The sequence below is a fragment of the Molothrus aeneus genome, chromosome 9 (assembly GCF_037042795.1).
Source record: "Molothrus aeneus isolate 106 chromosome 9, BPBGC_Maene_1.0, whole genome shotgun sequence".
In the NCBI taxonomy this organism is placed as follows: domain Eukaryota; kingdom Metazoa; phylum Chordata; class Aves; order Passeriformes; family Icteridae; genus Molothrus; species Molothrus aeneus.
The window spans coordinates 16304724-16448902 of record NC_089654.1 but is presented as its reverse complement, the minus strand read 5'-3'; the positions used below and the strand labels follow the sequence as shown (position 1 = coordinate 16448902).

Genomic DNA, 144179 nt, shown 5'->3' with positions numbered 1-144179 from the left:
AATGCACACAGGAGAGAGAATCTGTGTTTGCCCGGCCGGCAGCACCCTGGTGGAGCTGTGCCGGCATCCCGGTGGGCACAGGGAGCCCCCGCAGCTGGGAGCGCCCTCCCACCAGAGCACTCTGTCAAAGGGAAGTGCCATACCGAAAGGAGAGTCATGCATATGTCACTTAAGGCATCTAACTTAAAATATTAACAAGGAGGACAGAGCTGTGGTAAGGAGGGTTCTTTTAGAAAATTGCCTGTGGACTGTATTTTAATGTACTGAAGCTGTTCCCTCAAGCTATTTTACACAATACCCAGTTTTCTTGACTTTCAGAAGTACTAATAATTCAATGGATGCAGAATCACAGAAAGCTCCTGAACTCATCTTATACTCTCCTCCAGTGCCTTGAAGTCCTATTTTCAGCTAGTGGTTCAGAACTATAGAGCATTGCAAAGGGGTACAAAACTCTGTGGTGTTAACTGATACCTTCTTTGAAAGAAATTAATTTTAAACCAGAGAAACTGGATGTATATGAATGAAATTTTGTTTCTTTTTCCTGAGAGCTGGTAGATAACTAACCTGGATGCTCGGTTTAACTCAACAATTATAGTAATGAAATTCAGCATTGTCTTTTGTGTTTGGTATCAGGGGGATTTTTTCCTCTCTTTTCCAATATTTCTGTAGATATTTCTTGAGGGTTGTTATGCTTAAAATAGAATAAAATTACTTGAAACAATGTGACATGAACAGAAATAATGTAAGTAGCAAGCCCCTGTGCCCACTTTAATGTGAGGATAGTGCTTTTTTAATCCTCTCCAAAAATATGGCACACAATTCCTTGTATAATGTCAAAATATATGTTAGAAATACCATTTTGTGAAAATTTCAGTTGTATAGGACTTGAGATACATGCTGCATACTGTCTAGCTATATAACTCATCAGGAGAAAATTGTTTTGTTTTTATGACAATAGCAAATAACGTTGCTGAGATTTTTCACTATTAATGTAAAACTAGGAAAAATTTGGATCATGTAAAAATATAACTGAAATGTTTGAAAATCCTGCACCTAAAAATCTAATTTTAATGCCTTTTTCTACAAGACTGTTTTGAATGAATTAGAAATTACTGAAGTACTGTTGAAGCAAAGCCACAATCTGCTGAATTTTTACCATAATAAGAGTATTCCACTTGAAGATAGAAACTTGGCCCAAGGTTTTTATGGAAGTTTAGTTCTGTTTAGTGCTAGAGGCATGTTTCATGCCCTCAGTGTCAGATAAAAAGGACCAGGTGACACCCAAACTGTGTTTTCAAACCTTGAAATAGACACAATCCACACCTGTGAGCTAATGACAAAGCAGAAAGACTGTGAAAGACAAATTCCTTTTAATCTTTGGGAAACAGATGACAAGAACCAGTAGTAACAACCTTGATTAAAAGCTTGGAACACATTTGGAGAAATAGGAATTTTCTTTTGAAACATGAAATACCTGTAAGTAAGATCTGTAACCAGATCTTTCTTTTCGTGCTGACCTAGGCAGGTGCTACAGAAGGGGCTCCAAGGTCCAGATATCCCTCTCAGGAGCCCCAGCCACTCTTGGAGCCCTTTCCTATGTTTTTTGGTTTTGGGGATTTTTTTTTAGTAAACTTCCTCTGTTTTTCTGCTGTCTCCTGTTTTATTGCAGGGTTGTTATTGTGGTGATAGATCTCAGCTCCATCGGGATAACTGCCTTGTGCCTCTGCTCTCCTCTGCCATCTGGAAAGCAGTGGTTGGAGCTGACTGGCAGTATGATAAAGATGTGCTCTAAAACAGCATTATTGCTGGGCTTAATATTTTAATGCATTAAAATATTAATATTAAAATATTTTAGTGCATTTTTCTTGCTCATGCTACAATTTATAATTACTATTATTTTAAAAATATACTGTAAGTTTTAGTTAATTCTATAGATCTATATTCTGTATCTTGTGCACAGGTGGTAAAGATTCTTCCCCATACCTATAGAGTAGCTATGAGGAACACCTTTTTTGTGATTTTTTTTTTGTTGTTGTTAAGAAGAGATTTATCCTAACACTTTGTTTTCCTTGGTACTCCTGCTGTTACCACTTCTATTGCCCAAGGAAATGTTTCTACCTCAAATCCCTCTGCTTCCACAGTCTATGCACAGACTGTGAATGTAGGCCATAGGTCATGCTTTGGAGAAAACAGGAGGGTGGAGAGAAAAGTTACAGGTCTCAAAAAGGGGGTGACTTAGTGAACTTTAATGGCTTTTTACATGAAGCAGCTCAGGTTGGGGATTCTTACAGCCTCCTTGGTCATACCATTCTGGCTCTGTAGAGGTTAAGTCAGAACAAAGAGCTAAAACAAGGAGATAGGAGATAGATTTCTTTTTGTATATGTATAAATAAAAATACTGTCTGAATATAATGAGAATTTTATCTGTCAGCCAGTTCTCAACAAAGAAAATAAGACTTTTTATGAAATAATTTATTTTCACATTGGGTATTTTGTAGTCAGCTTATGAAGACTAAATGTTAAAGTAATTTGCCTAGATGTTGCAAATCTAGCTTGTTTAACAGGAAAATATGACACAAGTACAAAGAAGTAATAAACACTAGAAATTCACACTTTATAACATTTATCTATGCTATAGCATACTAACTTATTTTTTGTAAGTTAGTATGACTTGCAGAAACATTTTGTTAAGGCATGGGGTTTTAATCTTTAGTTTCTTCCATACTAAATTAAACAGTTTAAAGACATATATTAAGTCCACTCCTGCAATTCAATGTTATTAGCATGAGAACAATTTTTCACTTTTAAATAGTGATTTGACTTTTTGGCTTTTCTTGCAAATGTGATCCAGACATCACTGATGTCACTAGAAATACTTTGCTTACTTATAGTGGGTATTTGGTTCCCAAATATAGTGGGTTTAATTCCTTTGTATGAAATAAACATTTGGACAAGAGCACAAATGACTGTATTCTCTGTAACTAGGGGAATGCAGTGATTTGGTTTGGGGGGGTCTCACAAGTCTAAGGTTAGTGGTAACCAAACAGTGGTTATTGGCACATATGTGCTCTTTCTACATAAGGTTTAATTATTCCAAAGAACTTTAAATGATTTTACCCTCAAAGAGCTGGTACAGGCTTGGATCACAAAACTCAATAATGGAGTGACTGGAGCTTTCACTCATGAGATGGGAGATGTGGACTGAAATCACTTCACAGAAAGGGAAGGGATCTCAAGTGAATACTGTAATGCTGTAAAATGAAAAGGGAGAACCCTACCATACTTCATAGTGCTGGGCTAGACTTAATAAATTCCCAAGTCCTCTTTAGAAATACATAGGAAGCCAGGGCTTCCAATTTTCTACAGAATGTTTCAGCAGAAAACGCACAAACCACCTTCCAGAAGAAGACTCACAAAACTGTCAGACCATTATGACACCCTGAATTCTTCTGTAGACAAAGTCCAGTGATCATTCTGACTTTTCTTTGTGTATTTAAATGTATATGTCCTCTTCTGAACATCTTAACCCAAAATTTACCAATAGGTCTGTATGGTCTGAATTAATACATGAAAGGGTTGATTAGTGAATAGCTGGACTAAATATGCAAATTACAAAGTTTTCTTTGAGGCTTTATATGAGAAGATGTTTTAAAAACTTTATCAATGTCAACATGTCAGATTGCATTTCTCTGTGAAATCTTGAAACTGCTCTTTCATCTATGTTGTAAACACATCAACAAGTATGTAGAATGTCTTGACTTTGAAATGCTGTCACCTACTTTCTGTATCGTTGTCAGTAGTCAGCTTGTTATAAAAGTGTTTCATATCTAACTCTGTTTCTTTTGGTAGTGTGTCAACATACTGCATTTTTCAGCTGTGCTCCTTGCTGCCTCTTCCATTTTTATCAAAAATTCTGTGTGACAGAAGTTTTTATTTGAAACGTGTTGATATCTCAGGTTCTCCACTGTCACCAAAGCAGCTGTGCTACTTTGAGGATAAGTTGAGTCTGTGTAAACCATCTTCAGTGTTTTGTGCCAAAGTTCAGTGGGATTTTGTACTCAAATGTTTTTGTGATGATGAGAAGTCCCCAAGCTTCAGTCATTGTCTTTACTTCTTAGTTTGGAAGTTTCCCAGAATGTCTTCTATTTAGTACTGTGCCTACTCCTGAGATGCTCAGCTGTTGGGAGTCCACAGTTTGCTTGGAACAAACCCATCTGGTGATGGACAAGTTCTTAAATGTGAGTGTACTCAGACATTCTATTCTACTGTTTCTCATAAAATTTTTTGTTTTGTTTTGGGGTTGTTTTTCAGAATATATCAGGAACAATTGCCTCAAGTGCCCCAGCTGGAATCTGAACATCTGTATTGAGTTACTGCATTCCAAAATGTAAGACACTTGCTACTTTAAAATTTTGAATTATACTGTTTCACAAGGATTTTCAGTTCCAAAATACAATACTGCTGGAGTTTACAGTGATACAAATTTGGTTGAGTTGGAAAAAAATATTCTGTTCAAATGCCTTTGAGACTTGTGCAATGGAATTGCATAGATTTGTAATGAAGGGCAGTGAGCCCATGGACTGTGATGAAGTACTGAACAGATAACCATAGAATCCTTTAGGTTGGAAAAGACTTTTGATATCATCGAGTCCAACTGTTCACTCAGCACTGCCGAGTCCACCACTAAACCACATCCCTAAGAACCATGTTTGCAGACATTTTAAATCCACCCACAGATGGTCACTCCACCACTTCCCTGGGCAGCCTGTTCTAATGCCTGCTAACCCTTCCCATGAAGAATATCCAATATGCATCCTGTCTGGTGCAGCTTGAGGCCATTTCTTCTTATCCTGATATCAGATACTTCTGTCATTCTTGTGTGTTGTTGGATCTTGCTGCATCTACAAGAGTACAGTTTCAAAGGTCAAGTCATGTTGAGTTCCTACATCGATTTAGTTCCCGTGCTGTAAAACACAATTTCCTAGTATCTGATATGTATGAGTCAGGAGGGTTGCCTTGTGTCCATTCCATCATCTGCAAGGATGCACAATACTTCTGTACTTGCACTTTCTGTTGTGCATTGCTTGCACTGCAATAATATCCCAATGATCTCCTCAGGACTAGACCACCTTGTCTCGTACCTGTGTACAAGACACACAGTTTTGCACTTAACCTTCTTATGATGTATCAGTAAATATATTATCCAGCATTAAGTTAGTAAATTTAAAATCATAAGGTTTAAGGCGATGATCATAGAAGTTGAAACAGGGAGAAAATATAAACTTTGAAGAATGTATTCTTTCTCCCTTAATGCAAGAAGAATAAACTTCATTTTTGAAGAAAGATCAGTGCATGAACTTGTTTCCTCCTCTATCAGTATAGATCACAATCCTGATAACTAACATATCATAAAGAAACATTTTCTAGTTATGGTATATTTCAAAACCAGGTTGACATGAACCAGAGATCAAACAAAATCTGTATACACGGACCTACTTTGAAAGAGTGAAGGATCTGTAGGGTGTTCAGATAATATAGTCTGTAGAAATTTAATTGGCATATTGTTGCTGTTTAACTTAAAATGCACAGCATAGCTACAGTATGGAGGATTATTAAGGAGGATTATTATAACTGAGTAAGTAGGCTGTCATTCTAGGAAACACAGTTTCAAATTAACAGAATTATTTTTGGAATACTTATGTGTCTTAGCCCTGACTGCATCAAGCCGTTAATCATACTGGCTGGACCCCCCACACTTTGCATATGGATCACACTGCTGCTTTAAACACTGTTTGTGGTTGAGTTGTTTTGTTCCACCTTAATCAGTATAAATTTAATAGTTAGAATGTGACCAGGGAAGGCAGAAAATGAAGATTAAGTTTTCTAGAAATACTTGGATGAGCATTTCAATGAAAACAGTACCTAAAATATTTGTTTTTTTTTTTTTTTTTTTTTTTCCAAACAAAATGGAGCGGACACAAAGCCAAGAAAATAAATTCTCTTGAGGAGGAATCAGACACATAGTTGGTAAGTGGCCATAGTATCACGGTTTCCTCAAATCATTGTTTGCCAGAGTAATAAACCACATTTGAAAAAATATAAACTTTCTTGATGAATAAAAAAGCTATGTGTAAAACAAAATGTATTCTAAAAATTCATCATATATCAGACCCGTATTTTCAAAATTCACAAATTTTCATCATTTTTTCCTTGACTACAGACAAATATTTATTTTTTACAAATGAAAAAATTATTCTAGGGAAATAATCTATAGATTTCCTAGTACATTTATCTATTTAAAGGAAGAACTCAAAAAAAGTTCTACTTTTCAGGAGTTCTGGATATTTTTAAATTATAGAATTATAATTTCCAATCCAAAGCAAGAAATCTTGCTGACAGCAAACATTTTCAAAGGGCATGAACCATTAGATGATCTGGAATCCAGATGTTAGCTGTATAGCTGCAAGCAGAATTGATTCATAATAATTTAAAACAAAAAGCTTAAAAAATAAGAGCATTTGTTGTATTTCTGTTGAGAGCTGGCTTCAACAAAATAGTTCTAGCTTAAAAAAATCCATTCCATCCCTACCTTTAAAAATATATATTGTTGGAATTGACAAGATGAAAATAGCCAGATATTTTCCAAACCAGGGCTTGCAGATATAACTTTCAGGTTTGTCATCTGTGCAAAAGCAGACTCCACGGACACTTTTCAGTGAGACATTTTTGTTTCATTTTTAAGGGAAGCAGCAATGACTTGGCTTCTAGGAGGTGCATTGCAAAAGAGTAAATATCACCACAGCATTAATCTCATTTTCTTTCCTTCTGTGTATGTCTTGTTTTATCAGCTGAGCACTTGATTTAGATATGCAGGAATTGTCAAGTATCAGCTATTGAACTATTAAGTCTATACTCAGTACGATATCCCCTTTGTCTATGTGCAAAATTGCTATTGCCTCTAATCAGTATAGGACATAAAATAAGTGTGCGTATGTGACAAGATTTGTTCAGGGTGGGGTTGTAAATGTGGAATGTGTGTGGTTTGTTAATTTGAAGCATGAGCCTAATACTATACATAATGAAAATACTTGGTTAGTCTGTACCGGAGGGTTCATCTCTTAAAAGTGTTAAAAAGAACCCCAAAACGTGTATGGGTAAGAAATTGAAAAAGGAAACAAAAGTAAAACAATACAGGGGGAAAAAAATAGTGCTAAAAATATTTTAGTTTAGCCACACAAGAATCAGAGCTAGGAGGGAGCAGCCTGTGCCGGGCACGGCCGAGGGCGGGCGGCAGCGCCCTGGGGGCCGCGCTCGCTGCAGCGCCGGGCCAGCCCCGGGGCGGACACGCGCAGCGGGACTGGGGCGGCCCCGCGGGAGCGCGCTCCGCTCTCCCAACGCCCGGCCTTGAAACACCCGTGCACGGGAATAACTGCAGCTGCCGCAAACCTACTGATTCACCTGTTTCAGGGTTTTGTAGGGGTGATGCAACATCCGGCCCACATTTGTAAATTCTACGTTTAAAAATGTTGGTGTAAATCCATCAAAGCCTACATGATAAAATGGAAGGAACTCCCCTTTTCCTCACCTAACTAGGTAACTTCATTTTTGCAGTATTTCCATTTATATTTTATTTTACTGGAAAAGGTTATAGGTGCAAATATTTTTTTAAAATTATTGAGTTTTACAATTTCTTTAATGAATGAATGATTGCAACCACCTCAAGCACTGACAAAAGTCATGCAGTTCAGGGGTCGCCTGTGATTTCATGCCTTCTAACATTTCCCAGTGGTTTCTGCCATGAGGAAGGCAGAGACTTCCTCATGGCTTTTTAGAGACCAGTGGTGTTGTCATGTCTCTGAAATTGTGGATAAAGCTCAGCAAAGGAAACTGAGAGAAGTCCGCACCAATTGTGAGCTCACATCTTCCTACTTTTCTACCCTTAATTTGCTGATTTGTTCAGTTTGTAAGTTCTGGAGAAAACTGAATGTTCTAACAGCCCTGTATTTAGCAAGTATGAGAATTATTCTGTTCTCATATGGATCACTGACCAATGTCTGGTGTTCATGATTTTCTAGTTGTGTTGCTCCAGAACATGCAAGTTTATGACTTAGTATGTGATCTCCATGAGCTGGAAAGACTCAAAACATATGGCAGATCAGATGTTAGGCTTGGGGAAAATCAAAAATTAAACTGTCTCAGAGCAGTTGAGAGACTGCTTTGCTATATATTTTATGTGATTTGTGTGTGTGTTGAGGGAGATGTCACCTAGGGAAAGGAATTGAAGAAAAAAAAATAGCTTGAAAAAATGAACTGTTTGTATTATGGCTTTAAACATTAAAGTCTGGTCAGCTAAAAGCAGATGTTGTGAACTAAGATGGAAACTTGCCTGAGGCCAGAATCAAAGAAGGCATTCACTAATAGTAAGAAGGAAAAATGCTTTCTGGTTTCAGAATTTTTTGTAAGCAAAAAAATGAATGCTTACTGCATGCTTATGCACAAACATTTTCCCACTTTTATTCAGATTACTGAATAAGATGATGGTTTCAGAATCTAATTTCACACAATGGGTTCATTATCAATCCTGATTGTATTCTAAGCTCCTTATAAAATCTTTTGTTATTCCGTGCTGGCCAAGATCCTGTCATGTTGGAAGTAGGAATGAAGTGCTTCTCACCTTCGGCTGTCTGCCCAGTAATTAGATGGGGAGGTAGGTTAAAGCATCTAAATGTGTGGTATAAAAATTGGAATACTGTAATACGACACAATGCGGATGCAAGTCTTTTAAATGGAAGAATAAATTAAAGGAAAGACATCAATATACACTAGATAGTAAAAATAAACATAATATTTCTTGCATTGACCTGGATCTTAATTGATCTGGGCTTGGACAACTTGAGTGAACAAACATTACGTAAATACACACAATGTCTAAGAATTTGAAATGAAAAGTTAAAAATTAATATTTTCAAGAAAGAAAAAAGTTGATTAAATAAAAAATATTTATGTTAAAATCAATCAATATTTGAGAAAATATTCTCCTTTTCATCTATTTATGTATGAGGAAATACATATTTACAGTAGCTGCCTCTATAGTATTTGTTGAATGTCATGAAGCTTTGAACCAGCTTAAAATTTAGACTTTCTTAGACAGTTGTGCCATTTATTTAAAATTTGCTAGTTCAAAAGCTATGCTCTAATGGCAAGTCCAGAATTTTATGTTGCAGTATTTCAGGGAGGAGCAAGGTAAGTGACCTAATTCTGCATTTTGCAAGTACTTTGTCATATTGTTTCAATTCATATAGCTTGAAGAATTTTGCTGTACCATTTGAACAGCAAGGAAAAAAACATTATTTTCAAAAATCCACAAAAAGGATCCATATTTTTGCTATCCTTATTTCTGTCTCTAGGAATAATTTTCCAAACTGAGTTGTATGGCTCAGGAATCAGCTGCCTTTTCTAATTTCCATCAGGGTTGAAGTGAGTAAGGACTTCTCAAGAGAGTAATTCCCAATAAATCCATGCTTGGACAAGCTCTAAATCCAGCACCAGTGGAGTGTCTGCACATTCTTCTCTGGCAGATTTTATGGGGAATTTAGGCCAATTCTTTCCCGTTAGAGGATCTCCGAGTAGGGGGCTTGTCAGGTGCTGCTGCCGGGCCGCCCGTCAGAGGGCAGGCAGCGGGCGTGAGGCGGGCCCGCGCCTTCCATTTCGCTTCGGCGGGAACGCCGAGCCCTGGAGCGGCGCTGGGGCCCCTCAGGGAGGGCCGGCCCCTGAGGGGGGAGTGTGAGAGCCCCTGAGGGAGCGCCGGGCGCGCACAGTGCGGGGGAGGTGCGGCCCCCATCGCCGCTTCCCGCTGGGGCGGCTGCAGCGCACGGCGCCCGCGGCCGCCATTTTGCTCGGTGGAAGCGGCGGGAGGCGCTGCGTTCTCGTTCCTCGGTGGAGGGAGCGGGGGCCTGGCCGTGAGGGGCCTCGGCCTCGCAGGCCCGGAGAGCAGCGCAGTGAGGCGGGGATGCGCTCGGCGCCGCCGGGGCACCGGGCACTTGCGGTTTGTTTGGGTCAGCACCCTTAAAGGTTATGACCTTCACTTTGGGCCCCTGGAGAGAGCACTGTGATGAAATAAATGTACCGAGGAAAGGATTTGTTTTAGGAGGGAGGTGAAAAGTAAAATGGCTTCAAAACTGAACAAATTCCCTCGTGGCCTGCGGTGTTTATAGTAAGGTGTTTCTTAAAGCAGAAGATACATGAGGGAGGTCTTTGCTCCCAGGATTTGGCAAACACCTCTCAGTAAATGTGATTCAGTGGTCTGTGCCGCTCCTGCGAACACCTACTCCCTCATTCTGCCATCTGGAATATGCATTTTCCCTGTGGAATCCAATAGCACTGAGCGTGTGGAAAAGACGCTTTGTTTCGTGGCTATCTTGGAAGCGTTTTGGGCTCCTCCCCACCACTCCCGCACCCGCCTTTTTTTCCTTCTTCTTTTAATTGTTAATTAAAATAATTTTTGGGGTAGCAGTATAACTTTATTTTTTTAGATAACAGTATAATTTTGTTTTGCAAAAACTTGACAGACTGTGATCATAACAAAACAATTGGAGAAAAAGAACATTGGCTGCAGTTGTATAAAATAATCAGAGAATATTCTGGGTTGGGGGGGGGGCCTCAAGGATCATGGAGGATCCTAACCCTGGATAACCCTGGATAACCCTAACCCTAACCCTGGCCCTGCATAAGAGACCTCAAGGGTCACACCCTGTGCCTGAGAGCATTGTCCAAACACTTCTGAACTCTGGCAGGCTGCTGCTGTGACCACTGCCCTGGGGAGTCTGTCCCAGTGCCAAACACCCTTTGAGGGAAGAACCCTTCTCTAAGGTCCATCCTAAACTACCCCTGACACAATTGCAGGCTGTTCTCTTGGGTCCTGTCACTGGTCACCGCAGAGAAGAGCTCAGTGCCTGCCCATCTCTTCTCCTCATGTGGAAGTTGAAGAATGTGGTGTGTCCCCTCAGTCTCTTCTTCCCTAGCCTTCTCTAGGCTGAATTTTAGCATTGTTATTAGACTTTAAATAATTCAACATTAACTTTATCTGGAGCTTGATTCCTACCCACTTTTTCTTCCCAGATATGTCATGATAGTAAAATGTTGCTTCAAGGCCTGCCCCATAGGGCTTTTTTAGCAGAAGCAATAGGAACCACATTTTATCAGGAAAGAGATTCTCTATTTGAAGAAGGATTAAGAATGCAGTCAAGAGCTCTAAAAGAAAACAATATAGAAATTAAATATTGCTACTTACAACTAATAAACTTTGTATTGCTTTAGACAGGTTCAAGTCTAGTAATTTCAGTTTTACATTTTCTTGTGCTGCCCTTTGCAGACTAAGAGACTTCACATTTGATCTAAAAATGTTCAACTCTGCAGACATGGTCTTTTCACTGGATAATTTATTTTATGAAAAACCACATATGAGACAAAGGTAAATCTTTATTATTATATATATATAATTGTTTTCCAAATGGAATAATTTTGCAACAGTGGGGGTTTTTTTATGGCTCACTTTTTCATCCACTGATAGAAATGTGGGGCTAGAAATTTCTGGTTCCATTACCCATACTTTGAAATGTTTCTCCAAGCACATTCAATGATGCAGATGTATCTTAGGGCTATGAGAAATAAGGGTTAGCAGAAGTTAGGTTATTTATGACTAGTGATTTTGAGCTAATTGTTATGGAGGGTGCTTAAAAAATGCTTTTACCTCACATTTGTGTGTTAAAGTAGGTGTCTGGAAAATGAAGATCGTAATACTTGGTTTATTGCACCTGCTCCAGCTATTGCTGAAATTCCAGCTGCAGAGGAGTTACAGAGGGAACTGGAAAAAAGCTCAGCTAACACTCACATGGGTAAAGTATCAGAGAATAGAATCATTGCAACCATTGGAAAAGATGTTTAGGATGATTGAGTGCACCCATAAACCCAGCACTGCAAAGTCCAACTAGTGTCAGACAATGTCAAGCATTACTTGACATTGATATTAAATTACTCAACAAATAATTAGTGTGACAGATCATTCCTCTTTTGCTGGGAAATACGACATATTCTAGGTATGCAAATAGAGACAAAGAATGTATTTGAGTTGAGAATGGTGGTGTTAGATGTGCCAGGAGCCTAGCAGTCCTCTTTAGGCATAAACATGCCACAGGTTTGCTGTGCAGAAGTGTGCAAGGTAAGAGGTATAGTCAAAATTTCCGTCACTGCATGTTGTTTCACAAAGCATTGTAACACAGTGGGAAGTGGCTGTAAGAGCATAATGTTGTCACATGGATCTGATGGCCTGTCTGCCACCCAAGGAACAGAGAGTTTATATGAAACTCACTTTTTTCTTTCCCTTTTTGGGGCTTTAATCAAATTGATCAGGCAGCCAAATTTGAATCTGGTCGTGAACTGCTGCTAAGCGGCATATTCCTAGACATTCAGGATTATCTTAAGGAAACTTATTTTAAAGAATGCCATTTCTTTATTTATGTCAGCTAGATCTGTGCATTTATATTAGCTGCTGTGCTGATTTATAATAATCCCTATTTAGGAATTTTAGTAAAACAGAAGGTGAATTTTTTTCTGCTTTATGCAAAAATAATTCCATTAAGAGCTACTTATTCAAACAAGCTTTTTGATTTTTGTAGAATTAGAACTGCTGGGGTTATGCTACAAGCAGGGCATTGTAATTTTGAGTTTCTAGATGGATAACATTGAAATTAAGACAGCAAAATAGAGCTGTTGTTATCTTGTTGCATTTAGTTGCTTGTTTCTGTTTGTCCCTTTCCCTTCCTGTTGCCAACAGCAAGGCTTGTTGATCTGGTCAGCCAGATCAGGACACTGATTCTACTGAGAATTAACCCTGTAAAATGTGATAATTAACCACGAAGGTTATGAAACCAGCCTGTCGCCAACATCAGCACCAGCTCTGACTGTTGAGATTGCAGTAGTTATCTCAGCTGTTTGTAGCAGGAACTTCAAGCTTGGTCATTGTGTCATTTTTTTAAAAGACTATCTTTATTCTGGGACAGGGTGAAGAGCTCTGTCATACAAACTATTTTGTAGTTCTGAAGAATAGTTTTTATCCTTTATTTTGCATAGGAAGGAAAGAAAGGGACCTTATTTTTATAACTTTTTATTGACAATGCATGCATTACATTCATTAGCATAAGTCATAAAATACACACTAAAATTCTTGCAATAAGATAGAAACATCAGTTTGTCTAATAGATGTGAGTTTGGCTGATTCTCTGGGAAAGGTACTTGATTAAATAACTGTGAATAAGAATATGAATATTAATGAAATAATAATTTATCATTTTTGTAGGGGGGAGCAAGCATGAGAAGTTTATACAGCAATGTAAGAGTAACACAGAGAAAGTGGAAGATAAATCATCAGCACCTATTCATTTTGGCATAGCCCCTGAAAAGGAAGTCCTACAATTAAGTCTAGGAGAAAGAGATAAAATTAGTTTTCAGCATGAAAATCTGAAAGTGATTTCATCTTTTCTTTCCTTTGATGAAAATAAATCTAAAAGAGTAATAGATTTTTCTCAGCAACCACAAAATAAAGCATTAAGTGAAAACAGTGATGATGAGAGCGTCCATTCAACATTAAGAAAAAGGTATGTGACCAGTCAACTCAGACAATTTATCACTGCCAGAATCATATTATTATTTTAGATAAATCTCTTGAACACAAGTTTGGGATCCATCAATTGAAGCTATTTTAGCAGGCTCCAGGTGCTAATTCTTCAGTGTAAGGAAAAAAAAAATCTTTTTTGGCAATATTTTAGTAAGTTAATTAAATGTGTCCTGAACTCAGCTCATTCATGAGAAAATTAAGCGTTGGTTTGTTGCTTAAATTTTAAATAAGTCTTTAGATAACAAAGCTTTTGGAAAATAATGCTCTGAATTCTTTATCTGCCTGGTGACGAGGAAGAAGGCTGAGATCATTTGCTTTGCTGAGCAGAGGTCAGCTAGTCAGGAATACCTTGAGCAGTTCTCAGTGTGATTTCAGTGCTGCCTGGGAGGAGAGATTTTATCAATAAACTGCTTTTCTGTGTCCAGCTCCTCCCATTCCTCAGAACCTGGATGTCTCTGTTGGTTTTAATGCTACAGAAAGTCAGAATTAATCTGCTATTAGGAGTCAGGGCCCATCTGCACAAGCAATTTATTCTTTCATATTCTTTCTGGAATGAAAGTGAAGTTAAAATGTATCTTGAGAGGAGTCTTTAGGTCAGATTACATAAAGTTAGATAAAATTTTACTATTTATCTTACTAGTTCTGCTGCTAATACAATTGCATATCTAGTATTTTTCAAATATTAGATAAACTGTAACATTACAACAAGCTAATGAAAATTTTGGGTCTTTTGCAGCTTATTTAAAAAGTCTGGCAATGTGCATAAAAATACAGAATTTAAAGCTGGTTCTGTTGATGTGAAAGAAATTGGTACTTACTTAAATACAAGTGAAAACATGAAAGAAGTGACAAAAGAAGGTTTTTTGAGGAATAATCATCATGCTCCAATAACTAAAGACTCAGATTTTACTTTGCATAGGGTAAATAATGAGGAGATTGTGTCTGAAAATGGAATTAAAATTCAATCATTTTCTAATGCTTCAGAGATTCTGGATATGACAGGTAATTATTTTTACTCTATTTCAAGAAAACTAGTCCATTGTCTGTCTTTGGTATATACTAATAAAGGGTATCCAAGATCTGAGGAAGAGTGAAGAACATTTTCCCACCAGCTCAAAGTGAGATAATTGGCTAAAATGGATAGAATGTATTGCAGTCCTGTGGAACTTGATTGCATTGTTTTTTAATATGAACTGGCTACACAATTTATGAAGAAGATTCACATTTTCAGAAGTGCTAAGTCATGTAAACCTGTTTGAAAATGTCATTTCACATCCCCTCAGCAATTTGAAAAAAAAACAGCCTTGTCACTTTTTGCGGTAAAGAGTTTCATCTTCATTTGCAAACAGAAATTGAGAATTAAATGTTTATTTGTGGTGTGACTCATATTTGTATCTTTGTAGAAATATATTTTAAGTAGGAGATATCTAGAAAATGGAGGGAAGTGGTGAGATTTTGATGAAATTATAAAATACGTGGTTTAGAAATTATTTTTGGCTTTTAATAGTTTTTAAGTAAGTGCAGTTTATTTCTAGATTTTAAACTTTTTGGGACATGAGACACCTGTGGAATGTACCTTATATGCCTGACTACTACAGAAATATGGAGTAGAAAATTAGTTCTAGCAGAAAAATGTAGGGTAGAGTAGTGGCTTAGGATGGGATTTGGAAGCAGGTCAGGAATGGAAAGCAAGATTAGATTCCTCTGATTGCTGTATGAGCAGTGGTGATTTGATTTGTGGGTGAGGGGACAGCAGTGGGTGCCGTTCACTTTGCCTTCAGCAAGGGTTTTCATCCCACAGAGAGGTTGGAAAGTACTCCCACGGCATTCTGGTACCCACGTGGAGCACTAGGAGAGCATCAGCCACTGCCTGGTGTCCAAGTGGCTGGCCAGGCTCAGAGGGGGTGGTGAATGGGTCACACTGCCCACGTGCCAGCACCAAGGGGAGTACTGCAGGGGTGTGCTCTGCAGCAGGGGGCTGACAGCAATCTCATCGAATTCAGCAGGAACAAATCACAGTCCTGGCCCAGGGAAAGAGAAGAACCCCTGGGCTTCCTCTGGGATGGTTTGACTGAGGGCAGCTCGTGGAAAAGTGCCTGGGGCCTGGCCAGCAGCTTGCTGAACTTGAGTGGGCAGTGTGTCCCTGCAGTAACAAAGGCCACCAGCATCCTGGGCTTTGTTAACTAAGCTGGGAGGTTTAGAGAAGTGATTATCCCTTTCTTGGCACTTCTGAGACCACAACTAGATACTCCATCAAGTTTTGAGTCTCTGGTACATGCAAGATACCCTTAAACTGGAATGAGTTCATGAAAGGGCCACCTCTATGGCCTTTTTAAATGATGAGCTAGTGACCTCCCTGTCCTATCTCATCTTCTTTCTATCACCTGAACCTTGTTGCAGCCTTGAAGCTCTTTACAGAACACACAGCTTGGGGTCAGGAAAATACTTTTCATGGTTATTGGTTGAAAATGAATCTTATTTTATAAATGTACTGTTTTTTACTTCTTTAGGAACTACAGGAATAAAATTGGAAATTTTGAGGGCCGTTACAGAAATACGTATCCTTGTATTTGCTGGATCTGGTTTTCCTGATTTTATTACAGTGCTTTTACATTTGCAAAATTATTATGTTTGATTTGTAGGCATAGAAACTAATGCATTACACTGTAAGAGTTTCACTTTGTAGCATAATGCTTGGAATCAAATGTTCAATATGTGTTTCTTTTGACTTCCAAAACAAGACTGAAATAAGACAACTTGTAGATCAATCATTCTTAAGAAAGCTTGTTCTTATTTCAAATGTTCAAATTTTATCCTCAAAACATTCTTTATAAAATGTAAAATTTTAATTTGCATAATATATATTTCAGACATTTTCTATGCAAACACACATATACACATATATCTCCATACACTTTAAATGAAGGAAAAATAATTCTTATTTAGGCTTATAAGAAAACTGTATCTTACTTTCTGTCCCATTTTCTTAGAAGAAAATTAATTTTACATATTCCTTGTTGGTCTGTACCTATGTTGTAGTGTGCTTATACTGTATATCCATTCTTAAAGCAGATTTTACCATCATTTTCTTTCTTCTTGGCCCTGCCTCGAACATGAAGTATAATCAAGTATTCATCTATATCTATCAAACTTCTGGGTTTTTTACACACTCTTTTCAATATTTTGTTTCTAGAAACCTGTCAAATGGTAGGTTAAATATCAGGAAGAGGAAATGTCTAAATTTAGGCACCTTAAATTCATGTAAATTGCTTTAAAAAGTCATGTTTTTCAAAATTAGTAGGGATTTCATTGTTGTGAAATTACCAATTAAGGATCATTAATGCTTTCTAGTTTACAAATAAATCACTTATTTAGAGCAGGGATTTTAAAAAAGTTTTTTTTTTTTAATATCCTTATTTTCTTTATTCTAATGTTACTTGCTTTTCTTTACCCATATTTAACTGCTTTGGTTCAAATAAGTTGAGTTTTTTTCAGTGATATGGAAAACTGTTTCTTACTTTATATATGGCACACCAAGAATCTAAAATTACTGAATCATTTAATAGGTTACTTTTGGATAACTTTTTACAAGCATGTGTAATATTGTGGTATGTTTTAAGTTTGCATTTAGATTGCAAGGACAAGATGCACTTACATTCTTATAATTTTATAATTTATGCTCTAGTATTTTAAATTCCTTAATGTTCTCAAGCAACCCAATTTAGGAGTGTTTTTAAGGAGTTCCCATATTTTAACTATGCACAGTCAAAAGCTTTGGATGATGTAAGTATGTAACATAAACTGCAGCTGCAAGTAGTGCTTTGTAGATAAATTTAAGTGGCAATTTGATATTCAGAGCATAAAAGGAATTAGAAAACTATAATATATCTAGAATCTCTTCCTGGAATAGTTTATCAGGGTTGTGCTCAGCTGGGAGAAGAGACTGGAAGAACTTTAAAAAGTGTTTTTCTCAGTTTAAAATACTTTTATGTTAGGATGAGAATTATATTTATGCATACAGATTGGTAATATATTTGCAAGGAGGAGGAAGGGTGGGTGAATGAGTGACATGGGTGAGTGACACTGCAGAGGAGGAAAGGGAAGAATCAGTCTTGTCAGAGGAAAATGAGGGAGCTTGACATGGACACACTTGGCTTCTAAGGTGGTAAAGGATAAAATATGACGGAAGCCCAGTCATGCAAATCTTTCATTTGTCATTATTGAAAACTTAACAGGACAATTCTTTCCTAGCTTTTATATACAGATAGGAACTTTGTGATTTGTGCACCAACTGGCTCTGGAAAGACTGTAATGTTCGAACTAGCTATTACCAGATTACTCATGGAAGCCCCACTGCCTTGGTTAAATATTAAAGTTGTTTACAGTAAGTATTATGCAGCTTTAAATATTTTGGTGGCAAAACAGAAAATGTCATTCTGGGAATTCAGAAATCTGGAGTGAGTCCAGGAATAATACTGAGATTAAATACATTAAGATATTTCAACCTGCTTCATTCTTTAAAAAGTTGATTCAGTGTTTATTTGTGGTACCATTGTAATTATTATTAGTATTTAACAGCACTGTGTAATTGTAGTGTTCAGCATTGCTTATACAAATAAAAATTAGGAAGTCCTGTATATGTTTGTCCTCCAAGAAGGCGAGATGTACACAAAAAGGTAAGGAGGAAGCAAAGGAAATTAAAACAAATTCTTCATGCGTGGTTTCTGGCTGACACTATCTTTTGTATGACTGGCTGTTGCTCTGAGATGAGGATCAAATTTTCCAGTATTTACTTACCTGGCAAAGTTTCCTGCTGTTTTCTGAATACTACCTCAGAGGCACCAGAACTGTGATCTTCATGAATTCGACTGATCCGTGCGGAAATATGAAAATACTTGGAGATACTCACATCAGTTACACTTTTTTTCTTTCCTTTCCTGGAGAACTGAGTTAATATTGTGTGAATTTGGTTAAATTGGTGATTTTTTCCCAGTTTTAATTTATTCATATGTGTTTGTCAGCCTTGCTGTTAAAGGTTTTATCCTTATATTTACAAAAACGTCATATTTGTTTTTTTATTCCATTTTGTTCCATTTCTTACAATAAAGCTAGTGTTGCTTTAGAGTTTACTGTGTATTGTAAACTGATCTTAGAAGCAGGCATGTGCTACAGGTTCTCTGTCAGCTGGACCAGTGTATGGTAATAGTTTCCATTTGCCTTGGTAGAATTGCTACAACTTGGTTGGTTGGAACTGGCAGTAAAGAAGCAGTCAGCTGCCAGTAGAGTTAAATCTGCTGACCTTTCCAGATTCCACAATGATGGAGAAGGAGACTTGTCAGTTTTCTGAATGTTGGAGCAGAGGTGGTAACCAGACCATGTCCTGCTGGTGTGAGCACTGGTGCCTGGTTCATCAGTGGCCCCATAAATGTGCATTAGCGTGCAGTAGTTCTGTGGAGTTGTTTTCCAGTAGCTTTACATGGAAGGACTGGTGTCTGTAGTTCCAGGAGCAGTCACTTGCATCTCACATTCTTGCATTGCTGAAGATGATTAGCTTTGTGATTTTGTGAATTACTTGCTGGTAGCTTAATCAGTTTGCTGGAGCTAATTATTTCTCTGATACTTTTATGAGATTTTACACCTCTTTCTGAAGCAGACACTGGTTCTTTAAGAAGGTCATTTGTGAGCTAATAGGCAGAAATCATTCATATTCCAGTGCCTCTAACTAACCTAGAATGTAATCACTGCAGGATACATTATACTAGGGCTGTTTAGGGCTCATGCATAGATTGTCTCTTTCACTTAAATCACTGCATTTTCCTTATAGATTAATCATCTAGTATAGCCTTACATGTATTGTTAATACCAGTCCTTATTGAGAATGATGTCTGATTTCTGGGAAAAAAGAGTCTGCAAAAGTACAGTCTGTATTCTCAGGAAAAAAAAAAAAAAGTAGATTGTTTTAGGACTCTGTTCATGAGAACTGCTGCCTGCTGTGTTAGCTGCTTCATATGACCCTACACCTAACTGTACATTTGTTTTTGATAGAGTACCAGAAGAAATAAAGGTCTGTTTCTTGCTCTTGGATGGTTTCTCACTTATACTTTGTTGTCTGAATACAGAGTATTCAAATCATTCTTAACTGAGAAAAGGTTGGTATTTGTATGATCTGCCATTAGAAAATATGTATTTCCTGTGGTTTCTTCCATCTGTGAGAAAACCTTTGATAGCTGAATGATTGTTTCCATGTGGTACTGCAAAAAAAAAAAATCAAACCCAACAGGATAAAGGATTAAGAGAGAGCATAAATAATCTTAATTAAAGGGTTCTGTTTCTGCTTGCTGATGGGAAGAACTAGGGCCCAAAGCTCTACATTGTTTGTGCACATGGAGCAGGATAATAAGAACAGTAACACCAGTTACAGATGTTATGGTTCTGGAAGCAAAGCTGAAAATTAGGGAAATTAAATTCATGAAGGCATCTTACTAAAGAACTTAAGGCATACATTTCTAATACAGTTGAAGATTTAGTTTTCCTGATTTAATTCTCATTATTTGGTGTTGTTTTTAGTGGCTCCAATAAAAGCTCTATGCAGTCAGCGTTTTGATGACTGGAAAGAAAAATTTGGACCTATAGGACTCACCTGCAAGGAGTTGACAGGAGATACACTGATGGATGATTTATTTGAAATACATCATGCTGACATTATTATCACTACACCTGTAGGTTTCATTCCCAGTTACTTAGAATAAACAGACATTAGTGGTCTTCTAATTGTATACTGCAAGGACTGCCTTTTTTTTTTTTTTTTTGTAATAGACAGTGATTTTATGATCCTTTTGTTTCTCTGCACACTGCTGTACACTCTCTCAGTTCATATAAACAAAAGTTAGTAATATAATAATGTGCCAGATGAAACATAGATGGCATTAGCTTGAATTCATTTAATTGTTTCTGTTTAAAGATTTATTAAGTTTAGGCATGTCTCCATGTACTGTAGTTGTGGCTTGTGTTGGCATTTAAAACATCTTTCAGCTTCTGTTGTTGTTTTGATGTGTTGTTTTTTTCCTCAAAGGAAAAGTGGGATAGCATGACTAGAAGGTGGAGAGACAACTCTATAGTCCAGCTTGTGCGACTGTTTCTCATCGATGAGGTAAGAAAATGAATGAGGATTTATGCACTGCTTTTTATCTTTTGTGAAGATAAAAAGGAATCTTAGAAAATATTAAATGTATTTAGCACATATCTAGATTGTAACTGGAAAATATTTAGCATGTCTTTTAAAATTCCTGATAGGTACACGTTATAAAGGATGAAAGCCGCGGCGCAACTTTGGAAGTTGTAGTCAGTCGGATGAAAACTATTCAGTCTTCTCTTTGGCGTCTCTTAGAGAAACATGACACTGTTCTTCCGTTGAGATTTGTAGCTGTTTCGGCCACAATCCCAAATACTCAAGATGTAAGAGTTACATTTTAATGTATTTTGATCGGTGGAGTTGTGTTTTATTAAATTTGTCTGGAATTACAATTTTAGATTGATAGCAAAATAGTAATTTTTAAGCTGTCATCTGAAGACAGCTATGAGGCTGCTGGTAATGTAAGATTACCTTCAACCATGTGGAAATGTCAGCCATGTATGAACATGCTTCAGTTTTAGATTTCTGCTTGTGATTTTTGCCTCTTACGTACAAATCACTACAGATTTGAGATTTCAGTCCAAATAATATTGGTCCTGCAAAAAGCAGACCCTCACCTGTAATTTTCAATGATAAAAAAATGTGTTAGTAGTTTACTATAAGTTAATTATTCTGTGATGCTATTAGAGCTGGAGCACAATTAAAAAAATTAATTTATCTTTTCTGTTCTACTTCTTTTTTAAAGATTGCAGAATGGCTTTCAGATAGTAAGATGCCTGCTGTGTGCCTGAAAATAGATGAGGATCAACGACCAGTGAAGCTACGCAAAATTGTCCTTGGTTTTCCTTGCAGTGACAATCAGACAGAATTCAAATTTGACTTAACTCTTAACTACAAGATTGCTAGCATTATACAAACATACTCGGAGCAAAAACCAGCACTTGTGGTACAGCAGCTTTTTTTTATCATGTTTGAAATGATTTCTTTCTTGAAAGTGTTGATTCAAAAAAATATCTTTTATTTATAGTTTTGTGCCACAAGAAAAGGAGTACAGCAGGCTGCTTCTGTTCTTGCAAAAGATGCTAAATTTCTACTGAGTATAGAACAGAAACAAAGGTATTTTTCTATTTAAATTGGAAATAAGTGTTTGTACATTTTAGTAAACCCGTGATATCTGTGAAGAAAGCTGTTGAGCTAATACAGTTTCTAGCAGAGGAGTGTGCAACAAAATCATCATCACAGTTGACATTCTTTTTGGTAAATTGGCACTCTTGGAAAGTTTTATTTGCTTCTCAGAGTTTTAGGATACTTTTCACAAACGTTGTTTCTCAAAGCTGCTTTCTGAACATAAAGATGCTAATTCTTATGGCCCTCTGAGACCTTGTAATGCAAAGATTAAGCATATGAATAGTTGAATTGGATGTGACTTTACTAATGTTTTGAGTTGTCTTTACTTTTTCAGATACTGTTAATAAATAGAGCCATATTAATTATTATTTACTTCAGGGTTGCCTAGTCATGGCAGCTGCAGAAGCTACTCCTGGCTTTAGACCTAAAATACAATCTTACTTGCTTTATGCAAGCAACACGTAAAGATTGTTGATTGTCACTTGGAAAGATGACCAGGCTCAAAAAGCTGCAATAGCTGCCCCAGAGAGTCACTCTGTTCTCTCTGTGAGGATGGGAAAGGTAGTGGTTGAAAATAACCAAAGAATGTATATTTTCTAATTTTTTTTTTTTGTTGTTGTTGTTGTTGTTTGTGTGTGTTGCATAGATTACAGGGGTTTGCAAACTCATTGAAGGACTCCAAACTGAGAGGTAAATATAACCTACAACTTCTCTGTTCTGTGATTGAATATTTGCTTGAGAAAACCTAGTCAAATGAGGTATATAATAATTTCATTATCAGACCTTTTGACGTGTGGTGTGGCTTATCATCATGCGGGTATGGAGATATCGGACAGAAAAATAATTGAAGGAGCTTTTACCGTAGGAGACTTGCCAGTACTTTGTAAGTAAAACTAACTTAGAAAGCCAAAATTACATTTATGTATCCTGAGAAGATTGCAGTTTGGAAGTAATATTTTATGGTTCTGTAGTTTGCTTAACCTTTGGAAGTTGTGAAATCCAGGTAAAGGTGTTTTTGTGTTTCACATGTACTTTTACCTTGTGAGCCTGCATACACACTGTTACTAAAGACCATAGATCTTCCTTTCACCACACATGGAAGTGATCCCCGTCCTACGTCCATGTAGGTCTGGCCATGTCTGTTTCCTTTTCCTACCATTGAACCCTGCCATTGAGGTAGAGTTCTGTGCTAGTGAATCTTTCCTCCAAGTTTCCAAGATCTTTTCTTTGCAACTGTGGCTTCCCTGAAGGTAATAATTTATGCATCCTAGGTGGGTAGGATGCTATCTTCAAACTCCCATGCAAGGTGTTGTGACTGATGGGGAGGTCCCTAAGAAATATTCCATCTGTTGTTATGTGAAATGAGAAGAGATCTGAGATGTGATTGTCTCATCTCATCTGGGCTTTCTTTTCCTGTAAAAAAAAGATCCAGACCCTATGGGGAATTGTCGGTGTGGCTCATATACAACATTAAATGATTTGTAGATTCATTTCCAAAAGAACTGGAAATTCCAATAATCCTTTGTTTTCCTAGCAGAATAGTAATATCAGTTGGCCCATATGACTGGCTTTTTGTGTTGAATTCTTGCCATTCTGGAGAAAGTGAATTAGGAAACATGAGCATAAGATTACTTGCCACATACTTGACTGATGTTTCCTGTGTGAGAGTGTGTATTGGTAAAGTGTTGTGATAGTATTGGTGGTGGTTCTGGTTTGGTACCATGGGTATAAACAATGCTAATGACTGATGACTTAAAAAAATATATCTTCATACTGACCACTACTAAGCAAGATGAAGCCATGGCTCTATTCAAATACATACCCTTGAAGAAATAAGAGTAAAGTTTCTCCATTGTGTGTCTGTTATATTGAACATGGATCATATTCTGGATTATCTCCAAGTATAAAGGAATGTTTAAGCAAAAGTATCTGCGATGTAATTTGTTAAAGAATATGAGAACAAATGAATGCTGATGATCAGATACACAGAAACTGTTATGTAAGTACTTGTCTGTAATCTACATAATTTCTTTGTGGTGCCCACTGATTCCACTAGAAACTAAGAACTCTTAGGCATCAAGAGTTAAGTTACCTATTTGCTGCTTGATTAGAGTCTGCTGGACATTTTGATGGTGTTCGTATACTTTGATCTCATGTAGTTACTACTAGCACCTTAGCTATGGGAGTCAATCTGCCTGCACACCTGGTGGTTATAAAATCCACAATGCATTATGTTGGAGGAGTGTTTCAAGAGTACAGTGAAACTGATATTCTGCAAATGATTGGGAGAGCTGGAAGGCCTCAGGTAAGTGAATGTTTTATTGTATTGATGCTGTCTATAGGCATATTAGTAGAAGCTATTCTTGCAGAAGAAAGTAAAATACTAGGAATTTTATTGCAGCATTTATCAATACTTAAATTACTCCTAGGTAAATTTTCTGTTGAGAAAGAAATCTGTTTGCTTTTGTATTGTCCATCAAAAATCACTGCTTCACCTTGCAGTGCAAAAAGATCTAAGATTACATTTGGGTTACATAGTGAATGAGGATTAGAGAGAAAGTAGGAAACTGGCATTCAATAACATTTCAGACAAGATTTTGAGAAAAGAGTTTTAGTGAATTCAGCAGGTATGTGATGCTTATTCAACTGTGTTTTTTTCTAAGAACTAAAGAGCAGCTTTAATTTTGGAGTTTTATTTTTCAGTTTGACACTACCGCCACAGCAGTTATTATGACGCGTTGCAGTACCAAGGAGAGATATATACAGATGTTAAATGGTGCTGATATAATAGAGAGCAGGTAACTAAGTATGTTTTTATGAGACTCTGTAGATAGTAGCTAAACTTCATTGTGTCTACAGAATGTGTTTTTCTTCACATGTATTTTGGGCTTCTGCTTTTGTCTATTTAGAAGAAATCAAGAAAGAATTAAGGAAAATAAAGTCAAGCTATTCCATAGTTAGTAGTCTCTTGTTTCATCAGCCAAAAGAATCTTTAGGACATCTTAAGCTCAAAAAAAATAGTTTTAGATTCCTGCTGGAAGACTGAGGAAGCTGAAAGAGTATTTATTGCAAAGACAAGGAGCAGGAATTTAATGCAGCCCATGCCTCTGAATTTCTAGATTATAGAGTCTGGGAAGTACTAGACCTATATTCGCTGTTAACAGATTATCATGAGAAATATGTAGGAAAGTTAGGACGTTAAAAGGTAAAATAGGAAATTTTACTCATTTAATTTTGTTAACACTTAATTTTTCAAATATATTTAGAATATCAACAGCACAGAATGTCTGTGCTGTAATTTTTAAATGCATGTAACTTCGTTTTCTAGTAAATGTGGAACTTCACAGTTGACAGTTTATTTTTCTTGCTAGGCATTATGCCATAATAAACAAATTACATTGTTGATTACTTACATAATGTTTACTGTGTTCTATCAATTTCACTGATTACAGTGAACAGTTGTGGTTTGGGGGGAGGGGTTTGTTTGATTTTGTTTCTTCCCAAAGATTAGTTTTGGCACTTTTTATTTTGCTCATTAGTAAATGTCCTTAACTCTTGGTTTTTTTGCGCTAGCTTGCACAGGCACCTTGTTGAACACTTAAATGCAGAAATAGTGCTGCATACTGTCACGGATGTCAGTGTAGCTTTGGAATGGATACGATCAACATTCTTGTACATTAGAGCCTTAAAAAATCCAACTCACTATGGTTTGTTTGGTTTTATTTCTTTAATTCATCTAACTATGGCATTAGGATGTGTTATGTCTGTATTACTTGTTTCTATAATTTTCTTATGGACTGTTATTTCATAATGTGATGAAAACAAGATGTGCAATGTGGCCTGTAACATTTTGTTCTTTAACATAAGCAGTGGGAGTTACAGCATGGTATAACATTTAAAAACTGTGAGGAAGCCATTTACAACTTCATAATCCATTTCTTTTTATCTTAATATGCTGGACCATGTACTAATACTGTATCAAGCCATAATGTATTTTGTACTGCTGAATATGTAATCTGTTAAGAAAAAAAATAGTCTAGTATTTAATAGTTTTTTCTAGAATAAAATTCTAGTTATCTTAATTCCACTGTCTTCAGTTTGTCTTGTCCAGAACATTATCCCAGTCCCCAGCCCTGACCATATCTTTGTTCCTGCCCACTTGCTCTATGCCTGATTTTGAAGTCATTGGATAATTGCTGGAGACAATTTTTTATAAGGATTTATAGCTTAAGGAACATAGCACCTCTAGTACTTGAACGGATGTTACGATTTGCGTGGCTTCCTGTATTCCAAAATAAGAAAACTGTACCTGGAAGTTTCTACTGACATTTCTGAAACTTTTGGGACTCTGATATTTTACATGGGGCAATGTTTGCAGCTTTTACTTTTGCACATCTGTTCTAGCAGCCTCTTACTGATACTTAGAGAGTTACACCCTGTAAGACTTCTGACTTGTTTGCAGTATAATAAATATTCCCACATATTACATTTTGGGGTATTTATCTGCTTCCTAAAAATCAGCAAATCAGTTTTAATGGGTGATGACATTGAGGAGGAAGTGTATCATAGTACTAGGTTATGATATGATAGGTTAAAACAACTTTTGTCTTTGCCATTAAGGTTTTTCATCTGGATTAGATAAAGTTGGAATTGAAGCAAAATTACAAGGTAAGTGGCTTCCTAGCTTTTTTCAGTAAAATGTTACAATTTAGGGCAGGTTCAACCATGTTTATTATCTATGTCCATTAATTTCAATAGATCCATTTGCAGAACAAATGTAATTTACTGTGTGTTATTAATTTTATTTTGTTATTAATATTTTTGAAATACTATCGGTACCTTTTAACTGGTAGAAAATTTTTTCTCGTATAGAGGAAAATAATTAAATGCCTTTACCTACCTAATCTCCATATACATACTCTGAAGTGTGGAGCAGAACACTTTAATTTTGATTGTTTGTCATTCTTCCTAATTTTCCTTTAATTGATCTCACTTGCTTTCATTAATTTCTGTTACTATACTTTCAGAAAAGTTCTTTTCAGACAATGTCACCTTCCATTCATAAATTTAGCCTTGGAAACAAAGGATATAAAATGTAAACATCTTTGCCTTGTCCAGAAACAATTTAAAATGGCATGAGTTTAAGAGGCTTTTTTTGCTAAGACTTGAATATTAACCTTTTTTTAAAAAAGGTTTAGACTCAGTTATTAACCTTTTTTTAAAAATATTGCATTTTAGCTATTTGCAATTCCATTAGAAAACATACAGTGGACAAAATCATTTTGGGAATCAGTGCCTATTAACTTTAAATACAGAAATAGCATGCAACTCTTTGTGTAGTTTTGTTTTGTTAATTTATTTTAATGTAAGTTTTCTGATACTTTAAATGTTAGTATATTTGTAAAAGAGTACTTGCTATCAAGTTCTGCAAATCTACAAATAAAATTTTCTTTCTTCGGTCAAAGTCCTCATGTCCATGCAGACCACTTGGAGCTAAAATATCTGGAGGAGGGTCTGGTCCATGAAAACATGAACAGATAAAATGCCCAGAAATTTGTAGAGCTTGTACTTGGACTCCACTTACACATTTTTAACATAACTGTGGAGGAAACATTTGTGATTGATTTTGGGCTTCATGGAATGATGCTGAGGCTGTTCATTGTGTAAGGGTTTCAGGGGCCTTCAGGAACACAGTACATTTGCTACCACTTGAAGTCCCCAAGTGTGAGAGACATTGACTCTAACTTGCAGACAGTGAAAAGAGGAGTACTTATCAGTAAGAAATTTTGCCTCTTTCAGTAGTTTTCTACCTTTTCCTTTCTTTTACATCAGGAGTTTTCTATTCTTGCCATGTAGATTGAAAGGAATAGAGGGAATGAAGTGTGATACTACCTAAATAAGCCTTTATGGGAGAAGGCATGGTTTAAAATGTACAGATAGTGCTAGAAGAATTCAATTAATGCTTTTTTAGTGTGGCAGTTGTGATGTTAAAAACTAGCTCCTCTTCCTTGCAACGTGAAATATTTTGTGGTAATGTATATAAAGTTTTCTTATATTTCATCTGTAAAGTGAATGATTGCTCGGGGAACTATCTCTGAGTGCTGTTCTAACTGACTTTTAAATTCTGAAAAGCACTTTGGTCATTCTTATGCAGATACCTGACACAACAGGTTTTGTGAAATAAATACAAATGCACCTGATACAGCATGAAAATTTCTAATGAAGGATTCATGAATACTTGTGGGTATTCGAAATTTGAACCCTTTCAGTGTTAACTCTGTAGCAAAGTCTTTTGTATAAGTGCTTGTGGGTTCTCTGACCTGTCATTCAAAATTGAATATGGCAACCTACATTCCAGCTTCTAGTTTCTTTTCCTTTGCTACTTTTGCCTTACTGAAAAAGAGTTGGCTTGTCCTTATCAATTATCTTTCAGTGAGTTTCCCCAGAGAAAAGTTTACCACCAACTTTAATAGAAGGATTCCAAAACCTTTACTTGTGTTCAGTGGAATTACTTGGGTATACATTCATACCATTTTATGATGATGTTTGTGGTTTGTACATGGATAAGGTATTTTTAGTACATGCAGAAAACATTTTTCAAATTTTTGGCAGAACTGTGTCTGAAGAACTTAAATGATTTATCAGCTTTTGATTTGATCAGGATGGATGAAGCAAATCATTTCAAACCAACAGGTAATACTTGTTTCAAATAAACTAATTTTCAGAAGTGATGTAGAGATAGTAGTGAACTACGAAGGGTCTCAGCTACCCTTGTGACCCATTAATAAGAGTACATAAATATAGGAGAGAGTAAAGTCTGAGGGATTTTTTGAGTAGAATATATGGACAAGTTTCTTGACCAAGTCATGGATGTTCATTCTCTTAATCTTGTTTCATGAATAGATCTTCTCTTGTTGATGAAAATTTGTTGCAGATTAGAAGATTGCAGAATACTGTGACAAGATAATTGATTGTGGCACAGTGCAAGGAAGGGCAGGTTTTGTCAATACCTGCTCTGCTCTAGAGTCCTCTGCGAGAGGTGTTTGGCTTCTTAGCAGCCACAGTTCACTGCCTGGTGTGTTAGTGGGACTTAATCTCCATTGGAGAGAATTGCCACTGGCACATGGCTCCTTCTGCCACTCTGTGATCGGGTCAGTCATGTCCATCACACAGCTGGGGACAATAACATACTGACTAGTGGGGGTAAATCTCACAGAGGCCTGTAACAAGAAAATTAATTTAATTTTATGGCTTAAGGAACTCTAAGCTACTAAAATACACTTGACATACTTAATTTTTCATGGTATATTCTTCTTTTACAGAGACTGGAAGATTAATGGCATGGTATTACATTGCATTTGATACAGTGAAGCAGTTTTTCACAATTAAGGGAACTGAGACACTAAATGAATTGGTAATTTGGGTTTTTTTTCAAAATTACATATGTTCAATTTTTTTAAACAGTCTGAGAAAAGAAGCATAAGGTGTTATTTATTTTAAAGAGCTCAGGCTTTGTTTGTATAAAGTTTTAGAGAATACATCTAATTAAATTCTATATGGAGTATTTTTGAGACTTTGTACTTTGAGATCTTTTGATTTCCAACTCTTTCTTCACTCACTAACCTTGCTTATGAAGATGCAAAGTTGCTGAAGCTGTTCTGTTTATGTATTTTCTGCTTTAGTAGGTTTTACTTGTTGAAAAAAAAGCTGCATCAAGAGCAGGTTTTACTTTTAAGGGAATTGTCTTTCTGTTTTAAGTAACTTTCCTCTTTCAGCTAACAAGTTGCTATCTGAAGCACAAGACATTTTGTTTTCAAGTGTGGGGTTGATTTTAGATAACCTCAACTGAAGTAGTAATCTAAAAGCTGAAAGAAAAATTTTCCCCTTTCATTAATAGCCTTTATAGGAAGAGGAAAGAAAGTTGGTCAGTATTAAAAAGAACTGATGGACTGTGTCTTCATGGTCATACTGTTGAGGCAATACATTTTTTAAATGTTCTTTTAAAAACAAATTAGAAGAAGTAATAGAAAAAATGGCAAATTAAAGCAATTACTAAAAACATTTAATTATTACAGATTACAATGATCTCCAACTGCACAGAATTTGTGGATGTGAAGTTAAGAACAAATGAAAAGAAAATATTGAACACTTTGAATAAAGAGAAAGACAAAATAACGATCAGGTATTTAAAAAATACATTGAAAATTGAAAGTACATTTTTAACAATAAATAAAATGAATTTAGAAAATATTTATGTTTTCATGCATAGGTTTCCAATGGAGGGGAAGATAAAAACAAGAGAAATGAAAGTAAACTGGTAAATATTATATTGCCTTTTTATTTGTTATTGAAAAACTGCCATTTTATGGCTGTTGAAGTCCCTGCTAAATTTTTTGTCATTTTGCAGAGGGCCAGATCTTGTATTTTGTTGTTTCTATTCTGAATTTCCTTTTTTTTCCCATGAAAAACTTTGGTGTTGTTCTTTGTTTACAAACCCATTATTTTTCCAGTCTTATTCAGGCTCAGCTGGGATGTATTCCTATTCAAGATTTTACTTTGACACAAGATACTGGCAGAATATTTAGAAATGGCTTGAGAGTTACTAGATGTATGGTAAAATTTAATTTTTTTTCTGGTGCATCTCCTAATAAGGTACATTAAGTTTATTAACATAAGTCACTCTTCTTTTTACAGGGCTATCGGACTTTCTGGCATCATCTAAGAACAACTTCTCTGCTTTATTAAACTCTTTGATTTTAGCAAAGTGTTTCAGGTGCAGACTTTGGGAAAATTCACTTCATGTGTCTAAACAATTGGAAAAAATTGGTAGGTACTAGTTAAAAATTATAAAAGTGTAATCTTGACAGAGAATCACAACTCATAATTAGCCTGCTGATTTCTGTGGTATCTATGTACATAATTGAATTAGTCTGCTAATTACTTATTTGCCACAATTAGTACCACAGTTGAGAGAAGAATCTGCCATAACAAAAGCAAGCTCTTTAGTAACTTTCTTAAGGCTTTCAAAGTATTTCAGAATTATTCCTTACTATTCCTCTCAGTATCCCAGGCATATTCCACATTGATGTGATTGCGTGTCCCTGACTAGGCTGTGCCTTCCTTTCCAGGCAGCTGTTGCTGTAGGTCCTCTTATTTGTATGCATTAAAACCTTTTAATTCACATTGAAAAGGATAGGAATCATGAAATATAAATCAATTTATTATGCATGAGGTTCTTATACACATGATGATCAAAAGTTTCTAATGATCTTCCTTTCACTGTATCCTGTTATTGAATGAACTTCTGGCTGGAAGTACAGGCTTGTCATAATTATTTGAAAAGGAGTTCAGAAATTTTTGAGTCTTCTGTTTTATAAAAATGTAGTCATACTTGTTTGAGGTAGTAGTGTATCTTCCTGCTTTGATGTCTGGTCTTATCATACCTTCATGCTTTCAAAATTCACTGCAGCATTCTCTGTATTTCTTCTTTAGAGATACATCAGCTCTGCACTGAAGAGTGTAGTACAGAGATCTGCAAATTAGAGAATGGCTAAACCCAGAGGTCCATCGGGTCCAGTGCTTTACAGGCTTTCCTGCTCAAGGGCAGAGGCTGTAATGCTTCATTCATGTGGATTCAAAGAAAGGGCAGGGCTTGTTAGCTTGTGCACAGCACAGTGCACAGTGCTGGAACACATTTCCACTACCCCACACCTGTGGCAATGTTGACACCATCATCTGAGGAAACTGCCTCTTGTTCAGCATTTCTGTGGAGTTAGGATGAGTGGAATAAATATGGCACTTGCAGTGTAGACAAATCCTTCCCTGTACACTATATTCACTAGAATAAAGTCACGTTTCGTTTTTTAATAAGAGGTGTATATACAGACATCTCTGTCCAATTTTCCTTTTTTGGGTACTTTTTTCTTATGCTGTCATAGCTCTTGCAGCATATGTTACAAAGAACTGCTAACTTCCAAAGTGTCATTTGTTCCCCTCACAAGCTTCTTTTGAACATTCTTCTGACAATTCACTCTTTTCCTGAATCAAACACTGAATTGATGCCTGTAGTCTGATGCGATTTTTTTAACCTCTGCCTATGGCTGCTAATCTTCTGTTTCTTTCTGAAGTTAAATGAATTAAGTTCCTAGAAACTTGCTGATACCATGTAGCATTCAGAAATCCTTAATTTTTAAACTCTTACCTCAGTTTGCTGTTTTTGAACCTTAAAATGCCTTATTAGTCGGTATTTCCATTATAAGAGTGACAGTTCTTTGACTGACACTTGGCCTTACTGGGACTGATATTTCAGTTGAATTCTTACTGCATTTCTACAGCTCCTGTCCAATAATGATGCTCCCTCTTGTTACTGAATGGTAGGTTTGATTTCTGTTTCCTTGTTCTGACAGACAGGATAATGATCAGTTGTCATACAGGATTTATGACGTTTACTACTTGTTCAATTTTATTTCCACCTTCATTTATTCTTTTTGCTCAGAAGTGTAGATGAAAATAAAGAGAAAAAGTCTTATTTATATCTGGTGTTCTCTTCACTGGCAGAAATCCTTCTACCATTTTAGGAATTAGGATAAAAGAGTTAATCTTCAGCTTCAGTTATAAAGAAACAGAGCAGCAGCTCTAGCAGAAGAAGTTATATGTGAGAATTCTCAGTATTCAGACTGCAGAGCTTCTGCAAAGGAGCAGGAAGATGGTAAATGATGTTTTCCCCAAGTCAGACCCATGTGTATTATGTTCAAATACACATAAAAAGAAAAAAGGTCTTCTGTTTCTTTAAAGTATTAAATTCTCAAGTTAAGTATTTTCTTATAAGATTACAGGAATGTCTTCCAAGAAGCAACCTAAAAGTATATAGAGTTTTCCCACTTAATTTTCAGATTTCTTACACTAGTTCTTTAGCAGAGCTCTTTAGCAGAACTTACACGAATTCATAGCAGAACTGTGTGAGAAGGATCCAAATACTCATTCTAAGTATTTGGTACTATTTTTTACATACAGTCATTGCAGTTATTATGATAGGCTGTAATGCCAGGTCAGTTAAATGCCTGTTCGTATGCTGTGATAAGTCTAAATCTCACTGGAAGTATGGTGAATCACAAAGAGAAATAAATGTGTATGTGGAATTCTCTGCTTTTGTGGCTTACATGCCATGGGAAAGTTTTTTGCTAAAGCTGGAATGACTCTTTGAAGATTATAATAAATAATTCTTTTTCAGTGAATTTCCTTATTAACTTGTTCAAAGACATTGAGGTCTTTATGATTTTAACATAATTAAATAATTTCTGGAATAGGGAAAACATTCTGAGACAAAGAAGACTGCACGGCATGCTTTTTTATCATATATATACAGAACACATTTCTTGACTCCTGCAGAAAGTGATTTAAAGTCTGTTTTACTGTAAAAATGCAAAAGTTGTCATCATTGAAATATTGTATATTTTCATGTTTGGTTTGTATTGCATTTCTTTTTCTCTTTACTAATGGAGTAAAAATTAATTACTACTGAAATACTTAAGTGAAAATAAGTTTAGTGATTTGCTGGGCAGAAAGCTGCATCAAATGTAACAGGTATTTTTGCTTTGGGTTTACCTGCTGTAATGCAGTTGTTAGAATAATTTGAGGCTATTCATTGTCCTTTAACAGCATAAAACTGGTATACATGTTTTTCACAGGTGTATCATTGTCAAATGCCATGGTAAATGCTGGGCTGACATCATTTAAAAAAATTGAAGACATAAATGCAAGAGAGCTTGAATTGGTAACTTATTATTTTGTACATAGATAAATATGATAGGGAAAATACTGAGGATTAATACTGTTAGCAGTAAAAGCAGTATAGTTAATGTATATTTGCTATATGACCATAGCAAAATTTAGATGTTTGGGTGATTTATTCATTTTATCTAGTAGAATTTTTAAAACTGTGTAGCTACTGCTGGTTTTCCTTGAAAATGTGTATGATGTTTTGTTGTAGCAAATTTAATGTGAATGATGATTTCACTGATTTGGTTGGCTGTGGAAAGCAGATGCTTAAATATGTAGAATTTCATCATTTACATGGTTTGAAACATTCTCTATTAGGAGTGTTGGAAAAATATAAAAAGGAATATGTATTTACAGTTTCTCTTAGTGTATCTCAATTATGAAAATCCCAAATTTCCATTATTGCAAGTTTGAGATAGGAGTAGAATAAAAATCTTCTAAATCATCTATAATGCACTTCTTATTTTAGGAAAGATAAATGTTACCCTAGGACTGGTTCTTTGGCTTTTGGCTTCTTTTCTGTGGAAGCTGTTTTTCCAGTGTTCTGGAAGATATAACAGACTTCTAAATCTTACTTGGATTTTTCTGTTTTGACTTTGGAAATTTGATTTATCATTCTGGCTCCTTTTGTGGTTTTTTTTTTGTAATTTGTTCTGTTTTAGTTAAAGCTTGTGCAGCATAGAAGAGTCATCTCATATAAAACCTGAGTAGTCATTGGTAGGTGATTGAATTAACTAAACTGAAGCAGTAGCAACTTGTAAAAGTGTTGGAATTTCCTTTTGGTAATGTTGCTATTCTGGGCATCACTGACAGTAGAGAACCAAGAGTGAAAGGGGCTTTTGTTGCTAACATAATTACTCAGGTGACTTTGATTCCTTGGATTTACATCTTTGCAGATTTTAAACAGACATCCTCCTTTTGGAAACCAGATAAAAGAGTCTGTTTTGCACCTTCCAAAATATGAACTTGAAATTGAACAGGTACATTCTTTCATATTTATTTTATGTTTTTATGCTGGTTGTATTAAATGAAAAAGCAAGTACTGACTTAAAGCAGTTCTGAATCTTCACAGATAGAAGATCATACAATATTGTGACCTCCTTCCCACTTAGCAGGTAGAATGAAACTCCTAAATCTCAAAGGAGAGCCTTGGAACAGACATTCCCCATAATATATTGGCCTCTCTTGTTGATAGCATTTTATCTTACAGATGTATACCAGTATATTCACATTCTAGCATTATATGTGAGTCTGAGAGGTCTCTTCTATCTTGAATTTAAACAAACCCTAGAGACAGCAAAACATCCAAATACAGCTTACTGAAATAGTATTAATGCATGTTTATTTTCAACAGCACACTTAGGAATATAGAGAAACAGTAAGTTATTACATTAACCTAGCTGGTGCCCTTTCAAAAGAAGGGTACAGTTCTATGTGTAATCAAAAGCTTTGAGGTTCTGATATGCATTTTGTCTTTATATGGATCACAAAGACACTCTAGCTTTCTAAAATGCAAAATTTGAAAAGTAACCTTAAAGTTGATAGAAATGAAGACACGTTTGAAGTTAAAAGCTCAATAGATGTGTGAAATTCTATTGGTATAACAATCAGTTCTACTTTACTTTTCCCTTGACATAATACCAGATGAGTAGCGCAATTCTCAGAATGAAGATTTAACAATTATAAATATCTTCTAGAGGAATGTTGGGATGCCAAAATATAACTTCTATATAACAAGTCTTATTCTTGCATATTTCTCTTTGCATTTGTCCTTGATTCTCAGTACTGAATCAAACTTAGGGTATTCAGCTTATGACCAAGTTAGTACTGAAAATCAGTGTCTCAGAGGAACAAATAAAATTGTACCACAAATTAATCAAATTGCTTGAGTTGAGTTTTTGTGCTTGTACCAATGGATAGAAATTTATGGAGGGGCATATATTTTCCTCTGCATATTTTAGCAGTTCTGTCTTCTGTATCATTTTCCTTAGCTTCCCAAATACAGTGACACGTTGGCAGAAATCTTAGTAACCATCAAATTAACAAACTATGAGCAGCTCCAGACAAAGAGAACAGCGCCAGACTTTCACTATGTTACATTGGTCATAGGAGACGCTGACAACCAAGTCATTATTAATCAGAAAATTATGTATGTATGATCAGGTTTTTTTGCCTCACATAGTTTTTATGGTGTTGGTTTTTCATCTGTTCTGTGACTTTCAGGCAGATTTTCAATACTTCCTACTGATGTCTAATAGTACAAAATTATTCTTTTTCCTACAGCATTTTCTAGTCACTGTTGTCATTTAAAATGCTACATAAGATTCAGAAACCCCCAAAACATGCCAGTGTGCTTGTCAGTGAAGAGAGCACATGTAAATATCTATTAAACATCAATGTCATATTATGGAAAAGTCATAATAATTTTCCCATAAATATAAAACAAGTAAAATACCTTTTAAAAACATAGGTAAACCAGTTGTTACTTCCTCCTGTTAGCTATATTTCTTTAATTATATTTTAGAAATTCTTTTTTTCCCTCAGAGATAGATTTAAATTCTCCTGTTGGCTAAGAGATGCTTGGAGCAAATGGGAAAAGAGAAACAGAATCTTTTCCAACTGCTTGACCTTCATGAGAATTCTGGCCAAAATCTGGCACTTTGGGCAAAATTGAAACTCATCTGCAGGATCCTGGCCCTCCTATGGCCATAAATCAAACATTATTGAAGAGTTATTCTTAGGCCAATTATCAAGCAAAACGAAAGAACTAGAACCAAATGCAGGCTCTTTCACTTGGTTATAGATACCACAGTATGCATACCATAGTATGTTGTCCTTGTCTAACAACTTTGCTGATGCATTACAGGGATTCTGCGCTCCTGAAAACTGGAAATTGGATGAAGAAAATTGAAGTTAAAAGAGCTGTTAAATCAGAAGACATTAGTATAAATTTAATTAGTTCTGATTATGGTAGGTTAAGATATTCTTTGAATTAAAAAACAATATGCATAAGATTTTGGAACAAATTATTAAAACACTTTCTATTAAGCCAAAGTATAATAAAGTGAGCTGGTCTGGAAACAAACCTCTATAACATGTATTTTACTGGGCTGCATACTACCTCTCACAATTACTTATCAGGTTATTTAATTTACTACCACATTAAGGAACTGAGAAGCATCAAAACTAGGATGTTACTAGGAGACAGTATTTTGCTCTGTTGATACAGGTTGGGATTCTCTGTTGTCCTTCTCCTTCAAGTGAGCTAACTTACAGTGAGATAACCTATCAGCCTGACAGGTTATTTATGCTGAGCAGAGCTGTCTTTGTGAATGGTTAGGTTTTGCACTGTAGTAAAGAGGTATTGGATGTGGTTCATCTCCACTTTGGTAACAAGATCTTCCTACAGCTGGAAATGTTGTGCCTTACTATATGCAGATTTAAACATGGGTCCCCTCAGTGATAATTTTCATGCAGTTTGAACTATAGCAGCCAAGGAGCACCTTATCACCTTGAAACACAAAACTTCGAGAAACAATTTAAAGATAAACTGGCTCTGTTCAATTCTGTCATCGTGCCCCACCAGTAAAGAAAAAGTGCTCTGTGTTAGGTTAACTGAAGTGTAGTTGATGCTTCCATGGTAAATATTGACATTGAGATTATTACAGTAATCAAGCCTGGAATAATCTATATTTCTATAGCTAGACCTGTGGCTCTGGAAAAAAGGGTTTTCTAACCACACAGAAATGAAAATTGTCCTTTTATCTGCAGGTACAGTAGATAAAGTACTCAGTACTGAGTTCAGTAAAACTCAGCACAACAGTTAATTTTTCTGAAACTGGTAACAGTGAAATTAGACTAAAAACATGTCTTCCTAGTCTCTACTTATTTTTAAGTCTGTTCCTATTTCAGACTTCAAGGAAATCTCATATTTTTTAAAAGCCTGTCTGGTTTTCCAGCAAATTTTATTTCCCTAATAAAAGACAAAATTACTCTTTTTACAAAGGGTGTCTCTCAGTCTGTCATGAATATTGGCCTTCAGCTTGAGAAGCATTATCAACATATTCATTTTTTGCCTTTGCCAGTACAGAGCTGCTGATACTCCTGAAGACAGACTGGAGTAGAGTTTAAAAGTTAAAATTTTATCAGCTGTGCAAGTCATAGATAAATGTAGTTTTAACACAATACAAGAACATTTGGTTAAAGGAACTAATTTTGTTTTTCTTCTAGTAACTATGTATTTAATTCTAAAAAATGTTTGGGGTTTTTAATCTCAATCCTGAAGAATCTGGTCATACAAGAGTGTGCTCTAAGGGCAAATTAATTTTTTAAATTTCCATGATCTTTGAGTAACATTTACTTTCTTAAACACTTTAGAAAAGTGAAGATAATTGTAGTATAGAAATAGTTGAATGCAGATTTAATATTTTTGTCTTTTTATTTTCCAAGTTGGCCTTGATATACAGCGAGCATATACAGCCTTCTACTTAACACCAAAACCAGAGGGACGTAAGGTGGTTACAAATCAAAAATTGAAAGCTGAATCTACACTTGAGAAATGTTATAGCTCACCCCAAAGCTTGCCAGCAGCAAAAGTAGTTACAGGTAAATGGTCAGATCACAGTATCTGGCTGATACTAAAGTCAACAGAAAATTGAATTTTGCTTTCACTAGGGAACTAAATCTTTATTCATCACTGCTGTTTCTTTCTCAAAGGTAATAAAAATACAACTCTGCTGCTTCTACTTGTAAAGTACTACACTGCAATTCTTTGATGATTTTGAAAGTAAGAAAAATCATGGGTGTTTGGTATCCAATATTACTGTTTGAATTTCTGTATTATATTTATCTAGGAGGCAGATTTAAACAGGAGATTGCTTACAAGAAATACGGCAACAGAGAATGCAACCACCGCTGTAAAAATAAAGATGTGTGTGGGCATGACTGCTGTGAGTTTCATTAAATCTACTACTTCTGATACTTTTAGAGAAATGCAATTGAGAACAGCTCCCATCATGCCAATGGCTACATTAATAGAAACAATACTAGCAAGAGAATGGGTTGTTATGATGCAGTCATAAAAGCAATTATATGTAGCTTTGACAATAGCACTTTTATAGGTGCTACAATGATTAATAATACTTTTTGTACTTAGCATATGATCTTAAAAAATGTCAAACTTGTTATGCTTTTATATAAATACTATGTTCGATCTTGTAGTTAGCATGTGAAATCTTTTAGAATCTTTTAACAAAAGATATTAAGCTTAGTGGCAAAGTTTTTCAAAGTAATTTGAAAACAGTTAGGATTTATCCCTTATAACTAATCTAAAGATTATTTTACTTCATTTTCTCAGGTAAAACTGGAGTACCTCCAAAATCACAGATGAATGGAGACACAAATGTTTCTTTGTACCTAGCTGATTTAAGGAGCAGGAACTCAGTTTCATCTATACCCCCAGTAAAACGTCTAAAGGTTCGCTTGAATGCAGTCAGCCATTTCATAGGTTTATTTTAATCTGTTACATATTTGTAGGCATTGTTTGCAGAGAGAATTTTATCACTAAATATGAACATCCAAGTTTGACTTTTCTGTGTGGAGTGCAAAAAGTAAGGAAGTACAAAGGTCCAGGAATCTTTGAGAGGTTCTACTGTTCTTTGGGACATTTCCATTGGTCCACTTTTGTGCACATCCTCTATATTTTTTCTTTTATGGCATTTGATAGGTTGTGGTTGGTGAGGTTGAGAGGCATTGTTGGAAGGTACTGCACTGTGACTTGGTTTGGCAAAATATGACCTGAATGAAACAAATTGTGGCATTTATTAGTCATGCTACTAAGAGTCCTTTTTTCACTGGCAAGTAGATCCACTTGTTTATAAGAAAACTATCCCTATTGGTTTTAAACTTCTGAAACATTTCATGGCTTGCACTTTATTCCTCTGAATGTAGTGGTAAACTAGGTCTTTCTGCAGCAAGAATGACATTTGAGGTATTGGAGGGTTTTATTTCTACCTCACAGTTTTGTTTGCTTGATTGTTTGCAGTAGAGGATTATTTAGCCTACACTAACACAGATGAGAGTCAACCAGTCTGGCTGTGCCGGGGTGCTTGCATACCTCCACTAGAAGCACATAATTCAAAACTTTTTAACTGAGTGGATTAGATAGACAGACATCAGAAAGGTTTTACAACATGTAAAAATTGTCCTAACAATATTAATGATGCCATCAAGCCTGTTAAAAAATAATAGTTCTTAGTATGTTTATATCTTATAAGTTAAAATATTTTGCTTTCTTTAGATCCAGATGTTAAATCAAACTGAAAATGTGGATCTCAAACAATTTGTTTTTACACCTAAGTCTTTATTGCCAGCCTTGCCAAGGTATTGCTAAGAATTGCTTTCTGAATAAATTTATTTTGCAACTTTCTGTAATTGTTTTACAGACATGTAATTGATTTATTGTTTTTAAATAGGTCTAGCAATAAACTGTCATCTTTATCACCTTCAGTGGACCAGGAGGATAATATTAATACCTTAGAAGTATCTCAGAAACAACTGCAATCCCGGAATTGTGGAAAGAGTAGTAAGTTATTGCTAATGTTTAAAATTGCAGGGTTCACTGTTTTGATGTTTAAATTAATGCTTCATACTTTTCTGCCACAGATAAAAGCAGATACTGTTTTTCAGATGCTTTGAATGTGGACTTTGAACTGAGAGACGATGTTTGGGATGATATTGATGATGAGAAATTGGTATTTGCCAGTAATTTTGTCAGTAGAGAATTAGGTAAGGTTATTTCAACAAACTTTTTTCTTTCCTAAAATTATTCTACAGGCTATTATTTGAGAATAAATTATAATAATATACAATGAATAGAACCACCTGAAATTTTTGGTTAATTGACTAGACTGACAGATTTATTATTCTACCTTGAATGTCACATATATTTTGACAAATCCAATACAGAAGGGAGAGTTGAAAAACTCACAATTAAAGTTTTTTGATGGCCTGCAACTGCATAATTGTTGTTTCATAATGTATATTGACTGTATATCTCTGCTTATCTTTATATTAGCCCAAAACCCAAAGAAGAAATATTGCAAGAGTTAAGACACTTTCATAATTTTCAAAGTATTATTTATCATAACATGGGAAATATTTAGAAGGGGTTGTGGCTTCTTCTCAACCCTCTTTTTAAAGCTTTCATTCTTTCACAGAACATGGAAATATCTGCCTTAGAAGTCCAGATGAATGTCAGCCCCTCTGCCAGTATACATCAAGCAAAATCACAAATAACATCTCAAAAGAGTAAGCCTTACATAATTTACTACTGTTTTATTCAGTTTAAAATATTGTCTGTATTTCACATGTATCTGTATAATTAAATGTATAGAAGGTTGTTCACTCATAAAAGTGAGTGAAATTTCAGTGTTTAAAAGGCATGCCTTGTTGCATCATTTTAATTTGGTTTTTATTTAAGTGTGCAGAGAAATAAGTAGAAAAACCTGAATTGAACAGAAAATAATTTTTCCCTTCCATAAAAATACTGAAATTATTCAACTTGGTATTTTCAGTTCATGCATGGTACAAGATGAGTCCAGTATTCACAACTCAGATGTTTCTGTGGTCAATAGCACATCAAAAGTGAATTTATCTGTACGGAATAGAAATATAACTTTGGTGAGTAAAAATATATTGACAACTGAATTTTCTATCATTTGAGTACTTATTGTGTAAATATATCTGCCATATCTGACTGATGAATCAATTAGGATATCATTAATTTCAAATTGTCCAAATCATTCTCTGTTCATTGGGATATTCCTGATACAAAGAAAAAGGATATGAATTTACTTTATATAGCACAATCTCAAAACTATTTACTCAATTTGATCATTTGTCTGTCCAGTATATATTTAGATTCATCACATGCTTGGTCCTTGTCAAATATCATAATATCAATTAAATACCAGTACTACATTGTACAACAATCTGGGAGTTTCAGTTGGTTTAACCATGTATACTTTTAAACGTTTGTGTTGCAGTTCAGTTTTCAAGAAAAAACACATTCAAGTCCTTCCCAAGAGCAAAAAAATTTACAGTGTTCTTCCATCCCAGAAATAATCTCAGACTCTTCTAAATTCACTAGGAAAGAAGATTTTTTTATTTTCACAAAAGAGCAGGAAAAAGAAGTAGATCCAAGGTAAGAAAAGCTTACATATGTTTTTCTGTTTCTTCAGTGTTACAGTGCTTAGTTCTTCATGGAATACAGACTTTTGGGCAATGTGTTAGTTTCTAATATTCATTGCTAAAAAGTTGAGTTTTCGCAATAATAGTAACAAATAATTTTTCTTAAGAGACATTACTTAAAATTGCTTGTCTTGGTTTCTCTTGACTCTATAGTGTTCCTGATTCCATAGGTTTTGATGTGCTATACCTTATTTGTTTGTTTGCTTCATCTTCTTTAGATTTCTTCTTGATGATGAAACCAATGATGTCAAGCCCTTTCTTGGAATATTTGATGGTATTTTGTAAAACATGTAAACAAAATACATTGTAAGTGCTGGGGAAAGAACTTACAGTCAATTTTACAGTAAGGCTCCAGTCAAGAGAGTTTGATTCCTGTTGTATACCTATTTATTAATAGCTGGATTGCTGCATAGAATATACAATAAATTAGACACCAGTTTTGTTGTAGAATTTATAGAACATAAGAAATAATATCTTGCTTTACAAGTATTAAAGTATTTTTTGTTGACCTTGCTGTTTTCAGGATTATAAAGAAAAATATTGAAATGTGTCAAAGGAGAATAGTTCATAATTTGAGGGTACTTTAACAGATAACAGAAAATCCCATTAGAGAAAGTAAAGGATTAAGTGTTTATAGTAACATGTCCTGCTTCTCAAATAATTTTAAGTGAATGAAAAACTCTTTCGTTGGAAATTTTGTAATATTTTTCAGGTTTTTCTTTCAGTTTCTCTAAAGTTGAATTTTTCATAGTGCTGTAAAATAATTAGATTTATAAACAGAAGTAATAGGATGATAGATTATCCTAGATTCTAGATATTCCTTTTGACAGTGCTATGTGTTAATAAAAAAAGTGCAACTTAAGCAGATATTGTTTCCAGATTTTCAGCAAACCAGTTGTTAAATGTCTTTTAAAATACTCTAAAACTCTCTTGCCTGTTCAGTTTCCTACCCTAGGTCATAAAAGGGACGTTCATGTGTCCTAATACAGATTTAGGCACCAGGCATTGGATTTGGATATTTTCTTGTAGCTTTAGTGTTTGAATAGTAGACTTTGCAAGTTCAACAGTTAGTAGAATATGTGATATTGCCTAAAATCCAAGAGAATGTTAAATTTTACTGTTAATTATTTAAAATGTGAGGAATTAAAATGCTACAATCACATGTGGAACATTAGCTGTCTGTTCTTTCAATGTTGTTTATGGTGCAACTAAATGCAGCTGTGTTTTTCTCCACTACCAGGTTGTAATTTTCTCAACTAATAACATTTGGCGTGACTCCAGTGTTTCCTTATGCTTTTGACTTAATATAACTCTTTCTCTGCATGAAAGAATGGCCTACTCTAAGCAGCCTCAATACTCACTCCTCAATATGTTTTTGACTATGCAAATGCCAGCAGGCCCCACTACACCTCAAGTATTTTATTATATCTCAGAGTTATTAGAATGTCAGATTTCTTTTTGTCAGATTTTTTAAAATTAGGCTTCCAAGCTGATGTAAGTCAGAATTACTGTACTACTGCTACATTTAGCCCAGCAATCCTAGTCATGTACACATTCCAGTTCTGTGTCAGGGTAAGATTTAAGAATGCAGATTTTGTCTCCTGCACATCACCATCTTCTGATTTCCATGGGAAACAGGTGGCTCCTAGGCAGACACAGTGGTGTTTCTCAAAAGATGCTTCATATAAATAATCAGGAGACCAAAACCCCAGGTCACACCCCAGAAGGTAAGTATTGACATAGCTATGGAGAGCTGTAATTGCCATTGTTTAATTGAATCCCATTAAGAGATAAACCTAACTCACTGGGATTCCTTGTCTAGTCACTAGAAAGAGGCAGACACTGTCAGAAGATATTTTAGATTGTAAGTGGGCTGAATTGCTCTCTGGTGCAACTGTCCAAATTACCTGTGTTGAGAGTGACATGGAGAAGTTGGTGTGCTGTAATTTCACAGAAAGGATCACTGAATATTGCTTTGCTTGTGCATGTGAGACATTGAATTCCTTTATCCATGTAAGGATCTAATTTTCCTAAGATGAATAAAAGGGCAAGAGATGGCTGTGCTTTGTTTCAGGTGCTGACCAAATGCTAAAAAAGACAAATTCAACAGGATATTATCAGACATTTTCACTAAGCTACTGACAATGAGTAAAATACAGACTAAAGTACATAAAAAATTTGTTAAGAGTCCAAACTGGTCCTTATTTTAATTCTACATAGAGTTGAAACATTAAATGAGTGGCTTGAGTTTCAATCAATGGAATTGTGTAAGTAATTCTTTGGGGATACTGCAGGATGCCACAGACTTTAGTCTGGGGATGATTCTACAAAATTTACATTATAAAAAATACTGTTTTCTATAATGGAGAAGTGAAAGAAAATTCAATGTGATGAGAAGTCAGATTTTACTATCTTACTTGTGTGATTCCCCATAATAAAATACATGCTTATACCTGCTTTTAATTTAACTTCTACTTCCTTATATGCTTCCTTGTCCTGTCACACATACTGATTTCAAAATATAAACTGAGATCAACCATATCTGTCCCTGAAGAAAATGCAATATGCACTCAAAACCTATAATCTTCAAAAGTAGTGGGAAAATAAGTATAGTGTTTAAACATGTTGCGAGACATCTTTGTGTATAAGGTAAGTTACAGCATACAGAATACTGCAAATGTATTGTAACATAATTTTCATTGTGTGGGCAATGTCTTGAGCACATTTTAATTATATAGCTTTTATTCCTGTATTTGAAGATTTTAATGAGTTAAACATTACAGTAATTGTCAAAATAAGAGCAGTTGCAACAAGTCAGACCCTTGTTATTTGGGTGTATTTTTACTTAGATATACCTTCACAGAATAGTTATGTGATGTATAAAAGTTGGTGCTCTTAAAGGCAGTCAGAATAATGATAAAGAATGAACAGAAGTTGCTGTATGAAACCAACATACACAAAATATTTGAAATTAGTCATTTTGCAGAGCACAAATGATACCATTCTAATGCATCATTATGACAGTATTGATGGTACCTCTTCTGAAAGAAAGGGTGTCTTGCATTAACTCTTTATGTCACTTTGTCTGCATGTTATGCAGATGAGCAAAAGAGTCATATCATGTCAATTGTTTTACTGCCAGAATCTTTAATTATATCTCTAAAATGAGATCTTTGAATGCCTGGGTTTTTTCCAAGCTCCTTTGCTTAACAGGGAAATAGAAAAGAAGGTACTAATCAGGGTAAAATTCTCTTCCTGCAGAGGGCTAATAACACACTGCATTTTTGGAAGACTTCCATGAGAATTAACTGAGGCACATACAGTGCTTTCAGTGATTAATTCAGCTTGACTGAAAACAATCAGATAGAAAAAGGACAGGTGTTTATTGGCTGCCACTGTTCAGTTGAGATAAACCTGGCTTAGCCATGCTTCTGTATTTGTTCTTGAAGTCTGTGTGACATTAAATGGTATCAGTTTAAGCCTTCACTTTCTCTCAGTGTTGTAATTCCTGGTCTGCATGTGCCCTGATGGGCGTTTCAGATGGAATGGGCTGGGGTAAGGAGTGCACCTCTCTAAGCAGTAAGTAGGTCTGTCTGTCTCTAGGCAATGCTTATCACTGTTGCTCTTCCCTCCGGTTGTGAAGAGACTGGAAAGGATGTGCTACTGTTGACTTGCAGTCCTGCCCTTAACAGGAGCCCCAGTCCAGACTGTTTATACCAGTCAGGAAGAGTTGGTTCCCAGTTTGCTTTGGTGTGCTACCTACCACACTGAAACACTACACTGTGGGGAATGTGCTTTGAGTGGTCCGAGTCTGTCCTCTTGTGCTTTTTAAATGGATTATTTCCCTGTGCCAGGACTTGAGGGGCACATCTAATTGGTGGTGTGTGAAAATGTTAACATGTTTTGCAGAAATGCAGTAGATGGTACTGGGTGGACAAAGAAGAAGGACACATAAAGAAGGTATATGTCCTTTCAAATATAATAAAATTGCCCAGATATAATAATAAGTAATTTCTTCCTGTATTTAAAATATATACTGCATGGAACTAGCATGTCTTTTTGACTGGGGCTACATGACAGTTTCTATATTTTAGATAGCTGAGCATAGGGAATAAGGCAAAACATTTTATTTTGAAAACTGTAAGGATATTTTGTTTATATAAAGGAAACAATGTTTCTTTTGTAACTGTGAAACTTCCTATTAAAGGATGCATATAGCTTTCAAAATAAAAAGACGTTTGTAACTGTAAATGGCTATGATATATTTGCTGCTCCCCCACCCACTTAGAGACAAAACCTATTTATGAGGCTTTATTAAGTGCAAATAATTCCCATGCTTCTGCAGAATATAGTCTGATTTGCATATAAATGACATCTCATGATTTCTGCTCAGAAAACTATATTGAAAAATACATAGTTCTGCACTGGAAACCTGATATTCACACATCTTAAGGTCAGCTTGCATAACTTGTTTTAAGCTGCTGCATGTTGATACCTGATCATACTTCCAGCTAGATTCAGGCTTTATCCTTTGAAATTATGGATTTCTTATTTTGATCTAATTCCAAAACATTTATCTCATCAGTTTAAGCATTTAAAAGTACTCAGAATATTCATCAGTGCAAGTGGAAAACTCCTAACTTGGCACTTTTCCTTATCTCCAGTACTGTGAATTTGTGATATGAGAGAATTCCTGCTGTTTGAGTGAGACAGAAAAAGGCTGCTAACTTGCTAACTAGTCACTTTAATAAATGGTAGGATGTAATGAAAGTAGACACAGAAATATTACTCTTTTTTATGCTTTAATCTGTATAATACAATAAGTAATACAACGAACCTTGCCATTGAACTCTGTATATTTTCACAGATTCTTATATCCTGCTTTGCCAATACCTTTGATGGTGTTTCTTTAAACAGCCAAGCCACTCATTCGGGACAAGTGTCCACTTACTGACAGGCTCCTGCTGCTTCTTAGATCCATCCTAAAATAAAAGAAAGATGTTGGAGAAACAGGCATTAAAAAGTTTGGAAGAGACCTGCCATGCCTTGGTTTTCAAATTCCTGCCTGGCAAAGGTCTTAGTGAGCTGATTGCTATTGCTGGAAGCAATAGGTTCTCTGCTTAGAGAGATTGATTTGCCACAGTAAATAGTCGTTGGTTTTGAATGCCTCATGGAGAGCTTGACACTGTCTAGTAAAGAAAAAATGAAAGTAGTGCTATCTAGAAACTTGGATGTGCAAATCAGAACCTCTTTTTTAGCAATTTCTTTCAAAGGCCATTAAATTATCTGAATGAAAATGAGGCAGTACGATTTATTCCTATTTTTCCTGGTGTGGAGTAATATTTTAGCTGTTTTATTCCAGACTTGTTAGGTTCCTGTGTGTAGGAAATACACTTCTTTTATCCCAGAACTCTATCCTTGTGTCTTATGTGTTATGCCTGGAGAAGGTTTTTCTGTCTAGTTGGGAATTTCCCCTCAAAGAATAGTTACCCAGCAGCTGTATCATTTATCATTTTCAGTATCTTCTCAATTATAAAGATTTCAGGCTCTGAGGTCAATTTGGTTTCTAAAAATTGTACTAACAGATGTAAAAGGTGCATTGACCAAAGCATCAGCACATTATCAAATAATGTTATTTCTTAAGTATGGCAGCAAAAGTGATAAAGAAAGTGTCGGCCATGAAATAGATATGCTTATCTTGTGATACATCCCAGAGATGCATTTCAGACACTGGAGGCTTGCTTAGTGAGGAAAATAACTTGTGTTAGGAAGATAAGAGGTACAAGTGGATGGATCTCCCTCCCTGTCTCCTGGGTGTGATTGTCTCAGACAACCGTATTAGCAGAAGCTTAGATACATTCTTAGCTCCTGGAATGGATTTGCTGAAGTGACAGTGCATACTGAGGATGATGGCAAAAAGATGGGCAGTGTATTCTGGAAGAAAATAAAGTTGGCAGCTTGCAATGGTGGAACACAGCTCCAGATAAGCATGTGGTTCAATAGAAATTAGTCTCTGTCCATAGACTTTATAGCAGCCGATCAGACCTGCTCTTTCAGTTCAAGCAGTTAATAATATCTCAGCACTGTAGCTTAAGGGATACAATTTTCAAAATTATTGTAGTGTGGGACCGATAAATTTCAGCACAAAGAAGGCACTATTCCATATAATTTATTTTAGATTTCCATCTAGGGTATGTTCTGACACTCCACATGAAAGTCAAATTGTCCATGTAAAATGGTTTTCGGGTGATAAGTTGACCCCTGGGGTTTTAGTAAAATAATAGGTTCAGAATTCCATCTGACTCTCCAATCTATAAAAGCTAGTTATCAGCTGTTTGAAGGATTTGATAAGAAAGGGAAAAAAAGAGAGAGCTTTTGTATAGTGACATTTTTCTCATTAATGGGGACAATGTAAGAATCATAAACTCCTTCTGGATTTGGCAGTAAATACTCTGCTGACGTGTTCCAGGAGGTAGTTGTTCTGTATGAGGAGTGTTTGTGTCTAATCCTCCACATGCATATGGAACAAGGAATATTTCTAATAGACATGTATGGCCTGTCAAAAGAAGGACGTTTACCGTGCCATCATCTGGCCATCATTTCTAAATGCATTCTACCACCAGAGCCTACTTTGGCAGAAGTTTTGCTGCAGAATGACTGTCTCACGCTGCCTAGAGACACGGTAGAATATTTAAATGTAGTGCAAAACAAATGGTAACCTGAAAAGAAATAAGGTGTTATTTTAAGTTCTTGTCTGAACACTTGTATAGGACCTGCTGTGATTTTTTTTTCTAGTTTTGTTATTTAATTGTATTTTCTTGAGAATACTTAAATGTAGTTCCTGCTGTAACTTGTGACTTTACTGTCAGTTTAAGCAGATCCAAAGTTGGGTAGAGGCTTCATTGCATTTTGTTCTAGTAGATGGGTGTATCTGCATGTTCATGCAGCATTAGTGACTGGGAAAAGGTGACAGTAAGATAGGACCAGTCATTGTGACAGTTAGAAGCAGCTTGCTTAATAAAATGCTAAAAGCGTGTTTATGCTTAGTGCATTTGAGAGTGCCTCTTTGAATTTTGAGAAAAAAATACCTCCTGCTTTTAAAAAGCAACTGTGCTCAAGAAAAGATGACTTTCTAGAGTCTTTGTATATAAAAAGGATTGTCTCAAAGCAAAACCCAAGTCCCTCCACAGTTGGTTGTGATGTTCCTGTACTTCCCCTTCCTGTGTGGGTGGTGAACATTGAGCTCACTGCAGAAGTACTGTTATACTCTGTTGCTGCAACTTTTGCAGGTGTGAGGAAAGTTATACAGAGAGCACCCATTTGCATCCTGTGTTCTGGAAGGGGCAGACATCTCCTCTAAGAGGAACTGAGCAGTGCTCAGAGGTGAAGATACCTGATGCTCCCAGGTTGGGTAGAGAAGGGAAATCTGACATCTTGTCGGCAGTATTATGGAGGATCTGGGATTTTGGTTGTGGGACAGAGCAAGCTTTAGAAGTGACAGGAGAAAGGTGAGTTTCTCCTGAGGTGAGAAAGGTGTCTGTGGCACCTCTGTGAACCATTTCAGATTGGAAGGACTGGAGAGAAAGATTTGCCCTGCAGTGACACAATGGAAACATTAATTTTCAAGCTTTTTTATTAATTCTAGCTCTCCAACAGTTCAGACTTGTTGTGATTTAAAGAACAATTCTATCCTCCCATTCCAGTAACATTTGCATTTATAAATCTGGATTCTGTGTGTGCTTATCAAACAGAAAAATATCTACCTAAACCCAATTGCTAGTTTGGGGTCTTTGTGGACAGGATGAAAAAGAGCTAGCTGCTCTTAACACCTTACCTCTTCCTGGTTTTGTTTGGTTTAGCTTTATAGAGATAACTGGGTGTTAGTCCTGCAAGTGGGTAAGTTATAACAGATGTGGGACAGGCTGGCTCCCTCCCTTGAATGAACTCCTGCTTGTTCAGGTGTACATGAGCAGTACTGAGATCTACTGGAGTGTGCTCAAAAGCAAAGCATCTGTTGCATTCTTAAAGTGCTTTTCTTCTGGAAGAGCAGATCTGAGAACCAGAATTTATGAATAATTCTGACTTCTGCTATTGACTGGATTTAATCTGCATTAACACTTTCCAGAGTAGCTATATGTATTCCTCTGGGTTGTTTGTCACTCTGAGGCTGATTTGAAAATATGTCTCCAAATTTCAAGCTTTCAGATGTTAGTGCTGAAACATTTACCTCTCTACTGAGGTAATTATAATTTGTATTTGTGGCCCTAGTTGATTGTAGTCCTCACCTTTTGCTTACTTAAGCCCTGTTAGAAATTGCTTCCTTTCCTGGAGTGGGATGATGGAAGTAAAGTACTTTATCTGCATTCTTCCATACCCCTAATATTTGGGAAATGCTGGACTGATATAGTGTCAGGTGCTGTAGCTGTGTAAGTGTTTACTGAAAAATCTGTGAGTGCAGCCATAGGTAGAGTTGGTGTCAGACATGTAAACATCATGATCCAGCCCTGGAAGGAGAGCCCCAGAGCTCTGCATCAGGGAGGACACACAGAGCAGCCACATGTCCAGGATCAGCTCCCTCCAGGACAGGGACAACAATCTGTTACCCCAACAGAATAAGTTTACTAAAGAAGCATCGGATAGATGTGGTTCTATAAAAAAGTCTCTCCCATAACTTTTAATGCAGGAGTGGGGTATCTGTTCTAAGACTGAATTAAGGACATAGCATGACTAAAAAGCAAAACAGGAGAAAAAATAGTGGACAAAGTATTGCCTCCTTCAGAGGCACAGCTTTAGGAACCACCTGTTTCTTACATGAAGCACTGAGGCTTTGCGGGTAATGCTGAGTTTGGAACAAGCATCACCTTCATGCCTGTATTTTGCCTTTTTCTCCCCTGTAGGCAAACTTTATGCAGATGCCATTTTGTCTACTGCTATACAAGGTTGTGCTGACTGGCCAGATACTTTTGGAAGTATGATTGGAATGTGCTCGTGAAGATGTGGAAACCTAATCAGTAATGAAAATAGTCACTGAGTGTAAATCTGTGTTCTGTCAGAAAAGCTTGTTGACGCTGTGGAGTTCCACTCTTGCCCCGTGCCACTCAGCTGTTGTACCAGGCCAGTTGTTCTGTAAGGCTGTTTTGTGAATTATCTTTTGAGAAGCCTGTCGCTTATCCCTTGGCAGTGCTGTTATTACCAGAAGAAAGTGCATGTGTACAAAGAGCAAAGTAGACTCAAATTACCTTCCACGGTTTTATTTCACTCATCCTTGATTGGAAAGTAGCCTTTGTTTCATGTATGTGGCAAGTGAACTACATAATATTAATGAAACAGAGGTCCTAAATCCTGCTTAGAATCGTCATTGGCAGCTATTAGTTTATTTTCAAGAGTATTTTTTATTTGGAGCTTAGTCATAATTTACCTAAGTATGTAGTAGTAGTTCTCTTGTTAGCTATAGAGGTGGTTGGAAGGGCTTGGGATGCTCCAAGATTTCATCCCAGCTTCATAGCATTCCTCATTGTCTTGAAACTGTGCTAGGCTTTGTATCTGTAGTGAAAGAACTAAAAATAGAGCAGCACTAAATTGACATTTCCACTCCTTGTGTGGATGGAATGGGAAATGAGGAGCTCTTTGTCACCAAGTGCAATGGGTAATTCCAAGTACTGGCTACCATGTGTAAACAGCTGTGTCTTTCCTGCAGACCCTGACAAGAGATTTCAGACCATATTTCTTTAAAAAGGTCATTGAGAAATACAACCCCCAGGACGCACCGCACACTTAAGTGTTTTAATGTCTTTCACAGAGGGCTGACATCGGAGATTTCCCCTCCCTTACTGCGCTCACAATCGCCGGCCTGAGGCGCCTTGAGGAATCGCCTGTCCGCCGTGCAGGAACCGTGCGTGGACGAGCCCTCGTTCACTGCGCACCCGCGGCAGCTCCGCGCCCCCGGCGCAGCGCGGGGGGACAGTGCAGGGCCGAGCCCGGGGACAGCGCGGGGGCGTTGGCTCCGCGCCCGCTCCCTGCAGCCCGCGGGCCGTGCGGGACAGAGGCCACCGCCTCGCTGGCCCTGCAGGACGGAGGCCGCCTCGCTGGCCTTGCGTGGGGGCGGCCCGGGACGGCCGGGACTGCCGCCCTCGGGGCGCCGCCCTCCGGGTGCTTTAGCCGATGGCACTCGAGGGTCACCGTGCGCCTCCCCTCGGTGCTGGCACCAGGCTCAGGGCGAGACCGAGGTATGGCACGGCTTGTGCTGCAGGCACCCCATGGTGTGTTCCACCGTGCTTGTCCTGAGAGCTCTCGCGTCTCGGCACTGCCGGGTAGGTGACACACAGAGCCGCGGGCAGGGACGGCGGGAGGGACCCGGCCGCCACCGCCGCCCACCCGCGCCCCGCAGGGACTTGGTGGCAGGGCTTGCAGCTGGCCTTGCTCGGGCAGGTGTTTCCGGACTTAAAGGGAGCCCTTAATACTGTACACCCATGCAAAATGCAAGCTAAAAGAAAGGGCGCCGACTGCACCGTAGAGTAAGAGTTGTAATTTTAAACGGGGAGAGGCCTACGTAAGATGGTCAGTTCTGTGGGCTTGCAGTGTATTTTGACCATGTTGGTTAAATGGTTAACAAGGGACTGATGTGCTGCAGAGGGAAGGTGACGTATCATCCTTTCGGGATATTTCCAAACGAGGGAGTCGTGTGACCCACTTCAGCACAGCAGTTTCCTCCTGACTCTTACTTTGTCACTCTCGGGTGACAACTGGGCCAGCCAGAGCGGACGGCCGAGCCGGGGCACCATTTCCAGCCACTGCTGCGTGGAGCGCCTCGGTGTGCTGTTCCTCTGCACCGAGCCCATCCGCGTCTGCCCGCCTCAGCCAGCCCGTCACCTTTCCTGTGGGAAGGAATAGGAAGAGAAGAGCCTTTTCCTTAATGCAGAAATAGGTTATGGGATAGTTTTTGTCCCAGAATTTATTTTCTCCTGAAAAGGAAAGTGCGTGCCCAAAGCAGCTGTAGCGCTGACCTCCCTTCCCTGTGTGCGAGGTCCCTGTTGCATGTCGGTAGGGGAAGGGAGAGGTGGCAAGACCTGGCTTGGCTCTGCGGCCTTGCAGGCTTTGGCTCTGCGGCCATGCGGGCTTTGGCTCTGCGGCCATGCGGGCTTTGGCTCTGCGGCCATGCGGGCTCTGGCTCTGCGGCCTTGCGGGCTCTGGCTCTGCGGCCATGCGGGCTCTGGCTCTGCGGCCATGCGGGCTTTGGCTCTGCGGCCATGCGGGCTTTGGCTCTGCGGGCATGCGGGCTCTGGCTCTGCGGCCATGCGGGCTTTGGCTCTGCGGCCATGCGGGCTTTGGCTCTGCGGCCATGCGGGCTCTGGCTCTGCGGCCATGCGGGCTTTGGCTCTGCGGCCATGCGGGCTCTGGCTCTGCGGCCTTGCGGGCTCTGGCTCTGCGGCCATGCGGGCTCTGGCTCTGCGGCCATGCGGGCTTTGGCTCTGCGGCCATGCGGGCTCTGGCTCTGCGGCCATGCGGGCTTTGGCTCTGCAGACGGGACCCGGGAGGCCGGCGGCGGCTCTGGGGCTGGGGAAGGCCTGGGTGTGCCTGCGGTCGGAGTGGGGCTGCACGCAGGTCCTTCCCTACAGAAAAGTTTTGTCAGCGCATGGACTGGTATCTGGCTTTACATTCCTTCTCAGAGTTCTCGAGACTTTCAAAAGGGAGGTCTCCCTTGTGGATTTATGTCAGTGATTTTGGGTTTTAAACTATTCATGCATGAAAAATGACTTAGGAGCTGTATACTCCCATGTATGAATAATGACTACATGGGAGCACAGATTACAGCAGTTTTGCACTGAGACTGCTGCAGTTTACATGCTCTCTTTGGGAACATTATGAAATGTTTTTAAATGCTGGTTCATGTTAATGCATTGATTTCAGTCAGTCTCTTTTTGTCCCTTTTGGATTTGTTCAACTTAACAGCTAGCTTGTTTCATGTTTGCTCTAAAATATGCTTAGCAAATTAGGCAAATAAAAAAATGCATGCAAAAATATGGTGCTATGCACATGTATCAGGTTTTTTATTTATTAATAGACTTCAATTTTCATATGATAGTCTGTTTTTTTTTTTTAACTTTAGCTCAATGGGTAGTTTATGCCAATTATACGTAGTTTAACAGCTTTGAAATCTGTTTTTGCTTTTCTAATGCATGAAGACATTGATTCTGTTTCAGGTTTTAATTAAACTCTACACTGACTTTAAATTCTATTGTCCTTTTCATTTAAATAGGATTTTTGTTAGATCTTTAACAAGACCTCAGTGGGGTAATAAATCTAAGCAATTGTCCTTATTAGGAGTAGATTATCCTCAAGAGATGGAAAGTCACAGAAGTAACTAAAACCATTTGCAGAGACTGAACTAAGGCTTTTTCTTCCTAAACATTAAACAGACTTGAAAATTACTTGCTTGGGCACTCAAATTAAATTAAATGATATTTTGTTTATTTTTCACATTTTCAGTGTAGGCTATTTGCATTTACTTAAAATTCACATTTCATTGAGTAGGATTCACTCCTGAATAAGGATCCTTACTTTCTGTATACAAGCTGTAATTGAAACTCAATATATCCTGCCATTTCTTTTGTTATTAACCCTTGCAGTGCTTCTAATGTATAGGACCTGCTGACACAGTGAGTGTGTATTCTTAGCTCATAGTTTTTGCCATAGAGATGAGTCTTGGCTGAAGAATTGGTCTTGTGTTTGTCCCACACCCCAGCCAAGGAAAACTGTGGAGTATTCAGGAGTGTGGAGCTTGTGCAAAGATTTCACATGCTGGATTAAAACCACAGGTTCTTGGTGAAAACTTGTCACACACCCAGAAGTTCTGTCTAGGTTTGACCTTATTGTGTTTACATACTGCTAGGAGGTGAAAGGGGATATAACTCTAATGGTTCTCTTTTTTTCAGCTGTTGGCTTCATTCGATGGTATTCTCTGTTCTGAGGTGCTCCAGGTTTGCTTTGTTCCTGGCTTTAGTCATCGGTTGACTTCTGATGGGACAAGGCCTCCTTTATACACAGTCAGATCCTGAATCTCTCCCCAGTGTTTAATTCCCAACTTCATTATACACATTGTGGTGCAGTTTCTTTAAGCATTCTGTTGTGTGGAAGCTCCGTTTTGGAGGACACTCATTTCTAGGACTTAGTTCTAAACCAGCGGGCAAAGGCAGGGATGTCGTTCCGGGACATTCTCCCAGTGAGCCCTGCCGAGACAGCGGCTTTTCCCCGCTGGCCGCAGTCGCTGCACTGGCCAAGCCACTGCCGTCCGCGGGGGCCACGGCTGCAGGAAGTGGGGCTGAGGGGACACGGCTGAGCGGCCGCGGCCGCAGGAAGCGGGGCTGAAGGGACCGGCCTCAGGGACGCGGCCGCAGGAAGCGGGGCTGAAGGGACCGGCCTCAGGGACGCGGCCGCAGGAAGCGGGGCTGAAGGGACCGGCCGCAGGGACGCGGCCGCAGGAAGCGGGGCTGAAGGGACCGGCCGCAGGGACGCGGCCGCAGGAAGCGGGGCTGAAGGGACCGGCCGCAGGGACGCGGCCGCAGGAAGCGGGGCTGCGGGGACACGGCCGCACGTGACGCGCCCACGTCCGCCTCCGCCGGGAAGGAGCCCGCAGCTCTGCACGGCTGATGAGGACCAGCCCCTCTTGGTTGTTGCAGCTCTCCCGGCTCTCAGCCAGCAGGTATTTAATTTCTGGAGCCCTCCTGTCCGTGGGCTCCTCTGCCCCTGTCCTGCAGGCCGGCGTCTCTGCACAGCCAGGTCCTGTCAGCCTCCAGGCTGCTGCTCCCCTCATGGCATCTGCTGTGTTTCTCTACTAAGAAACTTCACCTCAAACCTTCTCGTCTTCTAAGTGATACTCTAGTGATAGTTTGGGGCAGAACGAATTATGTTAGAGGAACACAGCTCATAAATATTAATTTCTAATTAGACTCTATTTGCTGCATATTCTAGGCAGCATTACAGGTTTTGAGCCTTCATCTGCCGCTTTCCATATCACTCAAATAGGAGATATTTTGGCATGGTAAATCACAGAGGAAGGTGGAAAATCTGATGCAAAGTGAGATAATGTAGTTCTTCATTATTATGGCTCTTGTGTGCCCTGATAGAAAACTTTAAAACATGAAAGGTGCTGACAGCAGGTAAGTCACCTAGTTCCTGCTCTGCTTTAGGTATAAAGCATGGGGAAAGTGGAGGAAAGGAATGCACACTCTGGTTTTTAGGCTCAGATTGCAACTCACCCTTCCCTCTAAAGCAGTGCACTGGAGGAAGTGTAGCAAACCTACAACTTGTTTAATATAACTCGTGCACAAGATTATGAGTTCTAAGAGTGCTCAGCCTTTGGGACAGAGTCTGGGGAATTCAGATGTTCTTCATCCTATCTTGCATAGCAATTAGATCTGATTTAGGCAATGCTATACCTCGGACAAATTCCACAGGGCATAGTTTTGCTCTTATCAGGATGTGGGATTTTCCCTCTGTTTTCCCCAGCAGCAGGGCCAGGAGTTTGTGGCTCTGCAGGGTAAGATTGAGAGGGCCTAGCTCTGTCCCTTACTATGAGATTTGTCTTGTCTCCCCCTCCACCCCTGTTTCCGGGGATGTATGCTGTAGTCAGAGGCAAGTGCTGTGACTCTGCCTGCAGTATGAAAGTGATGTGAACATAAGAAATGCAAGGCTAGCTAAATGGACTTCCATTGCTTGCTGATGTGCAGTGAAAAGAATCCTGTCTTGCCTTGCACTCTGCAGCAATGTGTGTTGCTTTCCAGTGCCAAGTACATACCACAGCATCAGATGTGGGGAGGTGCTGTTTGCACGTGTGCCATGCGGTGAGCTAGCAGCATTCCCCCTGTTCCAGCAGCCTCCCTGGAGGGCAGCAGGCTGCTTAAAAGGTCAGCGGGGTACCTGTGCATCACGGGCGTGAAAAGCTGCCCTCTTTAGGCCCTGAGGCAACAACCCGCTTTCACTTTGTGAAGCCGAGCAGAAAAGCTGGGGTCCAACAGTGGCAGGTATCCCTGAGCACAAGACAAGGCAGCATGAACATGTAAGAAATCCAGTTTGCTTCTCAATGTGAGTAGATGAGGTTTGGGAGGGAAAGTAATGGGAATGCTAAATGTTTGCTGCTAACATTTACAAAAATGACAGCAAATCCCGTCTGTATTAATGTTTAGCTTTTGAGATGCAGTGGAATTTTACTTTGTTAAAGAAGGTTAAGGAAACCTAGAAGTAGCTCTTTAATCTTCAACTGGAAAATACAATTTTGAAATCCATTCTCTTAGGAGTGGAATAATCAGAGTGATAATGGGTGTTAAACCTACTCTGAATGTTATTTAAAGGATTTCTCAGATGGAAACAAAAGTTGATAGGATGGTGTCAGGCTCAAATGAACATCACCTTTACTTACACAGTTGTCCACGTGAAGGAGAGAGGTTGATCAGCATGTATTTTCTGGTTATGTGATTGTTTAGGAATTATCAAATGTCATTATGTGTTTCTTAAATACTTGCATTTGCTCTTTGTTCCAACAAAAGGCTGTTGGAACTGTATCCATGTGTTTTTACAAGCTCTATGCATGAGGACTTCACCACAAAGGGTTTCCAGTGTTTCCAGACTCCAGCATCTGCAGGAGTCTTTAGCATTGAGGAGAAAAAAATTGTTAGTCTTTCCCCTCCTACTGCTGACCTGTTCCTCTTGGCACATTTTTGATCTCCCTTGGTCAGTCTGTGCCTGATACCATGTATACGTGTCTTGTTCCCCACACTGTAATGCTCCCCTGTTTTTCCCAAATGTTGTTACATTTCCTTTGTCCTTCCTCCATTTTTCTTTTCTCTTTCCCATTTGTAATGCATCAGCTGTCTCTCTGTTGTTTTTCACTTCTAATTTAATACCACCAGTGAATTTGTGTCTCTCTGCAGATCATTAAAAAGGTGCTATGTGGGATTACAGAAAACACTGCATTCCCAGGACAGGTTATAAAATGGTGTGTGTCAATACTCTGTTTTGGAACTCTTAGCTTTGTTTAGTTCTTTAGCAGATGCAAAGTGATCTCTGGATCTCTTATTTGCCACTCTAGCATGAGAATACAAGGAACAAATTCAAGAGCTGCAGGACTTGAAAGGATCTGTGCAGCCCTAGGAAAAGGGCAGTTTCCTGTGTAAAGCAGAGCAAAAAATCAAATTAACAAAATCCCCGTCCAGCCACAAAACTAATCTGTCCTCAGCCCATGGGCACATTACAGGAGTCCTTTCCTCCTTCCTGCCCTCTGTACAGGCTGTTTCAGCCCACCATTGTGATCAGTGGCTGGGGAGCTGGCGGGAATGGATGTGTGCCTGAAATACCAAGTACTAAAGGGCCACCTGTGCTGAGAGAGGAGTTCTGCTCCCCTGGGAAGCCAGGAGTCATGTGATTGCTTTAATCCAACTCAAATCTCTGTGGCTGATGCAGCCAAAAGGAGCATTTGTTTTCTGTGGTGGGTGGCAGAGTTGGATGAGGGAACAAATCCGACTGTGGGCTGCGTTGCCTCATGAGGCCAACCTGAATGCTGGTATTGACTCAAAGGAGGGAGTTTTGGGGACAGGAAGCGAAGATGAGCAATGTCACCACATGGTCAGTGGAGAGAGAGGCTCTTGGAGCCTGAGTCTCTCCCGGTACCTGGTTTTAGGATGTGGATGGCACTGCTGTGCCTGTGAGGTCTGTACGTGTCAGCCGATGCCCAGGGTCAATCCCTGCCCAGGTGTTACAGCAGCATTGGACTGACCTATCCCTTCATTTTGCTTGTGCTCCCTGCTGGAGTGTTTCACCAGGAAAACTCACGTTCTCAGCCCTGTGAGGGAGGACAAGATGGGCTCATAGTTGAGCTCTGACTGGGTTAAAGGATGGCCTCGGGCAGCAGCAGGGTTTCTGAAGGCCCCTGTAGTCTGCATCTCCTGGCACAGACTCCCTGCTGCCCTTGGACCTCCTGCAGTGCAGGAGCCTGCCAGCATTGCCCGGGTGGTAGTTTTAACTCTTTGTTACCTAAAATTCAGACAGTTTCAAAGTAAATAAACCACTAGCCCATACAGTCACATCTTTCATGTTGCCCCTGCCACCAGTGTTAATAATGTGCATAATTTCCCAAGCACAGACTGGGAGTTGGGGAGTGTGAGGTGTGCCTTAAGGGGCTGGTAGCAGCAGTGAGTGTTTGAAGCTGGATAATACCCACTGGTTTGCATGAACTTGCTGTCAGGGAACTGTTTAGATAGTGCTTAGCATTGCTCAGTGGCAGGACTGTAAACTGAAGTAAATAGCTTGGTCCTGATTACATTTTCTAGAGGGGATGATTCAGAAGAAAATTGAGTTAAAAATTAGCTGTGAAATGAGCTGAAAGTTTTTTTACCAACCACGCAGGACTTTGAAACATCTGACATTAACAAAATAACCTATTTGAAGCAATAGTAAACTGCCATCTGCTGGTAGAAAAGTAATGCACATAATGAACATGCAGACTTAGGAAGTGATAATTCTTTTGTGTTTGACATGCTGCAGTCAAATATGTACATGACATGGAAGCTGCATATATTTATTTAACGGGTGGTTTTCATCTCTATTTGCATTTTCATATAGAATATGCTAAACAGATGCCTATAATATAACTAACTTTAACGACAAGCACAGAAAACAAGACAATAAGAATAAAGAATGAGGACTAATAAAAGCAGATGAGCGATCAGGATGATGACAGGCTCCAAATGTGTCCTATTTACATTGCTAATAATGAATCACAAGCACTTCCTTCTATTGTTTCCCCCTGTCTTAGACCCTCCTGTATGACCAGAATTGTAGCACTGAGAAACATTTCCTGGCATCTTCATTGTGATTTGTGTATGTGTGTATGTGGTTCCTTACACAAGCGTGTAAAAAGGAGCTGGGGCTTTAATTGTTCCTGATTTAAGTAGGTCATCTTCTCCAATACACAAATCTCCTGTCTTCTGGTAAGCCAGGTCAGCTGTTGAAAAGGATATGGAAAATACTTACTACACAAATATGACCAGAGAAGATGATTTCACAAAGGACCACTCCCAAATTATATGGCATTACAGAGCCAGTTTCCATAAATCACCAGCATGATGAGTACACTGCAGGGGAGAGACTATCAGATTTCATGTTTGTATAGTGTGTACCAAGTGGGTGTGCTGAGCATGACTGTGTCCCTAAGGTGCTGCCGCACTATAAATAGCGGTGTTAACGTGAATTACCTCCAGTGCAAACATCAGGCCACTTGCCCTTTTCATATGCATGCAGTTTTGTTTTATGATCAGGATTATTCCAAACACAGCCTATTGTTTTAGCAAACTGATCTTCTTATAGGAAATATTTTAAATGGGCAAAGAAAAAATAGGTCAGTTCTTCCTTTGAAATCAGTGAGAAGTGTGTATTTGTAATATTTCCCAGGCTTGTTTCCTTGGAACAGGTTTGGCAGGTATGAGAGGAAGTTAAAGATTTATTTTTGGTGCTATGTACCAGATGTCATACCTGCTCTTCTGAGACAGTTGCTTTTATCTCCAGCAGTACCTGCTCTAGTAGCAATGAAAAAGTGACTTGAATCGCATTAAAGCATGTAGTGTGCACTGTTCTTGTGCCACTAAAGGAAGGGGAAGGCTTGTTTGGGAGACTCCAGGCAGAGTCCTTATGCGTCATTATAAAGCAAACATGTTTGCATCCCTCTCAGCAGTGTTTTTGCCTCCTTGAAGATGTGGTGAATTAATATACCCAACTCCAGGGCTTGTGACACTGAAGGGCTACAAAGATGTCCAGTTTGAAGTGCTGTTATATTTATGAGATCTCCACATTTATGGCTCATTTTGTAGCATCCAGGTGGTTCTTTCTAAAGGACTATTTCTGGGGAATTTCTGTGTGCTGTGCACACTCCACTCACATTGGCCTTAATCAAATGCTGTTCAGTGTCTTGCCTGGAAAGAGCCCTGCTTGGTGGCAGAGTAACATTAATACTGTAGGGCCAAATCCTCAGCTCAGGTAAACACCACAGCTTTTTCTGACTTGTAATCTGTGGAGGATTTAGCCTTGGTGCATGGTCACAGAGGCAGACACCCTGCTCTGGGTCCTTTTTACTGGAATGCTCCAATAGCAACACAGCGTGATCAGATGGGAACAGCCATGGATACCTGCTAGCAGGTGGGAGCTGAAGTCCACAGTTACCATCAAAGACACCACTGTCCTCTGCTTTGCTCTGGAGTCTCCCTGCCAACCGGACTCTGCCTTCCAGCTGAAGAGTGACTGATGGTTGAAACAGCAAGCCCAGTTTATTTCAGGTATGCCAGTGACCCACATGACCCATAGGAAGGATAAGGTAAAGGCAATCAAAGCAGCATGTTCCTGTCGCCTCTAAGGGCTGTAAAAATGGAAACATGGGAAACAAGCTCATAGATAGATGAAATGAGGATGAGGGTTCACTGTTACCTGCTATAGGCTAAATCAGGAGTTGAGTGAGACTGACACTTCAGCCAGCAAGAGAAAGGAGGAATGATGAAAACTATGAAAAGATAAAGCTGGTGTTTCCTTCATGTTATGCTAGAATCACACTGTTCAAAAAGGCTCCCGAACCACAGAGAGCTGGGGCAGGCAAGGGTGAAGAGGTGGGTTGTGGTGATGGAAGGGTATTGTCATTACATAAATTGGAGGATTTCAAGTCTGTTTAACTGTTTGGTGCCATATCCTGTTAGTCTTTTCTGAGCTTACTTTGCAGTGGAATGGGGGAAGCTGTGCTGATTGCCCAACTGGTTGTTTGTTTCTTTTCTCTGTGTTTCCAGCGGATTAAGCACTGTGTCCTGCCTGGGCTATGTTCAAGGTTTGGCAAAGGGCTTTTGATGGGTTTGCCCAGCACTTAATCCTGCTTCCTTTTACTATGGCTTTTGTACCAAAATGCAGTGATCAGACTGAGTAACATTAAAGCTACTGATTTACCAAGGAGCAGGAAAACCCTTAGTTAGGGGGAAGTTTATAGCAAAGTGTAGTTCTCAAGATGAATTGAGGTCCTTGTCTTTACAAGGATTACTGCATGGTGGATGCAGAAATGATAACCTAGCAGTTAGTGCTGTTCAGAAAGCAATAAAACACTCACTTCAAAAATCAAGAAGCATGAAATAGGTACTATTTTACTGGGGCAAGAAGGGGGAACACTAGGAGAATCATGAAATGGCTGCATGTTGTTAATTTCTGTGGATATAGTGACATTAGGAGACCTCTGGTATATATTTGAAACAAGCAATGAAATAAGGCTCATGTGCTATATGCTTGTCAAAACCAGGCAGGGGGATCAGCTAATTTGCTTATCAGTCAGGCAGTGTACGTGGAGATGCTCTGCTTTCACACTGTCTGCTGATTGGAATTGGGCCCATGAAGAAGCCAGGTGATTAATCTGCAGGGCTTTATTTTTTCTGAACTGTTAATGTCCTCTGTTTCAGAGCAACAGCCCATGGCTCATTAAGCAGGCAAGATTTGATTGCAAGTGTGAAGGGCAGCACACAAAGATTCTCCACACATCTCTTGTTTGAGCCTTAGAAGGTAGGAAAATGAAATATTGGAGAAGTTTGTCCTGTGCTGGGGCAGAACCAATGCTTCATGAAGAGCAGTGGTGCTGTTAGAAATTTGAGTCAACCAGGATAAAATTTAAAGCCACAATGCTCTTGTAAGGTGGTAGCAGACACTTGGTACTAGCCCAGAAACACAAAGCTGCCACTGCAGCTGACCTGCTGTGAGAATCATGCCCTTCTTAAATCTGTTGCTCCATTTCTTTGGGGATGCCACCTCGCTCTTGCTGTGTTCTTTCCACCCATACTGTTGTGTACTCTGGCATCTAATGCTGAGAAAGCAAATGGGGCTGCTGAGTCCAACTGCCTCAACAGAAATGCAACAGGGGAATTGAATACTCAGTCTGAAAGATTTTGCAATATTAGAAGAATCTTAAGGGGATTATTTTGAGATTATTAGCCACCATTTATAGTCTGTGTTGTACCTGTTTGTAAAATTAATTTCATCAGCTGAAATATTTGAAAACATGTTGACTTAGGAAAAGTATTTTTCTGACAGCATGGTGTTATGTGAGCATTCGTTTATTAACCCTAGTAACTTCCTTGAGAAATAGGGAAGTATTTCAACATTGTTTTTACAGACTGGGATACGTAAGGCTCAGATGTATAGATTTAGATCTATATGTTCTAGTGTCTGCTAACTAGCATTTGGCCCTGCTTACTTCCACTCAAGTCTTTCCTCACCTGAACTCCTGGTCATGGAGCAGCTGTGTTCTCTGCAGCTCCTGGCACCTCTCTGGTTGCAGCCTGTGAGCAAGTCTGTGCTGGAGGAACGTTACCAGTGAGCATGGGTTATTGTGGGAAAGGAAGAAAAGTGAATTACTGTCTTGCTTCAGGCTCTAAGAATGATGTACCAAGCTCCCATTTTGAACATGGGAACCAGGGAAGGAGAATGGCTGCACAGGAGGGAGCAGACTGAGGCTCTGTGCTTCCATTCCCAGACATCCAGGTCAGACAAGTGAAGACAATGAACCAACATTGGGAATACAGACAAAATCGTGGACCCTGTAATAATTTACTGGCTCCAGTAACAGGAGAATGTTGTAAACTGTAATTATGACAGACGACAAGGTCATTGGAAACAGGAGTACCCAGGATACTGGGTACAAAAACAAGGATACTGGGAACAAAACAAGTCTCCCAAAAAGATTTCTCAGTCCTATGGTGCAATATTTCCATGCTCAATGGGCTGCTCTAAATTTAACTGTTATTAGATATTTACCAATGATCTGGACTTAAACTGTGCTGTGGAATGCAGTGACAATGGGGAAGGATTGAGAATACTTGTTAGAAGGGGCAGCAAGAAAGTTTCAAGGGTCTCTGACTTTGCTTTCTTCTGAACCTCTTTTGGTTTTGGTTTGGGTTTTTTTTCCCCTTTATTTTTCTCATCTTTTTTGTTATAAAGTTCTACTATAAACAATTAGAGGAAATTTAGCAATAATGTTGTCTGTGGAGGCTAGGAAGGTAAGAATACATCCTACATCATTGTTTTTCTTTGTTTGTCTTTTTTATCTTGTTTATCTTTGATCAGCTGCAGATGAAATAACCAGCTAACTGATTTCCCATACAGGGCTGCCACTCTTGCTGATGAAACTGTGCTGACATGGGAGTGTGCTCTGTAGCAGTCTAGCAGTATCCATTTCTTATTCCAACACACTGACAGGTCATTCAGGGAGACAAAAAACGCTATTCTAAAGTGGAAAAGTAACTGCAATTTCAATTTTGTTTTGATTTGAAATTTTCCAGCTACCTATCAAGACCAAATCCTTGAACTATTTACTTAGAGTAACTGAAATACCCCTATTTGAAATAGTGGATATGCAAGATTTAGCCATTGAAGAGTTGGGGTAAAATTAAAATCCCCTTCAATAATAACTAAAGTCGGAGAAAATCTTTCAAGAAAATTAAACACTTGATCAAAAAGAGAGAAGGGTTATTGTTGAGAGCATAAAGATTAACAGGAGAGTTGTCTCAGAGAATAACCATCAATGATAAGTAGCAGGCAGTTAATAATATCCCCTCAGGGATCTTCTTTAACTCATGTAGGTTTTTTGGACAAATACAATATTACATTTTTTATAGTTAAGGTGTGAGGGAGCTTCATGTCATTCTAGAGCAGCAATAAAGCTTCAGTGGAATAAGGACAGCTGAATGGTAGGGAAGGGGTGACCCAGAAGTCGATACAGCAGGAAATCAGTGACAGTTTTTCCACATAACTCTCCTTTTTAACCCACAAATTCTGAGATCTCTCTCCCTGACATTCCTTTTTTTTCATATCCACAGCATTGTATTAGTGCTGAGATTAGTGCTACTGGCCCTCTATATGGAAAAGAAGGAGAGACCAAGGAAATGAAGAGTGTGATTCCATAAGAGCTGTTTCAAAGCTTGATTGTGCAGATGGTGGAATTGGCAGAACTAAAGGCATGGTGATCTGTAGACAGGGGAAGGCACACGGGGTGGGAAGGGTGGGGGCAGAAGGGTCTGGAGAACCTCTGCAGCCAGCTCTGCAGCTGGAGAAACTGTAACATGAAACAACTCCCTTGATCTCTCATCTTTCCTCCCTTATTCTCTCCGCCTATGTAATTGCAATAATAAATCTTTTCTGTTTCTTAACCATCTTGTGGCCATTGCAAACATTTAAGAATTAATGCAGTTCTCACACATGATGCACATGTTCTTCATGTCCCCTTGTGTCCCTCCATTTATTCATTTATCATGTACACACAAAACTCCCATAAAATATTAATCTGAAATACAAATCTATGTTTGCATCCTGGGAGCATTTGCATATAGTAATGTTAACGAGAGTATTAATTCTGCATGCACAGTCTGTGGACTGCACACAGGGCCAAATCTCTCTCGGCAACTGTGCTGAAGTCAGTGACAAATTAAGAAACATTATTTTCATATTAAAAATGCTGAGTGGAAGGTGACAGTTTCCTAGTACTGAAATGTTGTCCTTAAAAGTCAAACAAGAATATTTAAAGCCTTATTTTCAATTTTTCCTTTTAAGAATTCCTTTGTAAAAGGAATTTTATACTGCTCCATGTTTCTACCCAATGGTTCCTAATAAATTGGTACAGTCTAGAAAGAAAAGGATTTAATTTGTTTAACAGTGCTGTAATTCATGGGTCCTGAACATTTATTTTGCTTTTTTTCCCTGTTGGGAACATCAAGAGTAGCTACACCTCTTCCAGTTTGGGAAGGACATGCAGTTGCAGATGGACCAAAAATAATTCAGTTAGGCTGGAGAGAGAATCATTTGCTCTGGGGTAACAAAGAGTGAAAACTGTCTGAGCAGGCATTTGATGAAATGGAAATAGCAGGAGGATCTCCTGTGGTGGAATAAATCTTTGCACCTCACTCCTGGCTGTGAGCACAGGTGGGGTTGTCCTGCCTTTGACCGTGGTGAGAGCCCTAGGGCACCTTGGAGGCCACCGGGAGCCATGGCAATGCCTCTGGAAGAAGGACACATTTCTTGGCCTGGGTTTTACTCTGGAAAGAGGGAGGGAACAAACTTGTCTGATCCCTCACTGTCCAAGGCAGGCTTAAGACAAAATAGTGCCAACAATGAAAGATGGGTTCTTTGTGTGCACCCAAATCCCACCAGACTCCCAAATAGAGGGGCACTGTTACGTACACCCCTTGCCCAGGTTCAGTGCATCCCTGCAAGTAATGTTTTTCTCAGTGGTGGATTGTTAAAGGGTTGCATTTCCCTCAGTTAAACTCACCTCACTGAAGGTGTACAAAAGATTTTTTAAGGGAAAGTCCCTGCAGCTGAAATTGGACCTTTCTTTCTGCAGGGACAGTCTCTGGTGAGAGGCAGTTGCCAAAGCAGATCAGATGCCTGCTGCCAGGAGCTGCACCCCTTGGGGGAAGGCTGGAGCTCTCAGCAGATCCCTGGCTGCTGTTTATGGATCTTGCAATTCTCTGTCGATGCTGCAGAAAATCAAAGCACTCTTGTTTCAGCAACAATGTATTTTGAGTTTGACTTTATTTCTATTCTGATACTCAAATTCTGATGTCTGCAGTTTATGAAAACACTAAGTGCCTTACTGTCTTCAGGAGAAATGCCATTGATCCCTCAACTCTTTACTGTAAAGCATTCATTTGACTATACAGCTTTTAAAAGTATTAGAAATGAATCATGTGAGACAACCTCCACAGCTGGAGTTAAGCACTTCCATGTGCTTGCTGAATCAGGGACCAAGTTGTTAGGAAGATCTTTCTGGACTTACTGGAGATCCATAAGAAATTGTCTTGAGTTAACCAAGCCATGGTATTTCTCTTAATCTTTCACTTCCTTCTTATTCATGCTTAAATGAGACACATCTGTTTCCATTTTTCACATTGTTCTGTTATGTGAGTAACGATATCAAGCTTTCCCCCCCACACACACACTGTGAAAGAATAAATTAGTGTTAAGTTTTGTGAAGTTCTTTAAAACACTAAAGCAAAACATCTGTTTCAACTGCAGGTCATTAAGATAAAAACCCCTAGTCTGTGTGCAGTGCAAAACTGCCAAAATTTTATCAGCTCAAACACATTTCTTTACCTGACTTTTACTATAACAAGTGAAGATGGTGAAAGGACAGTAAATCTTTGTCAGGGATGGAGCAGTTAAAAGTGTTCAGTGTAGTAATCCACAGCAGCACCTTGCAGTAATCTAGTGAATCTGATCTGGAGATGCCTGGACATTGCTGCACTGTTACAGACTTCAAGCTGTCTCCTTGACCTCCACATCTTCCAGCCAGGCACAACACTGTGTGGGGTTGCCTTATCTCCTGTAGATGTTTGTGTTACTGAACTTCAGCTATGAACCTTCCACCCACCCCCAATAATTTAATTGTTTCCAGGGCAGGTGGCCAGAGTAAAGCTGAGCTGGCAAATCTGCTTTACAGGTGAACTGTGACACTCTTTCCATGCCAAAGCCCAGATGTAGATGTCTGTGTTCTTTTGTTGGTAATGATCTCCTTTATAAAGCATTTTGAGGTATAGAGATGAAAAGCCAGCAGCTACCTGAGAGCTTGACTATTAATAAATAATCAATGTTAAACCCGAGTGCATTTCCTGCATTCTATAGGAAATGCCAAACCTTGCAGACAGGTCCTGGCAGGCAGGTAATAACTTACTCCTACAAAAGGCAGTGTCCACCTCTGATTCCCTCTGTCTTTAATTAAAAGATCTAGCACCTTCCTTAGTGTAAAGGAGATGTTGTGTATCATGAATGTGCTCCAAAACTGGATGTGGCTTTTTTGGCATCTTAAGATAAAGTACTTATTTGTTCTTCCAATCTGCCAAAGCAACAGCAAATGAAGTCTTGAGCAATTCTGCTCCACTATGCTCACACCCTCCCTGGAGCAAATGAATGGGATTTTGGGGTCTTTAGCAGCCCTATGCACTTTTTAAAAGCAGCACTGTGGGTCCCTTTTCATTTAAACCCTCAGTTTCTGAGACAGGAGAGTGTATATATATTGCTGCACTGAATCTGTTCACCTGCAGCTCTCCCCACCCCCAGCTTATGAGCATGATTTCCTTTTATGCACTGCTCTGTCACAGCTTGGCAAGTTTCCCAAGACAATCCATACCAGAAAGGAGAATATGGCTGCTGAGCAGCTTAGACAGGAGAAATGCCTTATGTAACAGATTCATTTAAATACTATGAAATGCTGGGACAGGCGAGACAACTGAAAGCAAAATGCAGCCCTTAATCTCTAGCATCACTTCTGCTTGCCCTCACCATCATCAGCATCTGATAGTCACTGCCTGTCTCCATTCACATCTCCATCTTTTTCAAGAAACTGCCTGCGGCAGAATGTTCAAACAGCCTGGCAAGCACTTTTAGGAGAAGGGGTTTTATTTATTTTTTTTTCTCCTAATTCTTCATGAGCCTCATGAGCATTTCCCCACTAATATGCCTGTGGCATCATTAGGTGTTTAATGAGAGTGATGTTGCTTGAATATTATTGTTTTTATAGCTCATTTTGTTTTGACAAGTCTTCAGTTCTGTGGCATTTTATAGTGTGCAGACTTCCCCTTCCTATATATTACAGATTTTGCAGAAATATTACCACAGAGGTGTTGTCATGAAAGCTGAAATTAAATTGTCAACATTCAGTATGTTTGAGTGCAATACGTGTTCAACACCACAGCAGTTTAATGACATCAATTAATTATTTTAGTGTATTCCTTTATAATACTGAAGCACCAGGAATACTCCAATTAATGGCCATGTCTTAGACAGCAGTTCAGTCCAATTCTGCACAAACAGTTCTGTTTGGAATCTTCTAGCAGTTCCCCAAAAGACCAGCTTGTACTCCAGTGGATAGTGGATCAGAGTCTTGTTCCTCACATCCAGAATCTGGATCATTATAGGTTGTGCTCAGATGAAAAGTTCCAGGATTGTACCTGCAGAAAACAAGGTTGCTGAAATTGGAAGTATTGAATAGACCCATATAATATCATTTTACCCCTTGCATTTTATCTACATGTTGATGGTACTGCATCCATTTCTTTACTGATTAAATTAAATGGATACAGGTTTTGTGTCAGTGCAAGAAAAATGGCTGTATTTTTAACATACTAATAATTACCCATTAAGTTCTCACTGTTATGTTATCTTCCAAGTAATTTTACCTGGTTTAGGCTGCCAGCACATACTTTCTTACTGCCACAGTGGCAGAGCCTTTAAAACAACTAGCTGCTGTCAGGAATTTGACTTGCTGGCCTTTACTGAGATGAAGGGAGTTACTGGGGAGAAGGACAGTGAAGGTACTCTTGCTGCTTCCTTGTGCAGTGTGTCCTGCCTGACAGGAAAGAGGAAGAAGCTGCACCTCTCTGCAGTGCCTGTTCTCCTCCCACCACTCCACAGTGTGGCTGCGCAAATATTCTGCTCTCAGGATTCCTGCTGCATGTCCCAGAGGTCTGTGCCTGTATTCCCAGCACAGGCAGTGGAGCTGCACAGCTCCAGGAGTACATAATGTTAACAAAGCACTAATTGTATACATAGCCACTGTTTCAAACATTCATATACTGGCTTCCAAGGACCATACTTTTATGTCTTTGTTTACATTTAATAGCAGTTACAGTGGTTAACTGGCTTTATTTTGGAAACTTTGATGTTTCTCTTGCCAGTACTGGTGCTGTGAGGATCAGAAACAAAGATGTGCCTTTTTACTCTGTCTTCTGATAGGTTTTGTCATTTGGCAACTGTTGTTCTGTTAGACTTTGCAGAATTTGGGCAGGATTCTGATCTCCTATAAAGTGACACACACTTATTAGAATGCAGAAACAGGTTTTGGGGCCTTTTTTCTGATTACACCATGCTGAGTGCCATGCATGAGGAATTAGACGCTGTCTGTTATTATGTGGCCAAACAGCTGCAGGAACTTCTAGTGAGTGCTTTTAAATACTAGTAAAATAAAAATCAAAATAACATTCCCATGAAGCAGAATGTAAAGCACAGGTACTCTTGCAAGTCTCCCAGGCTCTGGAAAAGAATGATCAAATCTAGACCAGGCTAGTCTTCTTATACTTAAAGTTCCATTGAAGTAAAACATAAAATAAGGAGAAATTTTGGGGTCTTCTACAAGTTCTTTTGTGGTAGGTGCTTTTTCTAGTCTCTTTTCAAACCCAGTCCAGTGTAAGAAAAAAAAATCAAAATTTTAATTTCTAAATTAAATGAAAAAATCAAAATTTAATTAAATGAAAAAATCAAAATTTTAATTTCTAAATTAAATGAAATGCTTGAATTTGTGGGGTGTTTTTGAGATCCCATATCTAGGAGGCATTTTAAGTTGAGGTTGATACATACTACATTTTATATTAGGCTATTTTTCCTTTTAGGTCCACAGGTAATCACTCACATGACATTTCCAGTGGGGTATTCCCCAAGCCATTTAATTTTCCTGCTCCTGCTGGAAAATTGTTCAGTCAGCCTCCCCTCCCTGCAAGTAAAATATCCTCATCCTGCTCAGAACAAAAGAGCTGCCAGGTGTAGGCAGGCCAAATAGTTTTGTCCTTCCATCCAGTAAAAGTGCTCCTGTGTTACCAGTAAGGCTGTGTTGCCTGAGACTCCCTTGTGTGCCCTCTGAGACTCCCTTGGAGTGCTCCAGCTGGGATGCTACAGGAAAATTGCTCAGAAACCTTCTCAGTTTGCCCCCCACATGCATAGAATCTGGATCATCTCCACTAAGTGACTTTCCCTGAAGCACCTCCCTACCTGTCCAGCAGAGCCATGTGGCTTAGTCTTTACACTCAGCTCTGCACCTGTGTGTGTGCCACGCCTGCCCACACCTGTTCAGCACCAGCTGGCCATGTGGCCCTCTGCTTAACAGTGATGTGTTCTTCATTACCCCTCCACCTGGCCCTGGCTGCCATCTGCAAACACTTTGGGCTTCTCACAGTCTTCTTCCACATTTGGGCGGCCACAGCTACAAGCCAAGCCTTTTCTGCATCTCTCAACCCAGAGGAGGATCAGCTATCGTCCTTCCCAGAAGGGAGAGTAACCTCCCCCCCACCTCCTTTGTTTGCAAAGCAAAAGGAGGGAGCACTACAGATTTTGTTCCTGAAGTGAAGGCCTGAATGGGTTGTCTCAGAATGGACTGAAGGACCAGAGTGGTACTCACCATCCCAGGGAGGACACCAGCTGGCTGCTGCAGCAGGATCAGAAGGCTGGTCATGGATGAGGTTTTGAACATAAAGGTAGGGCTGTGTAGGTTGTGGGTTGTATGTGGTTGTATGTGGTACGTGTGTTCTGGTGTCACATGAGTACTGGAAGGGTTTCACATGGTATGCTGCTGCCATGGGATAGGGGTACCTATAAGCCAGCCCCTGTGCACGTGTTGTGGTTGTCCTATCTTGATTCCCAACACCTCTGCATTTAGGAGCTCCCCAGGCTGTATTTCACAGTGAGCCTTTCTGGCACAAGAGGTACAAAGGGCCAGAGTTCACATATGCCTGGAGTTAGAAAGGGTGGCTCTGTGTCCTGAATGCTCACCCTTGTTTGCAGCCTGGGCCTCTTGTTAACAGCAGGTATCAGCTCCCTGAACTGCTCTGAAGCACCATGATCTCCTGTTTCTGGGTCCTGTGCAGCAAAAGCAGGATGTGTTCTCAGAGGGCGTTTTCAGCCTCTCTGCTCTCAGCAGGCTGCAGAGCTGTTTGATCAACACAAGCTTTGACAGTCAGGCATCATTAATTTTCCACAACCTACTACTTGAAACTCCTGAAAGGATGGGCTGTCACTGTTCCTTGCAGCCCTTGCTGGCCTGAACTGCCCTCTGCACTGTCCTGCTGCAGCACAGGAAGGCTGCATGCCTCGAGCCACTGCTCTCCTCCTTTGGGCCTGAGATTTAAATCCTGTCAACTCTGTCAGTGAAAAAAAAGGAATTCTCAATATAGAATTACTTCTTTTTAAAGGATGAGATAAACTGTAATGCATTAATGGTGGAAGTGATCATATACAATTCAGGCTTAGTGAGTACCATTGTCTTAAATTAATCCTAATAAGCACTGTTTCCCCCAACATGTGCCATTTTAACAGTCACTGTGGAGAGCTCTGCTTCCTAAAACTATCACAAATGAGATGACACCCTCCTCTTTTGGAAAGCATAATTGATAAAATGTGACAAAACATGGTTATTGCTTATTTGTAAGTGGGATCCTTTAAAAAGTACTCTCTTACATGGATTGGGTTAAATGTCTTGCTGATTAAGACATCTACATGAAATATTAAACTGCCATTATTTGGATCCTTATTAAACTGCCATTATTTGGATCCTATTTAAAATTGAAAATCAGGATTCTCTTTTGTGCAGATTAAGTAAAAACTTCTATGCTGTTTTAGAGTATAATATAAATGTGGTAAGTAAAAGCTAGAGGTATATTTGAATGACAATTCACACATAATGTCTTAAGAAGAAATTCTAATACGCTTGGGATGAAATTAGAGGGACATGTTTGACACACTAATAGACAGATTTGAGTGCTTCCTGAATGTTCAGATATAGCTTCTTCTGCTGAAATCCCCAGAATTACACTGCTGACTATTTCTGCTTTTACAGATACCCCATTTTTACTCTATGAATTATCTGCACAATCTAACTAAGAATACCCTTCCAAAGCTTTTTCTGAGTCCCTTTCCGCACACTTTGTTGGAAGCCAGAGCCAAGGCCTGTGAAACTGGGACAAATTTTAAAACTGAACATGACTGTTCTTCTAAGTTTCCTCACTCATTCTTTTGACTGAGAAACCTCTACTCAGCATGCATTCCCGGATACTGAAATAAGTATTTTGCAGTTATTTTAAATACATAGATCCTTGTTAGTAGGAAAATTAATGCTAGAATTTTCAACCAGAGCCTGGTTGAAAGCTCAGTAAAGTCTTTGAACGAGCAGTTATTTCAATGAGCTTATAATGAGACACTTTAGTTCATATGAGCCTCACACTAAAACCAGTAGTGAGTGGTATAATACAAGATCTGCCTGCAAATCTCAAACCTGACAGTATTTCCTGAATGAGATAATGACAAATGAACTGCTGTTCAAAATAATTCACCTGAGAGTTTAAGTGGGATGTGATATGGAAATACTGGCTGGACAAAGAGAGAAGCAAAAGTTTTAATATAGCTTTTGATCATTGCACTGAAGATACGTTTTAGCAGATGAGTGGTAATGGATGTGGGTCAAAGTGAGGAGCTAAGAGATGCTCCTCTTCCTTTGGCATAGAAAGGGATTGGCAGGGAAGTTGGAAAGGAAGAACTTACTGGGTAACAATGCTGTCATTTTAATAACCCTAGGTTGTACCTTGGTCTTTTTTGTTAACAAACCATGCCATATACTGATTCTGTGCAACTACAAAATTTAATAAATCATTTTTCACAATTGCATATTAACTCTAAGACTGTATAGAACTATCACAATTTTATGTAGTTCCCCCCCCCCCTTCTTTTCAGGATTCAATTACAAAGATGTCTGGTTTTATGCCCTGAAGATATATACTTATCTATACACTACAATATAGTCTAAAAAAGCTTTTGTAGGTTTTTTTTAAGCTTTATCCCTGATGTTAGAAAACTCAGGTATATTCATAATTAATTGTCTTGGTCAAAACCAAACTCCTTACAATTAAGAAACAAACAGAAGGTATGGCATATCAAACAGACTTTCTGCTGCTGTGATCTTACCTAAACACAAAATAAGATCCACAGTACTTCCACATTAATAATAGTAAAATGGATTTTTTTGCTTTCTTTACTTCTTTAAAAGCAATTGCTATGTCCTCCCATTCACAAACCTCTAGCACTTTACAAATAAATAATAATTAGTCTTTTTGCTTTATTATGCTTAAAGCATAAGGAGAGGAAGGTGTGTATGTCCATGGAATGGTGAGGGAAATCAGAATTGCTCATGTAGCAATTGCCTACCAGGCAGAGGAGTAGGAAATTGCAGGGAAAAGAAGGCAGTTTGAAAGCCTGCCTGGCAATGATTTTGATGATTGAGAGACACTGTTCATTTTTCAAGTGCTGCTAAAACATATGGAACTTGCTTCTTAAGGCAAAGGGTTTTGGTGAAGATGTCTTCACTTGGATCTTTGTCCTGGCTTCCATCTGGCCAGATGACTTTGAAGTACGGAAGTGGTGGGGGTTGGCTAGCAATGCCTTTTCCTTTTGGGGAGGGTGTGGAAATGATCTTTGTCTGAGGGAGGTGACTTCCCCATGTTGTGCCACCTGTGTCCTTCACTGGACATAGAAAAGTCACAACTTTGGATATGGAGTGTGCCTGAAAGGATTCTTGTCACCAATTCACCAATGTCACATTGACATTGCTCTGGTCTTTGATATGTGCTGCAGCCCTGGGTGTGACCCTGATGGTAGCCACAGAGGTGGATGTGGGAGGTGGGGTGACACACCCTGAAGGAGACAGAATGTGACACTCTCAGGCCTAGTGCAGTTTCCCTCTCGTCACTAGCACTCTGCCAGCGTAGCACAGTCGTGACAAAGGCCCAGCATGTGGCCCACAGTGGCCCTAAGTGGTAGGAGCTGGATTCATTCATGCTGTGACCTCTGCAGGGGGATGTTGAGGCTATCAGTGTGACACTTGAAACAAGGATCTTGAAATTACTATGTCTGTCTTCTCCCCGAGTATCATTTTGGCACTATAATGTGAATTGAATCATCAGGTAAGCTGAGCTATGATAATTTATACCTATTAGATCTAGGTCCTTTTCCATCATCTATTGAAGGCCAGTTTATTGCCACTGCTTTCTTCCCCTCACAGTAAATTATAATTAATCAACAGATTCAGGAAGCAACCTGTTATGGTTTCGTTGCTCATAGCATATTTTCATATATTAATGCTTCCTGTGTGTGATGCAAATGGCAACTCTCCAAGGCAAAGCATTGTTTTTAAGAAGGTCAGTGTTATAATGTATGGTGGTATTTTCCTACACTTATCTGCTTTCTTGTGGTCTTTGAATTCTGTGAGACTTGAGCTCAGTAACTCAAATGTGAGAAGAGAGATGGCAGATCCTCCTGAAAGGAACACACATGTAGGCTCAGCTATTGTCTTTTTTAATGAAAGATCTATTAGAATAACACCTGATGAAATAAAATGAGCATGAGGGCTAAGGTTAGTGAATGACTATTGATAATTAATCCAGGATTTGTAATGTTTACAGTAGTGGTACCTGTAGAACAGCTAAGAATGGAGCCTGGTGTGCCAGGCAGGCAGTGCTGCCCCCACAGCTGCTCCCTCTGATGGGTGGCGGATGACAGGAACACTCCATAGTGGTGAGCCTGAGAACAGGAGACGACTGTGGCAAGCTGGGCACGAGCTGCTGTCCTGACAAAAGCTGGTTTGTAACTGCAAGCACAGGCCTAGCCAAGGGGAGCAGGTCTGAGCAACAGCCACGGAAATCTTCGTACCATTGCCTATGGACAGAAGCTGAGCAGTGAGAAAACAGTGGCAGTTGTCTTATGTAATCTGAGCAATCTTCTCTGAGATTTCAAACACACACAACAGTAGGACAGTTCTAAAGGCAATCCACAGTGCAAAGCAGTAATGTTTCCCTAGGCACGCTGTCTAAACACCCTTCTGTTGCAAAATACTTTATTTCAGGACTAACCTTATCTTGGGATCACTGTTAAGAGAGACATAAGAGAGACAATTTTATCTATATGTTCTTACTGCTCTCTTATTATTTTACTGGTAATTTAAAAAGTTTAATTCATATTGACAAAGATGACTAGAATATCTTGATTTATGGCAGAGACTAAATTTATAAATAAAATACTTTTTTTGTTCTGTCTGAAAAATAGACAAGACAATCCTCTTTAATTAACATGACAATTGTATCTCAAAAGGGCCTGTGAAAGAAGCAAGCCAGCAAAACATGAATCAACAGCTCAAGCAGAAAAAAAAAGTATTAGGAAAAGTCACCTTCCCCTTTTTGTTTCTACAATGTTGAAATAAATTAAACTGCTCCATATAATTCTTTTATTAGTTCTTCTAATATTTCAGTTGAAATAATGTTGATTACTCTTTGTTGAAACAACCAGTACATTGAGGTCCTGAATTCATGGATATTAGTGAAATCTGCATTATGTCATTGTAGGAAAGGCCAAGAAACCAGAAACATCTCAGTAGAGTGTAAAGAAAAACTCAGTGGCAAGTTGAGCAATGAAACACAGATACCTTTCATATCATGTTTCTGTGTGCTTCTTTTTGTAGTTACAAGGGTCTAAAGACAAAGACAAGACAAACTTTATACATAAAGATAAGGGATTTTATTAGTACAACCATCTCACCTTAAAAAAATCCCATCACTATATCTCAGGTACTCAAAAACTCTACTTTTTCAGACTGTAGTAGTGTATTTCATAAAAGATGCTACTTTTGCCTATAGAGACCTTTTTTGTCTGAAAATCAGACATCAAGAATCATTTCAATTTTGAAAATGTTATGGAAGACAAAATTTTCTACCAAGGGCTATGGTATAAAGATGAGATTGAAATAGTAAATGGAGAAGGAAAATTAATGGGTGAAATGTAATGTATCCATTACATGACAGCATTTTGTAAACCATACAGCCTTAAATTGTTCTATAACTCAAAATTATACAGCTTAATATTTTATCTGTTGTTATTTTGTTTGCTGTACATAGGATAACCAGAATATATGTCAACTGAATATGAAATGTTCAAGGAATGATGCATATAGTGGCTCTATTTCCATGGTGAAGCTTTTTGCATAGAGTTAATGAAGTGCTTGGGGTCCTAGGGAATTAAAGGTGCTATATAAATGTAAGAAATTATCATTAAAAAGTTTTTCCCTCCAGGCATTTGGGATTTTGCTATGTGTTACAAGGAGGCATTTGCAGTCTTCTTTCATTCAAAATGCTTCAGCTTAAACATTTTCCAACTCTCCCTCTGCAGCTTCAACTACAAAAACGTTTATATGAAGAAACCATTACTAAATTGGTTCCAGTTAATCATACTTTGCTGCTAACTTGAAAGAACCTGCCTTGGTTTAAGCTTTTTATAGCCATGTTGAAGATCAGGAGGAACTAGGAGCATCATTTTCTCAAGAGATTTTCAAATGCTGTTTTAACCATTATTAGGCTTTGTCTGCGTTGGTGGAGAAATAATCCGGGCCACAGCCAGAATTCCTGCAAACAGAAAGCCAGCTGTGCAGTATCTGGCTTGATTTTCAAGGATCCTATTGTGTTGTTCTCTACTGGCCATTACATGTTCCTTTACTGACATTAGAATGCTTCACTGGTCCTAAAGTTTCTATTTTGTGCAGACATGCAATCCCAATTTTGTGTCATTTGGTGTCTGTTTCTCAAGTCTTCTTAATCCATCAGGCAACCTTTAAGATCATCTACTACTTTTCACATACTACAAATGGCAACAGAAGTGGAATTAGAAATAAAAAAAGACTTCTGACATCACTGGACATAACCTTTTACCACACTGCCATTTTAATGAAATACTGAATTTATGTTCTTTATTCATTCACACCAAATGTGGATTTTTTGATCCACAGGTTATGTGAATCATAAGCATTTTTAAGAATCCATTAGTGCTAATGGAATTGGGCCTCTTAGTTCAAGTATTAAGTTAAGAGATTAAAAAATTGCTAGATATCTTTATTAATAAGTTGTGGGATTTGGCACAATTAGAACTGAAGTTCAGGTTTTGTTATGCTAAGCATTTTACTTGTTCACAAATAGATGTGAAATCTAATAAAACATTGCATCTTCTGTAAGTTAATACTTTTATGGAATTTGGGGATTTCCTTCAGTTATTAATTGCAGAATTGAAGCAAGAATTGCTATTCCTTAAATCTTACCTTCTATTGGGCAACATATATTTAAATTAAATAAGGGTGATGACCTTAAAATGATTGCGTGCAATAAAATATATGATTTTCAGCAAGAAGCATAGGGGTAGCATTAATATTTGCTTTTCACATTTTTATTGTTTGTATTTTGGTTAATGTGGAGCACATATCCTGTTAAGAATCTTAGAAGGCATCTGTGGATTGCACAAGATGATAATGTTTCTTTTGTTTAAGAGCAGTGGAAAAACTGTCCTTACAAGCTCCAAAATAATTAGAACTCGATTTTATAAATGTATATTTTCAGAAAACAAGCTTAATTCTCAGAAGAATAATATTAGCACTCATTAGGGGACTGAATGCTTTGGGGTACTGTTAATGAAATTCATAGCCTTTTGCCTGTGGGCTATCAGTTTGAATTCAGTCTAACTCAGTGGAGATTGAAAATTGGCCTATTTAATGGCCTTTTAGTCATCTCTAATGAGTTGAGTTTGGTGGGTCTCAGTCCTGCAACATAAGCCGCTCACACTGCCTTCTCCTAACTGGCAAGCTCCAGAGAAACCCCTGAATTTGATGGATTTGGGGAAAATTAGCCTCTGGTACCATGGAGAAAAAGCAAAGAAAAGCAAAAGCTGTGATAGACAATGGTTGCATGAGCACTAACACACACATTGTTTTTAAATGTGGAATTTATAATGATAGATAAAGTTTATAAATTAGCAAATTAGCTGAGCATGTGACATATGTTGCCACACAACTATACTGATTGTAACATGACAAAGACTCCCAAAGGGGATATCTACACCTGTGCATAAGATCATGACAACACATTAAATGTTTAAATGCCTCTGGGATTCACTTTTGTCAGGGAAAAATAGGATCAGAACAGATATCTAGGTATCTGGATAGTAACTGCAGCTACAGAAAATTATGCTGAAAGCAACTATAACCTAGTGTGCCTCCATTACTTCACAGCAGTCAAATTCTTCTATATTTTCCTTATAGATAATTAACTTAATATTAAAAAACATACTAATACCATTTCCAGGATCCTGTAGGTATGCCAGTTTTACTTATCCATATCGCAATAGAACTGTTCCTAATGTCTAACTGAAAATTCTCAGTACAGTTTAAAGCTGTTACGTTTAGACTTGTCTGCAGTGGACTCAGTGCAACAATGGATTTTTCTCCCCATGGTCTTTTATTCTCTAGACTAAAAAATCCCACACATTCCTATTTTCAATTAGGGTCACATCTTTTAAAATGGTGACTTTTTTCCCCTCCATTCCTTGTACTGTCTTCTACTGGAAGTTTTTGAAAGACATTTTTCTTGAAATGCAGAGGCCAAATCTGAACACACAGATGAGGCTTCACCACTACTAAAGATGAGGAATTCTTCCTATGTCCTAGATATGACAGTTCTGTTTATGCATCTTTTTGTAGTGCAGCTTTTTTCACAACGGTGTGACATTGTTGATGCATGTTCAGTTTGTGATTTACTCTGATCCCCAGCCCCTTTTCTGTAAACCTGGTGTTTATTCATCTGTTCCCAGTCTTGCAATTGTGCAATTGTTATTTTCCTGCTTAAATGTTGAAGTTGGCACTTGTATTTATTCAATTGCGTCATATTTCTGCAACTATTTTTTCAGGAAAGGTTTGAATTCTTTTCTTGTGCTGTAACATGCTTCCCGCTCTGCCAGTTTGGCATTGTTGGCAAATCCAATCCATGTAAACTGTATTCTGTCACATACATAATTAGACTTGGGACCACAGTCATGACATACCCACCTCCAGGGAACTGTATTTGCTGTCCTGCTATTTGTCACAGTGAGACGTTGCTGGTGTAATTTTGCACCACTGCAGTCAGTTCATTATGTTATGTCTTTTGCTTGCTCAATTAAGACTTCTCTGAGATGGTGTCAAAAACCTGACTTAAGCCATAACCGACCGAGCACTACTCACATCCAAGGCCTGTTATTCTGTCACAGCTCAGGACGAGTTTGGCTCGATATGATTTTTTTGACAAATCTATGTTGGCTCTAACTTACCACTTCATTAGTTATCCTGTACTTAAAGATGTGTGATTATTTGCTTCAGTACTTTTCTGGGAATAGAGGCGGGAATGATTGACAGTGCTTGGCTCTACCTATTCCCCCCTTTTGAATTATATGTGCCGTGTTTTTCCTCGTCCTCTCTCCTGACATCTGTCGTGTCCCTGAGCACACTGACCACCGCTCACACCTCTAACGTTGCCTTTATCAGCTTCTCACTCGAGTGTGAGAATCCCCCAGGCCCGGCAAGTCTGAAGGGAAAAAATTAACTCATCTAAGCAGTCGCTATGCACTTAACATTCTCCCCTGACTCCGGGAGAATTCCCTCTGTAAGCCGGGGCTCGCTTCAGCAGCCTTAGTCTGAGGAGAGAGTGGCACCGAACGTGTCTTTTTGTCACCTCATGGCTTCTCGCCCCCCGCTGCGCTCAGGTTCCCCGCGCCCCCGGCACCGGCCGCAGCAGCCGGAGCCCGAGCCCGAGCCCGATCCCGAGCCGGGCTCTGCCTCCCCGCTGCCTCGGGAGCGCCCCGCGCACATCCTGCCGCACCGGACCCGCTTTCCCAGGCCTGCGCGAAGGGCAGCCCGCCGGACGGGCGACGGCCGCGCTGGCAGCCGGCGCTGTGCGCCCAGCGTGTTTGGGGAGCCGCCCCGGGGGAACATTCCCTCCGGGCCCGAGGGGGATGGGGACATTGACTCTGAGCCTTAGGGGGGGACGGACATTCCCTCCGAGCGGGCGGGGCCGCTCGCGGGACCGGGCACGGCGGGGGCGCGCTCCCGGCGGGGGCAGGGAGGGGATGCCGTGCGCGTGCGCCCTTCGCCCACGGTGGGGCGCGTGCGCGCGTGTGTGCGTGTGCGTGCAGCTGCGCGCGGAGTGGCGGGGCGGTCGGGAGGCTTGCGGGATGACGTCACGACGGCGCGCGCAGGACGTAACCCCGGCGTGACGCACAGCCCGGCGAGCCCGTGAGTTTCCCGTTACGATTTAGTTTTTTGTATCGCGCCCCCGCCGCCCCCGCCCGGTCGCGGAGCGAAGGGGGAGAGCGGGAGGCGCAGGGCCCCGCGGGGCGCGGGCCGGGGCCGAGCGGAGCCCACCCGATCCGGGCCGGGCCAGGCCGGCCGCCCGCCCTAGCGGCGGGTGGCGGAGCGGGCAGCTCTGCCCCATCCTGCCGCATCGGGAACATGGCGGCCGCCTCCGACCTGGTGCGGCACCGCGGCTCGGCCGCAGCCGCCCGCGCCGCGGTAAGTGGCCGGGCCGGGGCGGCGGTGGCGTGGCGGAGGCCGAGCGGCCGCAGCAGGCGCTGGCCTCCCCGGCCCCTCCTTCTCCAGCCCGCCTTGTGGCCTCTCTCCGTCCCGAAAAGCGCCCCTCGCCACCTCCCCGAGCCGACGAGCGGCGTTCCCGGTGCCCCGGCCGGGCGGGACACAAAGGGCTGTGTCGAGGAGGGTTTTGTTCGGTCACATGAAGCGGCGCAGCCAGTGAGCGCGGAGCGGGGAGGGGGAGCGGGGCCGCCGCCATTGCCAGGCGCGGAGGAGCTGGGCAGCCCGGGGCCGCCGCTCGGGGCCTGGGGCCGGGCCGGCGGCAGCGGGAGCCAGGTAATGCCCCGCGGGCGGGGGCGGCCGGGCGGGACAGCGCCGTCGCTCGAGGGTGTCCGGGGTCACTCTGGGGGCCCGCAGGCCTCCGTGCCCTGCCGCCGCCCGCCCCGGCGGGTCCCGCAGGGCCGCTTGTGCTCCGCCGCGCGGCTCCCTAGTGTGGGTCTCGCCCGCGCTGCCCCCCTCTGCTGGCGGCCCACCCGGGAAAGGTTGCGCTGCCGTCCTGGGACAGGGGGAGCGTGCGCTCCTCACCCTCCCCTTCGCTCCCTTCTCTTCTCGGCGTGGAGCGGGCAGGCTCTGAAACGCCCGGTGTCGGTACAAAGGGCTGGCGAGTCCCCGGCCCGCCGCCGTGTACCCTCCGGGAGCGGGAGTAGAGCTCCCGGCGCAGAGATGGTTTACAACAGCGAGGGAAAAGTTACCAGTTCAGGTACCAAAGTCGTGTGTTCGGGCTCCCAACAGCTTCAGGATCTGGTGGTTTCTCTGACGAAGTCTGTGTTACCAGTTTGCAGTGATGAGCATCATCTTGACAGATGGAACGGGTGTGAAATGTAGAAAGTTTTATTTCTTCTTATGGCTTATGTGTAACCTTCAGCCTGTTGGCAGTACCTCTGTCGTGGTAGTGTGGTCTGTAAACTGACAAGTCAAGTGGTCATGGAAAACAAGTATGATATATCAAAATAGGCTTCCATCAGTACTGTACAGCTCTAGCCCTTTAAGCAAAACCTCATTTGCAGTGGTATTCTGGTTCCTGCCTCCCTTTCCAGCACATAATTTAATTATGAAGATTGTGTCATGGAACTTTACTTTCAAACGCATATGAAGAATGAATGTGCACCAGATTTTAGAGTGAGAAGTCATTTCATCTTGTGTAGAGTAATGAATTAACACATTAATTAATTGACAGGGTTTTTAATACAAGTTTCAACATAATTTTTGATTCAAATAATAAAACAAATTTTAAAGAGAAGATTCTTACAAGTGGATGGCGAAGTGCTTCAGAGTTTTGGTAACTTAATGTGATTCTTCTGTGTAGAATTCATTACTACCTGACTTGTGCAAGGTTGGTGATTTGAGGACAGAATAAATGGACTGATTAGACAATGCAGGATAAATCTGGGGAAGCTTTTAGTGGGTCACATAGGTGCAGAGAAAATGCAGCAATTTTCTTATTGGAGAGGAGTTTAAGCAGGGTGCATCAAAGAGCAGAGCAGTGTGACAATCCTGTTACACTGACTTGGAGTCAGAGCTGATGTTGCAAACCTGCTTAATGTAACTGCAGAGGAATATGGTGCAGAGTTATACAAGAAATACAGTGAGAATTGAAATCAATAATCTTCAGAATATCTTCTTGGAATAGTTTCTTCTGATGTCTCATATTCATTCCTACAGATTTCATTTTTAATAATAAGACCTATCCAAGGAAGAGAAATTTTGTAGAGGAAAACACCCATAATGTCACTAAAGAGACTTGACTTGTCTTTTTATACATTTTTTTTTCTTTTGTTCAGTCTGAATGATTTTTTTTTAATTTTAAAAAAAGGCTCTGAGCAAATATCACTGTAAAAAAAAAAACCCAAAACCAACCAAACAACCGAGGTGTACTACTCTGACATTTTTTCTTTTTTTTTTTGAGTCCAGTGTCTGGTTTATGCTTAGTAGCACTAAGAGGAGCATGCCTAGGAAAGTATGAAAGTTCTTAATGCAAAAAGATAGTTGAACTCTCAACAGGTGACCTGGCTAGTAGGAGAAAAAGGCACTGACCACTTGGGGCATCTTTGTGAGGTTATTTAATACAGAAAATGTTGACTGAAATAGCAGCTGAAAAAACAGGATATTAAACAAAAATGGCATTGCCTTTGACTTTAACTGAATTTCATATGGACACTGAAGTCAAGGGTTGTTAGTGGAGTTTCTTGAGCAATAGTTTGTGCTTAAGCTTGCAAGTATTAGCACAGCCTACCAGTGTGTATACTTTTTTAATTCAAGCCTTTTCAAGTCATTTATGGAGTAAATGGAACTAAAAAACTAATAAACTTCTCAATAGTAATAAAGCACACACAAGTTCACGCACTTATTAGTTTCAAACCCCTTCAGGTTTTTAAAAGCTCTGAGAGCTTAAAAATGGAGAAAGTACGGAATAGTAATGTCACTTGCTCAGCAGCTTCACCTGAAGTTGGTTTGAATTAAAGGCTTTTGAACAGCTGCTGATTCATTGTCCTCATATTTTTACATTTTTCAGCAACTTTTTATCTTTAGCAAAGTCCAAGTGATGTGGCTATCAGGGGGCTGCCTTAGGATACTTGTTTATGCCTTTATTCTTTTAGTACCAAATGCATTGCTCCAGTGTTAGTTACTACAAGACACATTCAATTAGTTTCCTCTGTGCTCTGGATTGCAGAGCATTTTGTATTATGTATTCAGAGATTGGGAAAATGACAGTAAAATTAAACAATGTTGCACTCATTTAAATTGATTTTGAGACTGAGTAAAACTTGGCATATACTCCAAAACTGGATTTGTTCAGATGAAAATAATATCTGCCCTGCTTCAGAGTGTAAAGGAATCCCAGGTGAAATGAACCAAAACCAGTTTGTCTTCTCTGAAAATGTATTTGTTGGTCTTCTTGAACACTCTGCCTATAAGCCAAATCTATAATCTGATTTTTGTTAATTAACGTTTTTCCTTGCTGCGGTTTTACCAATGTAAATGTAAATTTTATATTGGTACTGCATAAAGAGCTTAAGTTACCAGTGGAAATTGTGATTGTTGGTCACTCTGGCTGATAAACATAAAGATACTGTCAGAATGAGTTAAATGATTGCCTAAGTTTATAGTATAATGAAAAAATATTCTTTTTATGCCTAATTAACAAAAAAAATCCCCAAAAAACCCAGACAGAAAGTTCACATAAGCATTTATGCCTGTATACATTGTGTCCCTTAGATCAATTAATAAGAACCTTTTGTGCAAGCAGTGATAGTAGCCCACATTGTTCACAGAATTGTAGAAAAGCTCTTGGATAGCAAGGATGTGAAATGGCCATGTAAAACCAGATGCAAATACTGTGCACCTCTATAGTGCAGTAATCCTATGGGATGTAATTTGGTGCTCAAATCGCAGTTTACTATCAAGAAAGACCATGTAATGAGTTTGCATAAACTTCTAATATGCATTGTTTTCAAGATTTGAAAAAGCACAATAGGCTCTGTTACTTACCTAGTCTGCAATTCAGTGTCATGTAGTGAATATTTCATCTTGGTACAATGTCTACCCAGAATCTATAGGATTGAGTGATAGAGGAAGAGGAGAGCAAGCTTTTTTAAAATCACATAATCAAATATATTGTATAATAATTTCATATAAAATAATTTATTTTAAATCCAGTTGTGCTGCCTTCCTGTCACTGTTGAGCTGTACACAGCAGCTGTTAGGTTCACAAAAGCCAGGCCCTTACATTGCCAGTGAGGTTAAATGGAGGAAGACAGTGGCTTAACAGTGTGTGTGTGTGTGTGTTGGTTGCACTAATGTTAACTGACATAACAGTTCTGAGCAAACCTGGGATCACAGAGAACTCTCACTCCAGGAGAAGTAATTGTAATGCTCTTGGAATGGGAACTGATGGTTCATACTAAATCCAGATACTGGAAATGGAATTCTCTAGTTGATCTTTATTGATTGATATTGAGTGCTTTGTCCTGCAAATAATTAACTAGTTTAAGGATGATGGGCTGTTTAGTAATTCAGTATTTCTTGAAACTTAATCCAGTTTATGTGAAGTTCATGCTCAAATCAGAATAAAGGTCAGATGGCTGGGTTTAGGAATATTTCAGGCCCCTGGTTACTGTTGTAACTTTTCAGCATGCTGAACGCTATGAGTTAGATACTTATCATACTTAATTGGATTTTTTTTTCTTCATAAAGGGACACTATTTTGGGAGTATTTGAATGCCTGTATTTTTTGCTTGCCTTAAATGGCTACTTGATAACATTGCATTTTGGGAAACAGGATGGGAGGAATTACAGGGTGCCTTATTGATTGGTCCAATTGTAGCTGAAGTCATCATTGTACCTTCGCTGTTCTCTGGAACAACTGTTAGCACCCATTTGTAAAAATATTTTTCACAGCAAAATATCTCTTGTGTAATTTACCTTTATTTACAGGCTTTCGCCTGATGCATCCATTTTTAGTTTGAGTGAAAGACAAGGAATTCCTTAGCAAATGTAATCATTGAAATGTAGTAATGAGTCCCTTCTGCCTGCTTTTTCACAGAATAATATTTTGGTACATTGATGGCATTGAATTGTGCTTTATCCCGTGTACTTTCCCAGTGTGGCTCTTTGGTAGGGACTGGGCTGAATTTTCCAGAAAAGGCAAACAGCAGGAGGTCGGGTGACTGCTTTTGGAAAACTGATCCTTTTCTGTCTGCTGGTAAAGCATGGCAGCTCTGAAGCTGCTCCTTGCTGCTGCTGGTAGGAAGTGGCTGTGGCTGTTACTGGCCTGGCTGCAGTCAGTGGGTGATGGGTGCTGGTTATGGTTTAAGGTTTTCATTGGTTTGGTTGGGGTGTTCAGGCTGATGGTTTTGGGTTTTTGTTTTTTTTGTTGTTTTTTTTTTCTATTTTAGCTTCAGTTTTTATTTTCTGGAGTGATTGTCCTCTGTATATTTCTGCTGTTTGCTTCTGCTTCTACTCAGCTCTCCTAGGAGCACTATGTGATATAATTTTTGATGCTTACTTTTGGAAGGCCCTCAATGTTTGTTGTATAGTGTTTGTTGCTGATACCTTTCTTCATCTTCAAATGTGCGCATATACAACAGTTTTGTGACTGTTGGATTTCAGGAACTGTCTCTGATATTAACTTAGTTTTCTGAAATTATCCTTTTCAGTCAGAAGAGTTTGGAAATCAACTTAGTTTTCTGTATTTATCCTTTTCAGTCAGAAGAGTGTGGAAATCTATAGAATTTGTATCCTAAAATTAGGCTCCCAACAACCAAAACAGTGGCTGTAGGTTGTTGTATTTATTATTGTGTTTATTCTTATGTAGGTCATTGAATTTATGCATATAAGAATACTGTGTATTCTTATGAATGTTCTTAGGAGCCTTCACCAAAACCACCAGATTCTGTGTTCTCCCAGTGATAATTGGTAGGGAGGGCAGAGGAGGGGAATGGTTTTTTTCCAACAGCTGTATTTTTGTTGTTGCTACCCAGTCGGCTTGGTATTAGAAACAATATTTTCAACAGAGGACAGGCTCTGCCTGCAAAGTTCCAATATAAATAACTTTTTTCCTTCACACAGAAGTTCTGGGCTTTTTGTTTTAATACCATAGCTGTGAGTGTATCCTCTGTGAGAAAGTCTTGATTGTGTGTGCTATCGCAGGGAGTGGGAAGTGGCAGTTCTGCAGCTGGCTTCTCACAGTTCTCTCCCACACTGAAGTGAGCACTCTGCCCTCTTTTGCTTCCTTTTTCATAGCATGCTTCTTGACTTATTGAAATCACCTGATCTTTTGTGTTCTTGGGCAAAACTTTGGAACTGAGAATCTGTGGCATGTAATGAAAATAGCTGCACTGTGTATGAATTGTAGTGAATATTAGTATTCTGAAATTACTTTTAAACAGTTTCTCATCTTGTAGAAAGTTGAAAACAAAATGGCACTTAGAACTCCCTAATCAGGTAGTTATTAACAAAAGAAATATATTATGTTGTTACAGTTTTTTTGCTGGGGTAAAAGGGAGAAAATAAGTTGGGGAGACATGTGATGGTGAATTAACCTAGATAAGCCACAGTGAAAAAATTGGAAGGGTTTGGAGCAATTACAGAATGGGAGGGAGTAGAACTTGAATGTCTGGAATGCAAGTTGAGCTGAAATGCTGCAGAAACAGAGGTGGAAAGGTTGCTTGTGTGTTACATAAACCAAAGATAGTAGGTACTGTCCGTGGTCTTTGTAGATCTTTGCTTTGGGGAAACTATTGAACATTTGTTTTATTTAACTTGTTTTCTTGCAGAAGTGGTTTAGGATAGTGATTGGCTTTTTCTGTGTCTTTTTAAAGCCTTGACTGTGTTGGACAGTAGTGACTCAGGTGATGAAAAATAGTTGACTTGTTGGTGAGCTGCTTTAGCAGGGATTCTTAGAGACCTTTCCTTTTGTTAGTGTTTTGGAATAAGTACATCACTAGTGGTCCGTGCCATGTTCCCCTAAATGCCAGGCCCTTGTTCCCAGACTTTGGAGGTGGTGAGGCTTGCTGAGGATGTTCAGTGTGATTCTCACTGCTGTCCATGTGGCTGAAAGAGCTGGTGAATGAGAGAAATTGTTTCTTTCCTGGCATGTGTAAGATTTGGAGAGGAAGAAGAACAGCTTGTCATGAAAAAAATTGTTCTCCAGGTATCTCTCTCTACTACAGTGGTAAGAGTGCTCTTGCTTTTCAATGTTTTACCAGCAGTAATGAGCACTAAAAGGTATAATGTATTTTTGCACAAAGGAAGAGTGCAAAAAATAGAAATTATGCTTGGGAGAAGGTATCCAGGTTCCTATATAACTGAAATGCCACAGTATTTCTAAAAATACCGTACAGGTACTGTGATAATTCATTTTTAGAAATGTCTTTTAGACACTAAAAACAGCTTTGGGATTTGCCTTCCATTTTTTTAGTCCAGTGAAGTGTTACCAGAGATGGTGACTTGTCTAGTAAGGAGTTATGTCAAGAACCAGTTAGCAGTTGTGTTTCTTTGTCTGTTTATCTTTACAGATATTTATCAATATTTGTATATAGACAAACAATTTAGAGTTGGAGTATTGTGGTTTGGAACATCATACAAAGTTCTAAATGAAGGCAATATTTAGGATAATGTACTCACATTCAGTAAAACTGAAGGCATCCAGGTTCTGTAGTCTTTTCAGAAGTTCAGCTATGTCCATAAGGAAATTAGATGAGTTTTGCATAAGAAGTACTGCAGTATCACAGCAGGACCTTCCTTCATGTCATTTGGAGCATTAATGATGAGTTAGTTTTCGGGTTTTTTTTCTTGTGGAGCCATTTAGAGAAAGTAGGTTTGTTTGTCTTCTGCAAGGTGATTGCTTTGATCTTTAGGATACTGGGTGCTGTTTTAAATAAAATTCTATTTAATATATTTCTAGCAACTTGGCTTCAGGTCCATCTAGTAAGCTGCTCCTGAAGCGTGCCTGATGCATGCTATTTTCAAAGGATGTAAATATAAAGGAGAGAGGATTAATTAGAGATCACCTGTGTTGTGGTTTCCATGATCTTCTTTGATCAAAGTTTTCTTCCAACTTAGTGATACTAATACTAGGAACTAGGGTGCTTTTGTCCAAAGAAATATCTCTGTGATTTCACTTTTGTTATGACAGACAGTTTTACCTTAACTTTCCTTCCATTTTTTAAAGTAATTTTCCAGAATGCCATTTTCAGCAGGAAAGAGTGCTCTGGTTTTTACCTGCTTGAGGCTGTTCTTTTTCTTCATGTTTTCTGCCACTGTAGATTCATTAGCATTTCTTCCTGTCCTTAAAGGAGATTTTAGCATTCAGAAATAAAAACCAAACCTGTATGATGTTAAATCGGCAGCTATTTGAAAGAATGCAAAACTGTTAAAGTTACCAGTACTTTTCCACAGGACAATCCTATTAGTGTAAAAAACCCACCTCACTTCTCAGCCCTCCCCCCCAAAAAAACCCCGACTGGAAAATACCAAAAAAAAGCTCCACCCCAAAACCCTCTTGGCTTTTTAAGACCAAAGTACAAATCTGAGTGCTTTGTGGCTGCCTATACCTCATAAAAAATCAAGGATACAAATATCTCTGTTTTCCTCTAAATATTGTAAATTCCAAAGAGTTTTCTGGTTCAAGGAAGAGCTTTGGTTAGGATATTCTGAAGGCTTAAATTTGGAGAAGTTGACCTGTTCTGTGCTGTAGCTTCCTTTGCTTTCTGTTTTATTTGTTCTCGGAATTTCTTTAGTTTTGTGGATCTGAGGATAAAGACAGGTTATTTCTTAAATTTTTAACAATCCCTTATGTATTTCTGTACTTTTATCAGAGTTCTGCAGCATCATTCATGGCTCTTGTCTTCTCTGAAGCTGTTTAAAGTTAAGTAGGTATTAAGTAAGTGCTGAAGTTTTTTATCAGAATTGCTTTAATTTAGTGTGCTTCCATATGTTGTCTTTGAACTTGAGGAAAAGTTACTCTTGCTCCTTTTGTCCATTTAAACCAGATTTCATATTCATACGTATTCTCTCAGCATTGAAGTATTGGTTATATTTTCTTCAGTGTTTCAGTGGAAAACAAACAGGAGGTCTTGAAATCTAACTTGTATGCTTACAAAATTCCTGGTGATGATGAAATATAGTAGCTCTGGGACCAGTCAGTAGGCAAATAGTCAGCTGTGCTTAGGGGCCCAAAAGAAGGCACAGATCCTCTGTTGATGTAGAACACTAAGCTTTTGGGACATATTACTCATTGTGAATTTATGAAGCCTTTGAACAAGGTATTCAGAGGTTTTTTATTTTAACTGTGAATGTCCAAGACAGTGGCCAAGTTTCCTTTATCTTTGGTGCTGACTTTGGTTTGTTTTAAGAAGCTTTGTTATTACTGCAAATAAAATAAGCTGTTTACTTGCTAGAAGAAAATATTTCTGTCTTGGGGTTATGTCATTTTTAGAGTGGGAAACATACAGGTTTCTTTGTTTCAATTTAAAAACCATGTCTATATTCTGAAACAGAGTAATGATGTGAATGACTTGTGCCATTTATACTTTCGGATTTTATGCAATCTTAGCCCATGCAGATCCAGTTCTTTGGTGCTATCCTAGTAATCCACTGTAAAGCATATGAAATAGGCTTAGAGTATCTGTCTTGTCTCTCCTGTTTCTTGAGCTACTTTTGAAAGTTTGGTTGGGAAATCTGCTCTGGTTAGGAAAACTGACAAATCAAGGACAGCCAATGGGCTGGATATGCACAGGTGAGGATAACTGGTGTGGCGTGCTGGAAATACCAAGTTCTTCCATTTACCTTTGTGTATTTGGAAGAACTACTTAAAATAGCAAAAGAATCAAAGACTTTAAACTTTTCCCTGAAACAAAAGGAATTGAATAAGTCCACAAGCATTGAAAGGGTTCAGTGCTGAGAAGAAAAATATTAATTAAACCCTGATCTTGAAGTGAAGCCTGCATAGAACTGTTGCATCTTCTTGCAGTCTTGCATGGAGACTCCATAGATGTTTATTAAACTGTTTAGAAAGTAGACCTCAAGGTACTGCATAACTTGAGTAGAGTCCTTGGGGTAGATCTTGAAAACACCTGCTTCATAGCAAAATGTTTTTCATGGAATAATTTTGTAGCAAAGGCAGTAACTTTAGTAAACTCTTGTGACATTTCACTACAGGAAACACTCCTGTATGATGAGTATATTAGTAATAAAGCTTGTGGATCCTGTCCAGTTGAACACAGGGACCATGAATAGGAGCTTACTAAAGAGATGTGGATGCTGTGTCAAACCTGAACTGTGGTTGTGATGCTGGTGGTGTGCGACTGTCTCGATTGAGTGTTCATGACAGTGGTCACAAACTGCATTTCAAAGAGGGATGTGGAAGCATTTGTCCCAGTTTGCTTGCCAGGTCTGGTAGAATAACCTCAGTTGAAAAATGACTGTTGTTCCTATTCCAAAAACACTAATGCAGCTATCTGACATGAAGGTGTAAAATAAAACACAACTGGCTCAATTATGTTACATTGCGACAGCTTATCTAAGGTAGGAAATAGTTTTTACCTATTTATGGAGGCCACAGACAATGCTGGAAACTTAGAGTCTCACCAAACCAAAAATGAACACTGAGCACCTCAGCAAGGAATGGATTTTTTATGTTTTCAAAGGCTATTAAGGTGATAGTGTTGACTGCATATTATAACTTTCCTTCTTCACCAAAAAGCAGGCTCCAGCCAAATGAAGGGAAGTCCTTATGTTACTGGCTAAGTATATGTGGCTCCCCAAAGTGCTCTTTCATAGATTTTAAAGATTATAGCTTATATATCAACCCAATTAGGAAGCATTTTGTAGCTTCACTTCAAATCTGATAAGCAGTGGCTGAATTCTGTTGTATGAAATATGTGTATATTTTATTTGGAAAAAGATTTTGCTAGAAGAATGGCGGTGCTGAAATTTATATTTTTAGGTGATTGGTTTGGAATTTGCATTTTTTGGGAATTGTTTTATATGGTTATTTTCTTCATCTTGGAACATTCATTGTAGTCACAGCTTAGTCCTCTGATTAGGAAGAAGGCTGTTTGAGAGTTAGCAGTGCTGTTTACAGGGAATGATACTCCAGAGTGTCTGCTCTGTCCTCTGCTGGAAGGTACTGTCGTAGGGATATCAGAATAAAATCTCTGCTGCAGCAATTCAGAGTTCACCGTAAGCCTTCCTTCATTTTAGTGTAAGCCCTCAATGAGATTTTTCTTAGCACTTAATGAGCAAAGCTTTGTGAATACTTATGCAAAGTGTGCATGAAATCTCTAGGAAATTTTTGTTAGATTTTACATTTTCATGGGCACAGAAAATAGACTTCCTCTGAGGCTAGGAACAGGAGATTCCCTTTCCTGCTATGGTCAGGAAATGTCAGAAATGCTGTCTAGACAGACAACAGCAGGCATTAGAGCTCGTGATCTCAGCATAGCTACCCTTTCAACTGGAACAAACTTCTGAGGAACTGAATTTGGGCTTAGGATCCTGTTTTGTAGGGGGTACTTATGTGCTAATACCGGTTCACTATTTCCTGCCATTGCTGTTACAAATGTTTATGTAATTTACTTTCTGTTCTCTACTGCTTCTTTTCAAACTGTCATGATAGCAAGAGGGGGAGATTTTTTGGTAATTTTTTTAAAGGAAAGAAGAAAATAGTAATTTATCACTAATTTTGAGCTGTAGGATTTTAGGCTCAACCTTTTTTTGAAATCTGCATTGCAGTCTTAATTCAAGAAAGTGTTTCAAATTTTGTCATTTTTAAGACTTTAGAAACACAGAGAAGACTTGGAAATGAATGTACACTAGTCTGCCTTACAACGTAGAAAATTCAGAGGTATTCAGAATGGTCTATGAAGAAATTGTTTTTGGCTCCAGCACTGGCTTTGGTGTGGTTATCTGTGATCTGCGGAGCTTGGTGGCCGCAGCGGCGCGGCGATCCTGTGCTGGGCTCTGTTCTCAGCGCCAGCAGGTGACAGTCATGAACTACAGCGCTGCCCTCCCCTTAAAGTATCCTTCAGTAGCAGACTGTTCAATCTCCTAAATGTGGGGGTTGGGTCGTTTGGGGTTTTTACAAAGGGAACTGCCATGCTGTCACATTTCCATGAGTGTAAACTGAAATTGAGTCGGGTGCAGCGCTAGAGAATGCTGGTAGGTGAGCACACGGGACTGGAGGTGTCTGCAGGGAGGCAGCGAGGAGTGCAGCCAGAGGAGACCGCAGAGCAGTTTGCTGCCTCTGGGTTTGTACTGAGCTTGTAGGGAGGACTGTTGGCTTTGAGACACTGTTAAAGCTGGAAAGAAAATGGCTACCAGAAATTATTGTTGCTACTGTAAGAACATGGCGTGATTATTAATGTGCTGCTTTAACTACTGTTAGAAATGTTGTGTGAGATACTGCCTTGAAGTAAAAATGTCATTAAAGGGAGCAGATATTTTAATCCATTTAGATATAATGGATATCATCAGGCATTCTTGTTTTAGAATGCCAGTCTGCTTAGTGGAGAAACTAATTTCTAGTAAATATCTTTTAAAACCTCATTACTGCCTTTTCTACACTAAAAAAAAATTGCTTAATGGTTTTAAATTTTAATAATAAACATAATGTCCTTATAAAACAACTTGCAGGGAAAAAAAACAGTAACGAGATACTATTTCCTATTTCACAAAATATGTTGTATATGGTAACATAATTCTGGCTTTCTAAAATTAAGCCCTGAGTGGTTTTTTCTGCATGCAGCAAAGCTTTTTTTTTAAGATTTTTTTTTTATATTTTGAGTTTGAAATAAATATGCCCAACCTAGATTCTGTTTGAAGGTTTATAAATAAGGTTGAAGATATATAAATAAGGCTCAGATTATAGAGTGGAATCTACTTGGGAAACGGTATTGTACTTTGTTTGATAAGGATATCAGTGTATGCATTGTGTCGTAAACTTCTTGCAGTTACATTGAGGGATTTCAGAGTTATTTTATCCATTACATCAGGAAAGGGATATGTCAAGTTCAGTGAATGTGTGAGTAATAATTTCTGTCTCTATCAGGATTCCACAGGTGGCAGATTGAGGACAGGTATGGTCTGACAGTAAACTGTGTCTGCTCTTCTTCCAAGTCCCATAGGTGTGATGTGTTTTATACCTAGAGAAGATCCCATCTTTCTGTACTTTTTTCATTTTTGGGGTTTTGGTTCTCTCTCAGACTTCTTTGACTGAAAAGGCACTGGATTGATTCAGTAAGAGATGTGGCTGATGAACTGTTTACAGTAATGTGTGCCAAATATGTGTAAGAGAAAACTTGGAAGTTGTGGAAAAATGAGTAGTATGTGAGGACAGATGTTTGAACTGTAGAATGGTATTGCTTAGTGGTACACTAAAGGGGATGCACTAATTTGATGGACACAATCTTAGCTTAAACTTTTTTTTACTTTTATGCTTAACTGTAATAAAAACTTCATGTTCTTATTAAAATTTTGTCGTTTTGGAGAAAGGAGAGGACAAGACTACAAATGTGTAGCATCACTGTGCAGTTTAGTATTTTTAAAACAAACCTTGAAATATAAGAGGTTGCCTCAGATGTTTCTAAAAGCTTGCTTTTTTTAAGACACAAAATGCATGTTTTCTACTTAAGGCTGTTGGTTCCTTAGAAAGCACTTCAGTGATTAAGCTTTCCTGGTTTTGCATTTTCAGTTACTTTTCAGCTGAGAAATGGGAGGTGCAAACTTGGACTAAAAGTTATTAAGGAACCATAATCCAATTTCTTACGAGGTAGGGAAGATTTTGTGTAAACATCTTCTGGAATGCTTTTTTGCAGTGCCTATAGTCATAGGGTATGTCACTGTATTTTTATTTGCTCTGTGTAAAGCTTACATGATGATGCATGGTGAAGGAATATATATGTGTATGTATATTACTGGGCACAGAGTGATTGTATAACTGGAAGGGTAGAGGCAGTCCCTGTACAGGTAATGTATTGATGAGATTTTGCTGCCAGCAAAATGAACAGAGATGAGTTCAGAGACAAGGATGATGCCAAGGATTTGTACAGTGCCGTTAGTAGTTTGGAGGGGAATGGAGAGATGATGTTATTCTGGGCTTTAGGCTTTCCCCATTTAAGAAAAGCTGTTATATTTAAGGTATATAAGTGCAGTAAATGAAGAGCTAGTTCATGTGGTCAAAATGAATAGGCTGAAGGGTAACTGAAAATGTATGGATGTTTATTATGCAAGTGGTAAATTGATCTGTAGCTTAAATGGGCAGAGAAATTATAAAGATGGTGAATTATTTCCCTGTAGTTTATTCCTTATGGTAAATCTCATAGTGAAGAATGCTATTCAATTTAGTAGGGTATTGATGGACTGTAAACTTTTTAATATCAGTGATACTTAGAATGTTGCACTCAGCTGAGGGGAGAAACTGCATTGGTAAGTAACCTTCAGAAACAACATGGTAGTATTTTCTCATAAGGTCTTGAAATTCTAAATGTTTTCAGGACTCACATCTTCAAACTGATGCTTCAGTTTAGTACTTTTATGATGCTTTCATTTGTGCGTTCAGTGTTACATATTTGCTTACTGGATAATGTATGCTCAAAGTAAATAGCTCTCAAATTGTTTGTTTCCCCTTGATTCTCTGTAGACATCTTTGCATCTTTATTGTGTGTCTGTTGTGTACATCTTTGAGTGTTTGCATCTGCTCTCTTTACTGATAGAGGGGAAAAACAACCTTTTCAGCCAGTATGTTTTGGTAGTCCAAACTTCTTCTTACCAGAATACTTTCTGCTGTGATGACTTTCCAATTTTTTTAAATTTATGATATGCACATTTTTGAAATAATAATTAAATAACTTGTGAGACCTAATTGATGATATAAACAGAGGTTCCTTTTTTTTCCATTCAAGCTACTCTATGAGACTACTTTTTTTCCTACTGTGAAATTCCTATTAATGTTGCATTCAACTACTTGTAATGTTGTTTGGACTGAAACAGCTTCCCAGTCTGAGGTATGATCAGTTGTGTTCATTTCCTATGCTGTCACACGTTCCCTTGAAGTGTTTCACTGTCCCATATGGAGTGTTGTCAAAAAGCAATACTTTCTACGAGTAGAAAAATGAGAGATTTCAACATTTCCACGTGAAAGCCCTACCACAGCTTTGGGAACTGTGCGTGTGGCTTTTACTGTGATGAACAGACAAAGGAAGAACTGTAACTTCTTTGAACTACTTTTCAGATAACTCTCAAAATCTAGCAGGAAATTCAAAATGCAAGAGGCAGTCATCTCTCTTGCAGTTTTTGCTTGCTTTTGTTCACTCACTGCAGATTCTTTGAAGTCAGGAGCATCTCCAGTAAAGACTTAATATTTTGTCTCTTTGCGTTGTAAAGTGTTAAGCTCTTGCTTAATTTGGCTTCTGGGTAATTCAGACTCTGGTATAGTGCCTGTTCTTAAGTATTGCTCTTCATTAACTATTTTAAGAAGAGTGATTATTATTTTTTCTTTGCAAATTTAATTTTGGTAAATGGGATTGTGGCATATATCATTCAGTTGGTTAAACTACAGTTGGAATAGCATAGATTGAGAGGTTCTACAAATTCTCAGAAGGGATTAATTTTGTGGTTTTAGAAAACTTCATGTTTAAATTCAAATGATTATTTAATCTACGCTGGCTGTTAGTTCTAGATATTTGTGGGTACAGAATGTAGATTAAGTTGTTTTTATACTTTTTAAATAGGAATCAAAGACAATCAAAGCTCCTTCTGCAAATAGAAAGCAGGAAACTACATTTTTGTACAGACAAGGTCATTGCTGACTACTTGTTTGGAAAATGGCAGTATAGGCTTGTATTTAAAGAGCTTTTCAGCTGTATCAACTGATGTAGGACTCCCATCAGCTGAGGTTTTGCCTTTTCAGTCATCTTCTGAAATTACTTTATCCCTGATACTGCATGTACAATTTTGGCAGGAACTTCTGGCTTTCTTGTAATAGCCTTTTCTTAGTAATCTCTGCTTTCTGCTGGCTGTTTTTTCCTGCATTGATATTTAGGATTCTTAGATTTTTGTAAGAGTATAGATTTTTTTTTCCCAGAGCTGCAACAGATATTAGAATGAAATTTATTCCACACCCCACACTCTGCATTTGAATTTAATGCTGGGATGATCATACCCTAATAAATGTAGCTGCCACTCTGCACTAACTATCAAATTTTCTAAGCCATGAAGTCAAGTCTACAGTTACAAGCCTTTTTGCTATGTTATGTCAAAGCTGGTGGAATTGACTGTTTATCCACAGTTTATATCAACAACAGTAGTTTGTATAGTATAGTTATTCTATTATTTGTTTCTTCCTCTTTATTTCTTCCCACACAGGCATAATCAGCTATAGGGGCAAAACTGGTTTTGTGTTAAACAGCAACACACAGCAAAACAAAACCCGTTGAATAAACCACCTAAGAGGCTTCCATCTGAATTACATTCCTAGCTGCAGTCATCCCAGGAGAAGGTGGTAGTTAAAGGTGATGGTGTGTTTTCCCAGATGGATGTGGAAATGTCAGTTACGATGCAGATCTGTTATGAAATGAGGGCTGCATAGTAAACAAATGGGTCAAAACTCTTGTTATGATTAAAACAAACTTTACTTAGTCATTGTACACCTTTGCATTCTAGTATTTCTTAAACTTTTTCCTCAGAGAGGGAGGGGATGTGCTGTTAGGAGATAATTTTATTATAGCAAGAGTTTTCAGTCCATCTTTTTTTGGTTACTGTCACTGGGGGTGCGTTTGTGATCTCTCATCTCTACCATTTCGGTTTTCTTCCACTTCCTGTTCACTGCCCATATCAGAACAGGAAGCTGCTTATCAGAAGCCTGACCATTTTACAGCAGCCCTTTTTCCCTGCTGTGGTCCCCCTTCTCACTCTGAAGATCAAGGCCTTCAGGTGAATGCTCTGTAACTACATGTCTTACTCAGTTCTGTCACCCTTTTCATGCCCTCTTTTATTACCTGGTATGGGAGAGTGACTTTCATTCCCACTTCCATTCCTGATAATGAGAATTAAGACAGGCAAATTGAAGCAAAAGCATTTATGATGTTGAAATCTTTGCCTTTCCTTAAGGAAATTTTTGGAGAACTACCTTTCTCAAATCTGCTGGTAAAGAATGTCAGGTGCTCAGTTATTTCAAATGTCATCACCCTTGAAATTAATAGTAGGTGTTAGAGTTTGTAGTGGAGTGAGAGAAATCTTATTTGACAGCAGAAAGACCTTTGAGAGGAGTTGTGAGTGCTGGTTAAGCACTGTAGGTGGGTGGCTTTAAACAGTCTCATGCTGTCAATAGTTTGGGCTAAGATCTGGTGTCCTGTGGATTGTGTTGCCTTCACAAAGATGTTTGCGTGACACTGCAAGTACCATCTCGCATTGGTGGAGCTTTGTACATCAGCTTGGAAATCCCAAAAAGGGGAGTTAATTCTGTAGGGCCCTTTGAAGTTTTTGATGCAGGGCTACAGTGACCAGCCCTTTGATCCTTCAGCAGTTTACTTGCTGGTGTTCTCTTTGTGAAACTTGTCACCTCTTCTTCAGCTGGATGATATCCAAATTAGGATGGCCCATCTTCTCTTTTCCCTTCTCTTTCCCTCTGTGGCAGGTGTAGAATAACCCCAGATTTATCCCCAGCATGGTTTGTGAGCTCCCTGTGATCCAAAGAATACTGAAATGCAAGAGTACTTGCATTTGAGTTTTCTGCCAAGTGCACCTTCAGTGAGTATAAGAGTATTCTCTAGATAGATTGTTCACATAAAATACCCTGTACTAAGTCAATTGATTGATCCAGAGTAAAGTGCTCCTGTTGAAGGGCTCTTACAGAGAGTAGTGGGTGGTATGACACTGTACTGCTCTATCACCCCAGTGATCTGCAGTTGTCTGGGCTCAATCCTTTGACTGAAATATTCTGTCTGCACTTGAGTCACAAGCCATGAAATCTGTGTTGAGAACAGTCATTACTAATGTTTAATTCATTGCAAAGTTTAGAAGATGTAGGTGTTGAGGCCATTTTGCACAGGGGCAGAGTCATTGTAATTCTTAATTAAAGAAGTGTTAGACTGGGGTTGTCGCTCCCCAGCCAAAGTGCACAGGCTTACTGAGATGTCTGGTTTAGTGCTCATTATAATGTTTGATCATGTAAAGCCATGACCATTGACTGTTTTTCTCAGTTTTTGAAAGGTGTTTTGGCTCTTTGTATATGGAGGCTGTTATTTTTGTGGGAATATAACTATAGCTTTACATTTACTTTCTGTAACATACAGTGGAGCTACAGTGCTGTTGGAAAGTAACACTTCTGCTTCTCTAGGTGAATGAATATTACTTTAAAATCTGACCAAAGAATTGTATTTTTTCTGTAATAAATCTTACTTGAGAAATGAGCATGTATATTGAGTAACATTCATGCATAAAGCTACAGTTTAATGTGATAGTTGGGACACAATCCTGGAGCTAGAAAGAGGAGCTCAAATACTTATCTTCTGTTGCTTTATATTATCCAGTCAGGCTTTTTTGAAAGGTCTGTCTTCCCTTACTCTCTGTCTTTGTAATTTAGGCAAAAGGCTTTGAGACAGTTGCAGATTGATTGGGGAACTCTGAATCAAAAAGCTGTGTGTGAATAAAATAAGGACGGTGTGTGATGATAGTTACTTCATTCAGAGTCAGTTCTGATCATGCCCTAAATAGTCTAGATAAGAACAACCTACCCTTTCTGTAAAGCTCTGTGCTGGTAATTGTGTCTTCATTAGTAGACCCAGTTCTGTAGAGATACCATACCCAAATCCATTCTTGCTTTTGTGCAGCTTCAGTTGCTTTTGGAGTCTCTTCAGAATTTCCGAATAGGAAGTGAAAAATGACCTTGTATAGTTAGTTCTAAAGATACATGAGCAAAACAAGTTCATCTGATATTGATCAGTTTTCATGCAGACAAATAAATGATAATTTTTAAGTGGGCCAGCTAACCTTAGAATCATAAATGCAGCTTTGCCTTAGAAAAGGTGAGAAATTAGAAAGGCCCAGGCTTCAAGTCCTCCAATACTTAACCTCAGATATGTTGATAATTTTTGCTGAAAAGATTTCTTTATAGCATTCATTTGTATCAATTTCCTTTCTGTGCATCATTCCTTAATCAAGGACCTTGAGATAGTTGACTTTGAAGGCACTAGCAGCAAATGCAGAGCTTTTCTAGCTTTTCTTTCCATTCAACTTCCTTTTCCCCTGTTCTGTCCACTTAATTTAATGACAAGTGTATATTTGATATAACTTCCTGGTAGATTTTTAAAATTAAAATGCCAGTAGCTATGTTATTTGGAAATTACATGTGTTTGAGAGAAGACCACTGGAATGTTGATACTTTTACCCTGAGATAAAAAAGATAGAATACATTTATGGCTGGGGATTTCTTACTTCCCTGCTTTGCCTGTCTTGTCTCACAGCCTAGGACACCAGCAGAAAACAATGACAGCTGTACAGTAAGTTCTTGTTTTATTTTGCAGGTTTGTTTTAATGTGGAAGTGGATCTTACAGCATAATGTAAATCAAACAAGCAAAGGTGAGTAGGAGTTTTGTGTTGGTGGGTTTTTTCCCCCAAAATGCCATTTGCATATACTGCTAAACCTGCAGAAAAGTGGTCAGTGAAAATTCTCTTGAAATTTGTATCTTGATTAATATAATGTATGTGTATGTACTGTAATGGCGCAGTGTTACTTCTATAAAACTGAAAGAGGAACAAAAGATATTTCCCCCATTGTTTAATATTATGATGATAATAATGTTTTTCTTCCATAAATTATTATAGTTAAAAAGCTATCAAGGTGTTCTGCTAGCTGTTGAGAGACAAAATTATGAGCACTTTAAATAATTTTGTTGTCAACATACTTTCCTCTTGGTTTCAAAGTACTGAAATTGTACTTTGCACTGTAAAAGCAGCCTGTTAAACTTGCACTTAATGTATTAATAAATAACTGCGTGGGAAATTTGACCAACTATCAGAATAGCATTTCAAATTTCAAACAACAAAATTGTGTTGGAATTTTGTCCTCTCTTCCTGTCTTTAGGAACCCATTTGCAAGCTATTTGAAAGACAAAGTTTATGGAGATTTACTCCTGGTAGAACTTAAGTGTTCGTTTGCAATAGCAAAGTCTCCATTTAGGAAAAGTTTCCTGTAACTAGCATTTTCCTCCTTCCCCCCACCCCCTTTCTCTGTTATTTTGAGAAAAAGAATTAAGAATTTTATCTTTTTCTCTCCCATTTACTTGCTACCCCAGGAATAATTAGAACTATAAAATTAATCTTGTCTCCATATAATTATGTGAAACATGTAACAATGAACTCTAATCCGTTTTAACTTGAGTCTTTCAAGAGAATCTTTGGGTAAGGCCCCACAGGTCAGTAAGTTCTCTCCTTTGGAGACATGGCATGGTGGACTCAGCTGCAGAGACCTGTAACAAACCAAAGCTGTCTCCTCAAGTTTCCTGCTTGCTGTTTGACTTATGTGCCATCTCAGAATGCAGCTGCTTGCAGTGACTTGATATTTTGAAGAGGTGAGAGGGAGATCCCATTTGCTTAAATGAGTTTGTTCCTCAATTCCAAGCTCCAATTATTATGTAGATTTAATATTGCCTTGAAATTGTAGTATGTACATATTAAAATAGACATGAACTGCTTTGTTCATATCTTCTGTTCCACTAAGACTTCTTCAGAGCTGTTGCTGTCAACATTTAAATACTGATTATAGAAGAGTTCTTTGTGGGGAATTTAAAATAACTCTTCTATTGAGTGCTGATCTTTTGTATAATGTAAAACTGATTCAGGACTTTGATTATGAATTGTCTTCTGAACTATGAACAATTAAAAATAAGCTCTACCACTGTGTTATGCATATACTTACGTGTAGAAGATGTTTACTGCCTTAGCCTGACTTTGCTGGTTTCTGAAATGTGCTGCTTTGAGAGAACAAATGAATACAACTCTGCAAAAGGAAATACTTCATCTAAGGATGAGTGTAAAACAAGAATTATGGCTAGAAAAGAGACTTGAATTGACAGTAAAATTCAATAAAATTCAGTTCAGTAAACTGTTCCTTGTGCCTTCTAATGCTTTCAGTACTTAAAGCTTGCCATTTATGCTCTGTTTCTTTTTAATTTGTGTGGTTATCTAATTGCTCATTTAAATACAAAAAATTAGTTTAAAAGTCTGATGTATAAATAACTGTGTGTTTTAAGCATGAAGTCTTCTGAATGAAACTCTGAAGACCTTTCATCTTAATGGTGGTTATCTGTGTTTAGTAGGGAAAAGCTGGTCTCTGAGGAGAACACCTGTAGGATTGCATTCACAGCAAGAGGGCAGAAAAACGTGTAAAAGAATAAGTGGAAACAGTGTAATGATGTTTGATCAGTATTGCTTTTGCTTGGAAGAGATCTTGAGGTTCCCAGAGATCAGTAAAAATGACAACTGAATAGTCAGTAAATCAGTGAAATGATTGTGCTTTATTAGGGAGCAGAACACAACCCAGATCCAGTTCTGTGAATTTGTGGTGTACCACAGCTGCATTGCATTGCAGTGTGTATTGCTGCTTCTAGTCGGGTGACTGAAGAAAAAATAGAAGAGCTGAAAAAGGTTCAGAGAGGGGCAGCAGGGATGACTGAAAGAATTTTAAAATGTCTTGTGTTAGCAGAGCATTGCTCATATTTGGCAGCTGCAGGAACGTTTTTCAGTCTGTATGTTATACACGTGGGGAATAACTGGATTTGCAAATCCAAATTTCACCACCACTTGGTGGCAGTACCTGGCTTCAAAAGGACTTGTCTCTGATCAGATAAGGTGGCTGATCCCGTAAAACTATAGGTTAATGAGGAGTAGATTAGTTTTTAAATTTCTGAAAGTTAGTTATGTGTTTTAGAAATGAAAATACTTTTATTTAACCCGCTGGAAGGATTTGCATTTGTATGTCTCTATGGAAAATCTAGCTATCATGTCCAATACGCAATTTAAGAGTAATGCTTGTGTTAATAGTATTCTCAGAAGATGTATTTAATGTTCCCCAGTTGAATTATTTTAGCATTTACTTCTAGCATTTTGCTTCAGTTGAGTAGTTTAGTTCAAATAATTTTAGAACATAAAATTTGCTTTCATGGTAGAATTCTTTATAGTGCTGCATTCTGCAGTTTAATAGAGGACTGTCAAAGCTTTTTTGCCTTATGAAACGTTCTCTACATTTTTATTTTTTTATTTATTCATGTAGATTTTAGGAAAAGATTCCCCAGTGGATTTTTCTGTCAACAAAGCTAGTAAAAGTTTGTGCCCTTACCCATAGTCACCTCTTGACTCTGCTGATTCACTGGTGTTTGGGTCCCCAGCCTTTTAAACTGGATAGTGAAATGTTGATAAAGTGTGAATGGAGGAACTTGGAAGAGTGGAAGAAGGCAGCAATTATTTAAACTGGCTTTGCTTCAAAGAAAATTCCAATGTAATTCCAATGAATAACCCAGTAATTTGACAGTATATGATGCCATGTTGAAAATACTTCCTCTTCTCTGCAAGCCAAAATCTGCAGTGGTCAGCAGGTTCTTTAATTTTAGTATAATGCCCCATGTAAGGACTGTAGTGGTGATTTTAAAGTCTGGAAGAATGCAGATACTTTCCTACACATGATCTCTTTGTGAAATGTCTCACTTAGTGTGACTGGAGAGGAACATTGCTGGTGGCAGTAGGTTCTGTAGGGAGGAAATACTTTTACTGTATTGCCTGGAGAGCCACACTGAGAAACCTCTCTTGAGGTGTGACACATCAGGAAGGTATTTAAGTATATGGTGGTGAAGAAGAGGGATTCTTCCTGTGTAAAATCTGAAATTGTAGAAATACAACTAGAAAATGAAGTGAGACTTGGAAAATGCATGTTTATAAATTTGAGTGTGATTATAGCACTCTACTAAGTGATAATGTTATTTTATTTGGAGCGAGAACTCTGGAAAACAGGATCCCTGGAAGGGAGGTAGAAGGGAGAAGAGCATTAAATTATGTATATTAAATTTGCTGTCAATATATTCTACATAACTAGGGATAGAGAGAACATGCTTTTACCGTATCCATAATAATTTTTGTGTAATTTTCTCCAGCTGTCAGAATGATAAATTCAAAGTTGGTAATTGGAAACCATTTTTAAAATACTTTCGTACCTATATTGAAGTTAAGAAGAGAAATAGTGTGTGTTTTCACAGAACAGTAATTTTGTATTTTTAATACTTCTGTGTCTTTATTGGAATACTGCTAGTCATTACCATGTATGTCTGCATTTAGGACAATTCAGTATTTGATTATGGTTCTCATCTCTAGTAGAGCTAATGGTAGTACAATTCAAACTACTTTGCAATACTAAAAATCCAAACTAGAGAGCTGCAGGAACATGAAGACAAGTACCTGGCTGTCCTCTGTGAACAGGGCTGTGGAATTCTGGGCAGGAGTTACAGATCCTGTGGGGTTGCCAGACAGTGTGTGACTGTTCTTAAGTTACCAGATTCAACATCTTGGTTTTGTGTTCTGGCTAGTCATCTTTTAGAAATACCTAGTTCATTTTCACCTGCCCGTGAAACTGTCCTAAATGCTGCATGAGCAGTTAAAACCAGAGGAGTATTTTCTGTAGTGATACATGCGGTTCTTGTCACACTTAAATTGTACAGTCATTTATTATTATTGATTTCAGTATTGAATTTTATCATGATGCCCCCCATTGTGACAAACTGGTTGTTTCCCCAAGCAAATCAATACTAGACGAGTAAGATTAAGATGGTTGGTGGCAATAATGGAATTCTCTTTTGTGATTTCTAATTATATGATCGTTATTCTTAAGTTTTGTTCAGTCTTCTTTCACATGAGATGTTAACATATCATTCTTAGATGTTTTAGACCAGAAATCACGTTTCTGAAATGTTGACATTTTAAAGGCATTTTTGGTTTCCTTACTGTTCCTGACAGAGAGCTTTTGAAGACATTGTTGCATTAGGAACTAAGCTGCTTTTGTCATGACTGCTCTATAACTGAGAATTTCTCTGTGATCACCTTTTTCCGCAGTTGTCTCTTTCACCGAGACAACTTGGTGAACTTCCTAAAAGTGTTATAAAAGACTATACTGTGGATGGCAGTAACTTTGTATTTATTTAGGTATAATACAAATGTTGTATTGGTAATATTTCATACTGCTTTAAAAAGTTTTTTATATGGCAGTCTAGTTAGCTATGGGAGTTTTCCAGTGTTCGTATTGTTATGTGAACAGCTGTGGATTTGGATTGTATTGAAGATAACTAGTTTTGAATGGAACTCTTCAAGTTGTAGTTGGATTAATAACTGTGGACTGTGTGTAGAGTAGGTGGGGAGGGCAGTACTCATGGTGTTAGGCATATTAAACAAGCTGTCTCTTCACTGCAGAAGTTTGAAAAAATGCGGAAGTGTTCTTTTGTAGATTTCAAAGCTAAGTAAGGTGGTCTACAAATAATGTTTCAGCTGTGCAGAAGGAAATGTATTTTCAACAACTTAATTTGCAAACACAAATAGAAGCTGAGGGAAGGCAAGGTGAGTCACTGACTCACCTCTAGTTGTCAGGCTTTGTGGTTTTATTTCCATCTGAAGGGTGGGGTGGGATAGCTTTTTAAAAAAATAAACTGGAAAACAAGTAATAGGTATTCTTCTAATGATCAAAGTATCATGGTTTTATTGATTTGGGCCATTAATATTGCTAGATAACACCCAAAGCTCCAGAGGCATAAACTCTGTGCATTACTATATGGAGGAGGCAAAAATATTGTGCAGCTGAATTCTAAGGTTGTTCTTTATTTCTCAAGATGTGGCTGGTTTGTGCTGGTACACTACCAGTTCCTCTATTACTCTATACAAACCTTCATTTTCCAGAGGTTCTTAAACCTTTCTCTTTTGGCAGAAGTTCTGTGCTTGATGTTTGCCACGATTAAGGTTTTAAAGCATAGACTGATGGTGCAAAATGGAATGAGATGCTTTTTTAGTCCTGTACCATGATGTACTTAAACTCTCTCTGGTCTTCTGTTTGTTGCCTAAAAATCTGTGACTTTGGTTCTAACACCTTTAATACAATCTGTCTCTTGAGAAAGCTTTATTACAGGGACACTTGTGGAAAAATGGTAGGTTTTGTTAGTTTTCTCTGTTTACATAATGAAGTCTCAAAGAAAAATCTAAATAGAGCGGTGCAAACCTGAAGCACCTTTCCTATGTCTTGAGTATTTGAACAATCCCTTGAGTATCCTGGATATTCACATATCTGCTTAAAGAACTTGACTTATGCGGAGTTATTTAGCACAGGACAAGTATGTTTTTGCCTTTGTTACAGCACTGCTGAAAGACATTGGATTTCTTCAGTTTCTTTAACTAGGCTGATGAAATTCAAACCATTTAGGAGATGGCTTCTAAGTGTTTGTGCTGCTTAATAGTTGCTCTGTGCTTTTAACTCATTGGCTCACATTTATGAATTTAGTGAGAAACTTGATATCAGAACACAGAAAGGCACTAAATGCTTTTGACAAACTCAGCCAAATTCTTCTGTCTTAATTTTCGGCTCCAGTGTGCTTTCAAATTTATTGTAAATCCCTATGAAATGACACTGGGCTTGCACTGAGGTGTAAGCTTTACTGAGCTAGCATTGCATGAAGGCAGTGCTCCTAATTTGGTGTGTGACCCTACTGCATAGTAAAGGTTGTAGTTATGAAATAAGAACTTGGAAAGGTCATAAACCTACTGGTAATAAATACAATTAATAATGTACATAGAACAATGGATTTAAGTACATTCCTATCAAAAAGAATTATTAATGAACAGAAAGTGGACAGCATAGATCTGATGACAGGGAGGTTGCGTCTAATCTGAATTACTGAGTGACCTAGGAAGCCTGCTTGGAGGGATTACCAAATAATTATGTTAATATGCAATTATCACCTCATTTCTTCTGTAGTAACCTCAAGATGTAGTGTAGTAAGGGTGTTATAGCAAGTGCTGATAGTTTGCAAAAATACTGATGTTCAAGATTTTTTGAGACAATAAGATTAGCTTAAGGCATTTAAATTATGATCTGTCAGCTTGAAGATAGATCTGACCTTACAGTTTTTTAATGCTCGGACTGTCTGGCCACAGGCAGTCATATCTGCAGAACACATTATGATTTTTAAAACTGATACTTTATGAATAAAACCAGTATTTAAAATTAGGTAGATTTCAAATCAATTAATAGAGAGCGGAGTGTGGCTTAGCTGAATAAATAATTGGTTTCTTTCTACTTTTGAATATGAAATAATTTCTGTATAGTAAATAGCATAGCATGTAAACCAAGAATAATGCTGTTAAGTGTATTGCAGTTATTCTTAGGCTTAACTGAACTAATTGAATTGAACTGAATAATTGAATTTAAATAATTGAATTCAACCTAGCCTTTAGATAAAGTGTGTTTCAAAGGTAGGAGCTGGAATTGTGTATACTTGTGTAGGCTTTTCCAGACACTTTCCATTACCATTTTTACATGTATATATCTCCTAGGTATATTGCACTAGATGCTTAAATAAAAATTAGTTCAAACATTTAGTTGAGGTAATATAGTCCTGGTAGTGGATATGATAAGCAGTATTTTCAACAAATTGAAAGTTTGATCTCAATTTTTAATTTTTCAAATACACCAAGTATTAAATGCTATATATTTTGACACAATAATTTTGTATTCCTCATATGTTATAGAGAAGATAATTTTAAAACTCTGATGGAAGCATGCAAAGTGTATTGCATAGCTTGGTTACATCTTAGTTACAATAAATAATTTTTCTTTTTTTTCCCTGAGAGACAAGTTAGATGATAACGTTTCCTCAAGAAACACGGCATTGTGTCTTTAGTTATACCTGTCATTGTTACTGCATAAATTCTGACATGTGGAGTAGATAATGTAACTGAATTATTGCATCTTAGTTCAGTGTTATCACAAGACCAAACTATTATAATTTAAAAGTACATTTTCTGTTTTCTCTAATGCCACACTGTTAAAACTGTTAACTTTATTGTTGTTGTCCTGCACAAAAAATAGTGAATTGTACCAACTAGATAGCTGGAAAAATAATAATACATCATGATAAGAATAAAAGTGATAATTAGCTGAAAATTATTACAATGTAGTAGTGATATTATTGATTCAGTAAGCATTTCAGGGTTGATTCAAAGACTGAAATCTGTAGGGATACCTGTTTTACCACAGAAGACTTCTAATCATACCCATATGGAATAGTTCCCAATCTCCATAAATACACAGTATGGAGAGGAGTGTCTTACAAGATTGCATTAGGTAATGCTTTAGATATCTCTGGTAACTCTGAGGAGAATTTCAGTTTAATGCTGACCACAGGGTGTCTTAGCCACTTTCTTAACTTCAGCTTTAATACTAATATTCATTAGCAGTATGATTTTGTATGTAGAGCAACATAATTTTGTCTTCATCTTGTAAACCTGTGAGCAGTTTTGAGGAGCCATTCTGATAATGAGGATTGCAGGCTCCAAGCAGCACAGTATTCTCAGTCTGCCTCCCCGCTGTTCGGGGGTACCACTGAAGTTGCTTTGAATGGGAAGCGTCTGTTCTTCCTCTGAACCCCTCACACCAGAACAGATGGGTGGAACTTGGAACATGGAAGGTTTTACCTCAGAGGTGGTAACAGTGAAGCCACTCATTAACACTGAATTTACCACTTTGTTAGCAACGTTGCTTCCTGTTGAGCAAAGCTAATACAGGCTCTCAGATAGACTGAGCAGGCTTTTGTCTGCTTCTGCAGCAATAAACCAAGGAAAACACACATCTTCCAGGCAAAATTGGCTTACTCAATTTCTTACCAAGGTTTTGTGAACAGTTTTATACCTTGCTGCCTGATACTATATGAAGCCTACATTTTTGAGTTACAAAATTGCTGGAGCTGTTGTGCATCATTGTAGGCTTCATTTCTTTTAATTGACTTTTGCATTACTGATTCTTAGCACATGTTTGCACTACCCATTTCTAACTTACAAAGGTGATGTAAAGACTCCTGCTGGGTGGTGCATTATCACCATTTTAGGGTGGTAGCTTAGGATGTGATCTTATTGGAAGTCGTTATTATAGTGAAAAATAACCCATCTCAAAACAGCAAAGCAAAGAAAAAAAATCTAAGAAGATTTTTTTGCAAGATGAGGAACCGGGTGTCCAGTAGAATGTGTGCGTAAAGGTATGTTATAGATAATAATACAATAAAATATTTCACACACTTTAAACATTTATTATGCCTCTGATGTGAGCATTGCTGCATTTCTAAATTGGCTAGTTCAGTGGTGGAGTAGCAAGGGAAATACTTTTTTAATGACTTAATTTTTCATTGTATTTCTGCTCCAAATAGAATTACTTTCATCTGCAAAAGTAAGTTACCTTACATTAGGGTTTGTTTTTTACAAACTCAGAAGAGGTTAAATAATTGTTTTGTCCTTTTGCTGATTTGAAACAAAACAAGTGCAATAAAAAGAGAATTTCTGTGAAGTTGTACTTAACTTTGAATTGTGTGGATAGCTGTCATTCTGTTGAGTTTAAAATACTGGACATACTTTAAAATGTTATATTTGGAGATGAAAATTGTTTAACTAAATTGTTTTCTCTCCTTAGGAAAAAAGGATGTCCAAAGTGGTCTTCCTGGATTTCGATAAAGGACCATTGCAGGAAGCCATGGACATTAGTTGTGAGTTATAACATCTTAATTTGAAGAGTCTAGGTAATAACTCCTTTTAACTGAGTTCCATTCAAAATGTTAATTAGTAACTGAAACTATGTGATTGCAGGAATCAAATCCCACAAAAGATCAAAGTGAGTAATACTCTCTAAGGGTAAAATATGTGATTTCTGTAAAATATAGATGTCCTGACTCCAAGATGTTTTAATGCCTTATGCTCGCTTATGTGTTCTGGGACCTGTATAAAAAGTGAATGCCAGGGTAGAGTAAAGTTTACATTTCTGTTGGTCACACATTGATTTTCATGTGTAGGCAGCTCCTTTGTGCTCACTAAGCATTGAATAGATGATTAGATGTATGAGTAAGAGTCACTTGTAGAAAGACAAGGCCACCCATGGGGAATTAATATGCAGTAGTTCTCTGTACTGGAAGATGTTGTTAGTGTCATGCTCTGGATTCAACACAGTGACTTCATCTGGTAGGTAGATCCTAATGCAATGTTTTGTTCTTACAGTATTTTTCCCCCACCTTTGATAAAATGTTGTTCAATATGCTTATCATTTAAAATAGCCTTATAAGCAAATGGGATTTATTTGTTTTAAAGCAATGAGGGTCCTTTTCTAAGAAGGGAATAGGAAGACATCTAGTTTCCTCAATGAGTTTGATCTTTGCTGTGTCTCTGTCACTAATCAGATACTCAAAATCAGCTTCATTGTTTTTCCCTTCTGCAGGCTTCCATGCAGCATCAGGTCAGTTGTATGGAAGTATTTCCAAAAAAGTGCTACCTTGAGAAATGTAAAGACTGTTTTAGTTTCCTAAAGAAAGTATGTTAAGAAAAAAAAAAAAAAACCCAGAATTGCTAGTAGATGTCTGGGTAGCCTTTACTGCTTACTTCTACTTCTGGAGAACAACTGAAGATAATCTATATTTATGTACATATAGAATGCATTTGCTTTTGTTTTGGCAATCTGATTTTCCCTATCTTGCTTGTGTGTAGGTCTCAGGTTTCTTTGAACTGGGATATTTGGCAGTGACTAGTTTGCTGTATGGTTATTAATATTGCATAGCAAAAAAATAGTGGGTTTTTTTCTTTCTTCATTGGTTCACTATAAATATTCTGGATATCCTAAATGAAAAGTAGATTTTTGACAAGTTCAAAACATCTTTTTAGATTACAGTGTGAAGAGTGATCCTGAAGAAAAGCTCTAAATTAAAGTTGTCATTATTTATTTCTGCAATTGCCTGATTTTTTCTTGTTTGTTTTTAGTGTAAATGTACTTAATGGACAGACCAGCAATATGGATGATTTAGAGACAAATACTGAAGTCACTGGTGCTAAAGAAGAAGAAATCCTATGTGATGATAATTTTGTATCTGAGGAAGAAGGTGGCATTCCCAAACCAGAAGAGAGTGACACATCATTTCAGAACAGTACATTGACTCTGACTGAGGAGCTATCAAGGGACAGATCTGAAAAAGCCTTAAGTGGAGGCCAGGCTTCTCTATTTATACACACTGGTGCTCCTACTGTTTCTAGTGAAAACTTTATGTTGTCTAGAGGAACTGCTGTTAATGGACCAGTTTCACACTCCACCTCAACAAAGACTTCCATTATGAATAAAGGCAGCGTTTCATTAACCACTGGACAGCCTGGAGGTCATCTTGCAGATTCCTGCTCAACTTTGACAGTGGTTCATGATCTGCAGCTGCCTGCGAAGAGTACAACACAGAAATCCAATCAGCACCAGGTTTTATTTTTGTTACCTGATGTAGCACATGCTAAGAACCTGACTCATTCCATTAAAAATCTACCTACCTCTGCTTCAATTGGTTGTGATTCACAGAAAACAGTAGGAAATAGTGTAGATAGCACTTTAGTAGACCAAGTAGAAGTTTGTGAGGATGATAAAAATTTACTATTAAAAGATGATTGTGTCGATACATTAACAAGCATTTCCTCAGGTACAGGTGGCTTTGGATCGGGATGTGATCCCAGCTGGGATCCACAGAAAGAGTTTATACAGTTTCTTATGACTAATGAAGAAACAATAGAGAAGTCTCCCATTCACTGTAAGGTAGGGCTAGAAAAGAAGCGAAAAAGGAAAATGGATGTTAGTAAAATAACACGCTATACTGAAGACTGTTTTGATGATACCAGTTGTATTCCTAGTAAATCAAAACTGTTAAATGTTGAATTCTTAGAGCAGAATGAGGAGCTACAAATAGTAGAACCACAGAAATACTCGTTGAGTAAAGTAAAGCCTGAATCTACAGATGAAGAGCTGGAAACTGTTGATGGTATCCAGCAGCTCATTTATAGTCCCACTAGTAACTGTGCAGAAGATACTTCTCCTGTTCACACTAGCACTTTTCTATCCAATACTTTGCAAAACAAATGTGAAGAGAATGATTCTGAACCACCATCTACTTTCAGTACTGATGAACCATCGTTTTATCCCTGTACAAAGTGCAATGTGAATTTTAGAGAGAAGAAACATCTGCATAGGCATATGATGTACCATTTAGATGGGAACAGTCATTTCCGGCATCTCAATGTCCCCAGGCCCTATGCGTGTAGGGAATGCGGAAGGACATTCCGAGATCGTAATTCCCTTCTTAAACATATGATAATTCACCAGGAAAGAAGGCAGAAACTGATGGAAGAAATCCGTGAGCTGAAAGAACTTCAGGATGAGGGTAGGAGTGCACGGTTACAATGCCCACAGTGTGTATTTGGTACCAATTGTCCCAAAACGTTTGTGCAGCATGCAAAGACCCATGAAAAAGATAAAAGATATTACTGTTGTGAGGAATGCAATTTCATGGCTGTGACAGAAAATGAACTGGAATGCCATCGAGGGATCGCTCATGGAGCAGTAGTCAAATGTTCAATTATTGGTAGTGACTTGTCCCAGAGAAAAACTCAGAAAAAGGCATCCTTGAAAGATCCTTATTTAGGATCCTCAAGAAAGTCATCGACCTATATGTGTAAGCTGTGTCCATTTGCTACTTCAGCTAGAAGCATTTTAAAAAAACACATGGCATATTTGCATTCAGGATCATGCCTTGATCCCTTTGGTAGCCATCTTAGACAAGAGAAAAGAAAAGGCAGTATAATAGAAGAATCTTTAGATTTTCGTAGCAGGACAAAACAGTTGATCAAACATTCTTCTACTTTTCCAAAGAACTCTGCTTTAAAACAGGATGTAAAAAGATCATTTGGCTCTACTTCACAATCCAGTAACTTCGCAAAACTTCACAAGAGACCCTACAGGATACAGAAGGCTCGGAAAAGCGTTTCACAGTCATCTGTAAGTGTGTGCAATCTAAATTCTACAAACAAGAACTTTTTTATTAGAAATAGCATTGACCAAAAACGTAAATGTTTTCATCAAGCAGCAAAGCAGAAAGCTAGTGCCAAAAAAAGTAATTTATATAGACACAAATATGAAAACTACAGGATTATTAAAAAATCTAGTGACTCTTACCCTTTGCATTTAAAAAAGGAAGAGTCCAAATCTGTCAGTGCTTTACATTTATTTTCTTCATCAAGTAATGATTGTTTTGTCATGGATTCAAATAGCCTTGATTGCAAAAGGGCAGAAGGCTGTAAAGATCATAGGCATGTAGCTGTAAAAAGAGTGGTTAAAGAATCCAAGAGGGAAGGCTCTGTTACAGGAGATGATTTGGATTGCTATCCAGATTTTCTGCATAAAATGACTGTTGTTGTTTTACAGAAACTAAACTCTGCTGAAAAAAAAGACAGCTATGAAACGGAGGATGAAAGTTCATGGGATAATGTTGAACTATGTGATTACACTACACAGTCTGTGGAGGATGAATCTTACAGTGATATTAATCAGGAGCATGTAAACCTATTCCCCATATTCAAAGGTAAAATGGAAGATAATGAAGCTGGTGATAGATCTTCACTTGGTTATGAGCAGAATGATGGCTTTTATTTTGAGTATTACGAAGATGCTGAGGGTAGTAACTTCTTGCATGATTTGCATGATCCTCAGAATTTAGAAAATGTAGGATCAGCATTGCCAAAGCATAATTCAGTTTTCCACTGGACTGATTTGTCGCTTGAAAAGAAATCGTGCCCATACTGTCCAGCAACCTTTGAAACAGGTGTTGGTTTGTCCAATCATGTCAGAGGACATCTTCACAGAGCTGGACTAAGCTACGAAGCCCGTCATGTTGTTTCACCAGAACAAATAGCAACAAGTGACAAAATGCAGCATTTTAAAAGAGCTGGAACAGGGACTCCAGTTAAACGTGTTAGAAAAGGTAAGATTTGGTTTTTTATGTGGGTACGAAGTTGGGTGGACAAAGGGATTTATTGAGCACTGAACAAGGCTTGCTTTAGCTTCTTGTCAAGCCTCTCTTCTTGTGATTTGCAGTTGTCATGTTTAACTGTCTATAATTGTCAAAAAACATTGTAATTATTTTCTTTGTAGCGATTGAGAAATCTGAAACTTCCTCTGAGCATACATGTCAGCTGTGTGGTGGCTGGTTCGATACTAAAATTGGATTGTCTAATCATGTGCGAGGACACCTGAAGAGGCTTGGCAAAACCAAGTGGGACGCACACAAGTCTCCCATCTGTGTTCTGAATGAGATGATGCAAAATGAAGAGAAGTATGAAAAAATCCTAAAGGCTTTGAACAGTCGCCGTATTATTCCCAGACCATTTGTTGCTCAGAAATTTGCATCAAATGATGACTTTTTATCTCAGAATGTTATACCTCTTGAAGCATACCATAATGGCTTAAAGACTGAAGATATATCTGTGTCTGCATCGGAGGAAGAAGGGCTGAGTTTCCTAAATGAATGTGATGAAACAAAAGCAGTACTGCATGATGAAAAAAGAAATCAGTCACTTACACTGATAGAACTCCTGAAAAACAAGAGGTTAGGAGAAGAAAGGAATCCTGATATTTCCCCTCAAAAGATTCATAATCAAACTGCAAGAAAGAGGTTTGTTCAGAAATGTGTTCTTCCATTAAATGAAGACAGTCCATTGATGTATCAGCCACAAAAAATGGACTTGACTATGCAGTCAGGTAAGAAGGTGTTTCTTGACAACATTTCCAAAAAAGTCATATAATTCGTAGAAAATGTACAAGTGCAGAGTATTTTATTTGGGATTCTCTTCATTTAATTCTTGTTTCATTTCCAGAGGACACTTGACTGCGAGAGGTAGCACAGCAAATTTTTTCTGACTTGTTTTTCCTAAAGCGAAAAAACCCCTCAGCAGCACTGAAGGGTTTTTGCATGGAATATAGTTCCTGTTCTGCATATGCCTGGGCATGCAAATTGAAAGTGGACACAAAGTGAGCCTCAGTAAGGAAGAAGACACATCCTGCAGTAAACAAGTTGAAGTGTCTATGCATATTTGGTAGACTAACAGTTCTGAAATGTTTGGGCTTGCAACCCTGTTTTTGGGCGGTAAAACAGCTGGTTTAGGAATACTGCATTTAAGTCTTCAAGGTTTGTGCAAGGCAGCATTTGCTCAAACTAACAGAACTGTTGATCCCATTATAAATGCATAATACTGCATTGGTAAATCACTGTCAACTAATTTTCATGGTTTTAGGCAAACATACTCTTACAACATAGATTAATTCTTGTTTGTTTTAAATTGTGGCTGCTGTGAGAAACTCATGCTTGCTTAGGGCCTGTCGATCCTGAGTGACAACCTGTGCTGGTTCAAGCTTTGCTGGCATACAGTTGTAGCCAGCAGGTTTCCAGTGCACGGCCTCTGACCAATAAGGACCTAGATTGTCCCTCCCCTGAGAATTGTGCTAATGAAACAATTCTACAATCAACTTCCTAGCTACTCTGTATACTAATAGAGCAGGCTTTTAGGGTGATGTTTTTAACTTACTTGTCACATGAGAATTATTTCTAGTCTTGGGGAACTCTTACAACATCCTTTTTAATGTGTATGTAGAGCTTGCATTTACCGGTTTCTTGGTTGGACACCACCAATGCTGCAGGATTCTCAAGACTGGAGAGCAGGATCTTATTTTTATACCCCTGACTTTTTTTGTGCTGTTTCTTTTCTTGTTATTAACTAGGTTTGTAAAACTGGCAGTGCCTAGTACTTTTTCACCTGTATTCTTTTCTTTCTTTAAACAAAAAACCCTAACAATCTGATGTGCTCAGAAGTTCTTTTAGGGGCTATAAAAGTGTGGCAATAAATTTCTTAAGAAGGGTGGCTTTCTAAAATGACATAGTAGAAGTGGAAAAGAATTACATTTTACGATTTTACATCTTCTGTACGTCTGTGGTTGTCCCTTAAGACAGGAGATTGCTTAATAAAGGAAGTGTATCTTTGACAGGTTTAATGATTTGAAAAATAATGCTCAAGAATAGTTTGCCAAACCTGACACTGTGTTTTGCTTTCTGTGTAATATTTACTGCTCAATACTAGGTAGAACCCGTTTGGTTATGATGAACAACCAAGTAAAAATAAACATATGCTCGCATAGTACTAACAGTTCTGAATGGAGCCCGATAGTTTTCTGTGGCTGAGGTAACAGAATTTGATAACTAATGCACTGTGCCAGTTGAGTTAATAAGAAAATATTTAACATCAAGTTGAAAATCTTCTTTTTTTTCCTAAAAAAGGCAAATATTCCTAATTCTGGTTTTAGTTTTATAAAGGCTTTTACCAATCTGGTGGTCTTCTTTTGTAACTTGCCTGAAAAAACAGCATGTCTTCTGTGGGCTGCTAGAGAATAGCATTCTTTCTTTCCTGCAGAGACTTGTCAGCTGAGTAGTAGCTTTTCATTTATTCTTCTAATAATTTATTAGTAGAGAACCTGGAATATTAGTTCACCAAAACAATATATCTTTGGTAAAATACAGGGAGAAATATGGTGAAGTTGAGCAGGAGATAAGTTATAATGGTTTCTTTGTCTGTAAATGAGGAGTTCAGTATTGTTTCATTGTTTTCTGTGATAAATAGCATGTAATTTTGTTGATATTTATTTAGCCCAAAGATTTTAGCAAAAAAAAGCTTCAAATCATTTACTTTCATTATCAATTGTGCATCTAAAGTAATGAATAGAAAATGCACTGAACAAAATGTTTTGCCTAGCAGCTGTTCAGTGGTTTGTTTTACCACGTTTTTCTCTGAGCCTTCAACAGCAGCCTAATTTTAGTATTGAGTGCTTTAGTCTTATGGGTAAAACACTTTTAATTACCACTTTGTCAACTTGACTTTTCAAATTCTCTTTATTGGAAATTCTGGAAACTCTGAAATTTCTCAACAGAATTGTGCTATTCATATTGCAGGATTGTATTTTGGAATTAGAGTTTCTTTATGTGGAGATCTGTAGGAGCTTGGTAGTAGGTATTAAATGCAGAGTAGCCTACTGGGCTCAAGTTGCCTCCTTTCTGTTCTTTTTCAAATAACATGGTTTGGCTTAAAGCACTAGGTGGAAAACTAATAACTGTTAACTTGGATCCTTCTAATATACTAAACAATTGCGTCAATGCAGTGAATATATTTTAAACCATCTTTATTGCAGAAAACTTTTTACAACGCTTTGAGAATTTCATTTTTTGAAGAGAGAACTGGATTATAGTTTTCTTTTGAATGATAGGTATGCCTGTGAAGCTTAGAACGTGTGTGCATTGCAATACGACGTTTACAAGTGCTGTTAGCCTGTCCAACCACTTACGCGCTTATGCACGAAAGAAGAGTGCTGGACTTTTGACTGGGACAGGTATGTTTTGTTACAGATGTAAAAGCAAGTCTGTCTATGATACATTTTCTTCATCAGACTGGACAAAAGCATATGTTAATTCAAAATAATTTTGAAGCTTTTGCTGGTAAAGAATTTATTTGCCATAAAACTTCAGCAACTTGTAAGAAAACGTATGTTGCTGTTGTCCACTCTCATGTCTGATTTTCATTCTTAGTCTTTGATTTTGGATCCAACATTTAAGGTATGTAAGCAAAACTAAGAGATGGTTGCTTAAATTCATTCTCCTATGATATCACAACTTCCAAACCAGATAGTTGGCCTTCAAATGAAGTGTTTCAAAGTATCTCAGAAATGAGAGCGGTGGGGAGGAAAAAGGCGACAATACAACAAGTAGTTTTTACTGTCTAGTACATACAGTTACAAAGAATACTTCAGTAAAATAGGAAAAGCAAGTCATTTTACACTCTGTATATTTCTAACAATATATGATACGCAGTTGGTTTCATATCTTATTTGGCTCACAATCCAAAAACTACCTGCTCTGACACTGAGTGAGGGTAGTACAGTAGTACAGTAGCATTTGGCACTGCTATTAATGTTTTTTATTAAAACACACTTCATTTTGAAATTCTTCTAATATGCCATATTTTGATTTGTTTTCAGAGACCTGCAGCTTGCTTGGCTGTAGGCAGTTTCTGAGTTTACTTGGATTATTGCTGAGATTAATGGGACTTCACATGGTCAACAGCAAATTGAGGAGCAGAGATGCAATATAATGAGGAGAATTTGGAGATATGAAGCCTGAAATATTCTGTAATTAAGAAGGGCAACCATCAGTTTTCTGTGTCAACAAACACAGACTTTTACATAATGCTCTTGGAAAATGTGTAATCCTTTTTTGATCTGCAATTGTAATTCATTATGCTAAGAATGGCAAACTGAGTAGCAGGCTTACTCTGTAGAAGGCTGAAAGTAATACTTTTGTAACACAGGCCTGTGGCTGCCAGGTCTTCTGTTCCTTTACATTAGTGCCGTAACAAAGCAGATTTGGAAGGAAGTCAGCAGATGCAGTATTACCTAACATGTAGAAGAATATGCCTTTAGTCAGTGATTCTGAAAATTTTCATATTTATTCAGTAGAAGGCTGATAGTAGTGAACTTCATTTACCACTGCTGTGATTTGATCTTAGTCCTGTGGTAAGTTCTTTTCTTATAGACTTACTGAGGAAGTATTTTTCAATAGCTATATATTTAAATTGCACATTAATAACAGTAAATCAATGAAGGAGACACTGGCAAATAGGATACTACAGAGATTGAATCCTAGACAAGCACTTTGTACCTAGCTTCCCTTTTGCTAAGTGGGAAAAGTGAAGGAAGCTGGTTTAGGTACTTTCAGGGATTTTTGTTTGTTTTCTCTAAGAAACGTATTTTGCTAGTGAAGTAGTTGCATAGTCATCAGAACAGATGCCACTTTTCTTAAAAGAATGGAAAGAAAACTCATGAGTCTTCTATCATTGGACCTAGAAGTTGGTTTTGAATGAGGTTGGAAACAAAATGGGGTTAGAAACAAGGTTTAAATAAAAGGTTAGAAACAAAAGTTTGGGAAGAATTTTTTTTGCTCTCAGAAGCTGGAGCTAAGCCAGATAAATAACTTATACCATGGATAAAGGCCTTTTGCTGGAACCACTGACTTAAGGAGTCAGTGTTGAGTTCTAGCTGTAACATCATGCAACCAATGTGTATCTATAGCAGCATAGTCATTAGTCGGCTGCAACTCTGTGAAGGTTGTAAGCTTTGCTCAGTGACTTCTCACTCAAGCAAGCTTAATGCAAGGCTTGTAGATCAAAAAAATACACTTTAAACAGTTGTTCTGTTTGATATTCCACTTTATAATACAAGTTTTGTGAAGAGAATTATTTTAATGCAAGATTTCACTAGTACACACTAGTTTTAAAGCACACACAAGTACACTCTTGTTATGAGTGTTGCTCTTGAGTGGATCTCAGGTTTTTCTTACTAAAAGATGGTTGTGGTTGAGAGCAATTTTGAGATGTCTTCAGTTGGGCCTCAGCCGCAGCTAAACCTTCAGTGGTCTTCAACCATTATATGGAGACATTGAGGACATGTTTATACATGTTGCTTCTCATTAAGCCTTTCTTATATCTTCTAAAGCAAACATAACTACCAAAAATAAATCACATCAGTTGAATAATTATCTCCGTTTCTTCCTGTAATAAAATAATGGTGTCAAAACATGAACACTTTGATTATCTGGCAGTTGATATGGGACCTGTCTAGGCACTACTATTTATTAGGAGAAATAACATGAGAAATACAAGATCCCTGCATGCCACCAAAGTGAGGCCTTTCCCAGCATTACATTAGTTTATGTACTAGTCTCAGATTTTCCATTTGTCTGCACGTGTTTTTGATATTGACTGTTACCATGTTGCTCTTCCAGCAGGTGTCCTGCTTCTTCAGTCAGTAATGTCATCATATTTAGTTAAATCTTAGCCTATTTTTCTTTTCAAATGCAACTCTACAGTTTTAGCAGTATAGTAGACATGGTTAAGCATAATGGTAGCTTTGGAGAATGGACTGAAAAAAAACATCCTAGAAGTGAAAGTTCCTAGGCTGTTGGCTGTTTGAGGTTAATCTTTATTAAACTTTATTTGTGCCTATACCAATGTATTATAGATCCACTGTAAAGCAAATACCTGTCTCTTCAGATGTATGGCTGGAACTTTTTTTGTTGTTGTTATTCAGTCCAATTTTTAACAATGTAATTGCTCATCTTGAATAGATATTAAATTTCCTTTTATACCTATTTTGATGTATAGCAACACATTGGTGTTTCTCAGAGCAAGTGGTCAACTTGCTTCTTTCTTCTGAGTATCTTTAGAGCATTGAACAAACCTACACAAAATCTTCAAAATGCATCTCACTCTTCTTCGTATAGTTGTATATTCAGCTTCCTTTCTTTTTTTCTCTCTGGGCTTCTCTTGCTCCCTCCTGCCCTGGCTCTCCCCAAGTCTCTTGATTCTTTCTTGCACCCTGGCTTTTTACATCTTCTCTTTGTTGACCCTTTTCACATACTCAGTCTTTTCTTACTGGCTTTCATCTTCTGGCAATCACCACTTTCTTCTTTGGTCTCTGCTTCTATCGGTGGAGACTGCTCTGTCAGAAGTTTGGGAGGGAACAGTAAAGTACAGAGCAAGGAGTCTGGCCTTCAAGCCAACAGTGTGACTGAGGTAGTGGTTCATGAGGGCTGCTACGCGTTCAAGTAATTTCAAATGTTGTTTTGTCAAACTTGTAGCTTTGGGATGTTTGCGGTGGAAGCATATCAAGTATGCAGGAATCTGAGATCCCCTGGCTTTGCGTGTCATTGTTCTGTGCTGTTACAGTCATAATGAATCAACTGGCATGATGAGCTCATTTTCAGCATCTTATAAAATCCTACAGAGAGCAAATGATAGGAGGGGTTTATTTAATGTACTTCACTGTGCAGTAGTGATGAGGATAGATAGCAAGTGATTGAATTTGAAAAGTTAGTGACTAAATGTACAAGATAGTTCATTATTTTTTACTTGGCAGTGTTTTCAAATGTTTATTTAGTTCCATTTCTGCGTCAAATTATTCAACTTGTTTTAGCTTATGTACACTTCGACAAAAGTAATGAAGTCCAAATAAAAGACCCAGCTTCAGTTTTCCTGAAATAAGAAGCATTTCATGTTGGCGACATCAGGAAACAGAGCACTGTAATTTGGAACTGCAGACCAAATGTCACAGCATGAAAGGGCATCTAATTGTGACCTGTCTAGTTCACTTAGGCATGCTCATTGGAACCTCCTATGTCCATCTGCTTGTAGTCTTTTTTGATAAGTCATCACAGAGGTTTTTGCATGCAGTTCTTTTACCTAGCATATATTTTTCAAAGTACACAAAGTACACATATATTTTTCAGAGCACACAAAGTAGTGTGCTCTGAAATTGTACGTAAGTACCTCAAGTAGAATCCTCCAAAGTTTGATAGTCATTTGTTTTAAATGGGTTGTTTCTCCACCATGTTGTATTGGCAGTTTGAGGATGTTGTGTGACTGGTTGTTTACAAGAAGTTTTTCAGTTATCAACTAGGAAACACCAGGTGGCCAAACTTGAAAGAAAGAGAGTTCTTCCAAAAAGAAGTAGGCCTTTATGGAGAATGAGGAATGATAGTTTGGAAGCTGTGATAACTACAGAGTAGCTGTTAATGATCAGTAGTTCCTACCTCTCTATAGCAATTTGCTGCAGTTTCCATGCAGCTTACTAGACCTAATTTATCATTGGTCTCTTCCCAGACATGATAAAAGACTTTCTGAGGAGGTCCTGTTTTGTTACAGTAAAGGCATAGAAAAAGCAGGAACTGAGTTTTGGTCAGAACATGGCTACTTTATGGGGAGGCAATGGCTGAGGCAATTGTGTGATTTAGTTGATGTTTGCAACTTCTTGTAAGCATTGTATCAACAGAGTACTCAAGTGTGTGCATGTGACTTTATTTAAACTTGTTGTTCTCTGGATAGACAAAATGAAATTAATGTGATGGCTACTGGTACACATGCCTCATAACTGCTGCTTGAATTGTAGTTTTCAATGAGCTTTACTCAGATATTCCTCCTTCTTCACTCACTTTCCATCTTCACTGGGGTAACTTCAAAACATGCTGGTGCTGCTTTGAGCTCCCTAAAATGTAAAAGAATATGTTCACTATCTCAGAAGACAAAGGGAAAAAAAATGACCCTTGCAGAACACAGGATTTGTGTTCTTAGTGTTTTCTGTCTTTTATAACTGCTTCTTCCTTGGGCAAATCTACTTTCAAATTTAGCTAAGTTGCTCTGAGAATTCATAGCGTAATCTGAGTCCTTTTTCGTGGTCTTTTACTGTGGTATTTTTCTTCTCTTTGTTTTACAATTTCCTTATATAGACTCTCCATCATAAATAGCTGAAAGAACATGCCCTTGCTTTTGTTTTCCTTGTTTTCTCACTGTTCATAGAAAAGGTACGTTTCAAGGAAGTAGAAACTGCCTCTCCTGGTTCATTATGGCAATTTCTGTCAGTGTTGCTGTTGTTTGATTGCACAGTAGTTCAGAGGGGTTTTTTTCTTAGAAGATTGTACACATACACACACAAACCCATCAGGTGTCAGCAATCTGTTGCAGAATACCAACCCAGGTCTTGTAGGAAAGGGAAAGCTCTCTGAAATGCTCCAGGATGCATGTGAGTAGAATCAAATTTCTTGATGAGAATGAATGTCTTTGCCAACATCAAGGAAATCAGCAAGTTCTTGTTCCAAGTGCAGTTTTCCCTCTCTAGGAGGAGTCTGTTGTCACTATTGCTTCTTTTTTTTCCACTCATATAAACTGACATCAACTAACTTATCATCAGGTGCAGCTCATGGACATGTTTGCATTCAGGTAATACCAGCTTCTGTTTCCCTTCTCCTCATGATGTTCCAGAAGATGGCAAAGGCAAAGCTTTTGCTGCGGTAATTGCTGCAGATAAGTTGTGCCTCATACAAACAGTTCTCTTCAAAGCATGGGTGTCTGGGTTCCAGTGTTTTATCTGCTTGCATTGCTGATGGTGTTACTGAAGTTGTGGTATGTAAAACACTTATATATGTGGTAGTTCCTACCTGATATGATAGTTAGCTTTTTTCTTCCTAATTAAATGAAGAATATGTTTCTTGTGAGAGAATGAAGTATTAAGAACCCCTTGATGCTTTTCCAGAAGCATCTTGGCAATTTCTCTCTCTCTCTCCTCCCTGCCACCTTGGGTTACTGCCTTTTTATGCAGACTGGTTTTGTTGTTGCTGTCAGAAAAAAAATGCTGTTAAGCCTCATTTTCCTAATGTTGATCTGAGGAAGTCTCTCTAGGTTGGTGTCGGCTTTCCACTTATTTTATTGGTTCTCTGATACCTTCAAACCTTAGATATTCATTCTAAATTTTAGATAGGCAGGAATCCTTAAGCCGGGGATAGAACTGGAAAATGTCTAGTCTGTCTACCAAGTTGAAAGTTGGGCTGCAAGGTAAAAGCTTGAGAGGTGCTCATTTGGAGGGCATGAGAAAAATTAAGGATACAGTCAAGACTGTGTGTTCTTTAAATCAACATGTTTTACCTCACCAGACAATGTCTTATGCTTCAGAATGCTAAGAGGTTAATTCTTCTGTTTCATATTCTAGGAGTCAAAACTTAAGCCAAGTGTAACAATTTTTCCCCCATTTTACTGTTAAGATGCTTCAGTAGCATAGCATTATGCCTTCTTGGTATCAAGAATACCACCTGGTACTGTCTTTCTGGTTTCTGTGGAGTTTTTGTTGAAGTGGTGTAACTGGTTGTTTGCAAAAGTTTTTGTGTTGGAGTTACATTGTTGGTGTCTTGTGTTTTGGAATAGAGTGTAGCTAGATACACTTCTCAGTTCAAGCAGTCACAAACTTCTTGAGCTTTATCAGCTGTTCACATCATAACAATATTAATTCAGTTTAATCCACTCATCCCCCACTTTGGCTGCTTCTTAGAATCTCCAGGTTTTGTCTCAGATTCCCATTACATTTGTTTATGGGAGATACAGACCTCAGAGCTGTCTGAACTCATTTGCTATGTTTCCTGTTCACACACGTTACTTTCATAAGCTGTTTCAAATGCTTAGACTGAATTTAAAAAGGGGCCTTGCCATCCCTGTTGATTGTCCTAATACCAGCTCCCACTGCCAAGGACTAATACATAGTTTTTGTATGCCTCATTAGAATTCAGACAGGAGTGAAAGGGAAGCTTCCTTTGAAACTCTTTGAACAAAAGGACAAATTTTTGCTTTGTGTTGAAAACAAATGGCAGGTGTTTTATTCAAACTAGGAATTCCTGAGTGTACTAGCTGAAAGCTGCAACTTCATAAAGTTGTAACTTGGTTGAACATGAGTGGTCTTATGATGGTACTTGAACTACAAAACAAGTTCTGAGATTTTGACAGTGTTTTATGCATGAAAGGGAGTTTCCAATGGTGCTTTGCTTCTGTATAATTCTGCAATAGGTTTATAGGTGCTTGCTGATACTAAAACAACAGTTTAATGCTGAATGTCAATTATCTAGTCTTTAAAAGAGCAAGCACAATGCTAACCTAAAAAAACCAGCTTCATGTGTTCTGCCAGTATATTTCTTAGAATACACTGTAATTGTTTTGGATTTACGTTATAATTAACTACAGAAAAACAAGGAGATAGATGTCTTTTTATTATTGCTATAGGGAATACTTACTGAATATCTCTGTTTGACTAACACTCATTGAAGTATTACTTTCACATATGAAAATTTCTCTTCTTAGCTTTAGACTGTAAACAAAAGAAGTCAAGGTCAAGATCTGGAAGCAAGAAGAAAATGCTGCCGTTACCTCATAGTGCTGATGAAGTTTACATACTCAGATGCAGGTACATAGTGTTGCTTTAACTGGAAGAATACATTCTTAAGAGCTTACTAATGTTAGTCATAAAGAGTTTCATTATTTTATCCATAAATGTTTGTGATTAAATTGAATAATGACAGGGGAAAGGAATTGCCTGTTATCATTAATTTGAACAAGAGGATTTGATTCAGTCACACTTGGGTGTTAGATTGCCAGTAGTTTCTCTAGCTAAAATCTTACTGGTCGTGTCTGAGTAATATTCTGAACTTCAAAAGAAACCTTATATAAGAAAAACAGATTGTTATTACTGGTATTAACAGTGTGAGTGTGAGAATGTGAGTTGTATAAGCTGCAGGGTTTTGTGCTCACAGTTACTACTAATGAACTCAATTACTAAGTTTTTCAGCTAAAACATGTAGAAACAAACTTCAAGAAAATTAAGACTTTTCCTCTTATTGTCTTTGTTTTATAATTTTTCAGTAGAGATAGATGTATCTTGATGGATTAATTTTAATATTTGCATAGGTTTTGTGGTCTGGTCTTTCGAGGACCTTTGTCTGTTCAAGAAGACTGGATAAAGCACTTGCAGCGACACATTGTCAACGCAAATCTTCCACGGACTGGAGCTGGCATGGTTGAGGTCACATCACTACTTAAAAAGCCTGCTTCAATTACTGAAACTTCATTTTCTTTACTGATGGCAGAAGCAGCATCATAGAACACAGAAACATTTTAAATTTTAATTGGATGTAAATTTGAAATACTTCATCATTTTTTAAAATAAATGGCTACACTAAATTATGTTTATAAATGCTAAAGAGAGAAAATAGAGGAAGTGGATTACAGTAACATCATAATAAATTGAATACTTAACAGTTACAGTAAGTAGTCTTTATATTTTATATAGGGTGGAAGATGTGTTTTTAAGGTTTATTATGTTTTTGTCAGTTACTGTGTTCACTATCAGTACAAGACCATTATATGTATGGCAGCCATTTTTAAATTGTTGCACATGGGTACTTAAAGGACAGATTTTAATAAAACAAAGAAACCACGTTCTCTTCAGTGTTACCCAAATCAAGGTTCTGTTTATTCCAAAAAGAATTACATAGTAAAATAAGATACTATTATATTTTGTTTGTATGTATGTAGTGTTTTGTATAATACCAAGAACTGCTAATACAATTTACTCAACTTAGGGCATTAAATACCATGTACTTCATAGTTCAAGAGACTGTTTTGTTCAAATAGGGCAATTAGTACTATTCTATCTAGGTGTGTAAGTGTTTTTTTTAAATCACATGAGGCTTTTTGTACTAAAAAGTGGAGGGAAACTTGTTTAAACAAATTTCTAAGAGAAATATGTACATAATACTGGAAATTTGTGGTAAGGAAATATTCTTTACTTCAGTTGCATTTCTCACTGACAATAAAGTGGTGCATCCATGCTACCTCCTACTTGTCAACAAAGATGGTATTTACCCTTATGTTTTTGTATCATAGTAGATTCAATCCAACTTTCTTTATTACAAAGCATCTTTTTGTTAACAAGTTTGTTACTTTTATGACAATTTACTTAAAGTCTGACTTGCTTACAGAAGTTTGCCTCTACTATTTTATTTAACACTGTAGAAATGTACTAATAAGCATTGCTCACTACACGGTTAGAGTAGGCTTTTCATTTATAATTCTGTTTAAAAGATTGATCATTTTAGAAAATTCAAACACAGATTGAAATGTTTCCACATATGAAGAGAATGTTTACAACTTAAATTTTAGAGCTTGTTTTGGATGTGATTATATGTATGAAAACTGTAACACTATGCTCATGCTAAGGACCTACTTACAGAATTATTGAAATAAATGTGCTGTGAGGATGGAAATATGGTGCAGGTGTCTTGGTCATGATGAGTTGTGTTTGTTCATTTAAACTGTCTTCAGAACATGATTTTTGTTTAAATCAAATTAGATTCCTCTACAAATCAATTTTGTATGCAAGTAACATTTCATTTTACTCATATAGGGTAACAGATACTGTAGTTAAGCCAAGGATATGCATTGATATTTTCTTTATATGTAAATAAAGTTAAAAGCAGTTAAAGCAAGAGGAGTATTTTGGTAGAGTATATACATACCTCACTGCCAGTGAAATTGCTTTCCTATGGTATATCTCCTTACCAGAAAAATCTCTAAATAAAAAGGTTTAAAGAAAATATAAATGTCTATAATGTGAAGCATTTATTTGCATTGTGTGAATTAAGTTTGTGGAATTGATTTGTCTTGCTTGAGATTAGAATCTTCTCATGATCTTAAGTAAAAGTACATTTACTTGCAATAAACTGAATTGTTCACAGATGCATTACATTTGATTGGTGGAAAGTATGAATAAATGTCTGTCTTCCTGGATGCACAGAGTTGAGAGTTAACACATGAGGCTTGTTAATGTTCTGATAGAATAGATGGGCTAAAAATGCACAGCTGTGCAAGACAGAGGCCTCAGACAAGGCCATCCTAGCTCTGTCAAGGCTGTCATTAAATTAGTGGTGTCAGGTGTTTACCTGTACAAATTGCTACAGTTAAGTTTAGCTTTCTTGTTGAAATTTATTCTCTTGTAAGTGGAAAGATCTACATCATTACATTTAAAGGCTGGAGGAATAATACTTTAGAGATTTTAGAAAAGATAACTGGGATGTTAAAGTGTATTGCAAACAAATAGTGTATGCAGACTAACAAATTTCTGAATTTGTGGATACTTGTGGAGCTTTTTTATATGATGTGAAAACTGAAGATTTAAAGCAGTGTGTTGAAACAGAATAGAGGGAAGTGATCACATCACCTTGAATGTTTATAATGCTTTAATAGAGTGCTTGTTTACCCTTCTCACCAAAAAAGGTGCTTGTGAGAGCACCATATTTTATGGCTGTTTAGCAAATGAAAAAATCAATTAAGTGCAAATGATATTTATCTAGTGTTGTTAAGAATGCTTGTAAGGTGAAGCCATACTGTGCAGAATTTTGCGTTAGCAAAAGACTCTTACTAGATTCATTAAAATAATTTTTAAAACCCTAGTTAATTCTATTTAATTAATTAAGCCCCAATTGTGAGCTACTTTATGTAATACTAAAATAAAAATGCAAGGTTGTGTCTGAAGAGCAGTGAGCTCTAGGCTGATCAGTTTCCAAAATGAGATTCTATTGATGAAGAACAGTTTTCAGTGACAGGCTGTGTGCCCTGCTGGCATCAGATCCTTGTGATATAGTTCAAAAAATATGTAGGAGTTTTAGAACTCTTCTGATTATTAAATTAATTGTTTATGTAGTTGATACAGGCTGAATAATCTTTTTTAAAGTAGAGTACTATTAGCTGTTCTTAGCCTCTAGTCCTCAAGTGGGGCTATTTGTTTTCCTGGGTTCAGTTGTGTGGAAATACAGATATTTTTTGTCATTATCTACAAGGAACTATAAATCCCCCTGTCTGGAGTTACCAAAATTCTAAATAATGTAGTAGAAGAGGGTAAATTAAATGGGTCACTTTGTGATGCCAGTCTGATGTTGTGTGGCTTGAGGGGCTCTGGCAGTCTGTGCGAAAGGGCTGGACTTGCAGAGTTGCTCATCTAAACACCAGTTAGGCTGTTCAGGTTGGGGTAAAGGCTGCAGTGGCACAGTGATTTCTGTTGGGTTGATTTTGGTTCTTTATCACAGTCCTACTCGTTTCTGAAGTTATCCTAGTATCTGGTAAAGGTCTCTTTAGTAGTAGCCTCAGGAAAATTGTAGAAGACCACCCCCATACACTTTTCATAAGATGATGGCCTATATTCCCTAGTCCCAGTGATATTTCCAAATCAATCCTCTTCAAAAAGTAAAACTCTGCATTCCTTGAAAAGATTTTTCTGCAGAACCTTGGGTAGGTGATGCAAGTGCCCATGGTAGCTGCTGCCAAGGGGTGGTACGTTCAGGCATGGAACATGGGGGTGAGCAGACAGCACACGTTGGGCATTTATTGCGGTTTGCCCGGTCCTGTCCGTGTGTCCGGGGGGAGCTGTTTGAGGTGGGCTGCTCCCAGAGCCGAGGGGGCCAGCTCTGCCTGCAGATCCAACTTCTTCCTCAGGGCCCGCTCTCTGCAGGCAGCAGTGCCAGAGGTGAGCTGCTCGCCCTCCCGCCGGCAGGGGAGGGACTCACCGGGGCGGGAGTGACCAGGGAGGGAGTGACCAGGGGAGGGACTGACCGGGGAGGGAGTGACCAGGGAGGGACTGACCAGGGGCAGGACTGACCAGGGAGGGACTGACCAGGAGAGGGACTGACCAGGGGAGGGAGTGACCAGGGGCAGGACTGACCAGGAGAGGGACTGACCAGGAGAGGGACTGACCAGGGGAGGGAGTGACCAGGGGCAGGACTGACCAGGGGAGGGACTGACCAGGGGAGGGAGTGAGCAGGGGGGGACTGAGCAGGAGCGGAACTGACCAGGGGCAGGACTGACCAGGGAGGGACTGACCAGGGGAGGGACTGACCAGGGGAGGGACTGACCAGGAGAGGGACTGACCAGGGGAGGGACTGACCAGGGAGGGACTGCTCTCGGGGAGGGACTGACCAGGGAGGGACTGACCGTAGGGGCCGTAGCTGCTGGGGAGGGGGGAGTGAGTGAGTCCCGGGCTGTGTGCCTGTGCTCGTTCCTGCTGTTCCAGCCATGCTCAGGGAAATCAGCAAGCTGTTTGAGGTAAGTGATCACAGGAGAAACATGAGTTACCAACTGGGGCTCGGAGAAGAGCATCCAGAGTTTCTAAAGGTCAGTGTCACAGGACTGAGATGGGAAGATGCAATGTTATTTTAAGTGTGATGCTTTTCCTGGGCTAGTTACGGTTCTAGGTTTCCTGCAGTGCTTTAAAGAGGGGTTATGCATTAAATCTGGCTGATTCTGAAAACCTACAGAAGATAAATTGGGCTGAACAAATGTGGAAATATTAGCAGTGAATAACAAGGACTTGCTTTTAACTAAATGGTTATGGCCTGTGTACAAACCCTGTTTAGTTCAGCACTATGGTTAACAGACTTTTTCACTTTTTATAACAGTAGTTAGTGGCCTGGATATTTAAACACCAGTCTCATATTTTAAAAATTGATTTATATAGTTTTGAGTTTGTTTAAAGAAAACCCCAAACTTTTTAGGGTGGTACTTACTTTAAAAAGCTGACTGCATTATGATTTGCTATTTCAATCCACCATGCTTTGTAGGTGCTGTTGCCTGATTCATGGGTAGCAATTGTGATGTAATGGAAACATTTGGCCATAGTGCCAGGTTTGTAATCTCTTGCAATAAAATGTTCCTTTCTAACACTGCAGGCTTCTTGGTGTTCTTCCATTGCTCGGAGGTGAGCTGCACTGCATGTGTCATTTAACTGGGGAGTTCCCCCCCAGCCAGAGCAGTTGTGTGTTGATGCAGAGGGCAGATCTGCTGGCTGTAGCCACCTGAAAATTCGGAGAGGTGAAGCAAGGGGGGGTATTTACATTCCAGTAATGGAGACTAAGGATGAAAATCGGTGGTGCCAGGAATGCCACCAGAGCCAGGGACCCAAATCTGAAGCTGAATCCCAAGTGGCAGTGGCTCTCATCTGTGCCCATCTGCCCACTTTTCACTCTGTACAGCCTGGTCTCACTGCTGCTTTCTCCCCCAGTTAAGAGCAGTTTCTCCTTGCAGCTTTGGCTGCCATGTGTACCTGGGCAGAGCACACTGAAAAACCCAGTCTGCCTGTTGCTCTGCAAGTCCTGGGCTCCTCCTGCAGCATGAGAGGATCCATTGCCATACCACAGCCATTCACACACACTGTAAGAGAAAAATGCAGAGGCTGATCGAACACAATGTAAGAGAATGTTGAGGGATGTGTTTGCTTTAAATAAGGGCTGGAGTGGGGATCCCTTCCATGTTTTGCTAAGGCTGAACTCTGGCACTGTTCATTTTCATTTCTAGTCGCACTATAGGCTAATAAACTTGTGTTTTTAAAAAGCAGTTAAGAAGTCTCTTAACTTTAGTGCCCTATCCCCTTATTAAGATTTGAGCACAAGTCAGCCAACAGCCTTTTTATAAAACTGCTTGGTAATACTGAGTATTTTTATAAAACTACTTGGCAATACTAATTCTTCTACATCAAGCAGAGGAACCTTGTGGTCCAGTAGCTGGTGTGTGGCTGCAGTGCTTACCCCTCAGGGAAGTGGTCCTGGCTGCCTTGGCTCATGGGCTCCAGTGTGCCAGAATGGCAGTGGAGGGATCTGGCAGTGTGTCACTGACTGTGGGTGCTTTGCACACATTTCCTGAAGACAGACATGGAGTTATTTTGGCTAAAAAAAAAAAAAAAAACAACAAAAAAACCTGGAATAAAGGCATTCCTGTGGGAATGTACTTCTCTAAGTAAATGCAAACTTTTTTACAAAAGCCCTGAAAGATCTTCCTCATGCAGGCTCCCATGCTCTTTTCACTGCAATTAAAACCCAAGCAAATGGCATTCTCACTAACTGTGAGCCCAGAGGTTCCAAAATTCCAACTCTTACTGTCCAGTTAGGGAACAAAGGGAGCCTTGGAGCCTTTTGAGACCTTCCAAGATGCTTGTACTCCTTATGTTGTATAAATCACAACACTTTTGGGCTTTCTGTACTATATTTTCACTCAAAACTACACTTTCAACTCATAAGGTCTGAGGTTTGTGTACCAAGTGATGATAACTCTTCTGCTTTTGTATTAGAGACCTGCAACATGAAACATGCTTACGTGATACTCATGGTAAGTGTTCCTAAATATAATCTACCTCTTTTTAATAATCTGTTTATTGGAAACTGAAAACTTCACATGTAAACCTTTGATTATGTATCTAAGTCAGCAGCAGCATGTTTATCTCTCTGTGAAACTCAGCCAAATCCATCCTCACTGCTGTAGCAACAAATGCTAAAGCTCTGAATCCCATTGTGCTCTTTAAAACAGCTTTGGAAAATAGTAGACTGATAAAGGGAAAACACACACCATTAGTCTGTGTTTTAACCAAATAAGGAATTGTGTGTCACCCAGGTACAAGTCTTGCTGACAAGAAGTAATTCTTTCATCTGTCTTTTCCCTGAAAAAAACTTAATTGTGTGAAAGTAGGAAAAAGAAAACAGCCTTATTTGGATAAAAAAACAGGAGAAAAAAATCTTTTAAAAACAAACAAAAACTCCATAGGTTGAAAGAGAAACTGCAAAGAAGAGAAGACAGTATAAGCCTGGGGTTGGCACCTGTTTTGTAGTCCCTGAAATCTAGCTGATGGCTGCCTTTGTTGTGCCTCCAAAGCTTCAGAGGTGCACTTGGGTTCCTGGCACAGAGGAGGCTAGGGCAAATATTATCCTTAGAGGAACAGCCATGGAAGGAGTTGTCACCCAAAACTGTTAAAAGAGATAGGCAGTGACAGGTAAGAGGCTTTAAATCCGATTTCTTGTGGTGGAAGTCAACTGTACCCATTCCCTTTGCCATCTGGAGTACATTTACTTTTTTAGTGCTGCATATAAAGCATATAAATCCATAGACACTTAGTCCAGTCATAAAATAGCATTAACTGCTCTTTCCATGTATAGCCTCAGTTACAAATTTGCTACTGAAATCTGATTTGTCAGGTTCTGTTCATGAGACATTGCCATTCATTGCCTCCAAAAATTTTCTCCTTTCCTATTTGGCATCCATAATTTTGCAGCATTCTCTTCTCACTGAAATAACGTCCACTGCTAAACCCAGTGTTCTCTGACTGCAGCTGACTATGAGTGCTAATAAATGAGTGAAGACCCTGACCCAGAATGTGAGTGTTCTTGCAGGATCCCAAACTCATTTCTTTGCCCTCAGGCCCAGGTTCCCATCTGGGAGCAGCACTTAGCCGCGTCTCACTGGGTGCTAACCTGACCGTTTTCATTATCTTCATTCCCAGCTTGGTTTGTTTTCCCCTTCCTCAGTTTTTGCTTATATCCACATCTGGGATTTTGTCTTCATTTTTCATCTCTCTTTTTCTTTAGGACTTTATTTTACTGCTGGCTTGCAGTGAAGAAGCTTTTTGGGAAAGTCCTATATGACTGTGAAAACAGATAGAGTACTGCTTAGTATTCTTAAAAAGCATAGCTCTTGGCCTGATTTATGATTTATTTTATATAGAGACAGTAGCTGTCTCTACCTAAATGGAGAAGGAAATTTAGAGTGTTTTAGGGTGTTTTTGGGTTACACAAACCAAAAATCCCAAGTTACATGGTACCAACCCTTGATACTGCTGCTGGAAGCTGAACTCATAAGTTACCTTTCTGTTTTGTCTGCACAGGGCTGAATTTACTGTCTTTTCTTTTTTCTTTCTTTCTTTTTTTTTTTTTTTTTTTTTTTTCTGGCAGCCTTTCTGAAATCACAGAAGTATTTAGAAAATGGAGCACTTGCTTGAATGATTTTTTGTGAATACACAGCTGGCTGGGTTCTTTGAGAAAAGCGAAACAGGGGTATTAATAAAAACTGTTAAAAACACTGGAGATAGAATCTCAGCCCATTTACTTTAAAACATAAATGCATACATAGATGGCATCAAATTCTTAGGAAGTTAAAAGTTAAACTGTGATTTCAGATTCAGGTGGAGAACTGTGCAAGAAGTATGTGAGCAGCCCTCTCCACTACCAGCAGCAAAATCAGCAGCCTACAGGTTTGTGTAATTTCCTGCATTAAGGAGCAGTTGGCACCCAGTTCATAAAGGGTGGGGAGGAGAGGTCAGCCCTGCTTTCCAGTTGCTCCTGCTGCAGTGTATGTTGTGTGCTGGGCTGTGGAAGTTGTATGATGGCCCAGGCTTTTCTTCTTGCTGCATTAGAAATTGAAAGCAGTGTGTATGTTACAGGAGAGTATTTACAATCTAGATGTGTGTGATACTTGCTGCTGTAGTACCCAGATTTACTGTGGGCACTATTTTTTCCTCTACTGAAGTGGAAGGTGCTTATCTTGCTATGTCTTACAGATTTCAAACTTCCCTCCTACCTTAACAGATTAAGAATGTTAGTCCTGGCTGTCTGATGCTGGGCACTGAGAGAGATACTGGAATGGCTTGTGAGAATTCCCAAGTAGTGAAGGCTGCATTTGAATTTAGGTGCTGTGTTGGGTTTGCAGGACAAGCTTTTGGTAGCAGGAGGGGTCATGGGGTGGTTTCTGTGAGAAGGCACTAGAAGTTTCCCTTATGTCCAGTAGAGGCAGTACTGGATGGATCCAGGACGGTCCCACTGCTGAGCCCGTCAGTGATGGTGGCAGTGACTCTGGGATAACATATTCAAGGGTATAAAATGTACAGCTTCAGCCTGAGGAGAGAGAAGATGTGAGAGCCACAGCTCTGCTGACACCAAGGTCAGTGCAGGAGGGGCAGGAGGTGCCCGGTGCCAGAGCAGATTCCCCTGCAGCCCTGGTGAGGACCATGGGGGGCAGCTGTGCCCTGCAGCCCAGGGAGGTCCAGGGTGAGCACAGCTCCACGTGAAGCCTCTGGAGGACTCCACACTGGATCCAGTGAATGCCTGAAGGAGGCTGTGACCCCATAAAGGACCTGTGCTGGAGCAGTTCATGAAGAACTACAGCCTTTGGGAAGGACTCATGATGGAGAGGTTCATGGAGAACTGACTCCCAGGGGAGGGACTCCACTCTGGAGCAGGTAAGAGTGTGAGGAGTCTTGCCTCTGCAGAGGGAGAAAAAGCAGAGACAACCTGTGATGAACTGACTGCAGTCCTCATAGGGAAAAAGTTAAGCCCAGGAAAAATAGTGGATGGTGGGAAGGTGTTTTAAGTTTTATTTTTTCATTTCTCAAGATCCTACTCTGATTCAATTAGTAATAAATTCAACTAATTCCCCAGAGTTAAGTCTCTTTTGCCCATTGGTGAGTGATTTCTCACTATGCTTATTCTGACCCATAAGCCTCTTGTAATATTTCTCTCCTGTGTCCAGTTGAGAAGTGACAGAGCAGCTTTTGTTGGCACCTGTTGTGCAGCCAGGGTCAGCCCACCATGCAGGTGCTTTATTTCAGCTTTTTGTTTCTGAGAATTTGACCAAAGCTGAAAATACGTTCTACTGTTGCTGTTATCACTGTTGCACAGAGAGAAAGTCTGACAGGTTTGGAATCACAATAAAAATTGAGCTGTTACAGAAAATTGGACCAGATGTATTCAGAGCTTCAAGTGCTTCATGTTTCTGCTGCCAGGAAAGAGCAGCACGTGCTGCCCGCAGCCAGAGCTGCTGTTTGCTGCTGTCACAGGGAGCTCATTTATTATCAGAGCAAACCTGAGCACTTCCCAATTTTTTTTTAACTTTCCTTGCATGTACTTTCTCTCTCAGTTCCTTTCCTCTGCCCTCAGGAAAGTGTTAGTTGTGTTGTTTTTTAGCTGGGAAGGTTCTTGTTAAAATTCTCTCTTAATTCCAGAAGACTTGCCAAGGTGAGATTTTTACCCCTCTTCACTCTGCAGCTCTGAACTGCTGCCCTACCCGAAGGTGGTCTCTGCACACAGGTTAATGAGACCCATCTCCAGTACCCAGGAACTATGGATCTATATCTGGAACTGTGCTAAATCAAATGAAATAGCAAGGATAATTGTAGCCTTTCACCATATGGGTACTTTGCCTTGATTAACAGTCAAAATTGTTTTGATCTTGCTCAAGAGAAAGGCAGTATAAAAACTCTGTGTTGTTTAGGTATGGTGAGTGCTGTAATTGGAAAATGGGGGATGGCAGAGCCATGGACAAGGATGCAGTTATGGACTCACCAAACAAAACCACATCCTAGTCCTTAAGCTTTCCTGAACATTATTAAGTTCTCCATTAAAATTCACATGATCTCTGACCTGATTAGTGCTGGCAGCTAATTGAATAGGAGAGAGGATTTGTGCCTACTGCTAAAAAGATTGCTCAGAAAAAAACTGTGTAAGTCATGAGAAGTTACAGAGATGCATCTCCTTTAAAATACTCTATTTGAGAAGTTAATAGGTGGGGTATAAAAAAAGCAAAATGTTAAAAAAATAAAAGAAAATAATTGTAAAATCTTTAAAAAACAGGTGCAGCTAGTGTCTGATATAGAAAAATGTATTGATACTTCAAGAGCAGAAATTATGTAAGAGAATAGTAAAAGTGATTAAACTACTTTGGGGAGCCTTAACAGATGTATCTGCTATTTCTAAAAATGCATGAAACCCTGAATATTTTGTGGTTTCTCCCCCACAGAAAACATTTTACACTTCAGAGTGGGAACTGCAAGATGGAAGGAGTTATCTCACTGCAATATTTTCATTAGGATCGTGCAAGACAAGCCATTTACCATAAAATGGGAGGAGGAGCGAGCAGTGGAACCCACGTGTGCTGCAGCAGGGCTGGTAATTAGAATGTAGCCAGGCAAAACCACAAGGGGATATGTAATAAAAGAAAGCTTTAATGTGATTTAAATACCGTGACGGAGTTGCATTCGGTGACAGCCTGGTCACCGAGCAGAGCGGGGCAGCCTCCCCCGCAGAGCCCCGCTCCTGCCCCGGCCATCCGCGGGGACACGGGACATGGCACCTCGGGGACACGGCGCTTCTAAACTTCCTGTGCCACCTCCACACGTGCCATCCAGTGTGCGTTACTGTCCTTTAAAGCATCATGGATCAATTGTCGCTGTTCCTCAGAGACTGTCACCAACAGAAGGCAGGGCAGCTCCCAGCCCAAGCTGCTCTGTGCTCCTCCCAGGAAACAGCTTTTGTGAGAATCCATCTCAGTCACTTCTCTCTCTGACTTGGCTCTGAAGGGAATTGTCTCCTTACATCTCTCTCCTTCCGATTGCACTATGTAAAAAATTGGTATTTTTTTTTCCTTGCATGTCATAAATAGAGAGGCATAATTGTTGCCTTATTTGTAGGACTCTACTTGGACCACACGGTTTTGTTAGTTGAAATTATTCTGTAAAGTAAACATGTCAACTAATATTTTATAGAAATAACTGTTACGTAAAGAGTTTCTGTAAGTTACATATTTTTATTTTGAATATTTAAATTAAGTTGATCTATTATTTCTGAACAGTCACTCCTCAGGTTGGATGTTACTGCTGCTGAAGCAATGTGGGAGAGAACCGCTTCTCAGAAGATTTCTTTACACTCTAAGAGGATGGAGGTAGGTAACAATAAAAGTATCAAATGCAAAAACAAAAATGGATAATCTGGAAAATTGTCAGTGATGGATAATTAGTCTCCAGGGCATTGTATTTCTAATTGTCCCAGGCTGTGTTTAAACATGTCATCAGGATTAGGGGGAAAACATCTGTTTTCTATAATATTCTAATAAAATAACTTACAGAGCTTGGGGTCATTTCCAGCAGCTGTATATAACCAGGGTAGATGACTAATTAAGAGATGATGCAGGTACAGTAATTTGGATCCTGGATCTAAGAGTTTCTCTGGGACAGAGATTGTATCAAGCCGGCTGATGCAGGTATGGGCTTTACCTGCAGCCTGCTGAGCAACAAATGCAGCAAAAATGGAAAGCAGCAGCTGAAGCTGGCTGCCTATAACTCATTTACTGCACCCTGCAATAAGCCTTACAAAAAAATTTATGGAGCAGATGGGCTAGAAATGCTCATAGCCTTATGTGCCTTCAACTTTTGGTAAACAGATACAAGTGAATGTATCTCAGGAGTTCCTCACTGAGACTCCAGGGTCATGTAAAAACATAAAATGGGTCTGCTGGGAAAGGATTCTTGAGCTTTGAAACAAAACCAACGTGGATGTGGTTAAAAATAGTACTTGTCACTGTTACAGATATGGCATTTGTTCATCTGAAACTCCTTACAGAAGACCAGGATGATGTAATTAGAGCATCTGGTGCTCCAAGTGGGACTAAATTGAAAGTGCCCTGTACTGCTTAGGAATAGGGGTGTTCCTGGCAGGGATTGTCAGAAGCCAATGAAGGTGTTATCATTTCACACTTCTCTGCAAAGCAGGATGGATCACACCAATGCATTGCCCGTCTTTCTGTGGATGGACTTCTGGTCATGGTTCTGAATCACTTCAGAACTGTATGTGAGCTAATGGATGGAGACACAAGAGAGCAGAGTGAGAGGGGCTTTTCTCCCTTTTTCAGTCTGTTTGCTAGGGCAGCTTGCAATGGAGCACCAGCCCTGCTGCAGGAGCCTGCCCAGCATTCCTGGGCAGGGGGCACAGGCAGCAGGGCTCCTCTAAATCTGTGCCCTGACTCCCCAGTGCCCTGGCTTCTCCTTTCTGGAGAGGACTCAGCAGAGCCAGACCTGTGTTTGGGGCAGGTTTAGTGCTGCAGACCAGAGAAGGCAGGGGCTGTAGGCTTTGTGCTGACAACTGGGTGCTGCACCCTCCTTGGTCTGGGCTTTGGGTGTCTGCAGGCCAGGGCTAAATCTCTGGGCTTGAGGGTGCCCGAGCTCAGTGACTTCCTTTAGTGTTTACAGCCTCTCTGAACCTTCATTACAAAAAAACACCCTCTCTTTAATCCAAAATAGCATGAGACTCCGTGTTTTCCTCTCTTGTACAAACTCAGATTAAAATTACCATGAGAATAAGTACTGTTATTTTTCTGTAACATTCAAGATATTTTTGATATAAAGTTTGAATGAAAAATGAGCATATATATACAGACTGACACACCCATTCACACATGCACATCAGATGCAGATAATTTTCAACAGCATTTTCCCACCAACATAAGTGGTTATAAAAATCCCAGATGTTTCTTGCTTTTGAGATGAAAGTTTACCTTGATGGACTGTGATTCATGTTTTTCCCCAGAACAAGACATTCATTCACTATTTTCATTTCTAACTCTAGTAACTCCACAGTTTTTTATAATTTCTAAAATCAGTGCAAAGGAGAGAAAACATTAATTCTGGGAGCAGTGGTTTCCCTTTATTTGTGCACACAGTTGGCTCTGATGACTGTACTTGAAAACACCCTGCTCCTTCCTCCCACCTCCTGTCTCTTTAGAGCACTGGCTCTTTGATAGGGGAAGCATCTTAGCTTTGTATCTGTATAGCTTTTGATACTAGGGATTTCATTTGAAGTTTCCTCTTCATATCATGAATAAATAGCAATCTTATAAAGGTTTGTTCTAGGCTACAATAAATGAGTCACGCAAGCAGGAGTGCCAGGGTAGGACTGGGTACCTCACAGAGGGGGAGGGACAGGAGTTGTCACAGGGATATTCTCAGCCAGTTTTGTGCCCTGATTTAATTCTTGTGTGAGAACAGTAGCAGAAGATTTATCTCATTTAGTGTATTTGAGGGTATTCGCCATGAGAAGCGAGATGCAAAATACTCTGCAGTGTACAGAGCATGCGAGTGTGATATGAGAATCCTGTTACTGATGGATGAGAAGAAAAGGCCTGAAGCTCTGTTTTATTATTCTGTAAATATGCTGTGCTAGAGGCTCTTACAGCAAGATGAAAGTAGGGGGGTTTTTTTAATGTTCATTACAAAGGAGTCCTTCTCACACTTGGATGGGTGAATCCCCTTCTCTGACTGTGACTTTGTGTGGCCACTTGTCTGAAGAGTCCCCAGAGGTCAGCCCTAATAAAAGGTTATCAAATACCAAGAAATTATAGGCTTCTCAGTAATCAAAGTCTGCTCCTAAGATGTGCCAGATAATTTATTTATCTTCTGGAAACAATAGAGCAAAAACCAAATAAAGAAGGATAATCCTTTCAATAGAAATACGTAGTAGAAAATATTTTAAAATACCATTATTAAAATTGTTCTAATTTAAAAATTGGCAAAATTGTAGCATTGAGGGGCCAAATTTTCCTAATTAAAGAAAATTATGGTTAAAAGGTACAAGAAAAGATGGCAAGAAAGTAATAGGTTCACATTACTGAAGTCTTCTTAAGGTCAGTCCTTCCTAACATCATGGGCAATTTGCAACCATAGAAAAAAAATTCATTAGGTCAGTAATTGAAATAGTAGCCAAATGTGATTAGAAATGCGGAAGAGATTTAGGCTTAGAGGAATATGATATTTATGTAAACTTTATATTTTTAATTTTTTGAATACTAGCCTATTTCTCATTTCCTGGGGGAAGGCCCTGGTATTATGCTATGGAACAAGGAAAGACTCACATCCTGCATACAGCACTGATGCCCAGACCTGGGATCACCTCTGTGCTCTGGTTATGGATGCACCTCAAATTTTTTGGTGTAGTGTAGCTGTGAGTGGTCTGAGCCACTGAAACTCCTGCACCTGGCACAGGCATCTCTGCCTGCTGAGGCACAGGGCAGTGAGGGCAGGCCGTGGAGCTGGGCTGTAGCCAGGTGAGGGACACACACACACACCTTCCTGCCATGCTGAACACCTGTGCAGGAGGGACAGGCTGAAAGGAGACAGCAGGGAGGGGCCCCTCCAGCACTGTGGCTCCAAAACTCTCCTTGGAGACAGAGAGATGGAGGTTCAAATCCCTCCAGGCAGAAAAGGGATTGAACATGGATCTCCCACATCTTGGGTCACTGCCCTAATTACTGGGTTAGGGGATAAGAAGGGAATGACAGCAGCTGTGGTGAATCCAACCTCTTATATCTTAGAGGATTTTTTTTTTCTCTCTGTTGCAAGTGTCTGAAATAAAACATTTTGGATGAAACAAAGCACTTCCCTCACCGCAAAATGTATGGGATTTGTTTTAGTTTCAGCAAAGAAAACCAGAAAATATTATTTCAGATTGATCTGATTGTGGGGTTTTTTTCTCCCTTAAGTTTCATTCCATTGCTTGAAAGCATAATCAATTATTTGCACAAACCAATTTGTAAATGTTAAAAAACACAATTTGGGCTTTGCTGGAGGACATTTGCCTGCAAAATCTCATCCTGCACTGGCAGACTGTGACCCCAATGGCAGTAACTTCCAGCAGAGCAGAGCTCACTGAGGTGGTACAGGAGACATGAACCTGTGAGTAAATGGCTATGTGTACACACTACTGAAATACTGAGCACTGTATATATAGCTCACACTGTAAATATATATTTACATTGATTTAGAAACTTCAGTAAATAGGAGACACTCCATATTCCCTTGATGCCTTTAATTGAAAACAAGTGACAGTTGGTCCCATAGTGATTCTCTTCAGGAAGTGCAGTAGGGTCCACATTGGAGTGGCCTTTTTTGGGGAAAGATAATGCCTGGTGCAATCCTTCCTGTGGCTCATTTTGGATGACTGTTTAGATGCTTGTTTGGTGGCTGGACAAGACAGTAGGTCATAGGAGTTCTGAGTTACTATAAATCACTGGTAGGAGGTGAGGTGTGCTGTGAGGACAGAGTGAGGTCTGTGTCTTCAGGCAGAGAAAAGCTGAACATCATATGGAGCTTCTGCTACGTGAAAAGAAGTATGGACAACTTTGCTATGCTTTTAAAATATTTAGAATTGTTTCATTTTTGCTACTCATCTGCTGGTTGGGAGTCACCACAGCCAGCATAATTGTAGGAAGAAAATGTACATGCTTACTCTACATCTGTTATTCCCTTCTTTGTGCCATTGTGGATTCCACTATGTCTGTTAATTGTATTTTATAAATGACATAAATGTACATGGAACATTACAACAGGGAAAATATGACAACAGTAATACTACAGAGCATAATCCCTGCCTCAGGAGCTTCTTATCTGAAGGCCTGAACATATTTGTGGTACTTAGGGAGGGAGTAGTGTGGAGATGTTAGCCATGCTTGGCCTAACATGAGATTTGGGGTTCTGAGAAATGGGCAGGAAGAGGAGCTCAGAATAGACTTGAGCCTCTCCAGGGACAAGACATCTGGGTCTGAGCATCACTCATGAGGTTCTGGTGCTCTGAAAAATTCTTCTCCAAGGTGATTAAGAGGGATTTGGGGCTCCTCATTCTAGCTAATGGGAAGAGTTCAGGGGTTGCTTTGGATAAACAAAAAAAAGACATGAAAAAATTTACATTTAATTTAATTCAAAATGATCACTGAAAAAGCAAACCCCAAAGTATACTTGGCAATTCACACAGCCTTGTTTAACACTTCTCAGGTGCAGCACAGTTACTCTCACAGGATCAGGCCCTGAGGGGATGCCATGAAGAGAAATGCTTGAAAGCAACATATGGAAATTGAACACGAAGTAAAAGCTCGATTGGAGATAGGTGGGTTAAGGAGCTGTCTTCAGGAGAGGGAGCCAAGGCTAGGCAGTGGAAGTGTGTAGAAAATGGAAGTATGCAGAAACTGAAAGGCATTCAGCAGCAGTCATGTCAGCATAATCCATGCAGTCATTTCCCCCTGACGAGTGTATGCAGCACATCACAGAGCTGGGCCTGTTGTCAGGAGAAGGCAAACAATGCACACACGTGTGCCTGTCATGGACAGCAGCGGTGCCAGGGGATGGGGCACGCAGGGGGAGCAGCCACTGAGCAGAAGGCTGCAAAACATGAAAGTGCATTCAAGAAGGGCTGGTATTTTTGTGATAAAACTGACCAGTTGTTCATAATTAAAAATATGTTTCCCCAAGGTCACTTGAATTTTTTCGGCAGGATCACAAAGCTGTTCTAATCTCCACTGGTGTTCAAGCTTGAATTAAAATGTCTGCTGACATCTGCCAGGGTAAGTATCTTTGTTTCTTCCTCCCACCCCTTACAGGAAGCTTGGTTCATCTGGAAGAATTTAAGTTCTGCAAGGCCCCAAGCCCCACAAGAAAAGATTTGGGGCACAGTAAAACTTCTCCTGTAAGCTCTTGGTATCCTATAGAAAGCCAGTATCTGTCTGATCTGAATTTCTGTAGACCTTACCTTGTGCTGGTAAATGTCCCACTGTCTTCCTGATGTGCCAGTGAGGTTTGAGTTCTGTCAGGGACACGGGAGTGACAGCTGCTTTATCTGTGTGCAATGAGCTACTAAGGGAGGACAGACCACACTTTGGCTCTCTCAGACCAAAAGTGCTTTGTGTTTTTGAATCTTTGAGCTATTGATTTTTCCCCCTGAGTTAAACCTTTTCCAGGAAGGCTGCCATACTCATGTCTCTTCCCCTTTAAAATTATAGATGGTGTATCTTACTGTAAACAGTCCATCCAATTCAGCAAATCTTTAAACATTGATCTCCCCCCTCCCAAAATTTCAATTGGACTTGCAGTACTTTTTTATCCCAAATCATCTCAGCTCTATGAGGGCTGCTGTACAAATTTAAGATTTCACCTTGCCTTACTGGATTTTTATTAACCATAATTTATTGTTATTGCCTGACATCCTCCTCAGCCCAGAGCATTTGCTGTGACACAGGATGGGGTATGATTTACTTAAGCATCATGGACTCGTTCAAGCCTTTTTGCTTTCCTGCAGGTGGGAGTTAATTGTGGTCCCTGTTGGGTTACATCTCCTGGCAGCCTTTGTGCCTGTTGTTAGCTCTCTCTGAGGCTGGTGGATGGCTGTGCAGCGTGGTGTCACTCACCTACATGCCTGTTCTTCAGTGGCAAGGGTTAAAACCTGGAGAGGCTGTCATGGGTCTCCTTGGTTAAAGGGACAGCTGGAGTCACCACCACACCTGGGCTGGGTTTCTTGACATTTTCCTGGACATTGATTCCTTGTTGTTTATTGGGAAAGGGGGAAGACTGGGAGAGACCGCTTCATTGTTTGTATCCATGTTTTTTGTGAGCAAATTGTCAGGATGGGCAATTGTCTCTCTATCCAAGTCCAAGGGATATCTGAGTCCAAGACAGCTGATGACATTATATTGGGCATTCATTTTAGAACTGCTGAGCCCACAGAAATCAATAGTTTTCCATTATCAGGTCCGGCTGGGTCACTAGTCTGTCAATGAGCTGTTACAATTGCTGTACAAGGGTGAACCTGACCAGTCAATTGCTGCTGACAAAAGGAAAACACGCTGACAGCCACTGGAACAAGCCAGAACACAGATTTGCACTTTGGTTTACCATCTGAGAAGGCTGGGAATGGGCCTTTTCTGAGATGTAGGGCACGCACTGTGGGAAAAGGGGCCCCTTTCCCCCTCCCTGCCTCACGTCAGACAGGCCTTCCCTGCCCAGGGAATCAAGGTTTGTTTCCCTAGTCCCAAACACCAGAGAACTTACCAAGGGGAGATGAAGGTACCACCTTCCCCAGCACTGTGTTTTTCCAGCCAGAAGAGAACATGCTAAAAGGGACTCTGCTGCCACAAGGCCAGAGGAGCAGCCTTTGGCCACTGCTGAGGGATGTGGGCTCAGGGCTTCTTGTCCTGGCAGGTGCCTGTGCTACAGGGGGCAGGAATGCAGATGATAGGGTTAACTCCATCTCCTCTCTATGTTTTAGCACTGACTTCCTATCAAATTTGAGAGCAGAGCAAAAATAAATATTTGGAAATCATCCCAATATTATGATTTTTAATTTTCAACTTTATTAACTTCTTTCAAGTGTTAAATCCTGACCGTTTTATTTATGCCTCTGGCCGTCTGTTTGATTCTCACAGAAGTCAATATTCACTTGTGCTCCATCATCAAACAAAAAACTGGTAATCAACTTTATCACTGGAA

The 144179-nt window shown here is 38.8% G+C and overlaps 2 protein-coding genes across 8 annotated transcripts; both read left to right on the top strand.

Moving 5' to 3' along the window:
• Positions 1-11399: 11399 nt before the first annotated feature.
• Positions 11400-42420, top strand: HFM1 (helicase for meiosis 1). Its single transcript, XM_066555904.1, has 38 exons — positions 11400-11470; positions 11773-11894; positions 13346-13652; positions 14409-14674; positions 16183-16230; positions 17385-17455; positions 17924-18056; positions 20240-20391; positions 20745-20822; positions 20966-21127; positions 21550-21750; positions 21832-21920; positions 22579-22622; positions 22714-22815; positions 24092-24237; positions 24636-24730; positions 25506-25639; positions 26553-26600; positions 28545-28625; positions 29255-29346; positions 30008-30114; positions 30202-30249; positions 30443-30540; positions 30627-30758; positions 33620-33705; positions 34607-34690; positions 35702-35859; positions 36577-36680; positions 38160-38315; positions 38564-38659; positions 39067-39185; positions 40009-40091; positions 40184-40293; positions 40374-40496; positions 40928-41018; positions 41285-41390; positions 41756-41913; positions 42179-42420. The coding sequence occupies exons 1-38, from the start codon at positions 11400-11402 to the stop codon at positions 42243-42245; spliced, it is 4368 nt and encodes a 1455-aa protein (XP_066412001.1). The 3' UTR covers positions 42246-42420.
• A 9813-nt stretch (positions 42421-52233) lies between these two features.
• ZNF644 (zinc finger protein 644) lies at positions 52234-127042 on the top strand. Of its 7 annotated transcripts, XM_066555464.1 has the most exons (9): positions 80849-80904; positions 100278-100333; positions 109458-109530; positions 110789-112832; positions 113259-113814; positions 113985-114590; positions 117141-117263; positions 124601-124703; positions 125204-127042. In XM_066555464.1, the coding sequence occupies exons 4-9, from the start codon at positions 110820-110822 to the stop codon at positions 125394-125396; spliced, it is 3594 nt and encodes a 1197-aa protein (XP_066411561.1). In that variant the 5' UTR covers positions 80849-80904; positions 100278-100333; positions 109458-109530; positions 110789-110819; the 3' UTR covers positions 125397-127042. The 7 variants fall into 7 exon arrangements, with proteins under 7 accessions (XP_066411557.1, XP_066411558.1, XP_066411560.1 ...); XM_066555460.1 differs by lacking the exons at positions 80849-80904; positions 117141-117263 and adding an exon at positions 52234-52270 and having other exon boundaries at positions 110789-113814; XM_066555461.1 differs by lacking the exons at positions 80849-80904; positions 117141-117263 and adding an exon at positions 55641-55659 and having other exon boundaries at positions 110789-113814.
• The last annotated feature ends 17137 nt before the right edge of the window (positions 127043-144179 follow it).

Bases quoted from the DNA above. Each gene is read 5' to 3' on its own strand.
- HFM1 (XM_066555904.1), top strand. From the start codon at position 11,400: ATGTTCAACTCTGCAGACATGGTCTTTTCACTGGATAATTTATTTTAT. The intron at 24,238-24,635 runs GTAAGTGAATGT...TTTATTTTTCAG, and splicing joins GGAGAGCTGGAAGGCCTCAG to TTTGACACTACCGCCACAGC. The intron at 30,759-33,619 runs GTAGGTACTAGT...TGTTTTTCACAG, and splicing joins TAAACAATTGGAAAAAATTG to GTGTATCATTGTCAAATGCC.
- ZNF644 (XM_066555460.1), top strand. From the start codon at position 110,820: ATGGATGATTTAGAGACAAATACTGAAGTCACTGGTGCTAAAGAAGAA. The intron at 113,815-113,984 runs GTAAGATTTGGT...TTTTCTTTGTAG, and splicing joins AGTTAAACGTGTTAGAAAAG to CGATTGAGAAATCTGAAACT. The intron at 114,591-124,600 runs GTAAGAAGGTGT...TTCTCTTCTTAG, and splicing joins GGACTTGACTATGCAGTCAG to CTTTAGACTGTAAACAAAAG.